We start from the raw sequence: 144,179 nt of genomic DNA on the forward strand, positions 1-144,179 counted from the left end.
GAGTTATTGAAATCCTCAAAATTGTGATTTGAAGACCTCAAGCTGCAGAGAATCCACCAGCAAGCGACCCATGCCCCACGCTACAGAGGAAGGCGAAAAACCTCCAGGGCCTCTGCCAATCCGCCCTGGAGGAAAATTCCTTCCCGACCCCAAATATGGCGATCAGCTAAACCCTGAGCATGTGGGCAAGACTCACCAGCCAGCACCCAAGAAAGAATTCTCTGCAGTAACTCAGTTCCCATCCCATCCAACATCCCCTCACAGACCATTGAGCAGACTTATCTGCCGATAATCCAAGATCAATTGCCCAAATTAAACTATCCCATCATAACATCCCCTCCATATACTTATCAAGCTTAATCTTAAAGCCAGATAATGGCTCCTTGGCAGATGGTGCAGGCTGCTTTTACTGACAATAGGTGACAAGCCTGGCACAAAATGGCCCCAGGATTGGGGGAATGAAACAGGCATGTTTGCATGCATTCTTCTCTGCTGTGAAGAAGGGTTCTCATCTGTAGCTGAGGCTCTAGCCTGATGCCATGAGCTTACCACCTACTAATGACACGTTCTTGGGGAAGCAAATAGTGGGAGCGAGAGGGAAGAAGAGGAGATGGACAGAGCATCACCGGTTACTTCCATTCTGGGTAGGCTGCCAGCTGATTTATTGATAATGTGTAGCACATGTTTTTCTCTTCTGGCTCACATCAGGTAAGCACTGCCACTAGATGCAAATTGAAGATCTTCAGTCCCCTTGTGGACAGTTCAGCTGAGTTCAGGTTTCACCTGGCTAACTTCTTTGATGTCCCGGGTGTCTTTCAAGGCTTGTTATCTTGGTTCCAACTCCTCAAACTTTTAAAATATGATTGTCTTGGGTAATGGTGACTGTAGTCTGATATAGGGGCAGCTCCATGCCCCAGCACGCCAAGCGCGTGCTTGGGGCTGCATGCCACGGGAGGCGCTCTGCTGGTTGCCGGTAGGGCGGCAGGTGGCTCCGGTGGACCTCCCGCAGGCGTGACTGCGGAGGGTCCCGCGAGACCAACGGACCCTCCGCAGGCACGCCTGTGGGAGGTTCACCTGAGACGCCTGCCGCCCTACCGGCGACCAGCAGAGTGCCCCTCACACATGCCGCCTGGCTTGGGGTGGTGAAATGTCTAGAGCTGCCCCTGGTCTGATAGGTTAAGAAGAAAATCTCTTACTGTGCATGAGTGAAAAGGAGAGCTATGTGCAAATCAGTCTGGTTTAGATAGAATCTGCAACAATGTAATTTCAAACCCACACATAAGAATATACAAACAGCCATACTGCATCAGACAGGAGTTCCACAGGTTGACTGTGTGTTGTGTGAACTCTTTACCAGAGGATGTTGTGAAGGCCAACACTATAACAGGGTTCAAAAAAGAACTAGATAAGTCCATGGAGGATAGGTCCATTAATGGCTATTAGCCAGGATGGGCAGAGATGGTGTCCCTAGTCTCTGTTTGCCAGAAGCTGGAATGGGCGATGGAATGGATTGCTTGATGATTACCTGTTCTGTTAATACACACTGGGGCACCTGGCATTTGCCGCTGTCAGAAGACAGGATACTGGGCTAGGTGGATCTTTGGTCTGACCCAGTATGGTCATTCTTAGAAATGATATTGTTGTGGATTCTACCTAAAACAGTCTGATTTGCACATTTATGAAATGTAGCATTCCAAGCCTGGAAGCTTGATAAGTACACAACACTGCTATTTTGTTTCACATCATGTATCAGGCCAATAATCCTCAAACATTTTGATCAAAATATGTATCTGCTCCACTTTCTCTTCTGAACACATTGTGCATCTGTAACAATGCTGGGTCTGGTGGGACCCAACTGACAGTGCCAATCCAGGACAAATTGCTTAAAGCAGGGCAGTTACAACCCAAGGCTGGGGATTTTCCACCTCTAAGGCAAACCAAACCAGCCAGACAGAGAGGACTTTGGTTTTACCTCACTGGCTAACTACAAGTCACACAAGCAATTCCCTTACACACTCCAGTTTCTCAGTATCACCACCAGTGCCACTTGTTATGGGGACAAATGCAGGGCCGGCGGTACCAATTAGGCAGCATAGGCAATCGCCTAGGGCTCCAGGATTATTCGGGGGGCATTTTGCCAGGGGGGGCGGCAGGCGGCTCCGGTTGACCTGCCGCAGGCATGCCTGCAGAGGGTCCATTGGTCCGCGGCTCCGGTGGAGCTGCTGCAGTCATGCCTGCGGGCTGTCCACCGGAGCCGCGCAAGCAGCCGACCGTCCGCAGGCATATCTGTGGCAGCTCCACTGGAGCCACAGACCAACGGACCCTCCGCAGGAATGACTGCGGCAGCTCCACCGGAGCCGCAGGATCAGCACGGGGGACGATGAAATGGCCGTGTGCCTAGGGCGTGAGAAACCCTAGTGCTGGTCCTGGACAAACGGTTATGAAAACCAATGCCCCCGTAAAAGAAAAGTGGTTCTCTTGATCCCAAAAGACCAAGCCCCAGACCCAGGTCAATATACAAATGAGATCTTACTCACAAATCATGCTGTGGCCTATCCTTTAGAATCTAAAATCTAAAGGTTTATTCATACAAGGAAAAAAGATATAGATGAGAGCTAGAATTGGTTACATGGAATCAATTACATACAGTAATGGCAAAGTTCTTCGTTCAGGCTTGTAGCAATGATGGAATAAGCTGCAGGTTCAAATCAAGTCTCTGCAGTACATCCACAGCTGGGATGGGCCATCAGTCCTTTGTGTAGAGCTTCCATTTGTAGCAAGTCCCTCCAGAGGTAAGAAGCAGGATTGAAGACCAGATGGAGATGAGGCATCTGCCTTTTATAATCTCTTTCCATGTGATCTCTGCTTTCTTTGTCCGAAGGACACTCTATCCAGCACATGGCATACAAAAACCTTAGAGTTCTGTCCACAGGCAGGTCCCTGCATGCTTTGCTGAGTCACAAGGTGTGTCTGCCTTCTCTCAATGGGTCAGTTGTATAGCTGATGATCCTTAATGGGCCATCAAGCAGGCTAAGCAGAGCTGACACCAACTTGTCTGGGGTGTCACCCAGCAGCATAGTATAAGTTTGGAATACAGACAGTATAGAGCCATCACTTATAACTTTTAAATACAAAAATGATACATGCACATAGGTAGCATAATTATAACCAGCAAACCATAACCTTGTCTTAGACATCTTATTTGACCCCCTTTATACAAGATTTGGTGCCACTACAGGACCTTGGTTGCAACAATGATCTATATGGTCCCAGTTCATGTCAGCGATGTCACAGCATCTTCTTGGCTTGTTCTGCACACTGCAATGTTTATAGTAATTCTGTGACACATCGATCCTCCAGAATCTGTCCCCAAATGGAACAGGGCCCCCTTCCCTTACACATTTTCCAGGGGAGGAGCAGTCCAGTCCTGAATAATAACATAACTGTTTCACTTTCCCTTTGAATAAGAACAAGATGACTGATGCATTTGTTCAGGACACTGTTGTTTCTCCCCTGGAAAATATCAACAGTGTTGCCAGCCCTCAAAGTCTTGTGATATTTAGTGCTTTTGTGAAAGTACAGGAATTGGGTTGTTATGTGAGAATTTCAGCTTGTTGCTTTCTTTTTAAAAAAATTTTAACTGTAAGTTTGTAGCCTTCATGCTTGTGAAGAAAAGCTTGAAAACAGGAACGCTCATCACCCCAACACCGGAAGGCGATTTTTAAAAACACCCTTACAAGTCAATGGGTAACCTAACCTGACTGTGGGGAGGCCTGACTCACTTCTGTACGCTAGGGCTTTGTACGCCTGCCCCTGCCCGAGGCCAGCCTGCCTCTGCTGGCTCTGGCGAAGCAGCTAGATTGCCAGGGGCAGGTTTTCACAGCGCTCCACTGGGGAGCAGCCGACGGGCTCCCCTGGCCCCAGGGGGAAGCATGTGGCCAGGGTGGGAAGCCCTGAGGGCTGCGCGCTGGTAGCCTGGGTGACGGCCTTGCGCCCACTCCTCGCAGGCTGCAGCCACCCCATCGGGCTAGCCCCGCACCCTGCGCCAGACAGCGGCTAGCTCCGTGCTAGCGCAGACTGAGGGGCGGTGCTGCCTCCTCGCAGCACGGGGCGGGGCTCGTTCCGCCGACTGCAGCCCCGGCCGCGCTAGGCTGGGAGGGCGGAGCCGAGCCGGAACCGCCTCCTCGTCTTTACTCCCGCGAACATGGCTGCAGCCGCGTCCGCCCCGGCCGTGAAGGTAAGAAGCGTTGTGGGCTCCCGCCAGGGCCCCAGCGGAGCGGGGGCCCCAGCGGAGCGGAGACCCCCCCCCCCCCTCGCTCAGCCTCTGCCCCCCGGGAGCTCCTGCCCCCCTGGCGGCCGCCGCGGGGTGAGGGCTCGTCAGGCTGGCACACGTGGGCTCCGAGGGAGGCGCCTCTGCTGCTGGGTGCATGTGGCAGGCTCCTGCCTGCGCCGCCTCGCCGGGGTGCGGGGCACGTGGGCTCGGGGGGAGCAGCGCCCTTCCCTGCCCACCGTTCTGCCCCCGCTTCAGCCCAGCGCCCTCTCTGCTGGGGGCACGGCGCCCCCGCCCGCCTGGCAGGGCGCTGCTGCTCGTGTTACAGGGCACCCCCCAATGGGCGCAGTGCGGACATGTTGAGGCTTCCACCGTGTGTTCTTGTCTAATCAAAGTCTCTTCGTAGGGTTTTCTTTTCGAGTGTGGAGAGGAGGCAGGGCGCTGCTTTCATTTACAGTTGCCATAAAGACTCACAGGGTGCTGCTGCTTCAGCCAGATAACCAGCAGCAGCTGAGCCTGACAGCGCAACAGCTCTGGCTGTCAAAGTCCAACCTTTAAAGGGAAAAGTTAGACACTGTCCTGGCACTAAGAATCCTGTGCTCTGCCTAAAGCTATTTCTGGGCTCTGGTCAAACAGTGGGTAAAAGCATAATTATTAACTGGATCAGTGTCTTGTTTACTGCAGGTTTGGCAGGTATTGATTTGTTAACTGCCTGCTGCTTTGGGGATTTGCTTCCTCCCCAACTCCATGTATAGTACGGAGTGCTATAGTTAAGGCTATGGGCCCTGCAGGATTCTGTTCTAATCCTGTCTTCACTTACCCCACTTTCTGAAAATTGTAAATGATCCTGCATATGGATCTTGTGGAATAAGAGCTAGGAGAGGCCACGTTCATCCACCTGAGGCTCTGTGCCCCCTCCCTGGGAGCTCCACTGCAAGGGTCCACTTTCCTCCAGCTCCTGTGATAAGTGACTCTGTTAATACTGATTTAGCGTTAATTTAGGCGTTAAGATTGTAAACTCTTTGGGGGCAGGGGCTCCCTTCTGTTTTATGTTTGTACTATAGCCTGTACGATGGTGTCACTCTAATACGTACCAATGACAGAGGCACCATAGTTAAAACTGTTACACCTAGCCCTTTGCACCTCTCTGTAGGACAAGCTTTTTGGACCTGGGAAACAAGGACTGGAAGAAGCTCCCTCCAGTTTTTGAGGTCAATGTGTAGACAAGAAATTTTCCCTGACTTGAGAGAAAAGGGAAGCTAATTTGTCTTTTCCGTGGTCGGGGTAGGCCTAGCCTCCCTCATGGGGATATCTGTCCATTGAGGTACTATCTGAGCAGCTGTGTCCATGACAACCCACAGAAAGGTCTAGGAAAGCAGGACTTGCTGCAGCAGTAAACTCTATGGTTCCATGTTTCCACTAGGCCCAACTGCTGTTTTCCTAACTCCAGCCTCATCTGACCAACCCCAGGGGCTAGGAAACAGGAAGAGGAAGAAGAGCAGCCGGACTGGCTTGTGGAAGGGAAGCATGAAGTCCAGTGCTGGAGCTGATGTGGTGTCTCTTCTTCAAGTGGTCACAGCTGTGTATTCCCCTTGGGTGCATGCACACCTGAGTGGAATATATATCTGTACCCACCTGTCAAAAAACAGTGGTTGCAGGTAAACAACTGGCTTTTAACTGTCAATTCCTCATCTCAGAGATGCAGCTGCTTTAATGAGCCTTTGCTGGCTCTTTTAGAGAGAACTGCCTGCCTGGGAGGCTGAAACCTGTCCCCAAGCGTGGTTAGCGCAGCTGTGGCACAAGGAAAGAGGGATGGTGATTCCCCCAGCTCCTAGTTAGTGTATCTTCTCTTTGCAGCAAACTTACTCTGACTCTGCATTGCCCCTTCCCACTGTGAAGCACTCTTCCTTTCCTCCCCAGCTCTCTGCAGTGGCTTCCAGTTGTTGCCAAAGGGTAGGTAAGGGTGCTGGCCCATGCCTTTAAGATTCATTCCCTCCCATATTGCACTAGATTATCCTTCTATTTGCCAATCTCATTGTTCCATCTGCAACCATCCCCGAAATCCCTATCCTCTCTCATATTGCCCCAACACCACGGATAGGTTGAGGGGCATACCTTTCCCCCAATAATGCCCACTACTGTAATGATGACAGCCTGCTCCTCATTCCTGCAGCCTGCCATAAGACCTTCCCTGGACTGGTGGCATTCCCAGAGATGACAGCTCTCTGTGGGCTGTGATGGTAGCTCCAGCTCCTCAAACAGCATCATAGCAAAGCCACCCCTCTGACACCTACCTATGAGTTTAAATTGTCAGCTTTATATTACAAAGAGAGTGTGTTCAAATCCCATTGCATCTGTGATTTTTTTTGTTACTAGAAATTTAGAAATAGAATCTATTTTCTATTAGTGGAACTAAGTTTTGCTGTGATTTTTAAAGCAGAAAATAAAAAATGGTGTCACATTGATTCTGTTTTGGGAGGAGGGAAGGCATAAGAGTAAGGTCAGTTAGGGAAAAGAACAGTTTGTCTGTATTGTGGATTCTCAACCAGGGAGTCTCAATCATCCTGCCCAGCCCGTATTGCTAAATGAGAGGGGTTACAGGGAGATATTCTGGCTAGACAAAAAAGTAGTAGTAGAGGAGGTAGCCCAAGTTCTACAGACATCATCCAGTTTCATCAGCCAGCTGATGATATGGTGAAGAACGCCATATCTCCAGTTTGCATTGTTCTCTTTAATTACAAAAGTTTATCATTTTACTGGATAGAACAATTCAGGCTGAAAAGCACATTCTGTGGAAATTATCCTCAATCTTATATTTTGGGCTGCAGTTATGTTGGCAGATATGTGGTTCCCAACTAAAAATAACTTGATTATTAACCCTCTTTATTCAGTTTTTTTAGAATTTCAGTGAATAATAAAAAACATTTCACAATTTCTATCCTGATTTGTATGAGTTACAAAATTCAGCAAACACTGAAGAGTATGTGAACAATTTCCAACTTGTGTTAGGATTGTAGTTTGTGGTTGGTCCCATAAGGATATGTCTATGCTGCAGTCAAAGGTCCAATAGCAGCATGTGTAGACATACTACCATGAGCATACTTCCTGGGCAAATTCTATGCTAAGAAATTTAAAAATTCTGCCCACAATATTTTGAAATTCTGCCAATTTCTGCATATTTTATTTGTCAATAGCACAGTATAATCACTCCAATTTCAATTATTTTGGTAACTTATTTCAAAATACCTGTCAGCAAGTATGTCAACAATATAGACAACAATGAAAAAAGATTCCCCCAGGAGCAGAGAGTTAAAGAAACACAATTGGGGGCATACTGGAGGGGGCTGTGGGCCCCCCCCCCCCGAGCCCAGACACCTGAACCTCCTCCCCCCCAGAATCCAGCCATGGAGCACCTTCCAGCTCCAGAACTCTCTCCACCCAGAGCTCAGCTGCAGGGTACCCCCAGAGCCCAGATGCCCACACCTCTTCCCCCCACCCCAGCCCAGCTGCAGGGCACCACAAAAGCTGAGGGACCTGCACCTCCCTCTCCCCAGAGCCCAGCCACCGACAACTGCATTCTACTCCCCCCAGAGCTCAGCTACGAGGCACCCCCAGCCCAGACACCTGCACCCCCCTTTCCCAGGACCTGTACTCCCATGAGCTTCTTTACTATCCCCTGGGGGGACACGGTGCCCTTCCTCACCCTTTGCCAGAGCCAGAACTCCTAGACCTTCTCCCGTCCCCTGGTGGATGAGGATCAAGCAAGGCTGAAGACCATGCAGAGCCTCCATCCCCACCGGGCTAGTGCTTTGCAAGCTGCAATGCCCCTAATGGCCACCAGCAGCTCTACAGCCACAGTTCTGCAGGGGAAACATCAAATTCTGCATTTTGCAGCGGTGCAGAATTCTCCCAGGCATAACAGCTAGTACAGCTAAAAATAACACTGAAGATGCAGCAGTGCTGGCTTCAGTGCAGGCTCTATAAACCCATGCAGGGACATGAGTATGTTTTCACGTTGCACGTCTGTGCAGAAGTCCATAGGTGCTGAAACTAGTGATGAAGGGGGATGTGGTGCAGCACATCCTGGTTTGAAGTCAGGGTGGATTTGATTTAAATAAAATTGATTTAAATTATTATTTAAATCACTAGTCAGAAAGACTCAATTTAATCATGGTTTTCTACATAAAAGTGCATTCTTGTTTGTTGTTTTAACCTTAATACATATTCTTCACAACTCGGAGAGAGATGTAGGTTTCATTTTTAGAAGATGTACACTATACATTTTTAAACTGATTTATTTTGAAAACTTTTTAGATTAGTTTTACAGCTATATCAGAAAATGAGTGATTGTTCGGTTATTTCATTTACCAAAGGTAATTGAAGCAGATATTTATGATGTCACTGGGAGGTGAACTATCTCCAATTCAAGAGGTTAATCATTAATATTTGGAGGATTTTCTTGCCAGGCTATATTAGGAGGAGAACATCACCAGACAGACATTTAAATTGTTTTATTTAACTAAAACAACAACGTATTCTGGATTTTTTTCTTCAACAGAAAACATACAATATTTTAACAAAAAAAGCATATATCCCTCACTTCTCACATTTATCTCCAGACTTCTTCTTGTCCAGATCCAGTACACCCCAACGATCTTCTAGTCATTTAACTTTTTGAAACTTTGCACTTTTAGAGAGAGGTAAGGGATTGACGCTGTGTTCACAAATTTGCAGAGGGACAGTAGAGTTGAGGTCTGTTATTTCTCACCTCTATATAGTATTTATTTATTTATTTAAAAACATTTTTGCTGTTAACAAGCATGTTACCTCTGGAGTCACAAATGCAGTTTGAGAACTGCAAAACACAGCATCTCTGATGGTATCTTCTAAACTGAGCACTGAGTCTCATAGTGGAGATAGAAAGATTAACCTAAATAATCTATACAGAAGCCTGTGGAACCCCATAAGATTGGATCCCCAATCCATTAACTATTGGAACTCATTTACAACACTTTTCTTAAATGTTACATGAATATATTGTCTCATACAATAGAATTAGAATTTATAATCCCTATTCCATGATGAGATACCTTTAAGCTATAATGTATCTTAGTTAAAACTATCTTTAGATAGGTTTTTTCCCTCAAAAAGCATTTTATCAAAAAAATCCAATTTAAATAAAAAATATCATTGATTTTTATCCACCCTGCTTGAAGTGGTTTCCATTATATACAGGATTTACAGTGGGGTTCAATATGTCTCAGCACCCCCACAATACAAATTGTTCCTGCACCCCTGCAGAAGTCCATGCCTGTGTCATCTCTGCTATTTTTAGTGTACTAGTTAGATTAATGCTAGTGTGGGTATGTCTATGTGACCTGCAAATCCTACCTTTGATTGCCTTGTTGATGTTGTTTCTACTCCATATGAGAATGACTGAAACTTTGGAACAGGAGAATCTTGAGTAATAAATATCCTCTAATACTTCAGGTATAGTTTTCAGGCAAATAATCATAGCATTCAGGACTCTTGAGTATTTTCATGAACAAACCAGCATTTGTCCAAATACTCATGATCTGTGAATAACACTAAAGCAAAAATCTCCATTCTTATTACAAAAATTATAAGCAAATATTATTGTGGTTTATTTTTCTTCCCTAGTCTGCCTGTTTGGGTTATATTAAGGATTTAGTTGTTTGCCTGCAATAACAGACATACAGCACAAGGTGGCGCCAAAGGAAAAAAAACTGTTTAAATACTACCGCAGAGAGGATGACATGAACCAGGCTTTCACATGGAAAAGTATTTGGCACATAACAAGGACGGCAGTCTTTGCTATTGAAAAGAGATGCCTGATGAGCTAATTGCAATATAATGACATGGCATCTGTAGGGTTTTAATAAACATAGGGCTGTAGAAATTGAGAGCAAGAGACAGATTTTTGATTTAGATTTAAGTCACTGGGATTTCCACTTAGTGCTTTTTTTTAATTATTATTTTGTTAAGAGATACAAATCCTTAGCTGTACAGCTAGAAAACATTCTGAGAGTTTAGATAACATGCTTTTATTACTGACAAGGTATTGGGGACAAAAATGGGGGGGGGTTGTGTATGTGGGTTTTTTTGTTTATTTTTAAAAGCTCAACATGATTTGAGTTCTTCCGCTTAAAACTGAGATAAACATTGCAACAGTAACTGCCAATTGGAAAAAAGCAATATTTTTGCTGTGTGTAACAGAGGGTGAAATTATTTCTTTAAGTGCCAACAGTGTGCTTGGGGACCACACAATTAAAAACAGCCACTGTTCTGAAGAGCATAATCAAATTCACATTGAAGTCAGTGGAAAACCTCCCATTGACTTAGGTGGGAGTTGGATCAGACTCTAAAAGATACAAAGACAACTGGTTCCACAAAAGAAGGTATAACTTGGAAGTGTATGTTTCTTTCTCATTGTATTATTAATTTTATTGTGAACACTGCACAACTTAGAATCATAGGGTTGGAAGGGACCTCAGGGGGTCATCTTGTCCAACCCCCTGCTCATAGCAGGACAAATCCCCCAGATTTTTACCCCAGTTCCCCAAATGGCCCCCTCAAGGATTGAACTCACAACCCTGGGTTTAGCAGGCCGGTGCTCAAACTACTAACTTGGTTGGATTGAAGTATGCAGTAGTCAATCAGTTTGTCCTCAGTATTCATTGTGAATGTGTGGCACTGACAGTTTAACCGTTTTGCTTTTGTGACTGACGCAAGAGGATATGCACAAAATCTTTATTCCTATGGATGTCGCTTTATTGAAGAAGTCAGCGTTTGCTAAAACTAAATGGAGAGTCCCTCTTTGTGGCTAGTACAGTGCTGGAACTCGTTAACTCTGTGCAGACTGCACTAGAAAACAAAGCTTTTTTTAAAAAAACAAAACAAAAAAAAACCTGTATCCCCAGCAGAATATGAATTCACGTTCTTTATACTTTCACTAACAGAAGATGCTGCTAAGCTGACTGTGAATACTGTTCCCCTATCAGACACTCTGTGTAGAGGCCTGGGGCTTCTCAGGCTGGTGGTAGAGCCAAGAACAGAAATGGTGTTTCTTTGTATGTGTGTTAAGTTGGCTTGGTAGCAGCAGGGGGAGCTGGTACTACTGTAAGGATAATTGCTGTTTGTTGTGGGCCTTGGTTGGAAAGCAAACTTCACATATAGGAATTAGCTTTTTATAACACAAATACAAAGTTTTGCTAACCCACGTTGTTACGTTTCAGGTATTATTAAGCACCACTCTTTGAAGGTTACAAGGTTTTAAAAGAATACTCTGAACCCAAAAGTAGGTCCAGTGGCACAACTATAAAGTCCCAGAAGGGGTTCTGTGTATAGTGGAAATGTTCTCAGGTCCCTTTCCAGCATTCTTCTGGGTAAGCAAGGTTGAGTAACTTGTAAAATAGGGTGTCTGTGTAGGTCCAATGGGTTAGTTGGACTATAGCTCCTTAAATCTAGAAGGATGCATAATTCATTCGGGCAACTGAGCTGATCAAAACTAGAATTTCTATTCTGTGGGAAATTCCAGCATTTCAGAAAAAAATTCATTCTGAATTGGAATGAAAATTTTGTTTTAGGTCATGTTTGTTTCAGTTACAGCTTTTATGTATTTTAATATTTTATATTTTAATTTTCTGATTAGGATTTAAAGAATTTAAAAAGTATATGAAATAGTGATTGGTCATTTGCAATTAGTATTTGATTTTCTCATTTCTGGTATTCTGATAGGTCATTTGTAATATAATTATTTTGTTAAGCCATTTTACAAGAATAAAAAATTATAAATAAATTGGTTTCAGATTTTTTTTTAAATTACATTTTTATCCAAATGAACACTCAGTAGAGCATTTTGATCAATTGACATTTTCCAATGGAATAACATTTTTTCAGACATTTTTTGTCCAGCTCTGGATTTAATGGTCTCGATCTGTCTCCTTTTTTATGTGTGAGTTGGTGAAATAGTCCTGCGTCTGAGGATCACCTTTAAAGTAGCACAAATTAGTGCAGAGGCATAGATGTCATTAAGCACCTCTGCCATTTCCACATTTTCTGTTGTTATTTTCCCTCTCTCATTGAGTAACAGGCCTGTCATTGGTCTTCCTCTTGCTTCTAATGTGTTTGTAGAATGTTTTCTTGTTACCCTTTGTCTCTAGCTAGTTTGATCTCGTTTTGTGCCTTGGCCTTTCTAATTTTGTCCCTACATACTTGTGTTATTTGTTTATATTCATCCTTTGTAATATGACCTAGTTTTCACTTTTTTGTCGGACTGTTTTTTGATTTTTTAAGTCATTGAAGTTCTACTGGTTAAGCCAGGGTGGTCTCTTGCCATCCTGCCTATCTTTTCTACGCATATTGAAGGCAAGCAAGGAAGGCTTCTTTGGTTGACAGCCTCCATCAGATAAAAGTCTGTGTGCTCAGCGTGAATGTCTTACTCAATTTAACCTCAGATAAAATGATGTGAGGCACTGTGCAGGTTTGGATAACTGAGTGCTTTGCCAAACCGGGGCTTTAGTCAGCTATGTAGTATGTTTTTTCAAGGACACTACATGGCCTGAAAATTAGTAGCTTCTCAGCTACTAGCTTCATGTCAGGCAAATCTAACTAGTTGCCAACACGCTTTCCTTTTTGTCTCTTCCCCATGCATCTAGAAGCAACTGCTATTGAGAGAGGAAGAAGCTTATGAGCCATATCTTAACGGCAGTCAGGGTTAATGATATCAATAAGACTGTTCAGGTGTTGCATTTCTGGGGATCATTATGTCCCCGGTGACCAGAGGTACTGAGTCTTTGTCCTTGTTCTTCCCATTGCAGAAAACGTGTACCACAATTTCATCTGAATAATATCTGTGGTACAGCCTTGATTACAGCATAGGTTGTGCTGATCTCTTGGGCATCAGTTATCAAGTTTGCCAGTTAACACCAATATTTACTTTCGCAGTGGGGATAAATGATTAATCAGCGACTCTTTCTTTGTGCTGTTTGATAACTTCTAAATTTGGTGTCTATCTGAACTGGGGAGTGGTAGTCAAGCCTTTGTACTTGGGAAGATTAAATGAAATATGGTCTAAAGTGACATGATACAGCTATGTTTGCAAGTCTTCATGAGAAACTTGAGCTGTAGCTATAATGATTGGTGCTTTTTGGATCCATGGTTCTGGGCCCATCTCAAGCAAAGATGAATCAGAAAATAAATTGTGTAGCTGGCTAGAAATCCAGGGTTAGTGTCACTGTCAGATTTAAAATGCAGTGTAATCTCTGGAGCTCTAATACTTATTTTTGTGTCTTTGTAAGATTGGAATTATTGGTGGAACTGGTCTGGACGATCCTGACATCTTGGAAGGAAGAACAGAAAAATATGTGGATACGCCTTACGGCAAGGTCTGTATAATATTTTTCTTATGACTTGCTAAGATGTGTTTTTTGTTTTTTTTTTAAAGAGACTGTTACTTGTGTGCTTTATGGTAAGTTTTTCAACCTTTGTGTAAATGGAGGTACAGAGGAGACACGGCACACAATACAGTGCCAAGTATTGGTCGGTATAATAGCGTCCTCTGAGGGTCAGATGGTAGTGCATCCAGTGTCACCCCACCCCGGACAGCTTTTCAGTCCAGTTCCTCACCCATGTGTGGGCTTAGCATCATCTTGCCCTCTCCTTACCATGAGGCTTATGCCCCATCTGCAGCAGAAGAAGTTGGTAGGGCAGCCTGGGCCTTCCCACTCCATCGGACTCTGACCCAGGGCCTATAAGAGTCAGTTAGGGTCTGGCATCTTGGAGTCTCTTAGAAGTTACCCTTCCTGGGTCCCTCCATCTCTCCTTACAGCTCCAAGTACAACCTAAGATATCAGTAGAAAAGACAGCTAAACCTTCAGCCCCAACTGGGCACAGCGTGCAGCCCTCTTCCCCATAGGGAGGCTTCGTCAGCACCCTTGTCCAGGAGCCCTCAAGGCAAGTTTGTCTCCCTCCCCACCTCCCCCTTCTGAGCTAAGTTGCTCCCTTTTAAGCCTCCTCTGCAGTTGGAGGATGCTCTGCAGATCGGGAGAGGTGAGGATACCTGGGCCCAGTATTGTCCTTTAACCCCACAGGGCTCAGTATGGGGTTTGTACACTGTATCAGAGTCAACTTATAATGACTGCGAGAGGCAAGATGTTATAATGACAACCAAGTGTGGAAGAGAATACAAGCCATCCTCCCCCACATCCACTGTTCTTTAAATATGATGAGATAAGCACAATGAAGAATCCACTGCGCCGGGGAGGCATATAGACTCATAGACTTTAAGGTCAGAAGGGACCATTATGATCATCTAGTCTGACCTCCTGCACTATGCAGGCCACAGCATCTCACCCATCCACTTCTATAACAAACCCCTAACCTACGTCTGAGTTACTGAAGTCCTCAAATTGTGATTTGAAGACCTCAAGCTGCAGAGAATCCTCCAGCAAGTGACCTGTGCCCCATCCTGCAGGGATATGTTGGTTTTAAGATACCTTTGCACCTTTCCAATTCTGGCTGCTCCACAGACTCTGGCATAATTTAGACAGCCCTGGCAGCCTTACTTGGCAGCCTATGGGCCCCAGCACTGCTTAGAATCTCTGCAGTATTACATGCTGCTATCATTACCTCACCCAGGTACTCCCCCTACGCCAAAATTTAGAAGGGGATCTTTGGGAGACAGCTCTATGGCTGTCTTTTGCTGGTCCTGTGCAGGGAGGAGTTCACTACCAGCCAGCTTCTGGGCTTTCAGAGGCTTTATGTTACTCCAGCCCTTTTACCAAGCAAAGGTAAAACCCTAATTCTGTTTGTTTAGCCAACTGTGTATACCTGTAGTGCCAGCACATAGTAAGAGACAGTCCCTGCCCCAAAGAGCTTGCAATTTAAATAGACCAGGATGGAAGAAAAGGAGTGTTGTTATTCCCATTTTACAGGTGGGAACTGAGGCAGAGAGAGTAAGTGATGTCATGTAAGTAATGTATAACAAAACTGGAAATTAAACTTAAATCTTCCATAATATTTGCAGAAGAGGAAACTGAGCACTATTGAGAACAACCATCCATGTGATATTTTCCTGTATGTTTACCATCTTATACCATTACAGTTCATAAGTCATATGATAAGTGGCAATAACAGTTATTTTATGGAGAGGAACTTCTGTGGAAACCTAAATCCTGTATATCTTTTTCGTGGGGTTCAGCACTCCCCTGTAGAGTCCAAGATATGGAAAGAGAACCCCACCTCCAACCAAAATGGTGTTGGGGAAGACTTTGTGAGTGTAGCGGACGCGGGGAGAATGGATTATATGTGGACAGTGGCGAGTGACCGTGGTGGGGAGGTAATAAGGTAAAGGAAAAGCTGAATTAGAGGTAGATATTTGAATTTCCAACCACCTTGTAAAATCTGCAAGAGTACTGGGGAGAGGATGAAGGGGACTTATTCACTTGCACCCCTCCATCTTCCCAACCCTGTCCAAAAAACTAAAACAAGAATCTCATATAGAACAGAGATCCTGTCACCTCTAAGACACTGTCTTGAATCCAAGCTAGAATAGCGAAAAAAAAAAAAAGTTGCCATCTGATATTTCCTCTGTATGATTAGCTGCTGGTTTTAGTAACGTTCTGAGTGAAAATTGTGCATATTGGAAAATTACCATTGCAATTGACACCTTTTTATTGGCAGTCTCAGCGTATAATTCTGGGGCTTTATTCACTTGGAAGATTTAACTGTCCTCTTGCCCTTGGAAAGGTCTTCAGATCACAGTCTGGAGTACATTGGCAGGACAATGTAGGGAAGCTTATACTGTTGCTGTGTTTATATGGCTCAGATCCTGCAGGATCCCTAAAACCTGTGCTCAATCTCACTGAAATCATTGGTCTTCTGTGCAGGTGTGTCACTTGGCAGGATCAGGCCTTTGTGAATAAATGGGGTGGACTTTAAAACTCTTAGTCTTCTATCTTCTACAAGCAATGAATCAGCTTTTTTATTTAAGCATTAGGAAACGATAAGGCAGAATTCAGCCATTTTCTTTTCTGAACTCTTTAGTCATAATAGCAATATGTACTGTATATGCATTGTAACACAGTAAAGTCATGTTTTAAAAGGAGAAAACAAAAGCTTTGACATTTCATTTTTATTACATAGGGCAACAAATATAGGAGGAAACACATTAGAACCAAAATTAAACTCGGGAGAAAAATCCTGAGCATTGAATCTGATATAACTAAGAAACTTGTGGATTTTAAATTTAAAATTGGACAATTTATAAAAGCCCATTTTGCCCTTTGTGTTTGATATATTTTTTTAAATTTAACATGGGGTAGCATAAATCTAAAAGTGAGTTAGAGATAACTGTAGTCGTGTTAGCGTGGCATGTTAATATAGGCCCTGATCCTGCAAGATGTTCCATGCAGGTGGACCTTTGCACCTGCAGAGATCCCCATTGACATCAGTTGGGATCCATGCCAGTGCCATAACCACCAAAATGGAACAGTTTGCAGGATTGGCGCCTTAGCGTAAGATTTGAGACTTAGTCCTGTGGCATGCAGCCAGTTGTAGGATTGGGACCATGAAATAGAAGAGTGAAAAATGAAATCATTGGGTGAAGTCCATTAACTCAAGCAAAGTAGAAGCAGGCCCTACATTACTTAGTTTTCATTAGTGGGTGATTAAATCTTTTTTTTTTCCCCTTGTTTTGACTTGTTATATTTGTTTGTTTGTTCATGAGGATGTTTAAAGGAGACCTGGAAGTTTTGAGTTTATTTGACAATTTTGTGTGAAAGGTGAGGGGGGGGGTGTTGTTTGTTTGGTTTTTATGTTTATTTTTTATATTGGCAAGTCAGGGCCTGTCTACTGTGGAATGCTGTGAAGAAATACAGTAACTCCTCACTTAACGTCCTAGTTATGTTCTTAGAAAATGCAACTTCAAGCAAAATGATGTTAAGCAAATCCAATTTCCCCATAAGAATTAATGTAAATGGGGGGAGGGAAAGGGGCAGTAGGTTCCAGGGAAATCCTTTTCGCCTGACAAAAGATGTTATATACATATTCAGTATAAGTTTTTAAATTAATTTTAAACAATTTAATACTGTACTCACTGATGATTGTGAAGCTTGGTTGAGGCAGGGGCGTAGCAGGGCATGGGTGCTTGCCCTGCTCGGCCTGCCAGGCGTTCTAGCCAGGGAGCAGTGTGGGAGCATGGGGGCTTGCCCCATTCTGCCTACCTGGCACTCTTGCTGGGGGGTGGGGTGGGGACACAGGGGCTTGCCCTGCTCCGCCCGCCCTGCATTCCAGCTGGAGAGCAGGATCAGGGTGCAGAGTGCAGGCTTGCCCGCTCCCCAGCAGGAGCCCTGGGCCAGTGGAGCAGATGGAGCAAAACAACGTTATAAGGGAACATTGCAGGACTTTAAAGGAGTGTGTTCTGTAATAGGTCAGCGACCTAATAACGAAACAGCATTAATGGTGGGGACGTTAAGTGTGGAGTTACTGTAGTGAAATAATAGAATATCAGTCTGAGCAATTGAGAGGTAAAGGGATTTCTAATTGAACTGTTCAGAACTTTGTGGGTTTGTTATGACTTTCGTTTAGTTCTATCTCCTAATAAGTACATGGATGAAAGGATACATTTGTTAAAGACTTAACACCATAATGATTCAGTTAATGTGTAAGAGTGCTCCCAGTATACCCCAGAGTCCTCCAACAGACCTAGCACAACCATGGAAGATCAGAGTCAGTAGTCCCGGTACTTTTAATGTAAAAAACAAGCAAAGAAACAACTTAAAAAAAAAAAAATTGTTCCAGCTTTTCACATCCTAAAGAAGCAAAAAGAGCATAGTCCCATGTTTTAAAGCTTCCTTGGCAACTCATCTTAACGTACTGCCAGAATAGAAGACCTCTCTGAAACTTTCAATGTTTCTTGCAAGCCCTGCCTTTTGGCTGCAACAGAACAAGTATCTTTTTACTGCTGTTCATTTAGTGTGGGGAGCATGACAAGCAGCAGCTTAGTAGAGTGTGTGTTAAAATGAGTTAGGTGAGCCACCTTCGTCCCTTTCCCTACCTCCCCACACTGCCCTGCTGGATAGATTGCTTCATTTAATAAACCCGTCTTCATACCTAAGGGTAATGTGAGCTTCAGAAGGAACCTGGAAAATGTGACTATGCAAAACATCATGAGCACTTTTCAGTTATCTGATTGTACTGGCATGATCCCACAAATGACTTGAAATATCTACAAATTGTGCTTGGTTTTAAAGACAGGAATTTGCCATCAATATCCCAGATCTGTTTCCCCTCTGGGGGTGGAAAATATTCTGTGAGCGATTGGCACTGCTTTATCCCCATTAGCACCTAGTCCTCAAAGGTGCTGGGCACACCCACTGAAGTCAGAAGGAGTTGGGAGCACTGTGGGTTCAGAGCATTGACCCTTGGTTAGCTGCAGCCAGTATTTCTCCTTATCACTGGACTCCAAAACTACTATTACATTAAAACCTCTGTTCAGAGGATGTTTCCTGAAGAACATGACTCAATTCTAAAACTGTTTTTGCAAAGGCAATCTAAAATCTTCAACAGCAAGCAAATTTTAATGCTCTCCAGTTATTCTTGTCGTCATGAGTGTGCTGGCATAGGTTCACAATCAAGGCATCTTTTGTTCTGTAGATAAGCTTTTTGTTTTTATTAAAGCAAAATTAGGTCATATGAGATAGAATTAACCTCCCCTTCCACCTCCACTGAAGTTGGTGCATCGTTTGATTAATGAACGTGGAGAATATTTAAATGAAGGTATCATGGGCCAGTTCTTTCAAAGAGCTCTATTTTAGAGGATTCTGCTCTTATTTTTACATTTTCTATACACAGTGCTACATCTTACTGATAGCGTGGAGTTAGGATTTGGGGGCATTTGTTGAAAATATACATACATTGTCCTTTAATGTGTTTACCTGCTTGTTTTTTCACTCTGTGCGTGTGAACATCATGTTCTTGATCTTTCTCTTCTCCGTGCTGCTTTCTCTGTGGATTTACACTGGAGATGTTCCATTGTGAAAGCCTGATCCTGCAAACCTGTATAGAAGTAGTCCTTAATCATATGAGAATTTTCATTGAAGTCAGAGGGAGTACTCGCATATTTATGCAAGAAAAAAATGAAATCTTATGAGTACTCCCTTTGACTTCAGTGAGAATACTCGTGGGATTAAGGAGCTTCTCAACCATTACCATATATAGCATACTCTCAATTATCTGATTGGTAGGGGGGGCATAGATTTTATTTGAATAACATTGAGTTTGGCTAATAAGAGGGCAGGAGTCATTCAGAAGCAGGGTGGCCTTCGCTGCATCTGGGGACTCATTCTCATCCTCCTTGCAGTCCTGGCTGTCTGTGCTCTGCCCCACCAGGGCTGCAGCCTTCTCTTCGCTTTGTGCCTGCCTAGATAGGTAGCCCTCTACAGCTCTGCTGTCACGGCCCTGCTCACTCACTCTCATGACAGTGGTGGTGTGGAGGGTTCCCTGTACTGTCACAGGAGCCGTTCCATAGTAGGATGGCTTCCTCTGCAGCCAGGAACATGTCCTCTTCCCCATAGTCCTGGCCGTGGTCTCTGCTCTATTATCTGATTCCCTTTCTTGTCCCCCACCATGAGATACACGAGATTGGATAATGCGGAGAGGTTCAGACAATAGAGTTTGGACGAACAGGAATATACTGTACTGTATTTAAATGTAATTTAAAAAATACACATAATGACAGAAAACCATTAGTAACAAATTCACATGACCTAATGTGCTGTTTTATTCCTTGTTTCCTTCTCTGCTTTAGAACATTAGGTAATGTGTGTAGTAGGAAGAGAGCCTGAGACGTAAGCTCTTGTGTCAGAGGCCTAGTATGAGGCAGGATCTGCTCACATAATCTGGCAAGAATGGGGCTAATATTGCAGAAAGACACATTCCTAAGAAGTGCTAAGCACAGAGTACTCACGCAAACACATCCCGATATCAAGGATGGTACAAAAACATTCCTCAAGGGTAACAGGAACACACTGACCCGCCTAAAAGATAAGGCCAGGATGACAGTATGTAATAGAGATGTTTTATTCAAACCAACGTATGCAAGGTGATAACTAGCCACGTCAGGGGGCAGTGATTAACTATGTCAAAGGGGCAGTACTAACTTGTTTATATCAGGGTATAAAGATGTATCTCAGAGGGAGTATCTTTGTCCAGTCGAGAGGGGAAGGAAGGTCAGGCCATTCACTGAGCTGTGTTGATTGTCACAGGCATACCTGTCTTAGCATCCTTGTAGAGTCTGCCAGGCGCGAGTACTGTACTTTGTCAACAATAAACCTGGCGCCTTCGTACCTTATGGGTCTTGTGGTCTTTGGGCGCTTTGCTTGAGGTCTGCTATGCTGGCTGTCTGCGCAGAGCTGGGACAGCACACGGGGAGAACACACACGCGCAGCCTAACATCTAACCATAATGTGAATCTGTAGGTAATGTTTTTCTGTCATTACATACACTAATGCTTGAGAAACTTACATTAGGTCTTTCATTGAAAGAGTGTTTTATTATATCTTTACTACAGATGGTTTTTTAGAAAGTTTGGTATTATCTCTTCACAACTAAAATTATATCCTATTGCCACTGGGGTAATTGCACACTGAAATAGCAGTGTTACCCGGGCCTTGTCTACACTTAGGCTGGGTCTACACGTCCAACTTACATTGGTGTAACTACAACACTAGAGTGTGGACAGGCTTCTCTCGTCGACATAGCTACTGCCTCTCAGGGATGTGGAGTACCTAGGCCAACGGAAGCCGCTCTCATCGGCATATCTTCTCTAAGTACTACAACTGCGCGGCTGCAGCACTGTACGTGTAGACAAGTCCTTAATGAGCAAAATACTAGCAATGCTCCAATCTTCTGAAAGAGGTTGAAATTTTGTCTCCAGGAAGCCGGCCCCTTGTGCTTTACGAACACTCCCATCACCCCTTTCTCACCGACAATAGTTCATCCTGCAACTTGTTAATATTAAGCTGTCGTATGCTGGTATAAGAATGCTTGTCATTAGCAACAAAGGGCTTGGCTACACTCAAAACTCCAAAGCGTTGCCGCGGGACCGCTCCCGCAGCAGCGCTTTGAAGTGCGAGTGTGGTCGCAGTGCCAGCACTGGGAGAGAGGTCTCCCAGCGCTGCAGGTACTCCACCTCCCCATGGGGATTAGCTTGCAGCGCTGGGAGCCACGCTTCCAGTGCTGGGGCACTGTTTACACTGGCGCTTTGCAGTGCTGTAACTTGCTGCGCTCAGGGGTGTGGTTTTTTTCACACCCCTGAGCGAGAAAGTTGCAGCGCTGTAAAGCGCCAGTGTAGCCAAGGCCAAAATGTTCATAGTTCTGGTTTTCTCTTCAGTTTTCCTTTTCCTCGTGTTCCCCAGGACTACTGTTCCTATTATAGAATTGTAGGACTGGAAGGGACCCTGAGAGGTCATCTAGTCCAGTTCCCTGCACTCATGGCAGGACTAATTATCTAGACCATTCCTGACAGGTGTTTGTCTAAGCTGCTCTTAAAAATGCCCAATGATGGAGATTCCACAACCACCCTAGGCGATTTATTCCTGTGCTTAACTACCCTGACAGGAAGTTTTTCCTAATGTCCAACCTAAACCTCCCTTGCTGCAATTTAAGCCCATAGCTTCTTGTCCTATCCTCAGAGGTTAGTGAGAACAATTTTTCTGCCTCCCCTCCCCCCATAACAACCTTTTATTTACTTGAAAACTTATCATGTCCCCTCTCAGTTTTGTTTTGAGAAACAGGCGTTCTCCTGATGAAACCTAAATGTGTTCTGTAGAATCTAGCACTGTGACAGCAGTCATTATTATTAAATGTGCATTTTGATGTTTTCTCATAAGCATATAGAAGGAAATTGTACCATAGTGAAGGAAATTGAGAATTGAATGGATTGGCCTTGCAACTTTGAAATCTGACCTGCTGCACTACTGCTATGCCATTATAGGGTTCCCTGCATTTTCCCTATCAAGTCTCAGACTACAAAGTATACCAAAATATGGTGGTGTGGAAAAATGTCTAATAGCATCTAGGTTGAGACCACCAAAATCATTTTATTTATAATTCCAAATATACTTGAATCTGTACTTTGCAATGTGAAAGAGCTAATGCATCAATCTACTGTTCTTCTCTAATTTTTCTTCAGGTCTGAGGTATTCAATTTCAGTAGCTCTTATTAACTGTGGCTTTAAACAAGCACATTATTTTATTATCCTGCAGTGTTAGCTCTGAGCTATGTTATGGATAATTTTAGGTTACACAGCAAATTTGCTGTGATACTTCATAAACTGAAAAACATTAGCTGTGTAGTGAGTTGTGCTATGGAATGTTGTAAGAACAAAATCCCTTGGTAACTAGACAATAAGGGGTTTCTTTGTCCTAATCCCTAAGGAAACTTTGGTCTCCTAAAGCCACATTTGGCTGAGAACAGCAAGTAAGCATTTGATAAGGGAAATAGCAAGACTAATGAGATGTTTCAGATGTCAGTAGGTTAAAATTAAATAGGGACTTCTTAAAAATCAGGATATGATACTGTTCTAAAAATAAATCCTCTGGACAGTTCCCTTGTTCTAAAAGCATTGTGATTCCATATCTGGCAGAATTTCAAGCATGATACATAGTCCAATAAAATAGCACTTGAAGAGACCACGTAATGAGAATAAAACAGCAGATATAAAATCAAATGACAACTGAGGTATTGTACTTAGCATTAAACTACAAATAGTGTTTCTGTGGCAAGTATTAGACATCATAGCATTCCTGAAATTGCATGGATGGACATTTTTTAAACACTTGGAAGACAGTTAATTAATTAGTAGTTATGATCAAGAAAGAAGTAAAGTTAAAAGGTTTTGTAAATGTGTATTTTGGTTCTAAGACCCAGGGTAAGAATGGAATGACTGACACTGAAGAAGGTGGCTTAAACTTTAGTGGAAATGAAGCTGTGCACCAATTCAGGGCCTGGTTTTCAGAATCTCTGAGGAGCTGCCATTCTGATTTTTCACTGTTTAACCTCATGACTGCCATTGTGAAAAGCAGTCCACCATAGCATAAGGAAGTATGAAAATTGTGTTTTGTGGTACAGTAGTGTAGGGTAACACTGGTCTACAATTTTTGAGAAGTCGTCTGCTTCAGAAATAAATTGTGGTATTTATTATGTATTTTGATGTGCTGAATTCAAATATGACAATTGAAACAACTGGTTGGCTACTGTTTCTAAGATATTTAAGTTTTTACATTTTATGTCTATGTATATTGTGTAGATAGTAGAGTTTTAATCATAAATTGTAAACCTAGGTCTTTTCATGTGTTTATGGTTGCTTTACATGATAATATTTCACCTGTCCTGTTTATGTAACACTTTAAAAATCAGCAAAAGGGTTATATAAATAAAATTTATTATGAAACAAAAGGCAAAAAACTATTATGTACATAGTTTAGTCCTATTCAGTGTCTACTCGGCGCTTCTTGGCTTGTCTCTTGTATTCATTAAATGGAGCATCTCTTGTCACTGTCCAGCAATAGTCTGCAAGCATTGATGGGCTCCATTTGCCCTGATAGCGTTTCTCCATTGTTGCAATGTCCTGGTGAAATCGCTCGCCGTGCTCGTCGCTCACTGCTCCGCAGTTCGGTGGAAAAAAATCTAGATGAGAGTGCAAAAAATGTATCTTTAGTGACATGTTGCAACCAAGGCTTTTGTATGCCTTGAGGAGGTTTTCCACCAACAACCTGTAGTTGTCTGCCTTGTTGTTTCCGAGAAAATTTATTGCCACTAACTGGAAGGCTTTCCATGCCGTCTTTTCCTTGCCAAGCAGTGCATGGTCAAATGCATCATCTCGAAGAAGTTCACGAATCTGAGGACCAACAAAGACACCTTCCTTTATCTTAGCTTCACTTAACCTTGGAAATTTTCCACGGAGGTACTTGAAAGCTGCTTGTGTTTTGTCAATGGCCTTGACAAAGTTCTTCATCAGACCCAGCTTGATGTGTAAGGGTGGTAACAAAATCTTCCTTGATTCAACAAGTGGTGGATGCTGAACACTTTTCCTCCCAGGCTCCAATGACTGTCGGAGTGGCCAATCTTTCTTGATGTAGTGGGAATCTCTTGCACGACTATCCCATTCGCAGAGAAAACAGCAGGACTTTGTATATCCAGTCTGCAGACCAAGCAAGAGAGCAACGACCTTCAAATCGCCACAAAGCTGCCACTGATGTTGGTCATAGTTTATGCACCTCAAAAGTTGTTTCATGTTGTCATAGGTTTCCTTCATATGGACTGCATGACCAACTGGAATTGATGGCAAAACATTGCCATTATGCAGCAAAACAGCTTTAAGACTCGTCTTCGATGAATCAATGAACAGTCTCCACTCATCTGGATCGTGAACGATGTTGAGGGCTGCCATCACACCATCGATGTTGTTGCAGGCTACAAGATCACCTTCCATGAAGAAGAATGGGACAAGATCCTTTTGACGGTCACGGAACATGGAAACCCTAACATCACCTGCCAGGAGATTCCACTGCTGTAGTCTGGAGCCCAACAGCTAGACTAGAGCCAATGAACAATTTTAAGCATCATTTTCATTCTGTGACCCAGAATTAGTAAAGTTTGACTACATTTATTTCAGAAGCATTTTGGCTGTAGAGCAGTGATCAATTTCGTGGTCAGAGTAGATGGAAGAGGAGAAGGAAACTGCAGGTGACTTATCAACAGCAGAGGTTCCACAACCATGATTGGTGAGTTTGTTGGCAGTGGTACACTGTAACAGGGTGGTCTGTCCTCTTTAAGGGGTACTGGAACCTGGGGCCCGCCAACCCCTGTCCCAGTGCATGCGCTCCTTTAAGCAAACAGGTATTCAAGCAAGCAGCAGACTTGCTGAGTAATGGAGGCCAGATGTTGATCAGGTAGCTACCTCCTTAACATAAAACCCGGCTCTTAGGTGACTTTTAAGAAGGAGAGTGGAGACAGCTGAATTACAGGGGAGCACTGACTTAGGAAAGATGCGCTCTGGTATGGGACCCAGAACCAGGAGAGAAACTGGTGGATTGAGGAAGGCTGCCTGAATCACACAACAGCGCCAAGAAGGGTAGTTGTGGGGCCCCAGAATCAAGATGATGGAATATGTGAGTCCAAGGATCGTGGCAGGTTCTGTGGAATGAGACTGGAACCCAGATACTGGTGGGGCTGCGGAAACCTGCTTGAGTCATGGCACAACCCCATGAAGGAGGGCTGTGGAATCCCTTAACCAAGAGAAAGGAGTTGTGAGTCCAAGGACCAGGGCAAGAGGAGATCTGTGGGAAAGACTCTCCAGAGTGGCATTTGCAGAGCTCCCTGGCTCAGAGGCAACTGGAGGGAAACCAGGAATATGAAGCCTTAGAACAATGATGAATTGGTATGGAAACTGCCTGATGTTCAGGTAAAGTCCTATATTTCCAGCCAAGAGTCCCCCACCTTTCTAGCCCACCCCTCTGAGCTTCCTCTGCACTCTTTTTTTCCCCCACCCTGTGCCCTGTTGTATTACTGCAGATGGAATAAACAAGCTAAAGGTGTTAACATAACACAGTCACTATCTAACATTAAACAAGTTTCAGGGATTGGTATACAGACACTTCAGTCTGCTTAACACCATGGAAAACAGACTTACATTTTATTTTAACTTTTTATTAAAGATATAGAAAAGAAGGAAAACAGTTACTTTAAATTTCCAATGCTTTATTAAATAATGCTTTTATTTTAACATTTTTTGTTCTCTTTTCCTTTAATGGGAGATAATTTTAGAAGGAAAATCAGCTTATTTGACAAATATTAGATGGTATCAAAGAGGGTAATATTTGTCCTTTTTGGGAAAGAAAATCATAGAACTGGAAGGGACCTCAAGAGGTCATCTAGTCCAGTCCCCTGCACTCATGGCAGGACTAAGTATCAGCTAGACCAGTGGTCCCCAACCTTTTTCGTTTGGTGCCCGCCAGACGAAGGACCATGGCGGCGGACGAGCATCCGCTGAAATGCTACCGAAATTCAGTGGCAACGCCTCTGGATGACACTGCTTGTCGGTGGCAAGCAGCGTTATCCAGAGGTGTAGCCGCTGAATTTCGGCTTCATTCAGAGGCGTCACTGCCGAAATGCCATAGAATTTTGGCGGCATTTCGGCAGATGCTCGTCTGCCGGACAGTACGTGGGCATACTAAGACACCCCTGCAGGCGCGTGGGCACTGCATTGGGGACCCCTGAGCTAGACCATCCCTGACAGCTGTTTGTCTAACCTGCTCTTAAAAATCTCCTATGGTGGAGATTCCACAACGTTCTTAGGCAATTTATTCCAGTGTTTAACCAACCTAACAGGACATTTTTTCTAATGTCCAACCTAATCCTCCCTTGCTGCAATTTAAGCCCATTGTTTTATCCTCAGAGGTTAAAAATAACAATTGTTCTCCCTCCTCCTTGTAACAACCTTTTATGTGCTTGAAAACTGTTATCATGTCACTGCTCAGTCTTCTCTTTTCCAGACTAAATTAAATTAATTAAGATGGGCTGGTGCTGTTACTGCTGCTGTTAAAGTCTGATTCCATTTCACCCCAAGTGGTGGTTGGAATTCACTGGAGCCGGAGAGGTGGCAATATTATTTGGGTCCCTCTCTCTTTAGCTTGGTCTTGTTAGGACACCTTTCAGGATCTGGTTAACGAAGGCCCGGGGTCACAGAGAATGGTGGTTGTGGCAGCCATAATGGTGAAGTTTGCTTCAGTAGCGTCCCCACAATCTTTCTTTAAGGACCCAAAAAGGAAGTGATAAGTGAAGTAGCCCCTCCCTTCATTATTTTGTTCTCCAATCAGGCCTAATATCATATGTACTAATTTTGGTTCATTAATTTTTGGTTTTACATCTTCTGTTTGTATCAAGCATGATTTTAACATAGCCCTCGAATTATATTAATATGGCATTTTGTTTGTTTTGACTAAATATAGTCCCTCTGGTTCTCTTGCACTTGTTTATAACATTTATTATTAAAAACAACTTTACCTGCTTTCATCAACATTTGTTGTTATAGGTCAGTGGTTTTCAACCTGTGGTCCACGGATACCTGGGGGGGCCACAGACTATGTCTAAGACTTCCAAAGGTCTTTGCACCTGCATTTGAAATTTTTGGGGTGTCTGGAAATGAAAAAGATTGAAAACCACTGTTATAGGCTATTGTAACATCTTACACACTTTCATATACTTTTTCCAGTTGATCTTACAATTAGGGTAAATTTTGTAGGCCTAATTGTTACAGCAACCCTACCTGCCCTTTATTTCATACTCCCACCCTCTCCAAAACACTCCTTCATAAGAGTGGTCATACTGGGTCAGACCAAAGGTCCATCTATCCCAGTACCCTGTCTTCTGACGCTGACCAATGCCAGGTGACCCAGAGGGAATGATCAGAACAGGTAATCATCAAGTGATCCATTCTCTGTCGTTCATTCCTAGCTTCTGGCAAACAGAGGCTAGGGATACCATCCCTGCCCATCCTGGGTAATAGCCATTGATGAACCTATCCTCCATGAATTTATCTAGTTCTTTTGTGAACCCTGTTATAGTCTTGGCCTTCACAACATCCTCTGACAAAGAGTTCTACAGGTTGACTGTGCGTTATGTGAAAAAATACTTCCTTTTGTTTGTTTTAAACCTATTGCCTATGAATTTCATTTGGTGACCCTTAGCTCTTGTGTTTTGAGAAGGAGTAAATCTCACTTCCTTATTTATCTTCTCCACAGCAGTCATGATTTTATAGACCTCTGTCAAATCATATCCCCCCTTAGTCGCCTCTTTTCCAAGCTGAAAAGTCCCAGTCTTATTAATCTCTCCTCATATGGAAGCTGTTCCATACCCTTAATTATTTTTGTTTCCCTTTTCTGAACCTTTTCCAGTTCCAGTATATCTTTTTTTAGATGGGACGACCACCTGACCAGGATGGTGATAGTGACTGTGATACGCTTAGGGAGATTAGAGAGGCTATTAAAATAAAAAACCTAGTAATAATAGGAGATTTCAACTATCCCCATATTGTCTGGGTACATGTCACCGTAGAACGGGATGTAGAGAGAGAGCTTCTTGGCACCTTAATTGACTGCTTCTTGGAGTAGCTAGTCCTGGAACCCACCAGAGGAGAGGCAATTCTTGATTTAGTCCGAAGTGGAGCACGGGATCTGATCCAAGAGGTGAATATAGCTGGACCACTTGGTAATAGTGACCATAATATAATTAAATTCAACATCCCTGTGGTGAGAGAAACAGCACAGCAGCCCAACACTGTAGCATTTAATTTCAGGGAGACTACACAAGAATGAGGTAGTTAGTTAAACAGAAATTAAAAGGTACAGTGCAAAAAAGTGAAATCCTTGTAAGCTGCCTGGAAACATTTTAAAAACATCATAAATACTGCCACTGCCAGCCTTGAGCTCATGCTGGGGAGCTGGATTGGGGGCCGCTCCAGACGGCTACTGGAAGCAGAGGCATGTCCCCTCTTTGGCTCCTGTGCATAAGGGCAGCCAGGGGCTCCACGTTGCCCTGCCCCAAGCGCTGCCCATGCAGCTCCCGTTAGCTGGGAACCCATTGGCTAATGGGAGCTGCAGGGGCGGTGCCTGCAGATGGGGCAATGCGCAGCAGCACCGCCTGGTCAGCCAGAGGGGAGACATGCCACTGCTTCTGGGAGCTGCTTGAGGTATGCGCCAGCCGGAGCCTGAAGCCCTGAGTCACCTTGCTGCACCCCTGCCCCAGCCCTAGTCCCCCTTCCGCTTTCTGAACTGCTTGGTCCCAGCCCAGAGCACCCTTCTGTTTCCCAAACCCCTCATCCCCAGCTCCACCCCAGAGCCTGCACCTCCACCTCACTGCCCCAAACCCCACCACCCCTCCCCACTGTGAACTCATTTCTGGCCCCACCCTGGACCCCACACCCCCAGCCAGAGTGCTTCACCCCCTCCCACACCCCAACCCCAGTTTCATGAACATTCCTGGCCCACCATACAATTTCTATATCCAAATGTGTCCCTAGTGCCAAAAAGTTTGCCCACCCCTGCTACTGTTATATTCTTATTATTAGATCATGGAATTACTATCCATAGAGATTCATTTAAGTTTGGTTCATTTAAGATTTTTACTTTATTTGATTCTGTGCTATTTTTCACATATGCCGCTCCCCCACCAGCACAACCTATTCTGTCCTTCCTCTGTATTTTGTACCTGGTATTACTGTGTCCCATTGATTATCCTCATTCCATCAAGTTTCTGTGATGCCTATTATATCAGTATCCTCATTTAATACAAGGCACTCTAGTTCACCCATCTTATTTTTTAGCATTTGTATATAAGCACTTTAAAAACTTGTCACTTTTTAACTGTCTGCGATTACATGATGTAATTGAATGGGACTTTTTGTCATTTGACTGTTTCTCATCATATCCTACCTGTATTTTATCATCTTCCATCTTCTCTTCCTTTCCAGGACATAGAGAATCTCCATTAGTAGATCCTCCCCTAAGGAATGTCGCTGCCTAAACCACGTGCTCCTCTGTACCTGTTGGCTTTCCCCCAACCCTTAAAATTAAAAAAGTCATAGAGCAGTTTTTAAACTAAGAGCCAGCAATCTGGTTCCATTTTGGTTTAGGTGGAGCCCATCCTTACTGTATAGGCTCCTCCTTTCCCAAAAGTTTCCCCAGTTCCTAATACACCTCTACCCTGATATAACGTGACCAAAAAGAACACGAATTTGGATATAACACTGTAAAGCAGTGCTCTGGGGGGGCGGGAGCTGCGCACTCCGGCAGATCAAAGCAAATTCGATATAACGCTGTTTCACCTATAACGTGGTAAGATTTTTTGGCTCCCGTGGACAGCGTTATATTGGGGTCGAGGTGGAAATGTAAACCCCCTCCTGCCTACACCATCGTCTCATCCACGCATTGGGCCCCTGCAGTTCTGCCTGTCTAACTGACCCTGTGTGTGGAACTGGAAGCATTTAGGAGAATGCTACCATAGAGGTCCTGGACTTCAATCTCTTACCTCACAGCCTAAATCTGGCCCCCGTGAACTCTCTCTTTCCCTTCCCTATGTCACTGGTACCTACATGTACCATGGCCGCCAGCTCCTCCCCAGCACTACACATGAGTCTAGCTAGATGTCTCGAGAGATCCCCGATCTTTGCACTGGGCAGGCAAGTCACCAAGCGGATCTCCCAGTCATCGCAAATCCAGCTATCTATGTTTCTAATGATCAAATAGCCCATTACTAATGCCTGTCTCTTCCTAATGACTGGAGTTCTCTCCCCTGGAGAGCTATCCTCAGTGTGAAATGATACCACAACGTCATCTGGAAGGAGGGTTCCAACTATGGGATTGTTTTCATCTGCTCCATTTGGATGTTCTCCTTCCCTGAGACTTTCATCCTCCTCAACAGCACAGAGTCTGTCAGACCGATGGTGAGACTATTGTACTGTGTCCTGGAAAGTATCATCTAGGTACCTCTGTGTCTACCTTAGTTCCTCCAGTTCAGCCACTCTGATCTCCAAAAGCCCATACACGGTCTGTAAGGGCCAGGAGCTTCTCGTACCGAATGTACACTACACCACCTGCCCATAGGGCAGATAATCATACATGCTGCATTGGGTTCAATAAACTGGATAGCCCCCACTCTGTTGCTGGACTTGTGCCTGCACTATCTTTTTACTCCTAAAGCTCATTCCTTTGTCGTTGTTTTGTTTTTGTCAGGGGAGTATTTTTGGCTTTAAGTTTAAAGAATGTTAAGTGTAGCTAGTCCCGTCTCACACTCACTCCATCTCTAAACTCCCTCGCAAAACTCCTCTGTTAGCCGCTCATGTTCGCTAGCGCCTTTGGTCGCTTAGGAGTGGGCTTTTTAAAGCCCTGGTCTTCCTGAGTAACCCTGCCCCCTGGTTAAGGGTTGATGGGTGCTAAAGGGCTTAGGGATCAAAGCCTCGTTAAGAAGCTTTCAGCCTCAGCTCACGGTTCCCCAGACAAACAGACCACACAGTCAAGCAGCAAGTACACCACAAACACACATACTACAAACAACAAACTTGCCCCAGGGGTCATGTAAGCTCTCTTTCTTCACCTGGAGAACTCCCTCGCAAGTCACTCACTCCTATTAGCATCCCTTTATTTACACACATGCCACGCCCTGTCACACCCCTCCCTGCCTATTATTTTCTCTCTCCACCCCACCAGAGCCCCCACATCCACTCCAACCAGAATCCATACCCTTAGTCTAACCTCCTTAGACATGGGTAAGAAACTGTTTTCCTGTCTCATGATATTTTTGTGATTTAAAAAAAAAAATTCCTGTTCTGCATCAGGACAAAACTGAGATCTCTTGCAGTTTTTAACAAAAAACAGAACCCCAAAAATAACACAACAGAGAGAGATCCCTGACCTCAGAGTACACCATAGCCTGGTGGTCAGGGTACTTGCCTAAATCAGGCAGGCCAGAGACTTGAACCTGGGTCACTCATATCCTAGATGAGTGCCTTGACCACCATGCTATCGTTAGGTGGGTCTAGCTCTGCTTTTGACTGGAAGTGCCATTATGGGCCTGAGAAAGCCAACAGATTCCCACAGAATTTTGGTTTCAATGAATCTGCATTTTCCAACAAAGTATTTTAATGAAAAATTCCTGGCCAGCTTTAAACCTCATGTCCTGTAGCCCTTCCACGCAGGTCCCTTCTCTTCTTATTTTTCCCAGGCAGATCACCACCAGCCAGGTTCAAAACCTGTTTTACAATAAAACTGTAAATACTTAAGACTATTAAGACCTAAATATGATACTTCAAACATCTTTTCTTCTAAGAAGGTTGCATATGAACCAGTAAAATTTTGGAGCCACTGATCTACAGTATTTCAACACTGCGTGAATAGTCAGTTTTTGCAAAACTCTCTCTAATAGTGCAGTAAGAAAAGAAAGTATTATGTATAATTTTACCTGTATATCTTCTGAAATTGAAGGCTGAAAGGGACCTTACTGATTCATCTAGTCCAACTGCCTGTGCTGTCACAGGGTTAAGTATACCTAGACCATCCCTGATAGATGTTTGTCTAACCTGTTCTTATGTAACATGTTTGAACAGCAGTGTGAAATATGTGGTTGAACTTCAAATGTTGGTGATGGTATTAATACACTGAAACCATGTGATTGCAAAACATGTCCTTCCAGTTCTAGATTTTAGTAATTTGTCACATTAAATTGCAGTTGTTTGAGTTGAAGAAAATGAGAAGCTCCAGCAGTAAACTTTTATTTCTTTTCATAGTGATATTGATCATGCATAAATATCAATAAATGCTTCTGATCTCGCTGGCATGTTGTGACTGTTTCTTGTTTGTTTGTTTTTGCAGCCATCAGATGCTTTGATATTGGGAAAGATAAAAAATGTTGACTGTGTGCTTCTAGCAAGGTAAAGAGCTCTTCAAAGGATGTTTGTGTTACTCATATCTTAAATAAAGTGGTTTGTCTTAGACTTTTCCTTTTTCTGTCTGTGTCAGGTGGACTAACTGCTTCTTATGACTAACAGATTTAGATCTAATCCTGCAAATAGCAAAACTGCCATTGACTTCAGCTGGGAGAAGAATGGGGATCATAAAGCTGGTCTCTATGTGATATAGTTTTGTCCTTTATAGAGCAGTTCAGGCATCTGGAACTCTTGTAAAACACTATCCATTCACAAACCCTAGCTCAATTTCAGCCTCCACTGGTTCAACAGAACTTTGTCATAGTCCTATTATATACTAGAACATTATGTAGGTGGTACGCTGTTCTGATTCAACTAGTCCTTCTAGGCATAAGAGATAGGAAGAGCTGGGATGTGTATGCGTGTGCTGAAACTTTAGTGATAGAGAGAGAGAATATACGTCTTTGAGACCTCCAAGAGATTCTCCAGCAAATCTAGAGAAAATTGGATTTTGCATTCTGGATACAGCCAAGGTTTAATTTTTTGTGGGGCTGTCAAGCGATTAAACAAAATTAATCATAATTAATTGCACACTTTAAAAAAAATGTGTTGTTAATAATAGACTACCATTTATTTAAATACTTTGGGTGTTTTTTACATTTTCAAATATATTGATTTCAAATCTAACACACAATACAATGTGTACAGTGCTCACTTTATATTTATTTTTATTACAAATATTTGTACTGTAAAAAACAAATGAAATAGTATTTTTCAGTTTACCTAATACAAGTACTGTAATGCAATCTCTTTATCATGGAAGTTGAACTTACAAATATAGAATTGTGTACAGAAAATAACTGCATTAAAAAATAACACAGTGTAAAACTTTAGAGCCTACAAGTCCAATCAGTCCTGCTTCTTGTTCAGTCAATCGCTCAGACAAACATGTCTGTTTACATTTGTAGAAGATAATGCTGCCTGCTGCTTGTTTACAATGTCACCAAAAAGTGAGAACAGGCATTCACATGGCTTTGTTGTAGCCAGCATCACAGGATATTTATATGCCATGCACTAAAGATTCATATGTCCCTTGATGTTTCAACCATCATTCCAGAGGACATGCATCCGTGCTGATGACAGGTTCTGCTTGATAATGATCCAGAGCAGTGCGGACTGACGTGTTCACTTTCATCAGCTGACTTAGATGCCACCAGCAGAAGGTTGATTTTCATTTTTGGTGGTTTGGATTCTGTAGTTTCCGCAACAGAGTGTTGCCTTTTAAGACTTCTGAAAGCATGCTCCACACCTCATCCCTGTCAGATTTTGGAAGGCACTTCAGATTCTTAAACCTTGGGTCAAGTGCTGTAGCTATCTTTTGAAATTTCATATTGATATCTTCTTTGCATTTTGTCATATTTGCAGTGAAAGTGTTCTTAAAACGCACAACATGTGCTGGGTCATATCCGAGACACCTGTAACATGAAATATATGCAGAATGCAGGTAAAATAGAGCTGGAGACACACAATTCTCCCCCGAGGAGTTCAGCACAAATTTAATTAATGCATTATATTTTTAACTGGCATCATCAGCATGGAAGCATGTCCTCTGGAATGATGGCCAAAGCATGAAGGGACATATGAATCTTTAGTGCATCTGACATGTAAAAATCTTGCAACGCCAGCTACAACAATGCCATCCAAATGCCTGTTCTCACTTTTTGGTGACATTGTAATTAAGAAGAGGACAGCGTTATCTCCTGTAAATGTGTTTGTATTAACAATTGGCTGAACAAAAAGTAGGACTGAGTAGGCTCATAGGCTCTAAAGTTTTACATTATTTTGTTTTTGAGTACAGTTATATAACAAAAAAACTACATTTATGAGTTTCACGGATAAAGAGATTGCACTACAGTACTTGTGTGTGTTGAATTGAAAAATACTATTTCTTTTGTGTATCATTTTTACAGTGCAGATATTTGTAATAAAAAATGTAAAATGAGCAGTGTACACTTCGTATTCTGTGTTGTAATTGAAATTGATATCTGAAAATGTAAAAAAACATCCAAAATTTTTAATAAATTTCAATTGGTATTCTATTGTTTAACAGTGCGACTAATCACGCTATTAATTTTTTTAATTGTGATTAATTTTTTTGAGTTAATTGCGAGTTGCCATTAATCGACCGCCCTAATTTTTTTTTTAATTTAAAAAAGGAGGGGAGGCAAAAATCTCCCATATTTTCTTGTGCTGCTATCTTCTTTTCTGTTGTGGTCTTTTTCCCTAGTTAATTCACTGTCATGTGGGCAGTAATATGTCCCTTTTATGCACTCTATTGATATATTTTACAGTTTCTCTTAGAGGTAGGTAGGGTTTGGGTCCTGCTTGCCTCACTATGGTCTTGACGCCTCTCCTGAGGCTTACATAATAAAATGTAGGATTTTGGAGTGGTTGCCATCTTCATAGTACAGTATCTAGCTCTCTGCTAAGTAAAATCTTTTTTGTTTTTTTCCCTTCCATTCTATATAGAGAATTGAGTTATAATTTTTGAGGGTGGATATAGCACACCTGCTGATATGTCACTATTTGAGTATGGTGGGTAAATTCTGTGTTTGCCTGACTTTGTGATTTTATTTTCCTCTTTATCTTCTTCTGTCCAAGCTCTGTTGTGGCTGGATGCAATTGCTGAGTGTGGCTATCACATCTGGTTGGATATCTCCAATATTTGTTTCTTTGGGTGCTTTTTGTCTTCTGCTATTTTTCCATTGGCCTTTTTCCCTTTGGATTCTTTTCATGGCCTTAAATATCTAGTTTATTAAAGATGAGGTCATGGAATATTTTCCAGTAAAAAGAAAAAAGGTCCTATTATATAAACACAGAAAATTGAGAGACACTTGAATTAACAAAAAAAACCCAAAACAGTTAATTGGGTGGGGCAGTCACTGTAGTTCTTTCAGAGCTGAAGACTTTGAGGTTAACCATATTACTTACCACGGCCCTTCATGTAATTACTGATATCCTTCGTTATTTTGGTTAAAATAAGTTATATGCCATCCTGTGGTAAGTCTTGCATTATGTCTCAGGATTTTGCCATGCAAGTCCCATTTATATTAGTGGGCATCATGTGGCTACCTTCCAGATGTTACTTTGAAATATAATACTGTCAGACTGTTTGTATGACTAGTTTGGGGAGACTTGGGTCCTTTCCTTGCACTCATGTTTATGTAACTATTCTTTTTTCCTCTGCAAGCTATGCTTTACTGGGTTGTACTCCTTTCCCTATCCCCCACTCAACAAGAAAATTGTTGTCTGAGATACAGACATGCATACTGGAACTTATAGTGTGTCTAATCATGCTTCTCTGTATGTCTTTAAAACTATACACTAGAATTCCCAAGGACCAAGCAATAACAACAAACTCTTAGTAGCTGTATGCTGGGTGTATGCCATATTGTTTTTCTTCTGCCTTGTTAGACAATGAGTATCAAACACGACTGCTCTGTATACCTCAGTCAGTGTAGAACTTGATTGTCTGGACTGATGTGGACAGCAGCATTCAATATCCTTTTTAACATAGTGTATTTGACTGTCATGTGATGGTCTACAAATGGAGTTTACCACCATTCTGGAGAGGCTGAGAGCCATTTTAGACACTAGTTTATCAAACCCAGATGTAAGATTTTAGTGTAGACCTAGTCCCAGGGGCGGTGTTGTATCCTCTTCCAAAGAAAAAAGGAAAGATTGAATGTCATACATCTTCCCCACCATGATTTGAAAAGATGAGGAGTGGAGGAAATACCATGTTTGTGCTGTTTTTCGAGAGGGGTGGGGTATTAAAACTTCCTCTCCCCCCTTAAACTTTTTTATCTTACTACTACAGACTCTGTGAGAGCTGTGGATGGAAGGGTGAGCTGGATACTCTTCTGCCCATTTTATCATCAGACATTGCTGGTTTTATTCTGAGTGCAGAATCTTATCTTTACTACTTACTTCTATTTATAATAGTGAAGATGTAAGAGGTGAAAGAACCCAGCTTGACTTTCAGATCCCAGATGGTGGTTATAATGCTGACAGAAAAATAACCTTTATATTTATAAGATTAAGCACATCTGGTGTTGGAGAAGAATGAGAGCGAGAATACCACAGTATCACAGAGCCACTCTTCTGATAACAGCACTGGCACATCATACTGAAAGTAACAATGGGGGCAAAGTGAATGGAACCTACAGACAGAATTTTTGTGTGGCACCTTGTGCAAGTAAATCCTATAAATGGATTACAGTACATGGGAAGTTCAGTATTGTCAACCTCAAGTATTCAGAAATCATAAGATTTTTAAAAAATAATAAATTTTGGGTACTTTTTATGTACCTTCTGGGGTTTCTTACCATTAGGGTGCACTCAGGTCATATTTTCAAGCTTTTCTCTACAACCATAAAAGCTAGAGCTTTTATGGTTATAGAGAAATGCTTGAAAATATAGAAGCATGAAAAAGTGAAAGCTGAACTTCTCACATTCACATGACTCCAAGACCTGGTACTTCAAGAAAAACACCAAATATCCCAAGAGTCATGATAAAGTCCTCAGAGTTGACAACAGTGTAAGTTATGATACAGTTCCATTTGTAACTTTGTTAGGCAAATTAAATTCCCTAAACTCCTGGTTGGCTGCTTGTGGTTTGTTTTGTTTGTTTGTTTAATTTTATTTTATTCATCTCACATCCCACTTCTGTCCTTGCAGGCATGGGAGACATCATACTATTATGCCAACAAATGTCAACTTCCGTGCCAACATCTGGGCATTAAAAGAAGAGGGTTGTACTCATATCTTAGTAACTACCGCCTGTGGTTCATTAAGAGAAGAAATACAGCCTGGAGATGTTGTTATGATCGACCAGTTCATTGACAGGTAACATGATGTGTTTTGTAAAGCAGAGGCATCCAATCACATTTGCTTTTAACTTAGATTGTAAATTCGTTAGGGCAGGAAATGTCTGTCTGTTCTGTGTTTGTACTGCACCTGGCACAGTGTCCTGGTCCATGACTGGAGCTCCTGGATGCTATAACAGTCAATAAACATTTAAGGCTCACTGGCGTGACGTTGCAGTCTTCAGTATCAGAGCCAAACAGGGAAATTCTTATGAGATGGGGAAAGGCTTCATTTCCTGGAGGAAGTCATCTTGATGACTTCATTATTTGTATTATAGTAGCATCGACAGGCTCAACAAAACCACAGTGGTTGGTGCTGTATAAGCACCTGGTCAGAGGCAGCTCATGCCTCAAATATCTTACAGTCTAACAGATGAGAGAAAAAAGGTTGGAGAAAGTGAGGATTATTATGCCCATTTTACAGCTGGGGAACTGAGGCACAAAAATACAAAGTGAATTGACTGAGTGGAGATTAGGCACTTCACCAGGATTATTGCATTCAAATAGAAGCCCTTGCATAAAGAAGAGTTTTATTAAAGGCATTAAACAACCTGTGTTTTTGTTTCAAATGCTGTTGAAGTTTTGTCTTAGGTGGTATACTGTGTGCACTAGAAGAAATCCTGAAGCAATGCTTTCTTGGCTGTGTAAGTCTAGGTATGGACAAGGCCCCTTTGAGAATAAGAAAAAATAGGTTTGCTTAATCTGCACTGATCAGCAGTGAAGATCTAAATAACTAGAATTCATTGCCAAGGCTCAGTTCCTGTATCAGATGTGTGGGTTGCAGCAAACATGCATTCAAAAACACGAGCTGCTGTGTTCATGCACACAAAAGCAGTAGCTGTATAGGAATGGGAAGCACACACATGACATGAGAATCTGGCCCTTGTTGCTACCAGATAAAACCACAGCTCTATTCTTCCTCTCCTGGACTTTTAGAAGCATGAACCCAAACATAATATAATAATGAGTAGATTGTGCTTGGCAGTAGACTATTTTTTTTCCTTTTCTGACTCTTCTTAGTTTTTAACTACTCAGCTTGTAGAAATGAACATATGAGCAGCCTGTGACTTAAACTTCATTAATTTATTTTACTAGTTTCTCATGAATTATCAGATGAGAGGTGTCAGTTTGTGTGAAAGGAGACTTAAAATGTTTACCCTTCCGCTCTTGGCCTCTCTGTGCCCAACTATGTGACACTGGCTTTCAAGGTATGTGCCCAAAAATCGGGGACAACACAAAACTTATTTAAGGGGAGGAAATATGACATTTACAGTAATAAACAGGCTGCACTAGGACTGTGGGCTGCAAGGGTGACTTGTGCTCTGTTACGAGTTACGGCTTACTTAAAAGGCACTGTTATGAAACCTTTGTTTTCATTTAAAGCCTCCAACTTTGTGCTCCATTGCAACGTGTAAAACTAAAGTCTAGTGCCTGACTGAAGATCTGTCAGAGGGTGTAATTGTAGCTTGTGTACGCATACCCAAGAAAGCTTTGATCTAGTTAGCTTGAGTGCCGCTGTTGATGAAGCTGCGACATCACAGACTCCGGAGCGGGCTGTACAGGCCTGCCCAGAACCCGGGGTAATTCCTTGTGCTGCAGCCGGTGCTGCTGTGTCCTCACTGCTATTTTTAGCCATAGTAGCTAGATGAAAGCTAGCTCAGGCATGTCTACATGAGTTACAATCACACCCTGTGTGAATAATAGAGGATCTTCAAGACAGTGGTGAGGGTGTGGTTTTGATCATTGTGGGTGAATGTAGTCAAGTTTTATGCCAAGTGTTTTTATAAATGTATGGGAGAATTACACAGTTGGCATTTCAAGTGCCAGCCTACCCAGTGCTGAATGTATCTGTCATAAACAGATAGTTAAGGGTTAATGTCTCTTTTACCTGTAAAGGGTTAAGAAGCTTAGTAAACCTGGCTGACCCCTGACCAGAGGACCAATAGGGGTACAAGATACGTTCAGATCTTGGTGGAGGGAAGTCTTTGTGTTTTTTGTTTTGGGGGTTGTTTGCTCTTGGGACTAAGAGGGACCAGATGTCCATCCAGGCTCTCCAAATCTTTCTGAATCAGTCTTTCATGTTTCAAAATTGTAAGTAATAGCCAGGCAAGGCGGATTAGTCTTATTTTTGTTTTCTCAACTTGTAAATGTTTCTTTTTGTTTTGCTGGAAGGATTTTTACCTCTGTTTGCTGTAACTTTGAATCTAAGGCTGGGGGGGGGGTCCCTCTGGTCTATATGAATCTGAGTACCCTGTAAAGCATTTTCCATCCTGATTTTACAGAGATATTTTTTTTTTTCTTTCTTTAATTAAAAGCTTTCTTTTTAAGAACCTGATTGATTTTCCTTGTTTTAAGATCCAAGGGGATTGGATCTGAACTCACCAGGGATTGGTGGGGGGAAAAGAAGGGGGGATGGTTAATTCCTCCTTGTTTTAAGATCCAAGGAGTTTGGATCTGTGTGAAGCCTCTCAAGGCAACCCAGGGAGGGGAAAGTCTGGGGTGGGGGACAGGGAGTGTGCCAGACACTGAATTTCTGGCTGGTGGCAGCGTTACCAGATCTTAGCTAGTAATTAAGCTTAGAAGTGTTCATGCAGGTCCCCCACATTTGTACCCTAGAGTTCAAAGTGGGGGAAAAAACCTTGACAGTATCTACTACAAAGAGTACAAAGCACAAGCTATAGAGCTAAGCCGCAAGGAAATCAAGTGTTTGGAATAGTGTCTTTTTTTTAATCTAAAATAAAGAGTGGGTTTTCTCCCCCACCCGTAAAACTACCCAACTTTGCTACAAGGTGTTGAATGTTGAAGCAAACATAATTTGAGCAAAGAGTCCTGTGACACCTTATATGCATGTCATCCGACGAAGTGGGTATTCACCCACGAAAGCTCATGCTCCAATATGTCTGTTAGTCTATAAGGTGCCACAGGACTCTTCGCTGCTTTTACAGATCCAGACTAACACAGCTAACCCTCTGATACCTGACGACATAATTTGAGAGCATTTCCATACAGCCGTTCTTTATCACTTCTTTTCTTTCCTAGACCTCATTTGTAGGGTTTTTTTCTCATGCTGGATGCTCCATCATGTGTAAAAGGAGCAGTGTCACAGGCTGTAACAGATGAAGTTAACCCATCTCTGATTACCAGTCCTTGTCTCTATAACACCAGCATTATCTGTATTAGAAATGTGCCCAAATCACAATGTTCTGAACCCAAAATGTGCAGGTAAATGGATCCAAGGTTTTACTTTGGATATCTACATCTCTCCTAAGTGCATATTTGTTAAACATGCATACACTGACAACCAAGTTAGCAGATCTTATTGAAGCAGAAAAGTAAGCAACCAGGGCCATCGTTTTCAAATTCAGGTGCCTACATTTAGGCACCCATATCATATTTAGGCACCTAAATAAAAGAGGCCTGATTTTCAGAGGCACTGAGCATCCACGGCTCTTACTGACTTCTGTGGGTGTCGTTCACAAGCCTACACAGAAGAATCCGTAGTAATTGTGCATATGAATGTGAACTTGCTGTGCTAGTAGCTCTAGCAGAGAGTTAGTACTAAATTCTTTAAGAAAATCTTTAGCATTATTTTTTGGGGTAGCAGACTTGGCTTATCTCTAAAATAATTAAAGCAAAAGCAATAATGATTTCATCTTTATAAACTGTTTTTAACTTGACAGATGTCTGAGCTTTGTTAAATGATGAATTGGGAGAGAAACTAGGCCTATTTGAATTGTCTATAAAATTCTAAACGCTTTAAAGGTGGAAAGAATTTTGGCAAGTGTTTTTTTAGCGCTAGGCATCACTGGAGATAGACTGCCAGTTTTGTCCAGCTGCTTTGGTTGTGCTCAAGAATAAGGTCTCAAAATTCTGCTTTACTTGTGATTGAACAAGGATCTGTTGAGACAAACCCAGGGATTTTTTAATGTTATCTTCTTCAAGGACAATCTGGATCTGTAAATTTTGGTTGGCTGACACAAAAGAAAATATGATTGTCTCAATTTAACACATTTCCCCCCAATTCTCCCCTTTCCCCCACCCCACCCCCCAAAAAAAAAAGTAGAAAGACCATACACACAAAACAGTTGTTTTTTATGTTGTACAACAAGCTCCTCCTTCAGGGGTATGCAGCTTTAGGATTCTGTGTGATGACTTCTGGGTTGTGTAATTCTTACAAATGATGAGGCCAGAAATGATTCATTTTGGTCATCTCAAACTGTCATATATTCTGTATATGACTTATGCTACAGGAAAGGTATTTTAAGACTGTTTTATAGAGTTAAAGAGTTTTGAACCTTCGAGGGATATTTTGTATTCCTCTATCTCTTAAGCCGGGTGCCTTATTTACTATGACCCGCCTGTGCAAGGTTCACTGAGGTTTCTTTATTGGCTTTTTCTTCAAGCAGAGATTTGAGAGTGGGAGACGGGGCGAGAGAGAGAGACACACACACTCTTTGACATTTCTATTTTTGACATTTGATTCTTATTAGGCATTATTATTTTTAGTTTATATATATGCATATTATTTTCTGACAAGCAGCGCATTTGCTTAAAGAAATGTTGGATACTCGAGCCATTGTTTATAGTGATTCAGGGGTCAAAGGCTGTGTATTTTCACCATGTATCTGTTTTTGTCTCTGACTGCTTGGTCTCATTGACTCTGTTCAGTTAATTAGACACCAATAGAGGTGTGCTGATGAATGGATGAATTTTTATTCTTGATGCTGACTGAAAACACTTCTATGGTGTGTTTAGGAGCCACTAAAGTTCAGTTTGCTGCAGGATGCTGATTTTACTCTGATATCAGTGGGTAATGGCTATGAAATTATTGTTTATTTTTTTCAACAGCAAATGAGTAGTTTATGACATTTTGGGGTGCAATCCACACCAGTGAGGGACTGTGTCACCCTGTCCCTGCAACATTGGGTGCCTTATCATGCTTTGCTACTGTAGTTCGCACCTGGGCCGCTCACAAATAGTCTAACAGCATGCAGATCACACCCTGAGAGTCTGTGTATAGCCACAATCCTGGTCCAGCACGTCTGACTCCAGCAGCGTATTGGCAAACACATTTCAGTTATGATTTCGGCTTCTGTTCATAATTTTGAATATAATGTAGTTGCTTACATTTTACCATGATATTATTGACCATTGAATTATGAGTTTTCAAATGATATCTTACAAGGCATATTTTGTACAAATACTATTTACAGTAGGGTGTGAATACAGGAGTGTATTCCGCCACACGCACGAAACTCGAGCATCTGCAAAAGAAAAAAATCAGCAGAGATTTGAATTAAGATGGGTAGATGCACGAAAACTGCGGTAGATAGGAGCTGTGTAGGAAAAAAACTCTCTTGCAGAAGCAGAACAGTGGTGAGACTGTGCAGCAGAGGGACCAAGTGGAGAGCAGTACAGTCAAGTGATAGGAGCACAGGCAGGGAAATGGAGACAAAGGTCAAAGAAAGAGAGTGGAACAAATCCAGGGAGTGTTTTAAAAAAAAGAAGTGTTGCTAATAACATTTCTGGTTTCCCAGGAATCCTAATGAAGGTGTAGTGTGTACAGTGCTTTGCTTCCCAAACAGTTCCCTTCATTGTAGACTGCTTCCTTGATTAGCCATTCCAGCTTCTAACAAAAACAAAAACCTGAGACTATTTTGGCACATAGGGGGGTTAAAAACTGTGTATTTAATGCCAACATTTTGTAAACATACTGCATGTGTAACTTTTTGTTTGTGCTTTTCATCCTCTAGCAACTTAAGGATCGTCTGTGGGAAAGGTTGTTCTTTTAGCCTAGCTTCTGACAGTTTTACATTGCCTGTTAAGGCTGAATGCTTGCATGTCTAGGCTTGTTTTCTGCAGTGCCATTCATTTTAAATTGGAACCTCTTACCAAGTGCCTTTGTTTGTACAATGTACTGTTTCTTGGAAAACTGAAACCAGTGTGATTTTAAATATAGCGCATGTCTAAGTGACTGAGTCCGATAGGAGCCCTTTTTGAACAACTGTTTCCTGTATTTGCAGGTCATGCTGTAGCTCATTTATGTACATTTTGCTTAGAATGCAGTGTTGCCAACTCTTAAAAAAATCACATGACTTGTGATAAATTTGTATCACCTGCTCCTGCCTTTAGGCGATGTGGGAGCAGGTTGCTGCAGTCACTCACTCTCTGGGCTGGTCTATACTACGGGGGAAAATCGATCTTAGATACGCAACTTCAGCTGCATGAATAACGTAGCTGAAGTCAAAGTATCTAAGATCGAATTACTCACCGTCCTCACGGCGCGGGATCGATGTACGCAGCTCCCCCTGTCGATTCTGGAACTCCATTCGGGTTGGTGGAGTTCTGGAATTGATATAAGCGCGTTTGGGGATCAATATATCGCATCTAGATGAGACGCGATATATCGATCCCCAAGCAATCGATTGCTACCGTAGCCTCACTTGCAACAGCTCCCATTCCCCTGGCCTCTGCAGGTACCTGCTTCCCTGGGTGCACACTTCTCTCTTCTGCTGTCTCACCCCTTGCTGTTCCCTGGCCCCAGCAGAAAACTCCTACCCACTCCACTCCCCACCCTGCCCCAAGCCCTCCCTGTTCCCAGCTCCCTTGGAGACCTACTTCTTCAATCTTCACCTCCACATTTTGTCTGTCCCCTTTATTATTTACCCTTTCTGCCACTCCCTTCCTGCTCTTGTGTAGTAACCTTTTCCTGTCCTCCCACCTTCTTTCTTTCTTGTCCGTTTTCTCCCACTCTTACACATCTTCATTTCACAGTCACCTCTCCATTTTCCTCCTGTTAGTATTAGTCCTAACCCATCGGGCAACCCCACATCCCTAACTATCCCTCATTCTCTAGTCTTTTTAATTTTAGTCCCACCGCTTCCTCCCTCTTGAATGCCTGCCTAAAAAAAAAAAAAAAAAAGTGAATACCATCAAAACGTTCACCTAATGAGTCCAAGTAACCGTGTGATCTTACAATTGTAACTTGAGTGCTATTTCTCCTTTCCTCCCCCCTATTATTCAATGTTCTTACTTATTCTGTCGTGCCTAAAAGTGAGACAGTATTAACTCCTCAGGGTAGGCACTGTGTCTGTCTTGCTTTGTAAAGTGCCTACCAAACTTTAGGCACTGTATAAATAATAAATTAGCTTTCAGTTATTGATACAAATAACAGCACAGGGATTTTCTCATTTCCTCCTAGGCTTTTTGCTTTGCTTCTCTTTACAGGGTCCCACTATGACTACATGGGTAAAGACCTTTTGCTCAGACACATGATTGCAGAGACTCATGTACAATCATAATCTGGGTCTCAAAAGAGCAGAAAGCGTGTCTGACTTGGCCCCAGCAGCAGCAGTCCCTACCACCTCCCTGCCCCATCTTGTGGGGGGCACCACATGAGGCAGGAGCCCCCACCCTCCTAGAGTAGGAAAGAGAGAACACCAGACTGACATCTACCTAAGCATCCTCTGGACCTAGCACATGTTGCCAGCAGCCCACCTCCCCCCACCCCTGGATAACAGCCTTCTGCTGCTGCCAGTTAATATAGTTCATCCTGTAGCTCAAGGGGGTGGCTGTTAAACTGGACATATTCAAATTTTGTTTTTATCTTTGTTCATTTCCAGAAAAAAAAATTACATACAAAAAGACTGTGTGTAAAGAAAGTCAAACAGCCGAAAGCTAGGAAATGCTAAATTTGCTGTTGTCTGCACAACGTTAATTCAGGCCCCTTATTTAACTACATGATCACACACTATATTTCCTACAGGACCCCTGTTTTATGCAGTGCCCAGGCTGCATGTGCAAAAGGGGGGCAGAGTTAAGGTTGCATGGGCAACTGTAAATTTAGTATTTTCTTAACTTTTGAGTGCTTGGCTTTGCAACCTAAGTAACATTCTTTTAAAGTGCCTTTTTGTATGTAATTTTATAAATAAAGTGCCGGTTCTTTTAAAAATGTTTTTATTGCTTTTGATTATTTCTATGTGTGTGCAGCTGTAGAAACTAAAGATTTTTGGTTTATAAACGTAATGAAATAACTCCCTGATATTCTCCCTGCTTCTGTCCAAAAATCCCACCTGAGCCATAAACCACCTTGTAGGCAGTGACCACCACCCTCACCCTTTTAATAGACCTTGGCTTTGGCAGAAGTAAGTCTGGCAGAGTTCTTTTGAGGATGCAAGCTGTCGTTTGCGACAGTGTCAGTCACTGCACTGTGCAGGTTTCTGTCCCACCTGTTGCGGAGAGCTGTTAGTAAAAATGCGATGAGACTGCAACTTGCAGTCTGTTTGCACTGGAAAGCTCAGTGGTGAAGGTATGCAAAGCAAGCTTTTGAGAGGGGGTGTTACCACATTAAAAGGCTGCGACTGCATTCGTCAGTTTTGTTCCTCGAGCTTTCTGTATTACATGTACCACTGAAATTCACTACTGAGACTGTTACAAGGCAGGAGCTTCTTGACTGGGGTGGGGGTGGGGTTTCCTTAATGCCTCCAAAGACAGAACCGAGATGCCACAAAAAGGAAAAAAACGAGCACCAGGATTAGCTTTCATAATGAATTTTAGTTTTGCCACTTTGTTACTAGTAATGCTCTGTAGAGGAAGAAAGGGGAAAGTGAGGTGAACTTTATGGAACTGGGTGCACAGTAAAGTGGTTTTAGATTACTCAGATTTTGACTACTGGCATGGGCCTAGGGATATAATATAACACTACAAGAAAAATGTAAGTTTCCATACAAAATGAAAACATTTAGCAAAGGCTACTTCTTTCAGCCAGTCTGCGGATTTACAGTTTCACTTTGAAGAGTGGCTGTAAAAATAATATTGTCAGGCTCCATGTTTCTTGTGCCTCAGTGACTCCATATCAGATTCGCTCAGAGTACATTAACCCTGTGGTCAGCCTGCTGCTCTGCTTTAATCAAATGATAGAGCTGCGTAAAGGGGGAGACAGGCAGAGTGGCCCAGTAGGGCAAGTTTGCACCACCTCTTAGTCCATAGATGAGTGGGGCCTCTGCACCAGACCCACATAACACCCTGGAGGGCAAGCCAGGAAAGGAGGCCATGGATCCGTGATTACCTGAATTCTTCAGCCTTCCTACTCTGTGCAAGTGGAATGGAGGGCTGAAGTAGTGGTGGTGAGGGGTTTACACTGCTGTTCCCTTCCCTGGAGACAGTTTGAGAGAATGGATTTCGCCCCCATAAACCTCAGTTACTTGGGCCTTATATACACGTGAAGTGAATTTCACTCGTTTAATTTCAACCTTTTAATGCAGACTTGACCTAGACCTGAAAGTCAAATCTTGTTCTTTCTTGGTTCTTACATCGTCATAAGTTCAAAGATTCCACAACAGGAAAGTAGTTATTGACTATTTGTCTTATGATGGGGTAGAAACCAGAATATAGTCCAGCTCACTCTTACCATAGCTGCATTGGCTCTGCAGGAAAACCAGAACAAAAAATTAGAAAGCTAATTGGTAGATACAATTCTGGAGAAAAGAGAAACAGGGCACAGTTCTCTTGGGTAATGTGGTGCCACTGTTGCATAGCAGCTTTTTTTGCCGTAACTGTTTGTTGTTTGGTTACAGGTAATTTCAGACTGTCTGGCAAGATCTGCAGCCGTTACAACTAGTCATAACTTGAAATCCTGTTGTGCCTATAAATCTGTCCGTGCACCTTGTAGTATCACTCAAGCTGGAGAAAAGAGCATGCCAAAAATCAAATTAGCATAGTTATGAAACAGTCACAAGTGCTTTGGTAGTAATGCTGACTAGCAATTATTCGGATAATTCGTTTAATTCAACAAACGGCTTCTGCTAACTAACTGCATCTACATAACAAGGAAAATTATTCCTTTAGGATTCAATCTTAAAAAATAGGTGAATAGTCAGGCAGAGAAAAAGAAACAATAATATATATTTCACAAAGAGAGAGACACCTAAAGAGAACACAATTAAATGCTGTAATACAGGTAAGGGACCACTGATCGAAGTGTATGAGAGCCATAATGCTAAAAAGGCCAAATTGTGGCTTGGGTATCGGGACTGCAGAAGGAAGTAAGTAAGAGGCCATATGGCATTCCTATTCACCAGCTACCCATATCATCATAGGTAGCAGAGTAGGTGGGGAAGGAGGCTCTGTAGAGATACTTCTTTTCTTTTCCCACCCCCACCCCTTCCTCCTCCTGCCCTCTGCACAAGTAGGTGAGAGGAGGTGGGTAGCACCTTGGCTCTTCTTCCCCACCTCACCCTCCCCACACACAACCTTGTGACTGGCACATCAGACATTAAACCCAGCACAATTTATTCCTTCCTTGAAACAATGGGGAAACTGGGAGGGAGATTGTGACACACAGTGCGAAAACATGCTCAGAGTAGATACAGCCACGCTCTATCCCTGGGGTAACAGCTCCTACATGTTTGAATCTATATTGAAACTCTGTGGTAAGGTTTCTGTATAACCTTTGGCATATGAGCCACAACTAGGGGCAGAAATAGAGTTCATATATGCTAAGCAAGAAACTGTAGTCTGGGATTTGCTCAGGAACATTTCAAGTGAAAGTGACTGGCTAATAATGTCTAAACTAGTATCAAGCAGGAAGAGGATTACCTAGTTTTCCATTTCCTCCCATTCTAAATAATTCATTAGCAGACACTTGACATAGGGAAATCACAGATGAGTATGTGATCTTAAATTAGCTGGTTGCCCCCCTCCTTTATCCCATAAAGAGAAAATTATGTTACTGTTTTGACACATTTCATGTAGTGCATACAGTTTTGCTTATCAATTTAAATTGCTAACCTGTCCTGCTGTTGAATAGCTTCATATTGAAGAGAATAGTACTTCTTTTTAAACTTTAAAATGTTTTCTTCAAGCCTACTTTAGTATAAACCATGCCACTGGAATTTAATATTTAAAATATTTTTAGAAAAGTGTTTACTGGTAACTTAGAGGAGAAACTTTTATAAACAATGTTAATAATACAAAGTTTTCTGCACACATCATTGTTCATGCAAGTGTTTAAAGACAAGTAGAAAAACTAGAAACTGACTGTTCAAATATTGATTTCCCCTCTTAACATAAACCAGAACTCAAGTGACATCACCACTTAGTAAAATCCTGGTGCTAAAATATAAATGAAAAACTGATAAGAATCAATTGTATTACAGCTGAGCAAGCAATATGAGCCAAGTCTTGAAGCCCTTATTTAATTTTTTTAAAACCTTACTTGTGCAAAAGAAGTTTTGCTCAAATTACAATTGAGGAAGGACTTCAGACTGTGGCCCTCTATCTGCTACACAGGGGGAGTATTTATGAGTGATTTCCCACAGTTACCAGCAATTCTTCCCTTTAAACCAAAAAGCCTAGCCATCAAACTATGCAAAACAGACAATATACACAATAAACACTTATAACACTGGATGTGCCACTGAAAAAGAGGTGGCAAGGCACCGAGGGATTTATGAGGGAGGAGAAATCTTGTGTGAATCTATCATTCTCAATTAAATCTTTAGGCTTTGTAAGTGTTTGCAGAAAATCTTCCATATTGTTCACAAATATGGCTTTTGTTGTGCTTTCGTTCAAAAATGTTAACCATGCTGTGTGTGTGTGTGTGTGTATTATTTATTTATTTATTTATTTATTATTTTTAAAATAGGATTGGTGAAGCAGTGGAGAGTCAATACAATACGGTCGAAAATTATTCCTCTAACTCAGGAAAGCACTACAACATGTGGCTAAATATGTTCTCTATTTAGGAACATACACACTCAACTCTCCAGATATGCTTAAATCCCATCACTTCAGTGGAATTTAAGCACATGTTTAAAGTTGCAAGCACCCTTCCTGAATAGGGATTATTTCCTACATCTGATTTAAAAACCCAGTTAGGGAAACCCCCTTCTTTACAAACTTTAATTAGTATAGCATTATCAAAAATATTGTCCTTTTTCTCTTGCTCTCTTCCCATTTTCTTTTTACTTCCAGAAAGTGGAGAAATGTCACAAAAACAAAGCAAAACAAAACATACCCCTTCTTTCCCCCAACCCACAAAGACCCCAATCATGTAAATGTGCACATGCATAACTTTCAGTGTGGAATACTCCCATTGCCTTCAAAATAAGACATTTTATTAAATTTGAACTAGGTCCAGCAAGGAGAGATACCAACTCTCCATTCATCAGAAATTCCAGGAATGTTTCTACTTGTGATCACGTTGGCCTTGATCCTGCAAAAATGTCAGCATGGGCTTAGGTGTTTGCAGGATCAGGGCCATGATTATTTAAAAAAGAGTAGGCTAGAGGATTTCATAACAGAAATCAAACTTGTTTGCCCAGCTCTGGTTGTTTATAATGCAATAATATAGATTAAGTGCTTCCAGAATACAGATACAATCTCCACCTCTCTACTCCTGTGTCACAAGCATTTGACCAAATTAAAAAAAAAAACTTAGAATTTATTAGGCATGAAAAGTAAAAAAACATTGTGGTTTAATTATAAAAAGAGTTCTGTCTTCTGGGGGAAAATGTATAATATAAAAATATACTAGGCAAGCATAGAGGCAACAAATAGTAAAATGTTAGGTATGAGGGTCAGATTTAAATATTAAAAACTATCTTTTTGTATTATATCCCTTCCCCACACACACACACACTTTCTCTGTAATTTGACTTCATTTGTAATTTGTCCTATCTGGGTTCTTTGGGCAGGGACCTGCCTATTTTGCATGTATGTTAAGCATCTATTGCACCTTTTGTGCACTATGAGTTAGGTTAAGATTTTCTCTCGGTTACTTTTAGTAAAAGTCAGGGACAGGTCATGAGCAACAGACAAAAATTCACGGGAGCCTGTGACCTGTCTCTGACTGTTACTAAAAATAACCGTGGAGGAAGCCTGATAGCTGGAGCCCCATGCAGAGGAACTGGCAGCCCTAGCCCCACTGCCAGGGGGCGGGGGGCAGAGTCCTGGCCAAAGCCATGGGGCGGGGACAGCAACAGCTGCAGCCACGGGGGCAGGGGGGGACATATATTCCGGGCTCCAGCTGCTGCCATGGGTTAGGAGCGCACAGTCCCATCTGAAGCCAAAGAAGTCACAGAAGTCCAGTAGAGTCACAGAATCTGTGACTTCCATGACTAAATCTTACCCTTAACTGTGAGTCGGATTTTCAAAACTTACTAGGAGATTTGGACACAAATCCTATTGCAAGTGTCCTTCCCTCTTGTCGCTTCCTTTTACCTCTCTCTCCCTCCCCCATGTGTTTTGAAAGAGTACAGCTAAACCACTCAAAAGGCAGAGAGAATTAAAGATGTTGAAGAAAAATGGTCTTGTGTTTATGACACATGAGAGAGAGTTGAGGCACCTGAGTTCCATTCTTTGCTCTCCATTGATTCACTGTGTGAACATGGGACAGTCACTTTAGCTACCTGTGCCTCCATTTCTTTATCTGTTCAGTGGGGACTCAGCACAATGAGGGTGTAATGATGTGCGAGTCACAATTCTGACAGATGGCAAAATGGAAAGAATATGTATTGTTAATGATGGACAATTCTGCATTGTGATGAGCTGCATGTTTGGTTACTTTCGTGCAGGGAAACAGTTTCCCATCTGGAGGGTGGGGGGGTAGGGATCACCTTTTCAAATGGGAAAAGTCTTCTTTCAGTTTCAAGCTGGATAAGGAATGGTGTCCCTTGCCTCTGTTTGTCAGAAGATGGAGACAGATGGCAGGAGAGAGATCACTTGATCACTGCCTGTTAGATCCACTCCCTCTGGGGCACTTGGCATTGGCCACTGTCGATAGACAGGATACAGGGCTAGATGGACCTTTGGTCTGACCCGGTATGGCCGTTCTTATGTTCTAAGCTGTGGACATGGATATAATTCTTTTGAGAAGAGAGGATGACTTTTAATTTCATTATTGCTGTGGTTGAATTTGTGCATGTTTTGTTCCCCAAAGTGCCCCATTCGTTCAGTGTAAGGTGACTGGCGGTTTTTTTTCTTTTTTTGATACGTTTATGAGTAATTAAAAATGGAATTTGTTAGGAACTGAAAATTGATTGTCATCTCTTTATAGAAGTAATTCAGACTGAGATTCCATTTGACTGAACTTAATGTTCTATAATGAACTGATAATATACTGCTAGAACTACTGCTTTATTCCCTTCCACCACAATTTCGAAAGATGTATATCAGGGAAAACCAGGTAAAGAATAGTGTTAGATCTTTATTAACATGATTTTTCATGCCCTTTCCGCATCAGTTGACAACTTAATCGTTCAGCATCCATGAATTTCCTGCTGCTTCTATCTCTAAATATGCTCTTCTCTTTTTCCAGGACTATCAAAAGACATAACACTTTTTATGATGGGTGCTATTCCAATCTTCCAGGAGTCTGTCATATTCCAATGGCTGAGCCATTTTGCACCAAAACCAGAGAGGTTAGTGGATTTCATAAGAAAAATCAAATATTTGCAAGTTGTTTGGACATCCCTTGTGGTTTATAATGCTATAGACTGACTAAGTGGTTCCGTAATCCAGATGCATTCTCTGCCTCCCTAGTCCTGTGTCTCAGGCATTTGATCAAATTAAAAATAAAATTAGAATTTGCGAAGCATGAAAATGAAAGATTTTGTGGTTTAATGATGGAAAAAGTCAGGCTAGGTTCTGTCTTCCAGGAAAAAGAATGCCGATTGCTTAGTCATTAGTTTAAGAAAGTGTTTGGCCACCTGGATTTCCCCAGGGACTTTCATGGGGGTGAAAGGCTTGTAAGTTATTGAGTACCAATCCATTGAAATGACATTGTGGACAGTTGAGAAAATTGAGGCAGGCACCGTCTTTGCACTATGTATGTTCTGCACTAGCCAGTGGCGTCCTGGTCCATGACTCGGGCTGCTAGGTGCTACTGCAATACAAATAATTAAAAATAACAACATAACATTCACAGAAGGTACCAATGTGGCACTTGTTTCCTTACACAATGTCCGAGCAGCTTTACCCATGTATAGCATGTGGCACAGCAGGATGAAGGCTTGTTGTATTAATCTGATGGAATATATGGGCCCAAAGAATTAAAGGTGTTAACATAACCCAGTCATTAAACAGTTTTAAACAAGGTTCAGCATTTGGTATACAGAAACCTTAGCCTGCTTAGTATCATGGCAAACACACCGTTAAACATCCTTTTTAACCTTTTATTCAAGATAAGAAGGAAAAACAGTTAAAGCATTTGAAATGTAAAGTAGTTGAAGAAGGCTTTCATTATAACATTTCTTGTTTCCTTTTCCTTTAACTGGAGAGTATGTATAAGGAAAAGCCACCGTGTTTGACAGTCTCTTAGATGGTATTAAAGATGGCAATAATTGTCCTTTTTGAAGAAAAGAGAAGCTAGCTGAGATGGGCTGGAGCTGTTGTTATTGGTCATGATGTTTAAGTCAAATCCGGGTTCCTAAGAAGACAAACCAAGACAAACACACAAAGGAAAGAGAGAGAAAACAGCCAAGATAGAAATGAAACTTTGGTCTCTGGTGTTGACTTTCACGTGCAACCTCCCTGCTGGAAAAACACAGTCCCAGCACATTGTTGTATTAGCCACTCTGAGGCCTGGCAAACTCATACCAGCATCATGCTCTTTAGAGCATTTCTTTTATCTGCCTCTTTTTGTCATAGGCTTATAGCAATGTTGTAAAATATGCCGTCTTGGCTAGCTGAGCCAGACTTTTATTAGACAGAAGGAAAAAGGAAGGAGATAGGACAGAGAAATAAGGCAGGGAAGGAAAAAGGATGCATTTTGGGGGAGTGGGGGTCTCAGATTCGAGATGATGTTCAGGATTCAGTCGGAACTGGTGGAGGTGGCGATGTCATCTGCCTCTCTCAGGCCCTGTTTGCTCAGGACATTTCTCAGGATTAGGATGAAGAAGATCTGGGGTCCAAGAGAAGTGGGCGTGGCAGCCATGATGGTAAAAATTGATCCAAGAGTCAATTTTTCTCTCCCAAAGTTTGTTCCTTTATGGATCCCAAAAGGGAGTGATAGGTGGAATTGCCCATCCCCTAGTATGTTGGATACTAGACCTAATGGGTGGACAACAAAACTTTTGGTCGTCAGCTCCTCCTCTTCACCAAGCATGATCTTAACACAGCCCTTGAGTTACATTAGTAGGCCTCTTTGTTTAGACTGATTCAGTCTTTCTCCCTTTTGTACCTTTTCCCATCAGCATTTGCCATTATAGGTTATTGTGACATCTTATGAACTTTTACTTACTTTTAAAGTTGAGCTCACAGACATGGTAAATTTGTAGACTCAATTATTACAACAGACTTATTTAATACTTTTACGGATGGAGACTAGGCTATTCTTATACTTTTTTAAAATATTGCAGCTCCTATTGTATGCACATTGGGATTTCTGTTTTGGTGGAGGGTGTGCTATTTTAACAAGTAACAGAAAATGCTGCTTTTCAGTATTGTTATTTTAGGGAAGAGCTTGTTTATGGTTAAAAATGCCTTTTTTCAGTGGGGCCGGAACGTTCTTCCATCTGAGCAGAGGGAAAACGAAGAAAGAGATACATGTTAAGAGTCACTGAGGAATGAAATACACAGAGAGCACAGAATCACTTACAAAAGTAATGGTCAGATTAGTCTTCTAAAAATCTTTCAACACCCTTAGTCATCATGCTCTCCGTTACCATTCCAAGGCAGATGAAACAATAAAGTACTGAGCTGGTGACTCAGTGTGTGTCCAGAGCATTTAATATATTCAAGTATCAGTGCTGAGCTGTTAGCTCTTCTTACCGTTTTGCATCATTGTAGATAGTTATTGTTTCTCTATAATTAACAAAAATAGTATTTCTAAGTGACTAAAGTTGCTTCTTAGAGCAGCAATAACAAAAGGGAGGTTCTACACACACACAGTCGTCACTGATGGAACCACATCATTGTTTCCAAAACAAAAAAAAAATAGATAAATCATGAATCTAGGCCTCTCTGCAGTTAAATCGCTAGGTTATAACGTTAAAGATTGATAATTTTATTGCAATCCAGATATTTTTCTTCAAGTTCTGATTTTATCATAATATGCTAGATCTATGTCCTGGAGCTTAGCATGTCATCAGAACCCCTCAAAAGGTTTATATTACTATAATTCTCATAACTCAATTGTAATAATTAAAACCAGACAAAAATCCAGAACTATAAATGTGTTGTGGCTGGATGGAACAACTGGGATATGTAATTCATAGATATTCTTTAACAGCTAAATTTACCAAAAATATCAGAGAAAAAGAAACTTTCCAAAATTTTTATGAACTCTAAATCCAGAAATTAAATGAAGAGACGTTGCCCTGAAATACAGAATGAGAAAGGAATGATCATTTTCTCTGACTGTTGATACTAGTTCAGAGATTGGAATTCACTGGAAACAATTTACAAATAGTAAAAGTGAACCGATAAAGCATTCCTGGTGAGGACTGCACAGACTAATGACCAACATCTAATGTACGTCAAAACATAAAGTTTAGCCACTGGCTTGGGAATTAAGACAGAGATATAACCTTCATATCTCCAAATCAATAGATTTTTCTCCAAATTTCTGCCAGACTTCCCTTCCCCACATGCTTAAGCTTCGTCTTCACTAGACTTTTCTTAAAATTTCCCACCCTTGCTATCTATCATCAGTTCAGCTCCACCTTTGGGAGCAATGGTGGTAATGGTAGTGTAAACTGGTCACCAGCATTTCCACTATCGCCTTGTTTAGACTTGTTCTGACCAGAAGTCTCACTATAAGCAAGTGCATATCAAACACACTTTCTTCCTGGCCTTCTCACCCAATGCTAGAAACAGAATCCCACTGGTGTAAACTGGATCATCTGAGTTCAACTCCCACTGCAGCAATGCAGAGTAGGCATCCAGATATTTAGCCCCCTTTCCAACAACGGATGTTGAAACACAGTTGATCCTGTCCTCATCAGCAGAACTATTTGTTTTCAGCCCTGGGAAAGGAAGCTGAAGTGGGGAGTGGGTTTCCTTGTTTGACACTTGTTGTCAAATTAGGCTCACATTCATAGTAAACCATGGCTCACGAGCCACATGCGTCTCTTTTACAGCTTAGGTGCGGTTAACGGAGTGTCCCCTCCTTTTCCCTCCCCCCACACCCTACCTATTCTCCCCCTACCAAACTGGGGGAGGGAGCTCAGGGCTTCTGCCCTGCGGCAGGGTGGTAGGGTTAGGGAAGGGGGTCTCAGGGCTTCAGCAGGTACTGTCCTGAAAGGATAAAGCCCCAAGCCCCGGCAGGTGCCACCTCGTAGGGCAGATTGTGAGTCTTGCGGCTCTTGAACTTCCGAAGATTATTGTATGCAGCTCCAAGGGTCCATAAGTTTGGCCACTACTGGTCTAAAGACAGCCTTATTGCGTGAAGGGTATTCAGATGAGAGACAAGAGTGTCACACTAGACAGAGATATTTGTTCTTTACTTACTTCTCTTGCATGAGGAAATAGCTGGCTTCACATGGGTGGTTAATAATGTGCTATTTCTGTGATAATATTTTTGAAGGTTCTTATGGAGATTGCCAAGAAGCATGGGATCAAGTGCCATTCAAAGGGGACAATGATCACCATTGAGGGGCCACGTTTCAGTTCTCGGGCAGAAAGCTTAATGTTTCGCAACTGGGGGGCTGATGTTGTCAACATGACCACAGTTCCTGAGGTGGTTCTTGCAAGAGAAACTGGAATCTGCTATGCAAGTATTGCTATGGCAACAGATTATGACTGCTGGAAGGAGCATGAAGAAGCCGTGAGTGAAGTTTCTGTTTTGTTTGGTCTTGTTGTTTTAGATTATGGAAAACTATATGTAGTGCAAGTGGATAAAGTTATACAGTTCTTGATAGAAATCACAGTAGGCCCTTTTATACCAGACAAATTCTGCTCTTAATTACACCAGTTTATATCCTAATTCACTCCAAGTCATTGGAGTTATTCTGAAATAACTGAAGTGTTAGTGAGACCAGGACTGAGCCCAATATCCCTGCGTTTTCCTTTCATAAAGTTCTGTTATCATGAATAAAACAGTTCACCTCTTATTGTGTGAATCAGAGTATGTGTATAAAGCCAGTTGTGACATCATTTTCCTGTAACTGACCTTGTCCTTAGTCTCTTGAGCTCTCCACAAAAAAAACACATCCTTTTTAGTTCTTATACCTCTTTTCTCATGTCATATATTCAAGAACAACCAGAAAAATGCTTATGGTGCTTGCCAGTTAAACCTTAGTCATCACCGAAAATGGCAGCAGCAACTGTAGGACTTGCAGAAATGGAGACAGTTGTATGTATTAGTTAATACATGGCCAAAGCAACTCTGTAAAATTGCTGGTTCTATATTTTTTATGTTTATATTAAATCTTTCCTAGCTTTTGGGGGGCATTTTGGTTTTAGCCAGAAAGCAAATGTATCTAAAAATAATTTATACAGAAAATTAGATCATTCCAAACTGGAAATGTGTCATTAAACATTGGTAGATTCTCCATCACTTGCCTTTAATTTGAGATTCAATATCTTTTAAAAGAGACCATCCTGTTCAACCAATAGTTATTGGACTTGATACAAAAATACTTCCGTGGCCTGTGTTGTACAGGAAATCAGACTAGAGGACCACAGTGGTCCCTTCTGGGCTTGAAACATCTGTCTTGGATGATTTAAAAACAACAAATCCTGCATCTTGGCAGGGGTTAGACTAGATGATCCTTGTAGTCCCTTCTACTCCGATGATTCTAAATCTATGAAAGAAAATCAACATTTAGGGCCAGATCTTTTATTGGATGTGTGTGTGCAGCTGCCACTTAAGTCACAGGGAGGGCATCAGTAGCAGAATTTTGTCCTTATTACATTTATGAAGGTGCTGGCCAAAGCTCAATAGTTAAGTTTTTGTTTCTGCGGGGGGCAGGGATGGTGTTTGTTTTATTGCATTTGAAGTTGGAATTCAATATCTCTGCTATATATGAAGAATACAGTGTAGCATTAACAAAATTACAACATGGCTAACATACCTTATTGTTGTCCTGTAGTGATGCCCTGAGATAACCATACAATTATGATAAATGCAAAATGACGTATGATAAATGCAAAATGGTGGTCCCAGATTAAATGCAACTGACTTTTAAAGATGGATTTGGGTTCTTTTTTCCATGAGGATGCCATTACTAGACAGAAGTTTTTTGGTTCCTTAACTGTATATTTCCATACCTTTTAATATATTTGTATTTTTTTCAAGTTTAACCTTAACTCTGAATATTCTGGGTTTGCAATGTTTGTGCTCGGGATATTTACAACAGCCCTGTAGTGTATTTTATGCTAAATTACTTTTATGCGTTCTCAACCTTATCTCTATCTTAACGTAGTTTTGATCTGGAAAGAACAAATCTGTTGCAAAATTGAAACAGTTTTCTGCAATATTGATCTGTCTGTGCACAGATGTGTCACAAAGATGCAGGCAAACAGCAGCGAGGATATGGATCCCTAAGACCTTCACTTGCTTTCTGCTTTGATAGTCACATAAAATGCATGTTGTGAGATAGACACGGTCAGGATATTGTAGATTCTTCAGTTGCATTTTTGAAGACGGAAAATATTTATGGGCCTACAGTGTCCATTATTATACAATAAGATTTCAGCCAGTGATGGCCCACTAAAATCTAAGTTATACCCTCACAAAGAACACTGAAGCTTTTACTGATGCTGTGAAAATCACCACACTGCAGCATTTCATTTAAAGCTGCTGATGCCATCCTGAGAATAGCATTGACATTTTTCCTGCAGTTAAAACTTAATAGCTGCTCTTTCAGGTTGTCTTTGTCTAAAGAGTCATTTTTTATATTTTCAAACATTCTATGGCAAGAGGTATCACTCTATTCAGATGTGTCAGCTCAGGTGTATTATAGTTATGAAGCATAAGATGGCTAGAGTCAACATATGTCACCATTTCCACACCAATGGCTCAGTCCTTCAATCCTTACTCTGGTGAACAGTTTCATTGAGGTATCTTGAGTATGGACTTTGTAGAATCACTCCCCCATTGTAAATAAAACAAAAAAATAAACTATTGATTCTTTTAAAAAATCTCCTCTGTGGCATGTTGTCATCTCAATTTAAAATGCATAGAGGATTTTTTGTTTTTATTCATGTGTTCTGTTCTGAGCTAAAACAGTTGTACCGGGGATGTAGGGTGTTGCTTAATTAGGAATTGAGTTTTGCGGAACATTATCTGTTTTACACACTAGTTTGAGAAAATCATTTTCATTGTATTTCTAGGTTTCAGTGGATAAGGTTTTAAAGACTCTGAAAGAAAATGCGAACAAGGCAACAAGCATACTTCTTACTGCTATCCCTCAAATAGGTTCCATGGACTGGACAGAAACGCTGCATAACATGAAAGTAAGCAAAATATTGAACAGGTTTTTGGGGAGATGTGGGGGGGAGGGGAAGGAAAGAAGTACGTGCTTTGTAATTGAATGGCCTGCGATACTGCTATTCAAAACACCCTTTAAAAAATTTTGTGATTCAACAAAGTTGCAATATGGAATGAAGTCACCAGGGGAGAAAGGTTCATTACAGAGTTTGACAAGCTTTATTGCAAACAGCTTGCCTCAGTTTTACAGCAGGTATTTCAAAAAGTAGAGGGACATCTGCAGTACATGTATTAAAGCTGTGGTACTCCTATAGCAAGGAAAAGTACAAATCTCCATGAGTCTCCACATTACAGACCTACATCTCTATTCAGTGGAAAGCTCAAAATAATTTTGAGCCAAATGGGAAGGATTAAACCTAATTGCACTTGTGAGTTTGCAAAAGGAAAGTTGTTCATTCGGTAACATGAGGATAACAGTGTAGCTGTTGAGAATTCTGTTCACCCTGGCACTGTGACAGTCAATGCACAAAGCAGGATTGCTAGGGTGAAAAGGAAATATCTTTTCAAAGTGTTATGGAGAGAGAATTTCAGACAAACACTTTAAAAACATACAGGGTTGGCTTATACAAATTCTGCATCTCAGTTTCATCCAGTCACTTTAATCCTTTGCCTAAGGGAGGGAATCTTTGTCTCAGATGTTAAAATGTTGATCTCTTTCCTACTCCTCCCCATGCTTTCCTTATGCACAAGCACTTCCTGACTCCTCTTGACTCCCTTACTTTCTGGTGTCAGAGGAGCTGAGGGGGACAGAGGGCTGCGTGGGGCTGTGAAGGGCAGGCAGCAGAGGGAAGCCAGGTATGTGTGGTGGTCTGAAGGAATGAAGAGCTGTGTATGGGGGAAGGAGGCTGTGTTAGGGAGAGTGGTGCTGTGTAAGGGAAGGAGGCCTGGGGACAGTAAATGAGACCAGTCCCTGAGCGCTGATGTGTCTGCACTTTAAGGGGTCCCCCTGTGCTCCTCCCTTAGCACTTGAAATGTGAAGTTCCAATAAAAATGTTATTTTAAAAATCTGTGTTTTCATATGGTCCAGTTAGTGAAGACTCACATCTCATCATGTTTTGGATCTATTCAAAGCCACACTGTCTCAGGCAAAACTCAAGCATGAATCCTTAAACAAGTTTAAGCTTTGAATTGACCGTAGGGTAGGTTCACATGGCTACAATCCAACACCATGGGATGGGTCCCTGGCTCACCTCTTCTCTGCTCCAGCCTTGATAAGCCCCAGTATCGCTTTATCTTTTTCTGTCATCTGGGAGGGGAGTTTAGTTCCCTGTAATGCTGTCCCCTCCTCCCAACACCGCTGTAGGAGGCCAGCTGGATCGCTTCACCCTCCTGCAGTCTTTGGGATGTTGTGATGCAGGTAGAGGAAGGGGTAGTCAGCAAAGTCAACCTTCTTCCTCCATCCCAATCCAGAGAAATCATCCTCAGGGAAACTGACTCCATCTCTTTTTTTTTTTAAATTGTAGGCTTTTTGGTTTGTTTTGTTTTAATTAAAAATGATCCAGTGACCTCTGTTTGACCCACAGACGTTTTCAAGTTCACAGTCACGTGTCTTGTCACATCACGTGGCCACTGTGGGTATGTCTGCATTGCAATAAAACATCCATGGCTGGCCTATGTCAGCTGGCTCGGGCTAAGGGACTGTTTAATTGTGGTGTAGATGTCTGGGGTCCCAGAGCCATGGAGTCTATTCCCCTAAAAATGATTCTTGTGGATTGGGATGGGGGGAAGAAGGTTGATTGGTGGCTACCCCCTTATCCCGCATCCTGTGAGCCCGAATCAGCGGACATGGGCCAGCCCCAGGTGTCTAATGGCAGTGTAGCTGTACCCTTTGTGTACTTCAGTGTCAGATGTGGGGTTGTCCTGTCAGTTCGTACATCAGGGTGGGGCACTGCTGCTGCCTGGAGAATGCTGAGCTTCCCTGTGTCCTGAACAATGAAGCTCCAGTCTTTCCCTTGTTGATTGTGGTCAGGTCTGAGTGTTTAAGGAGTAGAGAAAAGGATACTGGGAGTAGCTTTTGGAATTTGGGGTGAGGGGCTTGGAAGCTACTAATGGGGCTGGGATCAGGAATAGGGAATTGCCTGATGTGAATAATTGAGGAATTGCTGGGTTGGAGTTCTGGAAGGAAGTTAGGAGGATTAAAAGTGGTGCCAGGCCAGGAGCACTTTGGGAAAGTGGTCAGAAAGTATGCAGGTTGAGGAGGATGAGGATTTTTGAGGCACTGACTAGTGGTAAGTAGCATTTGGGATTGAGCCTTATTGTTTGTAGATAGGGAGAGAAGCAATTATGGGATGGAGTAGGGACAGAGATACGCTAGGTCTATGTTATAATTGAACCATACATTTAAAAAATCCCCTCCCCCACTTTGGAGCTAGATGTAAATTCTTGTTTGCCCCCTTTAAACGTCAGCAGTTTATTTTGTGATTACATTTGTTTTTCTGCCCCTGTCCTCTCTTCCTGCTTGAACTAAAAACAAAGTGGCAGCACGTGCAGATCCCAGCTGGTATTCTGGGGCCCTGCTACACAGGTGAAAGAACCACCATCCCTTCCATGCTTCAGCAGCTGGGTGCTTATGGACTGCTGTAAAAAGCTTGCTTCCATGAACAGCAATTCTGAGAAGCATGAGATTGGGTTCAGAGCCTTTGCCCTCAACCCCTACAGGTAACACCACCTCCCCTCACCTACTCTCCTTCCCTCTGCTCATTACTGTGGGTGGGGAAACTTACTCAGGGAGGCATTTGCCTCTTTCTCCTTCCGCTGCCCCTACATCTTGCAGCTGAAGTTTGCATGGGCCAGCCTCCTCTATTAGAAGTTTTTGCAGTGTTTAACAGAGATGTTGAGTGAAATATTCTTACTCCTGTGACAAGATTTCAGCATAGCATCTTTCACTCTGTCTGTCATCTCTTGCCTGTTCTCCTGTCTTTTGCTCTCAGATACATCTCTGAGCACCCTCCCTGTCCTCTCCTCAATGAGAAAGAAAGTGAACCTTAGGTTGGAGGTCAAAGATCTAAAAATAAGCTTTTAACAGTTTCATGTGGGTGTTTTGTTTTGTTTTTTAACTGTCAGCTCATCTACAGAGAGACAAGGTGGGTGCGGAAATATTGGACCAACTTGATGAGAGAGAGAAGCTTTTGAAGTGAACACAGAGCTCTTCTTCAGCCTGAAGGCTTCTCTCTCTCACCCACAGGAACTGGTCCAGTGAAAGAGATTACCTCACCCACCTTGTTTCTCTAATGTCGTGGGACCAACATTGCTACAATAACATTGCATACAGCTCATCTACAGGGCAATTTTATATATTATCAAAGTTGTATGGAGTCAAACTAGGAGTCACTCCTGCTTCAGACTCAGTGTATTTAATAGCCTTCATAAATTATCATTAATAATAATTTCCTCTCTGAAGGCATAGCAGTTGTACTAATGCTTCTCCTTTAAGGAACAGATGGGATAGAATGCCTGTAGGCTTCCAGAATAGGACATGATGATGTCAGTGTGTTTGTGCCACCTGCCAAGAAATACCAAAATGTTAACTAACTTTTAAGCCCAACAGACTCAATTGCATAAATGATGGGAGACTCTTGATTTGAAAACAGATCTTGTGTTTGTGATACTTCAATAACAAAGCTAAGTAAACTATGTAGAGCCCTACATAGCTATGTTTAGTGAGTGAAAGCTCAGCTGATTCTCATGAATAGCCCTTTGATTGATACATGTTTAGACTTGCTCCTTATTTAGCATATCCATGAGGTAGTCTGAGTTTGTTACTATGATCTTCTATCTTTTGTTAGTCATTTGTCTAGGGAAAACATTGGACAGAGAGTCTCTGCTGACCAGAGTTTCAGCTCATGGGCTAGGTGACAATCAATGGTGGTGTCATTTGGACTCAACACAAAAGCACAATACAGTTTAACACAATGTGACACAACCAGCAGTCTTGGCTTGAGAGAGGCTCAGTACTGGGACAGAAATGAAATTTCATGTTAAGACTGATCTGCCTTCTAGAGCACATGTAGGGAAGTCTGTTCACACAAGCGCCTTGATTCTGCAGTGAGTGCCACACAAATAGACTCCAGTCACCATGCAGAGCCCCACTGAGTTTTGGGTACATTTAAAAAAAACAAAAACAACCCCCCCCCCCCCCCCACACACACACACTTGCCTAGATGTTTTTACTAATTCATTTCAAAGGCCTATTATACACAGGGCAAATTGTATTTTAACATGTTGGCAGATCATGGCGGATAGTAGGTGAGAGTTTAGGGTTCTCCTTAACCAGTTAACACATGCTAAAATATAGCTTGCCCCTGGCTACAGTAGGGCTTTAAAATGTGTTTCCTAGCTAACTTTTTTATTTCTGTGTTTAGTTGTACCCTAAGTGACATGCGTATTCACTACACATATGAGGCCCCGATCCAACAAAAGTTTATGTACATGAGTAACTGTTTTCATGGGAGCAGTCTCAATGAAGTCTGTGCGATTAAAAGTACTTGTGTGAAATGGGATTCCCTGCAGAGTTTACTACAGGATCAGGGAGTTGGGTCCAAAAGGGCCGAGCTTCTCTCATTTAACTCAGTGGAAATTTTGAGTGTTCAACATCTCTCTGTCTCTGATGCTTAGCTTGGCCCAGGCCAGTCTCATCCCTGAGTTTCATGAGCATTGTATTCACTGCATTCTATCTTAAGGAAAACAATCGTTTCTCATTACTTTCAATTTTCTGATGCTTGGGGTTTTTTACATAAGTTAAAGGAACATGCAAAAACACATTTTCTTTTTTAGCATTTTTGTTATTTTCAGAATTTTAGGATTAAGTTTACTTATAGATTTCTGTAAATCCAATGGGTGTGACCAATATGCTACTTTTAAAACAGTTCCAAGTACCCAAATATGGGACTTTACTTAACTTTAATTTTTAAAGCTAAGCATTCATTTTAATCTAATACTTTGTGGGGTTGATTTGTGACAACAATCACCAGTTAGTACATATGGAAAATTGTAATTATCGGGTACTAGGTTCACAATTGCTGGAGGTTAAAGGGTCTGTTCTCCCTGTCTCACCCTCAGATTTTTTTCAGGGCTACTGCACACATCAAGAGAATTCATACCCATTTCTAATCTGCATGCAATCAACATGGTTTGCTGTTGAGAATGCTTTAAAATGTAAAGTTATTTGTGTGTGTATATTGGGATAGGGTGTATTCAACTGTTTTGATTTTGTATTTCAGTGTACTGTGCAGTGCTCAGTCATGTTACCAAAACATTAAAAGCATGGATGGGCTCTGAAGTCTGGATGCTCAGAAGAAAGGAGAGGGTCAGTCTTGAACATCTAAACAGTTACAATATTTTGGGATTTTGATGTTTAGCATGAAAGAATACAGTAAACGTTGCACTGGTCTATTTCTTGTCTGCTTATAAAGTATCATGCTAAAGACTGTTGAAGAACTTACCAATAGCCTTGGAATGTATTGATTGTATGAACTGATAGGGCAATGGGATAAGGATTCCATAACAAATCATCATAGTTAAGATCCTAGTACTTCTTTTCTTGTTTACAAACTTCAGATGAGAAAGAGTGCTTCGTTCATCCTTTGCTCAGTAATAGCTGATCATTCCTGGCCTGGGTGAAGGCAAGAGAAGAGGAGGGGTTAGACTGTGTACTCTTATTGATCTGTTTAAAAAAATAGAGACTTCAGAAAGTTAAAACGACAGAGCTATTAGTTGCTTTGCTATCTCCTTTTTCTGAGAGTAAACTATCTTTTATCACAAAAATATAATTGAAGGACTATAGGTTACTTAAGAAAATACACTGCAGTATTTTTATATTTTTTTTGAATATATATTTTACCTGTATTGATTTTCACTGTTCTCTTATGGAAAAAATTGCCTGGACATCTTAAGCCCAAATTTTAAAAGCTTGTCCACTTTTGCTGCCACACTGTTTCACCATAAGAAATTGTGCCAACTGTTCTGCAGCAGCAGTAATTTTGAGTATAGGTATCACCATTTTAAATGTTTACTTGATTGCATGAACAAGTCAGGAGATAAACATCTAGATCTGTGTCTGCAATTGATTGCAGGCACAGATATTTACAGGTACATAAATATTCCTGCAAAAATGAGTCTGGATTTGAACCTCTTTAAAAAATGAGACTCATGAAACCTGATGAAATGATGTTTCTCAACTTTAATTGAGCTGCTTGAGTTTGGGAAGGAATAATGTGCATCACGGATCTGATCCAGAGCCCACTGCAGTCACTGGAAAGTCTTCCATTGTCTTCATTGGAGTTGGTTTGGGCCCTGATTAACTAAAACTGAAGTGACAAATTTAGCACACCATTTTGGCCTGATGCCACTGTCTGTTCTGTGCACCAGGGGTAGCATTATCTGTTACATTTTTCTACAGAATTCTTTTTCTTTAGTTTTATTCTGATTTACAACTATGTTAGTGATGAATGTATCTACTGTTGATTGTATCCAATGTATATATTCATGCACCTCTGCATCTTCTACTGCATATGCAGAATGAATACAATTTGCCTTCAGAAAAGTAATTCGCTGCTGCTTGTCTAATAAATGAACCAAATGTAACCTTCTGCTTCTATAAATTGTGTGGGAATGGCTTTGTTTTATTTCTGGACATTATTCAGATAACTGAGTTTAGCTGTTTGGATGGCAAAAATACTGGATAAGCATGCAGTTAGTCTATACAGTAATTCACCAACACAGTGTTAACTGGAATTGAAAATCTGAGAGCATTGTACTACTTTTGTGTACACCTAAGCAAAACCTTGCATAGTTAAGCAGAAGAGTACATGAGTTTAGATCTTAAAGACATGTTTCAGAAAGCAGAAATCCTGCCGAAATAATACAGATGAAAACACAAACCATGCCAGGTGAGGAGAAGATTGGAAATGAAAAAGGCAAATTGTCACCAGTTGTTAAGCTAAAAATGAAGCCCTGTGTGAAGAAAAACTAAAGACAAAAGTATTTTAAAACACTTTAATTGTTATTATTGTATTGAAGTAGCATGTAGGAATCCCAAGCATAGACCAGGATTCCATTGTTTTAGGCACTTTATAAACACAGAGCGAAAAGACACTGCTACCTAAAGAGGCTTACAGTCTGGCCACATGTGTGTGTCACTGAAGGCCCTCGAGACCAAGATTAGGAGTGAAATTTAGATGTCAGAAGATAATTTAGTTCAACTTTTTTGCATCAGTCATCATTACTACAATCAGAGTTCTTTGAAAAAGTGAATAATTAGATCATCATTAAAAGGTCCTCCATAAAATATTAAGACAAACAATCCTGATTGTTGTGGGAAAGATCTGGCGTGAATTTAAAATGGGTGAAGCAATAGAAAATAATTGTAGTAAAAGGTGGATCTACCCTTAAAAATTAGCTCGATCTAGCCATATTGCTTTGGACTATGACAAATTTTGCACCCTGCACACCATAGTTGGGCTAACATAATCCTTGGTGTAGATGCTGCTATGTCAATGGAAGAATTCTTCCATTAACCTAGCTACCACTTCTCTGAGAGGTGGATTAACTGTGTCAGTGGAAAACCCCCTGCCACTGCTGCAAGAAACATCTACACTACAATGTTACAGCTGCAGCACTGCAACTGTGCTACTGTAGTGATGGGAGTGTAGACGTGGCCTGCCATACTGTGGTGGCGGAAGCCTTTTGGGGTGTGTGAGTGAGACTGAATGTGGAATTCCTTTGCTTCCTGCTCCTGTCCCAACTTGTTTCACTGTCAATGTGCTTTGAGGCCTGGTCTACACTTAAAAATTAGATAGACCTAGCTACATTGCTCATGCCCGGGAAAAATTTTGGGCCCCATGCAACAGAGTTTGGTAAACCTAACCCCCCAGTGTAGATGCAACTAGGTTGATGGAAGAATTCTTCCTTTGACCTAACTACCACCGCTCAGAGAATTGAATTAACTACAGCGATGGAAAAACCCCTTCCATCAATGTAGGAGGGGTCTACACTATGGCACTACAGTGGCAGAATTGCAGCTCTGTAGCTGTGTTGCTGTTGCGTACACATATCCTGAGGAGTGAATTAAGGGAAATTAGCAATGACCTTTGGAGCACAGTATTAAAGAAAACAAACCAGGAAGAAGAACATAAAAACAGCCATACTGGGTCAGACCAAAGGTCCAGCTAACCCACTATCTTGTCTTCCAACAGTGGCCAATGCCAGGTGCACCAAAAGGAATGAACAGAACAGGTAATCAAGTGATCCATCCCCTGCCATTCTTTCCCAGCCTCTGGCACACAGAGACTAGGGACACCATCCTGGCTAATAGCCATTGATTGACCTATCCTCCATGAATGTTCTTATGTTCAGAAGAGTCACTGGAGAGAGAAATCAAAATGTAAATCGATAATAAAGTGAAAATGGTAGAAATACTCCCACTCTCAGAAGTTCCTGCGGGATCATCCCCTACAGCACAGTTTCTATTGTTTTGTTCAGCCTACATTTAAATGTCTCAGGAGATGGGACTTCTGCCACTTCTCTTTGGATATATTTCCAAAGCCTAATAGATCTCACTCATCAGCATTCAGCCTAGATCATCCCTTGTCTCAGTTGCATCCCAGTGCTCCTATGTATACCCCTCTGCATCACTCAAAATGATTCCTCTCCTTCACACCCTTCAGATATTTATAAACTAGTAATGTATCCTCCCCTTCCCCCTCCGTCTCCCAGCCACTGCTTAGCCAAGCTACATTTAGCTCATTTCATATTTCCCTATACATCAGTTCCCTCCAGTGCCCTGATCATTTCTGTTGCTCTTCCCTGGGCACTCTCCCCTTTGTCAGGAGCTGACTGGTAATGAATGTGATGCCCAGAAACAAATACAGGGGCACCACGCTCACACTGCGATGGGATTATTACCCTGTCCCCTTGTGAAGTCCAAAATTGGCCTTGCTTGCAGCTATGTATTACTAACTCGCATCCAATTTTCTGTCTGCCATAACACCCAGGTCCCTCTTATCATCTGCAAGGGGGTCCAGACTTGACATAAATATCAGATGCATACTGAAAACATTACAGCTCATGCATTGATATAAATACTAAAGATAATTTAACAGCTTTGATAATACTGTGGTGTTCTGGTGGTCCTAGTTGGGGAAAGGTTTTTTTCCTACCCAAAGCAGATAGGTGCTTATTAGCATTAGGAGCAATCCACATCATTCAGGAGACACTCAGCACCTGGCAGGATCAGGCCCTTAAGACAGAAACTGTGGGCTAACCATTCGTTCTAACGGTTGCTTCCTCTCACCCACCATCATTATGGTAATGACTGAAGCAGGACAATATGAGTGAACTGAACCTAACATTTCGCAATACCCAGGGGTGTGTGACAGCCTGATTCTGATTCTTATAAAAGTAATAATTTACTCAGGACAGGGAATTGGCTTATGTTGTAAACCGTCTTTGTATTTAGGCAAGTTTGAAAATGTGGTTTTAATTTCTGCATACTTTTTGGACAGCACTTGCTCTGTAGCTGCAGCCTTGAAGAAGCCTGACTCATTCAAACATGAAATTCACCATCTGCTCTCAAAGTCAAACTGCAAACTAAGGACGGCTGTTCTTAGAGGAATTTTAAGAGTTTGTACTCACCAGCAATGCTGCATTAACAGTCATGACAGGGCAGAAAAGCTGACAATGGCTTTATCACATCAATAGCCCTCAACTCCCTTCTAGAAGGGCCAGGTTTGGAGTCTCCAGACCCTTTCCATCCTGAAGCTACCAGCAAGGAGGTTCAATTATAATACAGTAGAACCTCAGAGTTATGAACTGACCAGTCAACCACACACTGCATTTGGAACTGGAAGTAGGCAATCTGGCAGCAGCAGAGACACACACAAACACACCGCCCCCTCCCCCCAAAAAGCAAATACAGTAAGTTAAATGTAAACTACTAAAAAAATTTAAGGGAAAGCAGCATTTTTCTTCTTCACAGTAAAGTTTCAAACCTATATTAAGTCAATGTTCAGCTGTAAACTTTTGAAAGAACTAGAATGTTTTGTTCAGTTACAACCATTTCAGAGTTACAACCAACCTCCATTCCAGAGGTGTTCTTAACTCTGAGGTTCTTCTGTACACACTTGTTCATTAGAATCTGAATTAAGACTCTCTAATGTATTCCCATAACCCAGGATCCCTTAGTAATAACCCCAAAAGTAGTTCATCACAGAGGCTGGCCCTTTCAGGGGAATCAGGGGCTAATCTACCTGCTATGGATTCTGCTAAGAAGAATGAGCCAACTCAGATCAGCCTGTGAGTATTTAATTACCTAGATGGCTGGGTGACAGTTAATTACTTAGGGAACACCTGGGCCTCATAAAGGATTCTAAGGGCTTGGGCAGATAGCTCTTAACACCTGAAAAGAGGAAATTCTCATGGAAACTGGTTTGAGGGCTTATTAGAAAGGGGACTAAGCTCTGTGAGAGCTATGAGTGGTGACAGCCTGGTCCCCATGAATGGTACTTACTAGACAGCTGCAAGAAGTCACGGTTGTTGAGGTACTACATGCTGTTCCAAAAAAGAGCTGTAGCAGTTTGACCTCTGTAGGAACCCGGAGATGGACCCCTTATCTAGGTGATGGGAGAAGAGGGTCCTGGTCTGAGAAAGTCTTAATGGTGATAGGCCTGGATGGAGATGGATGGACTCAGGTAGGACAGACTAATATTGACTTGACCCCTCCTAACTAGGACATGTGGAGTGAAGAGTTGTTTGTTTTGTCTTTGGTTAAATAAATTAGACCCCTGAAGGGGCACTGTTCATTACATAACAGCATCACTGAACTAACTGAAAGCCCACTAGGGGAAACTGAGGCAGGGATGCTTTTGTTGCTCTCCTCTGGGCCAACACGGTGTGTATGAGGTGACACCAGAGAGTATGGGGGTGGGGCTATCACATATGGGAATCAAAACATACTTATGTTTGGTGGAGTCCTTTTCCTGGCTTGCAATGTATCTCAAACAAAATCAGTAAATGTCTTAGATCATTTAATCTCTGCTAAGCCTTGTTTGTTAATGTACAGTAAGGTCAGTGGATAATGGCTTAATTCTTAACTTACAATTAGTTAGCGTAAAATAGCTAAACACTTGATACCAGATCCCCAAAGGTATTTAGGCTCCTAACTTTTATTGATTTCAGTGGCAATTAGGAGTCTTGCTACCTTTTGAGGAGCTTGGCCTTTTTGGACTCTCTAAGGCTGGGTCAGTGTGGAAGAGAGAACCAGCTTGGGAAGAAAAAGAGGCTGAGACCCCACAAGGGTAAAAAAAAAACAAACAACTTAAAAGTCTGAATCCTTGGTCCTTCGTCTCCATTGCCTTGCAGTTCATGTAGACCGTTGGCCCTGTGCAAAATTAATGTAAATCACTAAAAAAAAAATTTAGTAGCATTGTCATTCACTTTGCACAGATGTAAATGACAGAAGCACAAGAGATGAGGCAGTGCAAAATAGACCCCTGAAAATCTAAAGCTGTCAAATGACATTATAAAACTATCTTAACCCACAAAACTTTCAAATGATTCTTTATGTAGACTTTTCTAGTGAAGGTCCCCAGATGTAGCCTTGCTTAGAACTTTTTTTCATTTTTTAGTTAGTAGAGCAAAACTGGGTGATGTGAAAGGAAAAAAAAATCAAAAATTTTTTCACCCTTCTCTGATTGCAAATTGTTTGGGACTAGATTGCAATCGTCTTGAAAGTATTCTTTATTTGCATCCAATTGGCAAATAATTCCTATATCTTCTGACAGTTTATTAGGAATATTTTAAATCAAGCTGTTCTGACTGGATGCACGGACCAGATGACATGACATCAGTTTCTGTTCACATTTGTTGCATCAGTATCTGTTCCTGCCAGCACATGTGACTGCTAGACTAATTACAGAAAATGAATACAAAAGGGAGGGGGTGGAAATACAGATTAAATACTTCATTTATAAATATGACTAGTCAGTTTTTATGAACATTCCAGCTCTAAAGAGAAACTAATTTTAAAACTCTAATAGGGAAAATCTTGTCATTTGTAATGTAAAGAGCACTGGACATGGGGCAACAATGAATTAACAAAGCCTTTAAAGGTACTGGCTTTAACTTGCTATAGAAAAGAGACTGCAAGCTTTGACCCACCTACACAGGCAGGTATAATTGAGGATGGCACCTGGGCTGGATGGTACAGCTGCTTTGGGACAAAGATCCCATGATTTTGATCTCCCCCTACTAGAGTTTCCCTAGCAAAATGAAGTCTGCTGGGATTTTGGGAAGTTTGAACCCTGAGGAACCTTCACAAGGTAAAAAGTTGCACTCTGTTAGCAGAGCCTTATAGAAAGCAGTCAGAAAAGGTGGGATGGAGAGAGTGTTAGGTTCTGTGAAATCAGCTGTCCATGCAGTGAGAGAGTTCTTTCAATAATGTATATACCTTTTGGTTTGTTTCTTTCTGAACTGTGACTAATACCCAAAATTTTTATGAAAGTACATATTTTGTTGCCTGCCTGAGAATAAAATTAGCTGGTCTCATTAGGAAAAACAAGAGGTTTGGGTTGGGGGGGTTTCTTTGTCAGTCAGCGAGAAGGGCTGAATTGGCTCTACTCCATCACCCCCAATAGAACTAGTTTTTTAAATGTAAATTTGTTATCTCATGGGATTATTGACTTTACTCACCATCCTGTATCTAGTCCTTTTTTCTCTTCTCCCCCATGCTGCCTGCAGTTCTGGTCCATGCTCTCTCTTCTGCTTTGTTCCTCCCCTCTTCTTTGTTTGCATGGGGTGTGTTTTTTCTCTTCACCCCTACCACACTGGCGCTTCCTGTCTTAGGGTCTGGCTAATCCCTTGTTTCTGCATCAGAATAGTTCAGTAACTTATATCAAGAATCTAACTTACTGCTGCCCATTCCCAAGAGCCTCTGTGCAAAGAAATCCAAAAAGTCCTGCCCTGAAGGATGCTACCAGGCATGAGCTACTTATTCCACAAAACAGGTGTATCTACAGCCACAAACAGGCTTCCACATCACTCAAGTTCCAGCTTCATCTTGCTCCATTTTCAGTGACCACACTGTCTACAACTCTGTACCTCAGTCAGACAGACCTACTAGCAGAATGATGTATGTGCAGTACATCACTATGCCTCTGACACAGCCAATTGCATGGTTGAGTGCTTTGATGAAGCAGTGTCCATGCCTCTAGGATCTAATCCAGCTCCCATTGCAATCAATAGAAAGAATCCCATGGACTTCAGTGAGAGCAGGAACAGATGCAAAGTGAGGGGGAGAGAGTTCCACATTTGTGTGTGCTTAGATGTATGCTCCAGATTGTCATGAGATAGGCTATTTCTAACCCTGTTGATCTTCATTGCTATTGGGGAGGGGGGGAAGGGGAAAGGGAAAGGGGGGATTTTTCTCAAGTAGACCTGTCCCTGATTTGCTGAACTTTTGAAGGCCTTACACTTAACTGGATGGCACTTCTGTATGCAATGCAATATCTTAGGAAGTACACCCAATCAATTCCAAATTTCAGGAAATGTTCCAGGCATCGATGGCCCAACTGATCTGAAGGAAAACAAATGCAGGGGGAGGGTTGGGGGAAGAGCGCCTATGATTTGTTTAGCATAACCAAAGCCTCAAGTACCTCTGCAAATGTCTATGATCAAGTAACTGGCTGATGACATCCATTAATGCTTTCCATCATAACAAGACCCCTGCTCATCCTCCAGTATAATTTAACATGTTGATGCTCTAATGATTTATCTCCCAGGCAAATAATAGGGGAACGGGGGTGTGCATACCTCTGCTGGTGGCTTGTATGGAGGAAGGTGGAAATGAGAGGCAGACAGAACCCCTGGTTGGGAGATTGGGGACCCTAGAATGGGAAAAGGGGGCACACTGAGCTGCTTAGGGTGGGGGGAATGGAGGGCATGGGGGAGGTAGGAGTGAGCAAAAAAAAATGCTGCAATTCAGGGAAAATGGTGGGACACACAGAATGCACGGTTGGGGGGAGATTACCAGGAGATGAAAAGTCTCTGAAATGGAGGGGGATGGGAGGGGTGGTAAACCAGGAGCTTGTTGGGAGAAAATGAGGAATGCATATGCAGTGAGCTCAGCCTATTAAAGCTAGGAAGAGTGACTGCCTAGTAACTTGATTTCTCTATACAATCCTCCTAATGGTGGCTGCCTTCTAGAAAATGGGCTTATAATTCATGCTTCTTTTAGGCTGGCATTTGTGACAGTCCTACTAATCTCCGTGGGGCAACAACAAAGGTCCATTACCTCTGAGGAATGTGCATATTAGAAAAGCAAAAATCAGCTGTTAAGGGTGTGCCAAAAGAGACAGACTGACACCCCTTAACGATTGCTCCCTACCAGGGTCCCTCTTCCCCCACCCCCCCACCCCATCAGTATATAGCTAAATAATCTGTTTGGAGAGGTCTGGAACTGCTGCCCTGCAGTGTCCTGATGCCTGAGGCATTCAAATGTGTAGGCATCACAGGAAGTAGCATTGGTAAACTTTGTTGAAAGCCCGGCCTTCTCTCAAGTCAAACCATGCAAAATAGAAATAACCCATGAACAATTTTATTCGACAAGACGGTTCAGTTCTAGTTAAATCCAATGCCAGGACACCTGGCCCCTCTTTAGACTGAAGTGCTGTCTCAGCCATGATCTGGCCAGAATCAAGTGCAGAGACTGACCAGCGAGAATGAGGGAAGAAGGGACATCTGAATGGTTCCCCCCAACCTTTCAGCATCTTACTTTGGGTGTGACCAATGGAGACCTGCAGTCAGGCTGCAGAACAGGGTTGGTTCAGGCACTTGATCTCCATCGGCTGCTTACACTCTGGCTTCCCACGGGGAGCACGGCTGCTGCAGGTTTGGACAGAGTGGTTGGTTGTTTAAGCAGCCTCACGCTGCTTACTGGGCTAGTTATTCTAGGTAATGCTAGCTGGGCACTTTGGCTGCTTGCCAGCACCTCTTTAGGGAGCAAAGTCAAAGCAGCATTTCACCCACTTGGCGTGGAGCAGCCAGATCCCACCAGTAAGCATTAATTGAGGCTGACACCTGATGCAGCTGAGTTTCCTGGCTCCTATTAATTTAAATGCTCAACCAAGTGGCTTAACTCACTGAATTCCCCCTAGGCACCTTCTTTTCAAGAGCACAGGTCAGTGGCATTGGAAAGAGAGGAAAAAAAACTAGTGGGCAACTTCCTTAGGGTGACCAGATGCCCTGATTTTTATGGGGCCAGTCCTGATCTTTGAGTCTTTTTCTTATATAGTCTCCTGTTACCCCCACCCCCACCCTCTGTCCTGATTTTTCACACTTGCTATCTGGTCACCCTAGCTAACTTCTGCACACTGAAATAATTGCAGGTGGGTGCTGTGGAATCCATTTCAGGTTAGCAACAACTACTGGCATCTGGGGCTTGATTTTTCACTGCACAGTGCAGAGTAACTCAACTTGAGCCTCCTACTGCTGGCCCCAGACCCACTCTGGTGGGTAAGGTTCATCCAGGCAGTTTGAGGGAGAGTGGAGACAGCTGGCTCGGGGGCAGAGCACAGAAAACACGGACCTGTGCAGCAGCTCTGCTAGGATACACTAGAAAGCAGCTGGGGAACTTATTTGGATGAAACACAAGTCAGAAAATGCCCAGTGTTGGACACCAGCCCATTTGCATAAGCGATCTGTTCTGACAGATGTTAGGAAAGATCAAGGATGGCATTTCTGGTCAAAACCAGGGCGTGAACAACTACAGCCCCTTCTAATAGCCAAGTGGGACTAGGGCAATTGAACCTGGGTCTCCCAGGGGAGGGGCCCAGTGCAGAAGGAAAACCAGCGCTGAAAGCTTTGGATTCTTGTTTGCCCGCCAGCTCATCTGTATTAATCCTAGACTGCTGCTCCAAATGCTGTAACCGGGCTTCAAAGACCCTGGCACACTTAAGCGGGTGTGTGGCCGGTGCTCTGCAAACTGGACTGATGCATCCCTGAGCTTCACTTTCCCTTATCTGGTTCTTTCCAACAACTAAGCCACCTCTAAAGAGACATTCCTGGTGAAAGCGCACACACTATAACCTAGTATATGGCAAACAGCAGCCGTGGCGTGCGGGAACTCCTTTCCTTCAGCTCCCCATGTATGAACTCTAGCTACTCACTACCTGGACTCTGCATGGACTTGTGCACTCAGTGTACAGACCTGGGAGCCAGGAACCTTCCTGAATTCCTCTCCAGCCTTTGACACAGACAGTCTGTCAACTTGGACCGAGTCATGTTACTCCGCTGGCCTCAGTTTTCCCATATATAATTTTGGGTGTGGCGGGGATGGATCAGACAGCAGACATCACTATACAAATGGTAAATTCAGTGCTTTGTTATATCTTCACGATGGCAGGCGGCTGCTCATGCAAACCTTTTTATAAACTCTACAGCTAGATTGACCCGTTAAAAAATGCATCTGTCAGTGCATCACAGCAAACTGAATTTATCCCAGGCATTTCTAAATATTGCAATTTCTTTCCCTGTAACAATTATCCCTAATCCTTGTAAATGACGTTTAGCAATGGAAAGAATGTGGCTCAATCAATATTGCGGCTTAGTGTTGAGACTTCTACCGACTCCTAAATTACCTTAGCATCTCTCCCCTTCCCTGCCCCCTCCCCCCCACCCCCAAAAAAATCTAATAGCAAAACAGAGAAACCCTGTTCAGCCTTCAGTTCATGGATGAACTTTCTGGGAATAGTTCAGGTCTCTGCCGTTCCAAAACCTACAGCAGTGGATCTCTTAAACCACAGCCTATCGGTTATTAAAAAGGGACCTGTTCGAGAGAGAGAGAGATTGAACGCACCTGCCCCCTTTCCACTGAAACCCTTCAGTGTAGGGTAGGTGAGACTGGGAATAATCTACAGGAATGAAAATATTAACAGAGCCAGTCATATTCATTCTACTTTTTAACACCCGTCCTGCCGTATGGCACACTGATTAGCATTTATTTCCATCATACCCTATAGTATGTTGGCAGAGAAACTGGACAGCAGGACCGGCATTAGAAAGTGCAGGGCCCAATTTGAACATTTTCAGCGGGGCCCTGGCAGGGATGACCTAAAAAAAAAAAAAAGCATGTTTAAAAAAAAAAGCCTTTCATTTCTTAGCAACCAGTTCCCCATAAAAAAGTTCTGATTTAAGGGATGTGCCACAATATGTATTTTTTGTACCAACAGAGTTACCATGCATCTGTATTTTCCCAGGAGGAATTTTTCAAATTTAGCCTGACATGTCTGGGAAAATACAAATGTATGTTAACCCTACGTAAAGTTCTTTTTTAAAAAAGAAGGGCCTGAACTAGAAATGAGCTCCGTTTCACATGCATGGGTCCCCGCCACTCCCCGGGGGTGTGCTGAGGTGACCAGATGTCCTGATTTTATAGGAACAGTCCTGATTTTTGGGTCTTTGTTTTTTATATAGAATCCTATTACCCTCCAACCTCATCCTGATTTTTCACACTTGCTGTCTAGTCACCCTCGGGTGTGCACATGTGTGGGTCCCAGCTGCTCCCTGCCCCCCTCATTGTAGCAGGTGTGCAGGGTTACTGCCCTGGGAACTGCAGGGCATCAGTGGACATGGGGCTGGCTGGAGGCGGGGCAGGGGTTGATTGGAGGTATGATCTGGCTGCAGGCAGGGCAAGGGGCTGGTTGGAGACAGGAGTGTGTGGGGTGGGCTGGCTGGCTTCAGGCAGGGCCACAGGGCAGGTGCGGCAGGGGTTGGCAGGGCTGGAGACAGAGGAGTGTGAGACTGGCTGGCTTCAGGCAGGGGGGTGCGGCAGGGGTTGGCTGGAGACAGGGCAGGGGGTGAGGGGCTGGTGCGGGAAGGGCAGGGGGTGTGGCAGGGGCTGGCTGAAGACAGACTGGCTGCAGGCAGAGGGTGCAGGGCTGGCTGCAGACGGGCTGGCTGCAAGCAGGGGGTGCAGCAGGGGCTGGCTGTGGGCAGGGGCTGCGGGTACAGTCCACCCTGTACGGTGAGTGCCCCCTCTGCCTCCCTCCCCCACCGGGGTAGCAGCAACAGCCTGGGGCTTGGGGGTATTAAAAGGGCCTGGGGCTCCCCTGCTTCCACTGCCCCGGCCCTGTAAATAGCCGAGGGAACCCTGGGGAAGCAGCATGGCTCCGGTGGCTATTTAAAGGACCGGGGCGGCAGAGGCAGCTGGAGCCCCGGCCCTTTAAATGGACCTCAGAGTCCCCCTGATAGCCCGGGGCTCTGGGGACTAAGGAAAGGGCTCAGGGCTCCCCTGCTTCTACGGCCCCGGCCCTTTAAATAGCCACAGGAGCCCTGGGGAAGTGGTGGGGGCTTCAGTGGCTATTTAAAGGGCCAGGGCAGTAGAAACAGGAGCCCTGGACTACTTAAACAGCCCCCAGAGTCCCGCAGCCCTACCCCAGAGCTCCAGCAGTGGGGCTCTGGGAGAAATTTGAAGGGACGGGGGATTGGACACACGGCCCTTTTAGAGGCGGGGCTGGATTCAGGGGAATTGGTTGAACTGGCATAAAGCGGACCCTGCCTATGGAGAGGGCTTCCCACCCTAGAGTTAGGGTTCCTATGGTTAGGGCACTTGGAGCTAGGGTTAGGGTTCCTATGGGTAGGGCACATGGAATTAGGGTTAGGGTTCCTATGGGTAGGGATTCCCGCCTTAGGGTTAGGGCACTTGGACCTAGGGTTAGGGTTCCCTTGGGTAGGGCACTTGGACCTAGGATTAAGGATCTTATAAATAGGGCACCCCGCCTTAGGGGAAGAGTTCCAATGGGTAGGGCACTTGGAGGTAGGGTTAAGGTTGCATTGGGTAGGGTCTCCCAGCATAGGGTTAGGGTTCCTATGGGTAGGGCTTTCCGCTCTAGGGTGAGGGTTCCTTTGGGTAGGGGACTTGGAGGTAGGGTGAGGGTTTCCTGCCCTAGAGTTAGGGTTCCTATGGGTAGGGCAGATGGAGCTAGGGTTAGGGTTCCGATGGGAAAGGCATTTGAAGCTAGAGTTAGAATTCCTATGGGTAGGGCTTCCACCTCTAGGGATAGGGGTCCAATGGATAGGGCACTTGGAGGTAGGGTGAGGGCTCTTATAGCTAGGGTGCCCTGCCCTACGGTTAGGGTTCCTATGGGTATGGCACTTATAGTCAAGGTTAGCATTCCTATTGGTAGGGCTTCCCGCCCTAGGCTTAAGGTTCCTAAGGGTAGGGCATTTGGAGATAGGATTAGGGTTCCAATGGGTACGACTTCCCACTCTAGGGTTGGGGTTCCTACGGTTAGGGAACTCAGAGCTAGGGTTTAGGGTTCCTCTGGGTAGGGCGCCCAGCTCCAGGCTTAGGGTTCTATGGGTAGAGCTCTTGGAGCCAGGGTTCGGGTTACTATAGGGAGGGCACTTGGAGCTAGGGTTAGGGTTCCTATGTGTAGGGTTTCCTGCCCTAGGGTTAGGGTTCCTAAGGGTACGGCTTCGCACCGTAGGGTTAGGGTTCCTAAGACTAGGGCACTTGGAGCTAGGGTTAGGGTTTCTATGGGTGGGGCTTCCCATCCTTGGTCTAGGGTTCCTAAGGCAAGGGCACTTGGAGCTAGGGTTATGGTTCCTAGGGGTAGGGCTTCCCACCCTAGGGTTAGGGTTCCTAAGGGTAGGACATTGAGAGCTAGGGTTAGGGTTCCTAAGGGTAGGGTCATCTGCCCTAGGGTTTGGGTTCCTATGGGAAGAGCACTTGGAGCTAGGGTTAGGGTTCCAATGGGTAGGGCATTGCATCCTAGGGTTAGGGTTCCTAAGGGTAGGACATTGAGAGCTAGGGTTAGGGTTCCTATGGGTAGGGTCCCCCACCCTAGGGTTAGGGTTCCTATGGGTATGGCACTTGAAGCTAGAGTTAGGATTCCTATAGGTAGGGCTTCTCGCCCTAGGGTTAGAGTTCCTAAGGGTACGTAACTTAGAACTAGGGTTAGGGTTGCTAAGGGTAGGGTACTTGGAGATAGGGTTAGTGTTCCTATAAGTAGGGTCCCCTGCCCTAGGGTTTGGATTCATAAGGTTAAGGCACTTTGATCTAGGGTTAGGGTTCCTATAGGCAGGGCTTTCTGCCCTAGCGTTAGGGTTCCTATGGGTAGGGCTTCCCGCCCTAAGGTTAAGGTCCCTATGGGTAGGGCACTTGGACCTAGGATTAGGGTTCCTATTGGTAGGGCTTTCTGCCTTAGGGTTAGGGTTCCTATGGGTTGGGTGTCCCACTATAGGGTTAAGATTCCTAAGGGTAGGGCACTTGGAGCTAGGGTTAGGGTTTCTAAGGGTAAGGCACTTGGAGCTAGGGTTAGGGTTCCTAATGGGTAGGATCCCCCACCTTAGGGTTAGGGTTCCTCAGGGTAGGGCACTTGGAGCTAGAGTAGGCTTCCCATGGGTAGGGCACTTGGAGCCAGGGTTAGGATTCCTATAGGTAGGGCAGTTGAAGCTAGGGTTTGGGTTCCTATAGGGAGGGTAGTTGGAGCTAGGGTTAGGGTTCCTATGGTTAGGGGAGTTGGAACTGGGGTTAGGGTTCCTATGGGTAGGGCATTTGGATCTAGGGATAGGGTTCCTATGGGTAGGGTTTCTCACACAATGATTAGGGTTTTAAGCGTAGGGCACTTGGAGCTAGGGTTAGGGTTCCTTTGGTAGGGCACTTGGAGCTAGGGTTAGGGTTCCTATGGGTAGCGCTTCCCGCCCTATAGTTAGGGTTTCTAAGGTTAGGGCACTTGGGGCAAGGGTTAGGGTTTCTAAGGGTAGGGCAGCTGGAGCCAGGGTTTGGGTTCCTATGGGTAGGGCACCTGGAGATAGGGTTAGGGATCCTATGGTAGGGCTTCTCACCCTAGGGTTAGGGTTCCTAAGGATAGAGATTCCCACACTAATGTTAAGGTTCCTAGGGGTACGGCACTTGGAGCTAGGGTTAGGGTTTCTAATGGGTATGATCCCCCACCTTAGGGTTAGGGTTCCTCAGGGTAGGGCACTTAGAGCTAGGGTAGGCTTCCCATGGGTAGGGCACTTGGAGCTAGGGTTAGGGTTCCTATAGGTAGCGCGTCCCATTCTAGGGGTTGGGTTCCAATGGGTAGGGCATTTGGAGCTACGGTTAGGGGTTCTATGGGTAGGGATTCCTGGCCTAGGGTTAGCTTTACTATGGGTTAGGTCCCCCACGCTAGGGTTCGGGTTCCTATGTGTAGGGCTTTTCACCCTAGGGTTAGATTTTCTAATGGTAGAGCACTTGGATCTAGGGTTAGGGTTGCTATGGGTAGGCTTCCCCGGCCTATGGTTTGGATTTCTATGGGTAGCGCACTTGGAGGAAGGGTTTTGGTTCTGATGGGTAGAGCATTTGGAGCTAGGGTCAGGGTTCCTATGGGTAGGATCCCCTGCTCAAGGATGTGGGTTCCTATGGGTAGACAACTTGAAGGTATGGTTTGACCTCCTATGGGCAGGGCACTTGGAGCTAGGGATAGGGTTCCCATAGGTAGGGTAGTTGGAGCTAGGGTTAGGGTTCCTACCGGTACGGCTTCCCACCGTGGGGTTAGGGATCCTATGGGTAGGGCAGTTGGAGCTAGTGTTAGAGTTCCTATGGGTAGGGCTTCCCACCCTATGTTTAGGGTTTCTAAGCGTAGGGCACTTGGGGCTAGCGTTAGGGTTCCTATGGGTAAGGCTTCCCATTCTAGGGTTAGGGTTCCTAAGGGAAGGGCACTTGGAGCTAGGGTTAGGGTTCCTGTTGGTAGGGCACTTGGAGTTAGGGTTCGTATGGATTGGCCTTCCCGCCCTAATGTTAGCATTCCTAAGGGTAGAGCACTTGGAGCTAGGGTTAGAGTTTCTATGGATAGGGTCCCCTGCCTTAGGGTTAGGGTTCCTATGCGTAGGGCACTCGGAGCTAGGGTTAGGATTCCTATGGGTGGGGCTTCCCACCCTAAGGTGAGGGATCCTATGGGTAAGGATTAGAGGATTGGAGCCAGGGTTAGGGTACCTTTGGTAGGGCACTTGGAGCTAGGGTTAGGGTAACTATATGGGTAGGGTTTGTCACTCTAAGGTTAGGGTTCCTATGGGTCCGGCACTTGGAGCTAGGGTTAGGGTCCTTATGGGTAGGGCTTCCCACCCTAGTGTTAGGGTTCCAAAGGGTAGGGCATTTGGAGCTAGGGTTAAGCTTCCTATGTGTAGAGGATTTGGAGCTAAGGTTAGGGTTCTAATGGGTAGAGAACTTCGAGCTAGGGTTAGAGTTCCTATGGGTAGGGCTTCTCGCACAAGGATTAGGGGGTGAAGCATAGGGCACTTGGAAGTAGGGTTAGGGTTCCTTTGGTAGGGCACTTGGAGCTAGGGTTAGGGTAACTATATGGGTAGGGTTTCTCACCCTAGGGTTAGGGTTCCTATGGGTAGGGCTTCTCACACAAGGATTAGGGTTTTAAGCATAAGGCACTTGGAGCTAGGGTTTGGGTTCCTTTGTAGGGCACATGGAGCTAGGGTTAGGATTCCTATGGGGAGGGATTCCCACCCTAGGGTTAGGGATCCTAACAGTAGGGCCCTTGGATCTAGGGTTAGGCTTCCTGTGGGTAGGACCTTTGGAGCTAGGGTTAGGCTTCCTGTGGGGAGGGCTTCCCACCCTAGTGTGATGGTGCCTATGGGTAGGGTACTTGGAGCCATTGGGGAAAAGACCACCACCTTGCTAATTTGATCAGACAGCCTGAGGCTCCTTTATTGATCTTACAGAAATACAAGTATGCATACAGGGAGAACCAGCAAGTCCCCTTGCAAGGGGTAGGCTGCTCTGCCCCTTACAAATTTCACCAAGCTTTGTGACAAATTTCCTCCTCTACCTTGGTGGGTCCTGCGCTTATTGGCGGATTTGTTCACCTCAGAGATCTTCCCCTCTTGTGGAACCCACAGTCTGGGTCAGCTCCTCCTGTGTCTGATGAGGAGTTGGGAGGAACCCTGGCCCACCCTCTACTCCGGGTTCCAGCCCAGGGCCCTGTGGATCGCAGCTGTCTATAGTGCCTCCTGCACAGCGCATGGCACTCAACTCCTGGCTACTTCCCCCCATGCCGCCTCCAAACACTTCTTTATCACTCACCACAGACCTTCTCCTGGCTGTCTGTATGCTTGTCCTCCCATCTCCAGCCAGATCTCTCATCTCTCTCTCTCTCTCTCCCTCTCACCTTCTTGCCTACACCACTCCCTCACACCTTCACCTTCTCCTCTGGCTCCTCCCTTGCACGACTAGGACGTGACGCCCTTTTACAACCCAGAGTGCCCTGATTATCCTGCCTTTACTTGGGCAGGTGTTCTAATTAAAGTAGCTATCTCTACTGCCTTCTAGAAGGATCTTAATTGGCTCCAGGTGCCTTGATTAACCTGGAGCAACTGCCATTTGGTTACCAGGGAACTAGGGATTTGTTTAGCCTGGGGCTAACATACCTGTTTCTCAGTACTTTACTGTAGCCATCTGGCCTTGCCCCATCACAGATTATAAAGGTTAAAACCGCAAAACATCATATTGATTACACAAGTTATTTGCCTTTTTTGGTAAGCTAATATTGCAAATCAGCAGGTTATTTCCAATAAGTCCAGTTTGGGCTATTTCCAGTTATTGTTAATTATACTGTCTGTTCTATGATCCCTTGACTGCAATTACACATTGCAAAAGCCATTACCATATAGAATATTGCAAATCAGCAAGCTATTTTAACAGATATCATGCACTTGGGCAGTGTTGAGCTGGTTATCTTGTGACCCGTTCTTGTGATTTACTTTAAGCAAGCAAAATCACCATACATATTTGGCTAGCCGGGCTGGCCTCTAAGGGACCTCTTGTCCCCCTCCCAGTTCCTCTTTTGTCAGTGCCTCATACCCTGTTTCCTCATACTCAGGGTGCTAACAAACAAGCTTAATTTTGAGCAGTTAGGACTCTGGCTTTGGTTAGCATTAGTTTAGCCAGAGGCCTAGGGCCTGCATACACGGGCCTATGAGATAAAGCTAAAAGCATATAGTTGTTACAATGTTATATACTGAAAATTTTACAGATGCTTATATCGATGTCAAAGGCAATGCAGCAGGGCCTGATCGATTATTATTAAATCAGCTCCCGATGCACTTGTCCGCGACAGCGACTGCAAAACTCCCAAAGGGTTGTGGTGGTAAGACGAGGTCCTATAAAGATAGTTGCAAGCTCTAGGCAACGAGACGGGGTTGGGGGGTTATGTTCCCTATCAGAGCTAGGGTTAGGCTTCCTATGGGTAGGGCACTTGTCGACAGACTTAGGATTCCTATGGGTAGGGCTTTCCACCCTAGGGTTAGGGTTCCTATGGGTAGGGCACTTGGAGCTAGGGTTAGGGTTCCTATGGGTAGGGCACTTGGAGCTAGGGTTAGGGTTTCTATGGGTAGGGCTCCCGGACCTAGGGTTAGGGTTCTTATGGATAGGTCATTTGGAGCTAGGGTTAGGATTCCTATGGATAGGTCTTCCGGCTCTAATATTAGGGTTCCTAAGGGTAGGACCTTTTGGAGCTACGGTTAGCGTTCCTATGTGTAGGGCTTCCCGCCCCAGGGTTAGGGGTCCTATTGGTAGGTCTTCCTGCCCTAGGGTTAGGGTTCCTATGTGTACAGCACTTGGAGGTAGGGTTTGGGTTTCTAAGGGTAGGGCAGTTGGAGCTACAGTAAGGGTTCTTATGGGTATGACGGCCCACCATAGTGTTAGGGTTCCATTGAGTAGAGCATTTGGATCTAGGGTTAGGGTTCCTATGGGTAGGGTACTTGTAGCGAGGGTTAGGGTTTCTATGGGTAGGACACTTGGCGCTAGGATTAGGGTTCCTATGATTAGAGCTTCTCGCACAAGGATTAGGCTTTTAAGCGTAAAGCACTTGAAGCTAGGATTAGGGTTCCTATGGGTAGGGCACTTGGAGGTAGGGTTAGGGTTCCTATGGGTACGGCTTGCCATGCAGGGGTTAGGGTTCCTATGGGCAGGGCCGTTGGAACTAGGGTTAGGGTTCCTATAGGCAGGCACTTGGAGGTAGGGTTAGAGTTCCTATGGGTGGGGCTGTTTGAGCTAGGGTTAGGGTTCCTATGGGTATGGCTTGCCATTCTGTAGTTAGGGTTCCGATGGGTAGGGCAATTGAAGCTAGGGTTAGGGTTCTTATGGGTAGAGTCCCCCGCCCTACGGTTAGGGTTCCTATGGGTAGGGCACGTGGAGCTAGGGTTAGGGTTCCCATCGGTGGGGCACTTGGAGCTAGGGTTAGGGTCCCTATGGGTAGGATCCCTGCTCAAGGACTTGGGTTCCTACAGGTAGACCACTTGGAGGTAGGGTTAGACTTCCTATGGGTAGGATACTTGTAGCCAGGGTTCGGGTTCCTATGGGTAGGGCACTTGGAGCTAGAGTTAGGGTTCCTACAGGCAGGGCACTTGGAGATAGGGTGAGGGTTTCTATGGGTAGGGCACTTGGAGCTAGGGTTAAGGTTCCTTTGGTAGGGCACTTGGAGTTTGGGTTAGGGTAGCTATGGGTAGGGCTTCCCACCCTAGGGTTAGGGTTCCAAAGAGTAGGGCACTTGAAGCTAGGATTAAGGTTCCTATGGGTAGGGTCCCACGCCCTGGATTAGGATTCTAATGTGTAGAGGATTTGGAGCTACGGTTAGGGTTCCTGTGTGTAGGGTACTTGAAGCTAGGGTTAGGGTTCCTATGGGTAGGGCACTTGGAGCTAGGCTTAGGGTTCCTATGGATAGGGGAGTTTGAGCTAGTGTTAGGATTCCTATGGACAGGGCTTCCTGCCCGAGGGTTAAGGTTCCTATAGGTACAGCTTCCCACCCTAGGGCTAGGGTTCCTGTGTGTAGGGCACTTGAAGCTAGGGTTAGGGTTCCTATGTGTAGAGCATTTGGAGCTAAGGTTAGGGTTCCAATGGGTAGAGCACTTCGAGCCAGGGTTAGGGTTCCTATGGGTAGGGCTTCTAGCACAAAGATTAAGGTTTTAAGCTTAGGGCACTTGGAGCCAGGGTTAGGGTACCGATGGTAGGGCTTCTAATCCTAGGGTTAGAGTTCCTATGGGCAGGGCACTTGGAGCTAGGGTTAGGGTTCCTATGGGTAGGGAAGTTGGAGCAAGGGTTAGGGTTCCTATGGGTATGGCTTCTTGCACAAACAAGGATTAGGGTTTTAAGCACAGGACACTTGGAGCCAGGGTTAGGGTTCCTTTGGTAGGGCACTTGGAGCTAGGTTTAGGGTTCCTGTGGGTAGGGGGCTTCCCGCCCTAGGGTTAGGGTTCCCATCGGTGGGGCACTTGGAGCTAGGGTTAGGGTTCCTAAAGGGAGGGCTTCCTACCCTAGGGTTTGGGTTCCTATGGGTAGAGCACTTGGAGCTAGGGTTAGGGTTCCTATTGGTATGGCTTACCATCCTGGGGTTAGGGTTCCCATAGGCAGGGCACTTGGAGCTAGGGTTAGGGTTCCTATGGTTAGGGCTTCTCGCACAAGGATTAGGATTTTAAGCATAGGGTACTTGGAGCTATGGTTAGGGTTCCTGTGGGTAGGGATTCCCGCCGTAGGGTTAGGGTTCCTAAGGGTAAGGCATTTGGAGCTAGGGTTAGGGTTCCTAGTGGACACCTTTTAATTCTGTGAGCCCTATGGCCTGGGCCTCAGCCAACCTGCAAACACACTGGACCTACCTTCTTGTGTCATCACTGCCTGCGGGATGCTGCACACTGGAGACTTTACTTCTGCAGGGACCCCCTACTCAGTTGCATTGAATGCCCCGGCGCCATGGATTCACCCTTCCAGGGGAGTATATCCTTAAAGGCTGCTCCAGGGTCAGGTTGCTACGGGAATCACTCCCCGCGGAACGTGGGGCTGGTGCCAGCGAGTGCGCACATTTTGATCACTTTCGCGGGCGGTGGGAAGTGAGTGCCCGGGGAGATGATTTGAAACCTCCTGAGCGCCGCCTCGAGGAACTCCACTGCCCAGGCAAACTCCCCGTGTTTACAGATGAGATCAGCAATGTCAGGTCCTGGTCAGCCCCTGCAATGTATGCGGGGAGCGGCTGTACTCGATGGGGCGTTAGATGTTTTAATCTCTGTCACTGGGTAGAAAAACCCACCTGTAACCTAGGGGACCCGGGCTAGCGACCAAGGGGAAGCAGGGCGCAAGGGGGGCAGTCTTGGCCGGCTCTTAGAGACGACCCCGCGCCCTCTCGCTACCCGGCACAGGAGCTATTGGGCTGGGGCTTCCGCATGCCCGCCCAAAGGGGCAGCCCCTGCAGAGTCCCAGCGCTAGGAGGCGGCGCTCCCCGAGTTCCCCCAGGCCAGGCAGCAGAGCCAAGCCGAGCCCCGCCGCCGGAGCACCCCGCCTCCCACGTCTCGTCTGCGCCGGGACAGGCGCCCTACTGGAGAGGGGGCCCGTCCCTCGGCCCCGACCCTAGGAAAATTCCGGTTGCGCCCCGAGGTGGGGGGCGGACAGTGTACCTAGGCAATGCCTAAAAGCACCAAGGGAAAACTGCGGCGGGGGAGGGGGGGACAAGTTACGTGGATCGCTGTTACGATATAGAAACGTCAGCCGCTATTTCAGCCACAGACGCGATGCTGGGGGTGCTGAATGGCAATAGAAAGACCTTTGCGGGAGGGGGGGAGTGTTCTTTTAATGGAATTAAAATAACGGCATCGTTACCACGTGTTCGGGGCTTTTCCTGTAGCCAGGAGGGCAGGGCCGCTGTTGAACTACGATTCGGTTGGAACGGGAGGGGGGCGGGGTCTTTAATATTACACCCCCGCCCCGCCCCCTACACCAGCCATCCGATCTTCCCCGAGCCGGGCGGATGTTTAACCCACGCAGCGCTGCGGCGCAGCTCGGGGGATGGCTCACCCCGTAGGGCAGGGGGCGGTAAAGCTCCGGGCGGCGCGGAGCAGCTGGCCAGGCTCCACCCGGCGGGCGCAGAGCTGAGGATCCGGGGCTGGATTCTGCGGTCCCAAGTCGGACCGACCGCTCCTGGACCCCAGCGAGAGCTCTGCTCTGCCCGACTCTGCTGAAGGCTCGGCCCATCCCGCTCTTCCTGGCTGGGATTCCCCCTCTTTTCCGGGACCCGACAGTGCCTCGACTCCGCTTTTATTCCCCTACAGCCCATTGCACGCTCGCTTTACTGCGTCTCCCCCCGCCCCCCTTCGGCTGCACAGCGACTCCTTCCTCCGCTGCCACCCGCCCCTCCGATGGTCCTGGATGTTCTGACAGTCCCGTGATAGGGGGGCAGCCAACCGGGCTACCTTCTCCGCCCCCTTTCGGGGCGGCCCTGGCTGTCTTTCTCCGCCTCCCCGTAAGGGAACGTAGCTGATTTCTACATCCGAAGCTAAAACTGAACATCAAGCTAACCACGTGGGAGGGCTTTGAAAGAATCAACTTAAATGCCATTGATTCACTCTGTCAACTAGATGGGAGCCTAAGACCATGAGAGCAGTAAAGACCCCAGGAAGAGCCTTTGGGGGGCTTGAATCGGTATTAGCGTCCACACTGCTGTGAATGTAAAGGGGTTAGCAGGGCCTAGCTGGGTCTGGAAAATGGAGACGAATTTGCTTTAGAATAGCTGTGATCAGTGGGTTTTTTTTTTTAAATGAGGAATATGTTTAAATACATGTTGACTCTCTTCTGGAACTTTTCAGACTGAAGTAACACGCACCTTTCTTGAAGGTGATGACAAATGGCCATGCAGATCCTGCTTTTCCAGTTTCTGTGTGGAGGCAACAAGAGCATGTGGGTGAAATCCTGGCCCTTTTGAAACCAGTGGCAAAACTCCCAGTCCCGGTAAAGCTCCGGGCAGGCTTCAATAAAGCCAGGATTTCACCCAGACATGCCAGATGTATACAAAGATATTTGCAAGATATCCTAAAACATCATGCAGACATGCTGCTTATCATTCATGCTTTCACTGGGAACATGAGCAGGGAGTTATACTGCAATGTTTGAGTCCATTCTCCAGGGAGAGAATTGCTATGACAAGCAAACCTGTCCTTATTGCTCATCACAGACTTATGAAAATAGGGACTGGAGTCAGATTTGCCAGGTGTAATTTTGCCTAGAGTGTGATTCTGCCCTAGACATAGGGCAGAATCACATATATGCATATCTCCCCTCCCAACTCCTCCAGGATAACGTGGAACCAGTGGACCTATATGGATATACGCACTAAATCTAGCTGATTCAGCAGTATCCTTGACCATCTTCACTGTCAGTGTCTACAAATACACAGTCTAGGCAAAGTCCTATCAAATGGAATCCTAGTTCCCCTTAGACACACTCCCGTGTACTCCCCCCCACCCCCACCCCCAGAGTAGATTTGGCTACTTTCGTGTTACTTTCAAAGGGATAATCCTTCCTGCCCCACTAAGTCAATTGGAAAAATTCCATTCATTTCAGCGGGGGCAAGATCCAGCCCCAAGATTACCCCAGTTGTTTAATTGGGAAATCATGCCCACCCATGTCCTGTGTAAGTATATCTACATAGAGTTAACTTCCATATAGATTGTTATGAAATCTGTGGTGACAGATGTGCTCCCAGAACAACCCATGTATAACTTCCATGGAGCTGGGGGAGGAAGTCTTGGCCCCATTGAAGTCAATAGGAGATATACCTAGCTCATAGAACTGGAAGGGAGGTCATCGAGTCCAGCCCCCTGCCTTCACAAGCAGGAACAAGTACTGATTTTGCCTCAGATCCCTAAGTGGCCTCCTCAAGGACTGAATTTACAACCCTAGGTTTAGGGAACCACTGCTCAAACCACTGAGCTATCCCTCCCCCTTGATTCCAATGAGGCCAGGATTACACCTGTAACCGCTTGTAGAGGCGCATTTGATCTACATTCTGCGCCATTCATAGAATCTAGTGCTTTCAATCTGCAAAAGTATTGAGGTCTACCCCTCTCTCTCTCCCCAGGTAATAAAGGCACTCATAATACGCAGGCATAATAAAGGCATGCGACCTCTCCTTTTGCCAAAACTGTGTAATCATCCCTAGGCACCGCAACCCACAGTTCTGTGAGATCCATATGAATACCTCCTCCCTACAGGGCTTTTACATCCTTTGGTGACTCTTGCACCGACGGGGAGTTCACTCTGCAGCACATTCATAGCAAGACAAACGCTTGTGCTGACTTTGGTATTCTCCGAGGGAGGGTTGGGACAACATTACTTCAGGGCAACAGTGTTTCAGGATTGCACCCGATGCTCCCTTACACCTGCACAATTAATAGCTCTGTTTGCAGCATGCGAGGAAACAAGAGTAGAGTCCGGTCCTACAAGGTGCTGAGAGCCTCCAACTCCGTAAACTTTAATAAGAGTTGCGGGCGCTCAGCACCTTGCAAGATTGGGCCCTGGGAGGATTGATTCTGAATAGTGCTCTCATCTCCCATACCGAGGAACTGGAATGGTAGGGGGCGAGTGCTGTGCGAGATCAGCCCTTCCAGCTGAGCCTCTTTTTCTTTTTCTTTTTCTTTTTTTCCCTAAGTAACAAACCCAGGACTGGAGGTTTTCTCCGTCAGGTTCCGCTGTTTAACCTGCCGCTGGGCAGCGGAAAAAGAAAGGACCTGAATGAGTTAAGTAGCGCTCGAGTATCCAAAATGCTTCCAGAATTTTCTTGGTGTGAAAACTTGGAGCAAAGGATGACCATGAAAGTCATGCCGGAGTTAGAATTGAGGAAGCTGTACGCGCGTTGCCCTGTCTGGTGGAGTTCCGTAGCATGTCGACTGCAGAATAAGATCTGTAGTTGCTATTGGGGATTTTTCTAATTTTGTTGTGTGTGGTTTCTTTCTTGCTTTCTTTCTTTCTTTTTTTTTTTTTTGAGTTGTCGGAAAACTGAAATAAAGTTTCCTAGAAGTTGGTCCAAAACAGTGTAATGCCACCTATTCCTAACCTAGAATTCAAACACAGTCTCAATTTACCGTTATGGGGAACTATTTTTCATTTTGGTTATTTGCATGGATAGTATAATGAACTGCATTTTTTTAAAAAAAACAGAAGCAAGAAAACTCTTAGTTTAGCATCACTTAACTACTCTGAGAATTTAATAGATATAGGTATAAAGTATTACATGTGTATATGTTATAGATCGTCCTTGTCTTTAATATTTAAGAATTATACATAATGGTATCAACTGCTACTCTGTGGATTTAAAACAAGTCTGATAGAATTTTCTTGCTGTTCTTCAGTGTTTATCCACGCAAATTGGCAGACGAACTCAATTATTCATATTAGTGATTTTTTTAAAATTCTACTGCTGAAATACACCTTTTGTTCAGTTTGACATTTTATTAGCTTTCCGACAACCTATCTGTAATAGAATCTCAACTAATATATATTGAATTGTGTATTAGAATGTTTAACAACACTGAGAGACAAGGTGGTGAGGGAATATCTTGTATTGGACCAACTTCTATGTACACTCTAAAGCTTGTCCCTTGGCCATCAGAAGATCCAGTACAGGATATTCCCTCGTCTCTCTAACATCCTGCGCCCAACCTAGGACACTAATGCAAACATAAAATAATCGTCACTTTAGATGATCTGATAACCCACTTTAATATTTTGCACGTAAACAATAACAGCTACTTAATCAGCTTAAGCAGTACTGGATAAGAAGCAGAAGCAATACACCATCGCATTTATAAACTGTTCTTTCATTAATTTCCTTCTGCGGGGAAGCCGGTGTGCAGATATCAGTAACAACAAACATTCACACGCTCTTCTGCTGTTGCATTGGATGGCCCTGTTGCTTGTGTCCATTGCTTATTTGTGAATTTTAAAAACACAGCTCCGTAATAATGGTCCCAATCTTGGTTCCATTGAAATTAATGGCAAAGCACTACTGATTTCATAACAGGAATATTTTCCAGAGATACACGTTCACATTGCTAGTATAAAATCCGTAGTTTTTAAAGGTTTCTGAATCTGTGTTTTCGCAGTTCCTCTACTGGTGAGAATTAGAATGGGATAATTAATTTAAGTGTATACCTCGAAAGTAAAATTAGACGGGAAAAGTTACTCAGATTCCTCATAGTGTGAGGGATCTAATTAAAATCTAAATGAAATATCAGAATGCAAAGCTGCCTGTTCTAGTACTGTTATGAATAAAAGCATTCCTCTGTGATTCAGCATTGCTCGACCACTTCAGTACAGAAACCAATCAACCAACTTGCGTATTTTGAATCATGTTATATGAGGGGTTTAGTACCATTCACAGAAACAACACTAGTTTATCTAAGAATTTTAATATGCTGAATACAACATTTCCCCCCCCCCCCCGGTGATGATGAGGATATACAACATACGTGCCTGCTGCTTCATCTGTCCAGGGAGATTCTCTTGGTGGATAATAAGGAATGTAAAGGTTCTTTAGGTCATAGTGTGGTATTTTTATAATTTGGGTTTTTTTAATCTAAACACCAGAATCCTCTTAGTTCAATCCCTTACTTAAAAACTACACAAACACCTCTCTAATGTTCACGTACATATGTCTCCCGTCGAGCTAATGGGAAATACTCGCTCTCCAGAGGTAAGCTGTTAGCTCCATAAGAAGCTAATATTCTTCAAATCATTTAGTTCGCCTAAAGGGCCTGATTCAATGTATATTGGTATCCAGGGAAAGATTCCCATTAATGTCAGTAGCTGTGGGATTACGGGCCCATAACTCCTTTACCAGTGCTGAGCAAATGGACCAGCCAGGGTTTTCTGACTGTAACAGAGTAGAGCTAAGGAAAGGTTGCCATCCAATAAACAATATCAGAGTAAAATGCAAGTTCCACTCCTTTAAGGTGCTGAATGGCCTTTTAAGTAAACATTGAAAGCATTCAGCAGCTTGCAGGACAGGCTCCTTAAACAGTACATACTGCATACAAACTTCCCAGAAAGCTATTTATTATGATTTGTGCTATGCATGCATTTATTTCTTATATAATGCAATATATAATCGGGGGAAAATATTGATGGTGGCTCATCGACATGTCCTGCTCTAGATTCTAGAGTCAAGGGCTTCTAGCTGTAACGCAGGTTATTTAACATCTTTCGAGGAATCGCATAGATGTCACAGTAAATGAAGGGCTTAATTAAAAACCAATTGACGTGGGGAGGGGAGACGCTCATTTATTTCCACCACTTTGAGTCACGCCCTAATGGCTACACTTGCAATTGATGCTTTTTTGTGTGACAATGTATTTCTTAAAAATGTATCTGTGCTGGGAAATTATGTTGCCTTCTTGAAGGGTTTAATAGAAATGGAATCAGGCTGCCTACACGACTATGGGATTCTTTCCATTGATGTTAACAGGGAATTAGATCAGGCTCATGGTCCTGCCTGCTTTCTGAAAAGGTACCCCATACCGTTCGGTTATAAGGTGGATAAATCCTAGACAACACACACACTGGAGTGCTACCAGCTGGGGGTTGCAGGCAGGCAGGACGCTTCCTACATACAGTGCTACCTTACCAACCCCTAGTTTGTTTTCTTTATGAACTTTGTTTTAATTTGTTCGAACAAGAGTTCTTCCTTCTTAATTTTTGAAGCGATGTTTGTCTGAAGTGCTTTTCAATAATTTTTTTTAAAGGGGTTGTAACACAATAAGCGAAAATCTGGCCCTTGCCGGCCACTGCAGCTATTTAGCAGCTCTCTATAAACGGAATCCGACCGTATCCAAGCTGAGTATAAATCTGTTCGTGCAGAAGTGGGTTATCATTCTCTGCACACTTTGTGCTTTGAGTGGAACTAAGCAGCGCAGCTGTTTTCTACCATAGCCCCTGAACCTTCCCTCCCAGCCAGCGCAGTCCCTGCTCGCCCCGCAAGAGACCAACAAGGCTGCAGCTGCCTGGCGGATGGGTCACCGGTTGCCGCAGAAAGACTTGGAATGGAATCCTGGCTCCATTGAAGTTAACAGCAAAATGTCCATTGACTGCAGTGGGGCCAGCATTTCATGCGGTGCCCGTGGCTGTTAGCCGCGCACGGAGCTGGCCACCCGCCCGGGCCCTATGCCTGGGGCGGAGCGGCATTCCCCGCAGGCTGGGCTCGGAGGTAGCTGACCACTTGCTGATGCCCGCTCTCTACAGCAAGGTCAATGGGGAGGCGGCCCGATTCGTCCCCTAGATCCAAGCGAGCCCCGCCTCGGTGCAGCGCCACAAGAGTGTCCAGGAAACCTTCTCGCGCTGCATCGTGCACTGGGAGGGAGCCGGTGCGCGGGTCTGGGCGGTTGGGATCCGCTCCTCTCTCCAGCAGCAGCTCCGCCACCCGGGTGTTTCCCATCATCATGACCTGTGGGGGAGAAGCCGTCAGTGAGCCTAGATCGATTCAGGGTTCAGTCTTTGCAAGAATCTCGTTTGGTCTAATGGGGATTTTATGTAAGTTAAGGGCAGAGTCTGAGGTGCATTACGCTGTCTATGCGTTGCTCTGGGTTTACACCTGCGTAATGGAGCCCAGAATCCGGTCGCTTGACTTTGGAATTACACCTGTGTTCCAAGGAGGTAAATCTTCAGGCTGATACCCGGGCCCTGTCGCTGTCCGTGACAGAACTGCCATTAGCTTCAGTAGGGCAGGCTTCCTAGGGTTTTGTATATTTCGCTACTTGTAAACGGTGCATACCTCTTGAACTGCACAAAGACATATTTCAAATCCGTATCTATGATAGTATTTTCTGTAAACACTTCATATTAAACATTTGAAAAGATAAACATTAAAAAGTGTTTACCTAGTGCAACTCAAGAGCAAAATACACGTCCCTAAGACCTCCGGCTTGGTAGCGATGTTTTTTTTTTTTTGATTGCACCCATTTTTATATTTGATAAAAAATAAAACTCGCCATCACATTTATCAAGGCAATTTATAGATTCATAGATTCATAGACTCTAGGACTGGAAGGGACCTCCAGAGGTCATGGAGTCCAGTCCCCTGCCCTCATGGCAGGACCAAATACTGTCTAGACCATCCCTGATAGACATTTATCTAACTTACTCTTAAATATCTCCAGAGATGGAGATTCCACAACCTCCCTAGGCAATTTATTCCAGTGTTTAACTACCCTGACAGTTAGGAACTTTGTCCTAATGTCCAACTTAAATCTCCCTTGCTGCAGTTTAAGCCCATTGCTTCTTGTTCTATCATTAGAGGCTAAGGTGAACAAGTTTTCTCCCTCCTCCTGATGACACCCTTTTAGATACCTGAAAATGTATGGGGACATGACCTTCATTTACACGTGATTGAGAGAAATGAACTGTTTTTTGAAAAACTCTCTCTGCGGAGTGGACTAGGAGACTGTACTAGAAACCTAATTCATGATAAAATTAACTGCATAGAAGAAAAGTCTTTCATTTGAGAGATTTCCATTGCAAATTAATGCGCAAGGAATGGGCGACAGAACTGGAGGGCTGTTTTTGTCTTGTTTTGGGTTTCCTTTTATGATTTTAAAACAAACTCTTGGCTGGGTTTAATATAGCTTGATTAATACTGCAGCAAACTTAAATATTAAGTGTTTAAAATATGTTCATGTGTATTCCGCTTCACATGCACAATCAAACACATATAGTTACTTTAATAGACTTTAAATGAGTAGAAAATGCATTTGAAGTTTCACTATATTAAATGTGTCCAAATTTCAATTTATTTTAACCAATAATCTCTATGGGCAAGATAAATAGGAAATGGGTTAAAGGATGTCCTTTTAAAAGAAGAAGAGGAAAAAAGGAATAAAAACTCATCATAGAAATCTCTGAGCAACATTACTATCAAATGTAATTGAGCACAGACAGAACCTCTGCAAATTGGTCTGAGAGTCAGCCATTTTAAGGGTAGCAAAAAAGGGAAGGTGTTTTGTGATTTTTTTTCTAGTTTATTCACATATATGGATGAGTTTCCTTTCCACATATGTGAATATAAATTATATACATACACACACACACACAGCAATAACAACTCATCCACCAATGTGGATAATTTTTTTTTTTAAATGAACTTCAGTCTTCCTTCCCCCCCTGCCATGTTTACTCATTGGAAGTATAATTTTTTTCCCCTATAAACAGTCAAACAAAATGGCAGTCATTCAGAGACCAGTCATGCTTGATTAAATGTAATGTGATCTGGCATTTTATATGATCAAAGTATTGTTTGAAATAGTAATTGAAACAAAGTACCATTTCCTAAATATAACTTTTTTAGGTGGTTTAATGTTCAGAAATGAATGAAGTCGATGATAAAACATCTAAAATAGTGCTATTTTTAATGTAAACCTTTTTATCAAAATACTCCTGCAGTTTTTTCTCCCGCTAGCATTTAAGGGGTGAAGAATCGAAATGGGGTGCGTATAATTGTGGCATATGAACCATAAAGCAAAGTGGACCGTGTTATAGAAATCGTCTTAGAAATAGTAATTGATCAGTATTCATACATAATGAACTATCCCTTTGCTTGATTGTTCATGTCCCCTGTAATTACATGGTCCTCATTTCGATTCGTTTTGTGCAATATATATATATATATATATTTTAACCCCTAAAAGCTCCATAAAACCTATGAATAGTAATTTAAACGAGTGGCAATGAATTTTTAAACATCAATCTCTATTTAGCAATCCAGCAGCAGAATTCGTTTTTTTTTTAAGTGACTCTCACGCGCTCCCCTTAATAGCCGACTCACGAGGTGCACAAAAACTAGACACTGTTACAATCCCTATTTTTTACTTATTTGAAGCAGGCTCTACCCCCATAATACGATCTCCCTTCGAGCCAGCAGCGCTGGAAAGCGGATTTTAAAATGCAAAGTCTCCATGGCTCGCGCTTCCCGGTGCCTGTGTTCCCTTCCCGCTGGGCTTCGTGGCCCTGTACCTGAATGGGGGTCCTGCCGAAGGAATTAACAGTATTGGGGTTCATCCCGGCTTCCAGCAGCAGCCGCAGCCTCTGCACGTCCCCCTGGGCCGCGACGTTAGCCAGCAAGTCCCTCTCGCCGCCTGCAGCTACAGCCCCCGCCTGCATGCTTCAGGGCGCCAGATAGCTCGCCCCGAGCTCCCCCCTCCACTGCCTTAAATAGCGGCAAGGCGGGCGCAACCCAACCTGATATGTTTGCACCGCCTCCCTTTTCTCTCCAGTCCCGCCCCTCCCCATCCTTCACGGGCACGTGCGTGCAGGGCACCTTCCCCCCACGCCAGCCATGGCTGACACTGCAGCCCCCAGCCCCGGGAACGATCCCAGGAATAACATGGCTGTCATCCGCCTGCTGCAGGCGCGCTGCCGGCGCAGAGAGATGGCAGGAAAGCCCTGCCCTTGCGCGGGGAGGCGAAGGCTGCAGCGGCCGGGATTGGAAAGCCATCCCTGCCCATCACAGGCGCCCTGCCGAGAGATGTCTCCTCCCCCGCTGGAGCTTTCCTCCCCCCTTATGCTTCGTTTCCTTGCACTCCCGCCCTCCTCTCCTCCCAGCCGCGGTGTGTCCCCCGGACTCGCTCACCCCTCCCCCCGCGACTGCCTCCAGTGCTCACCCTCTTCCTGCTCAGGGTGAGCTACAACGAGGGGCGCCCTGGGGCTCGGCGAACCGCCAGCTACGCGCAGTCTCCTCTACCTTGCACGTTACTTTTCCACTTGACAGCGAATCCGCACCCCAAGGCGGTCCCAACCGGTCAAAATCTCCTCCTGATCTCGTCAGAGCGACCCACGCGAGCTCCCCGGGGAAAACGTCTTGCGATCAGGGAGGTGGACCAAAAAGAAGTGGGTGGGGTGGTAGGTGAGGGACAGCGCCCGGCTATCTGGAGACTCCCTCCTCCCCCACCGCTCTGATGGGTAAGCCAGGTTTTATGGAGGGCCAGGAGGGAGCAAGATAAAATAACTTGGCTGCTGTCCTCCCTCCATCAGCCACCCCATCTCCCTCGCTCATGCGGTTACATTACCCCTCATCCGCCTCTCCCACCTCCCAGGCACATGTTCATCTCCTTCAGTCCCCCGCATCCCCTTTACCTGCAACCCCTGTTCTTGATCTCCTTCACCCGCTGTCTGCAGCTAAAACTGCCAGCTGGGGCACCCCCTGGGTCTTTAACCATTTCACCCCTCCGGAGGCTCCCATGTGCACACTCGGTCTCACCGGTTAAAGTACATCAACGACGAGAGGAGGTTCCCTAATTTGGCTGGCAGTGGTGGTTCCATGATACTGTCATGTGACTGTTGTGTTGCCCGCTAACCAGTGATGATGTATGCATGGCACTCTGGGAGCAGGTATTTCTAGTAAAGGTGCTCAGGTTCCCAGGAAAATCCTGGGTTCTTCACCAGCCGCGACCGGTACCATAGATAGCGCAAAATAGACGCAGCACCTGCTCCGGAAAGTGCGGGCAAAGCACTTGTCGTTATAGTGCCATATTTTCGGATCAGGTCCAATGTCCGGAGAAATACTCACAAAGTGGAGGCAGGAAATGTGAACAAAGCTGATTTTATTCACTTTACAGCAGACGTTTCCACGAACGGAGGCATCCGTAGAAGTCTACGCGTTTTTATTTTAGATAACCCAGCATGATTGCGCAATCCGAGCCCGGTAACGGTCAAATATAGAAGCAGATAATAAACTGCTAGACTTACCTGAATATATATTTCCATTTCACCCCAGTGAAATTAACACAGCAGCGTATCTGTGCATGTCACTTAGCGGACAAAGAACAATCACCGTGAATAACATCCCAGCAAGTAATGGTCAGGAAAGCAAAGATGAATAGTAGCTTCTGAAGCTAGTAAGATTTTTCCTGTTTTCACTAGAGGTGAAATCCACCTCCACTGTACGTGCCGAATTCTGCCCTGCAGAGCTCTGAAAACTCACTACATTCAAGCAGCAAAGAGTCCTGTGGCACCTTATAGACTAACAGACGTATTGGAGCCTGAGCTTTCCTGGGTGAATACCCACTTCGTCAGATGCATGTCGTCCCATGTATCCGACGAAGTGGGTATTCTTCACTCAGGAAAGCTCAGGCTCCAATACGTCTGTTAATCTATAAGGTGCCACAGGACTCTTCGCTGCTTTTACAGATCCAGACCACGGCTACTCCTCTGATACTCACTACATTCAGTTACAACTATATAACAGTCCAGACGAGCGCACAACGCAACAGTGAAGTTAATATCATCACTTCCTGACCTTTCGTTGTATATTCATATGGTTCTCTTTGGTAGAAAAGTCATGTTATAAAACCAGTACTTAGTCAATCTGAGATCACTTGAATTAGATGATCACACAAACGTGGTGTGGTGCCAGTGGAAATGCCCCAGGAAATAAAGGCAGATTTCACTGCAGAGCACAAGGCGTCTTGGAATGTTGATACTCTATCCTGGGACCCGTTTGAACAAACGTCATGGAGGTGGAAGGCATTACAGCTCATCGCTAATACCGAGAGTCATCCCGAGACGTCATATCAAAATGCTTTTATGTTGTGTGCGCAGACCAAAACCCCGGCTACAGAGCAGTATGGGCACCACCCTCAAATACTTACTCCGTTGCTTCTTACACCAGCGATCCCATTTTGCTCAATGGCAACACTGAGCACGAAAACGCGGGCGGAAGAACCACTGAATGGGCAAGAAGATCAGACTCTCCCTTTCCCAGCATTTTATAACGTAAGGTTGTCCTCAAGGGGAACCCAATTGGCTCCGTGGACAGGTTAGGGTCTTGTGCTCTCTTCCACTTCTGCACGAGCAAGTAGCCATCCTAGATCTGGGCCTAGCATAGAAGAACCATCCTCTCCCTCAACCCCGCAGAAGCCTCTCCCTGGTGGGCTGCAGGGAGAGGCAGCATGTTGGGTTCATCTGTGTGTTCTTCCTTCACATACCCATGGATGAAACCAGTAGAAGTTTAGACACCAGAGTGCGTGTTAACTTATGTTAGCCTCCCCGTGGGGTAGAGTGCTCCTTTAGGACGCTTGTAGGGGTAATGGCAGGGCACGAGGCAGGCTGCTTTACAACAGAAGTGGGGGCAGAGGGCCCCCGTGGGAACAGGCCTGGACTCAATGAAATCCCCTGAGATGGCGGGTTCTGCACCGTCCACGAGAGGCAACCCATGCCTCCCCTCGGAAAAGAAGGAATTCTTAAGAAAGGGCTGTTTTCAACTTGCTGAGGGCCGATCTTGCAATGTTAGCGTATCTGGACTGATCACTGCGCCCACATAGAGCTTCAGACTCCAGTTCGTGAAAGCCTGGACCCCCTACACCCCCAGACAATGGGAGTTTTGCTACGGACTTCAGCTGAAGCCAGGATTTCATTCACTGACTCCAGCGGGGCTCCCCATGAGCGCAGGGATCGGTCTGGGCTCTGCAGGTGAGTGGGAAATCGTTAGGGAAGAAGCACTTAATCACTATAGTGTTTTTGCTGATACTGACTAACCTGAAACCTCTGAAAGCTCATGATGTTTCCTGTGTCCCTTTTCACATTCTGAAAGGCCTCCCTGCTCATAAGTCACACGTTCCTTGTACCACCAGCACGTTGTACGGCTACATCTGAAGCCGCTTTGTAAAAGTTGTAAGATATGGAACTGAACCATTCCGTTTTGATCTGACAATCTTGTGGGCCACACTGTCGCCTTTTTTAAACATTACAGAACAAATTATATTGTTTACCCCTCCCCCGCAGCGCAACCCCAGCAAACCTCCTTTCTGACGGTTTTAATTCCACCCATGGCAAATTCCAGTGTCATGTTTAAGATCACTTGAGGGGAGAGATGGGAGTTGGTGGCTCAGTTAAATACAAGAAATGCATCATTAACTATTATTCTCATTCCGCCTCCCTTCACCTCCAGGCTGTAACCAAGTCTTGTGATTTCTTTCTCTATAGGAGATTTTGTGTGTGTGTGTATAAAAAGAAAACTTCTTGTTTGTCCCCACACTTGAAATACTTGTCCACATCTTAATAATTTAGGACCGGAGCTAAAGTTCACTGAAGTCAATAGAAGTTTTTCCACTGCCTTCAATGGACTTTGGATCAAGCTCACAGCACATCACTAGAACCAGTTCCTTTTTAGCCTCCCCGGTTACCTCATCATACCCTGTTCAGTCTATCCTATACACAACTTGCTGCCTTGTGACACTTGCTGTGAACTGTTCTGGGAGGGTGTATTTTGTGAGTTCACAAGAAATGTATCACTGCAAATGGAATGTAGTAAGATAATTTTGTTCTGCAAGAAGTTTGTTTTCCATCTAGTGCAGTGGTTCCCAAACTGGGGTTTCTGAAATGTTATGGGGGTTCTTGGGGGGGGGAGGGGGAGAATCCCTAATGGTGGACACAGCTGTCCCTATGGACCCCAGGGCCGCACAGCAGCAGTGAGCCCCTGGACTCGGACTTCAAGAGCTAAGCAGATCAGAGCAAGCATCTCTATCACACTGAGGAGATTTAAACTTCCAGACACCTTATAAAAAATGGGAAAGGAGGTGGATACTTTTTTGCTGTTTTTAAAATTTAAATAGGCAGCTAGTATTGTTTTTAAAATTATTATGAAGAACAAGTTGAAGCTGCCTCGTTTGCCTGGACTGCTCAAGACCTGAATGTTTGCGCAGGAGGAACTCTTTGAGTTGGCTTCTTAAATGTCTTCATGCTGTTTCACATCTGATACTCCTTGACAAAACACAGGAGCCTTGTCTTATAACAGGTTTATTCAAAGTGATAGGACCTATGGAAGTGAGCTCTGGGAAGAGTGTTACCCTTTTCATAATGTAATAACAATACTGTAATGATTAATAATAATAGTGTGTAATAAGCATGTCATAAAACCAAATCTTATATTTCCAAGATCACTGCTTTTATAATTTATACTCAAGTAAAGGAGAAAATCCCTGAAAATATTCATTTTTAGGAGGGATTCACGAGACTAGACATTTTAGTGAAAGGGGTTCACAGGTTGTTAAAGTTAAAGCTAAAGAGGTAGTTCAGGTTATTGACAAGGAAGGGGACCAGAGGATGGAGTAATGCTGCTATCTGTTTCTGAGAGGCCTGTGTGCTTTCACTGCACCTGGAAACTGTCAAGTATCTTTTTGTTTTCTTTTCCCCTTGGGTGAAATCCACTCCTATGAAGAAGGCCATCAGGAGGCCTAGGCAAAACAGAAGCCTGGCTTAGGCCTTGTTTCTTGTGGTTCATAAGCTATGTGCAGTTCCTCTACTTTTCACCTTCTGCTAGAACTACTGCACAGAATGACCTAATCGTAATGTTGTTGTTCTCTCACAGAAACAGTGCTTCAAAGTTACAAGATTGCACTTCCTCCCCCCTCCCATCTTACCAAGGTCTAAATTAATAATACTAAATACCCAAACCACACAGCTCTGAAGTACTTTAAAATTATTTTGCCATAACAAGAGTATTTAGGAGCAAATTACAAGAGGGTGAATGGTAGCAGAGATTTAGAGTTTAACATTTTAAACTACCCACCTACTATGTTGTTATGCTCATAAATGTGACTATAAAAACAAAACTATCTTAATCAAAGCATCTGCTGCCTGAGTCAGACACTTAGTCAAATAACTGCTTGGTTGGGGGGGGAGAAAAGAAGGCTTGGAGCCTGCAAAAATGCTAGTAGCCCCATTGAAGGAAAGGTACAATACACGAGCATAAAATTATTCAGGTGACAAAGTAATTTGCAGGGTTGTGGCCTTAGTTTGTACTCCTGCTAACTCTGCAGGGACAATGGGCAGAAAGCTGATCACATTCCTACCCTGAATTTTCGCTAGTAACTCCCACGGCGCTACTGTGAATTTTTTACCGGCATGAAAAACTCCGCTAAAGGCAACAAAGTTACCCTGCATTTTCTCTAGTGGGAATGAAATCAGTCAAGCCCTAATGCCAGTGGATGTCCACAGTCTGATGCTCATCTCTGATTTTACAGCTTCCTGGGTATAGTGGGCAACTATACAATTGATTTGTATAAAGGAAAAAAATGAGACTAATAAAAATGAAATTATAGCTGGTCGGAATCAGTGCCCAGATCCTACGTTGATAAACTCTGTTTAGATACAGAAATTAGATTAAGGAAGTACAATTCTGACGTTTAGTTCCTTAATCTTTTCTGTTTATAATAGAAAATGGTGCGATGGCTACAGAAATACTAAGAAAAAGCAGCCGAGCAGATAAAAACAAAACAAACTTTTGCTTGCTGTGGTAGCAAATCCAGGAGGCCCTAGAAACTTGAGAGCTACCTGGTTATCCGAATTAGCAGTACACAAATTTACATGGGGGTGTCTTTAAAAGATGCTGTTGTGTATATAGAGCACGGTGCTATTTCATATCAGGCAAAGGGAACTGGCGTAGGAGTTGTGATCGCAGCCCTGATACGTACGCACACGGCAAAGAGAGGATCCCAGTCACTGTCAGGCAAAAAGTGTATCTTGAAAATGGATGTCCACAAACGTGTCATGTTTCCTTATCTGAGCCCAGCTTCTCACTCAGAGAGGGAAGAGCTCCAAGTCTGGCATGTTTACAATACCAGGCAAGTTCCATTGGATCCTTCTGGCATCTTTGCGACAGGTCCACATTTTTCATCCCTAGTGGGGTGGGAATGGGCTGCACAAATGGCAGCTTATTTTAAAGTTCTGCAAAATGCATCGACCTATCATGCTAATATAAAGTAAATACTCGTAAAAGCCTTTATAAACCAAGAAATTGATACGGCACTCGGGTGCCCTGCATATATTTGGCCCAATCAGAAGAGAAAAGCCTTACTGTACGGGAACTGACACAAGCCACAAAACTGCAGATCAGCACCAAACAAGATATTAGAAACAAGGTTCCGAGAACCCTGCTAATATTTTTTTTCTACATCGTCAGTTTTCAACCTTTTCCACCCATGACCTCAAAACTACCCCCTTTTTCCTTCTGCGCCCCTTTAAATCCATTCACGTTTCCCTCAGAAATCCAGAACCTTGTGCTGTTTCAGTCAAGCAGCTCGCATATACCAGCAAGTACCAGAAAATAATATCTGAGATGACCACAATATTGTCGAACAAGTGCTGACCACAGAATTATATTTGATTAACCTAGTTACTGCAGCTGTTTACTGCTGGAAAAAATATTTTGTTGAAGGGGAAGGGATAAAAAGAGAGTTATACTTTTTGTATGAAGGCTTACTTTCTGTAGAAAATTTCCCATTAAACAATTTAGCCACCCCAATTAACTGGTCTAAGGGTTTTATTTTTCTGCCTCTCTCTAAAGTGCACTGAAAAAAATCATTTTGAATAACGATGAAAACAGACCTAATTGGAAGCTGCAATTATACATAGTTAAACTATTTTGGTTATACTCCAAACAGAAAACAACCTATTTTAATATTTAAAGTGTCTTCACTTACCAGCAAAGTGAGATATATATATATATATATTGGCTGTGATAGGTGAACATGCAAATAAGGAAAAAATGTGCCCCCCACTAACAATGGAGAATTGAAATATTTTCTCTCTGTTGTTTTTCTAATATAGCAATATATTAGATCAGTGTTTAACTGGATGGATGGGTCATGGTTTTCTGATAACGTAGTACGTTAGGGCTTCCTCAGTCTCTGAATGAGTAACTGAAAGGGTGGATTTAGCCTGTATGGAAATAGCTTGACTAATTTTAATAAATCTAAAAAGAACCACGGTAGAGGAGAACTTTGGTAGAGCTCAAATAAGCATACAATACAAGCAGGTGAATGGCAATTGTTGGACCAGGGGTGCTATGTAACTATCTCAGAGAACTTTACAAACATATACTGAATTAAGCCTCAGCACATTCGGCAAAGCTCGAATGTAAATATAGAAGCAGAGAAACTGAGGCAAAGGGAGATTGTGCCTTGTCCAGGGTCGCACAAAAGGTAGGTGACATAACCAGGAAAAAAAACTCCTGGTCTCCTGATCCTATGATTTAAACAATGCCAGAAAATGCTCTCTTGTATTTTACTAACAGTTTCATTTACTGTACTGTATTTTCTAGGTTTAATGTAACAATACAGTAGTTTTATTTGAAAGATGGGTTCTGGCTCATTACGATATTCAAGACTCTCACGCTGGCTGCGGATTAATCAGAATGCAGGATGTCTTAATAGCATTTTATAACATTATTTACTGCTTTTAAAGCTATAAACTACTTATGTGCCAAATTAAAACAAATGTCACAAGTTTTAGCACAAATCCTACATGAGTGCATACAAAAAAAGTAACTTTCTGCCTACTTTCCATTTACATTAATGTACGCAGGATTTGCTGTAAAATATAATCAGCCATTTTGTAAACTTCGGGGTCTAGCTGGTTCGGTAGCTGCTCTTCGGAGCAGTTCCATGGCACTGATCCAGGGAGTTAGAGCTGAAGGGTTGGGCCCTGTGTTATTTCTTTTCACTAGGTTCATCGCTTTTTATTTCCTCCTGGATCTTTCACTTTCTGATAAAACAACCAAATTAGATACCCATAAATATTGTCACTTTTTAGATTCATTCAAATCCAGACGGGGAAAGGGCAAAGATCAGTGCTGCTGCTGTATTTTCCAATGAATGTGTCCTGTTCTGCCCTCAGACACACACCCAGTACCCTCAGCAAGGGCTATGCATGCATCTGCCTACAATCTAGGCCCTTAATTGTTTCTCTTTTTTCCGAGATTCACTTTACTCTTTTCCCAGGCTTATTATTCTTTATTTTAATATCATTATATCGTATAGAACACCCATGATAGGGCCGGAGGGGGAATTCCAAGTTTTATAGCCTCAGTCACAACATAACTTGGCCTTCCAAGAGCAAAACAATCATGTTTTGAATACCTTAGTGAACTTTTTAGTACTAATTTGCTGTTTAATTTTTGTTTTTAATTAAATTATATAAAACTAGTTCTTTGGGGGCTCAGAAATATCGAGCAAAATATTGCTGGCCAGAGCAGGGTTTCTGACCCTGAATTTAGTGGCTTAAACACAGTAAATCTTTTTCAGAATCAGTACCATCTTTTGGTATTTATGCTTTTCAGGTTAATCACAGACTGTGATGTTGATGAGGATATTTTTTTTTACTACTTATTATCCCTGCGGTTGAAGTAAGGAGGCTCATCATCTAGTTTTAAATATGAATATTTAAAGATAATGATGTACACTGCCTAATTGCTCTTGATCAAAACCTGCCCTGTACATTGGCCTAACCAGCGCTCAGTATTCCAGCAGCAGTATAGAATTATTCACTGCTCCAAACACTGTGATTATATATATATTTTAAATCTCCTAACCGAGGCCCCTCTTGTTTCGATTTTTTTAAAAAAAGTGTGGGTTTTATGCCCAGTGACGCCGGTCTTGGCACTTCCTATGAGACTACAGCAATCGTGTTCTTTCTCAGTTTAACATGCTGCATATTTTATAATCCACAGACAATCCACAGAAATACTTTATGCTTATTGTGTTTTCAATAAATCATAAACAACAAGGCCCAAACTGCATTGTACATGGCCAAACAGACCCTGCAAGGGCCAGTTTTGAAGTCCCAATTCATGCAAAACTCTCACTGAAGTGCTTGAATTTTGCCTGAGCGAGCCCCTCAGGATCCTTTAGATATGACTTTTAACTCTATGAACTAGTAATCAAAGTTACCTTAGTTTTGGATGTTTATACAATAACAATAAAAATATATAAAACCAGGCTAATAGATTTCACTGTTAAAAATAACACATTGAAAAGGCAAACATGCTGACTTTCCTATCTGGCTATTCGCAGAATAGTGGGGTGTGTGTCATCGGCCATTTTCTCCCTCCAAAATATTTTTGGTGCCTACTCATGAGAACGTCGGTCTCCAGTTGTAATACTTGATGGTGATTATAGATGCACCTTCATTACTCTAGAAAAATCTCCTGCTGTATCTAATTGGAACAACCACAGTGCCATAATGATGAAGCAATAGTTTGTGGACGTTTATTGATTTGTAATTTATTATAATGTTTACAAAGTCTGCTGCTGTACGCTAAAGACAATTTATAGGGGGCCAAACTAGTGCACCCTTAAATATGGGACCATCTCGGGCCATCAGTCTGTAAGCAGTAGTTACTGAAATCAATCGGAAAAAGAAACGACCCAAGCAAGAGTACCCGCATGACCGGCTGCCTCTACACACAGTACCCAGCAGGTTACTAGGGTGAAGCCAGTGTCCGGTTTTGCCTGGCTCCGCTGAAGTGGATGACAGTTTTGCCATTGACCTCCCTGGGGCCAGAATTTCACCTCCAGTCTCAAGAGTGGCACCTTCCATCCCCACCCCTCTCTGAGGTTGGTTCCTACCTGTTCTCAGCGGGGTGACCAGGCTCAGCCCGCCTGCTGCAGCGCTTCCTGACAATCACCACGAGGGAAAGGCGAAGGGGCCTGGATCTTGGATAAGCCTTGAACAAGCCTTGGATGATCTTGAGCAAAACAGCCCTGACGCGTGGGAGGTTTCTCGGGCGCTTAAATCGGACGGTGCATTTTATTCTCATGCCCATGCTGGCTGGGGCGCTCCTGCCAGCGCGCAGCGGTTTGGGGAGAGCACCCTGCGGGGCTCAGGTTAGTAAAAGCCCACGCAGGGCACAAGGAGCGGGAAATCCATTTCCCCCCCCCCCCCCCCCCCCCCCAGTAATTTAGCTACAGATACCCCTATAGGCAGGTCCAGGCCATTGCACGAGCAGCCGCGCGCTCCATTCATTTGCAGACAGCTCTGCTCTTCTTCCTCTCCCCCTCCCCCGTGCTGGATCCCAGCAGGGGGGCAGTTCCGCCGGGGGCAGCGAGGGTGTCCGCCCCCTGCCTGGCAGGCGGCAGGGAGCCTTGTGCATCGCTCCACCGAGCATCGCCGGCTTCTCCACCAAGTGCACCAACGCCGCAGGAAAGCCAGCCAATCACAGCCACTTTTTTAAATAAAGCCTCTTACGACATTATTCGTTCTCCTCTCTAGTTTGCTTTTTTTTTTTCAATCGGACCCCTTGGGGGAGGCGCTCCCTCCCCCACCTCCAGCCTCTGGCCCAGCGGGGAGCGTCCCCCGGGGCCCGCGGGGAGATTCCGCACGTCCCGCAGAACTGCCTCCCTGGAGAAGGTAGGAAGCGGCGCAGAGCCCATCGCGGAGAAAAGCCCGAATAGCGGCCCGTGTCGCTCGCAAACGACAGATATTGTCCGCGGCTGTCACATGGCTCCTTCAATGAGACGCGGAGCCGCTGCTGCCTGGGCCGCTCCGCAGATCAGGCCCTACTTTACTCCCTCCTTGCAGCCAGCGGTAACTAACCGCGCGGCATATCCCCTCTCCCCCTCCTCCAGATAGGTGACTTGTTTAGAAGCGGTGGTTAAAAAAGCAAACGCCGTTTCGGTGGCTCGGGGAGTTGAAGGATGAGCTCTCAGCCCCGGATGCCCGGACTCGTTTTATTTTCGGTTTGATCCCAATGTGTCACGTTGGAGAAAAGCAAGATATTTGTGAAGTGTCAAATGAACAAACAAACAAAAGCCTAGCCAGTGAGGGGAAGCTAGCGGTGAGGGGCGGGGGCGGGGGTATTATTCAAAAGAAATTGCATGCTCCGTTTCTCAAGGAAGTTAGGTTTGAGTCAATGTATTAATCCCCGTGCTGGGTAAGCAAATTAAGAAGATGCCTTAGAAAACAACGTGCGATCTGGGCTTGTTTACATCTCCTTCCCAGGGGGTATTAGGAGCGTGTTGAAGGGAGTTCCTGGACTTTTTGTTTTGTTAGCTCACAAACGGCTCCTCATTTCCCTAGTTTACTGCGTTCTGATCTGGGGGCAGCACCCACGAAGTAAATCCTGGCGAGATCGGTGATGTTTGGGGAAGATACTTTCTTCCCGTCCTTCCCAGGCCGCTGAGCAGATAGAAACGAGAACTCTTTCTCCTCTCAGCGCCATTTCAGCAGAGACACAAAATGGGCTCAAGAGCCTGGCTCAGGTGCGCTAATTGGGCACTACGGAGCAGCTGCAGCCTTGGGGGTCTGGCTTAGGCCGGCCGCTGTAAAGCGATGGAGCTATGCCAGGATAGCTCCCTAGTGTAGACAGTTCAGTTTTCAGAAGGCCCCTGAGTGGTGGTCAGCCGCTGCACATTCCAGACACCAAGATAAATGTGGTGAGCGTTTGGGTTGGGCAAACAATGCAGGGAACACTTCAAGGGCAGGAAGTCTCGAAAGATGATTTTTGAACCTTTCTGAATTTTTTTTATTAGGGAGGAAGAGGACGCCAGGGCACTTTGGGTGAGTTTGTCTGTGTTTGTTTTGGGGATGGAGGAGCTGGGATGGCTCATGTGTACGGAGAGTGAATATTACATATTTTCAGAGACCGCCTCTTCTGGGCTGTCAAAAAAAAAATCAATAGCCTGGAAACAAGGATGTAAACATTCATCCAAAACCTCTGGGAAAAGAATGAGTGAAAACAGGAATTTAATAACAAAGGTGGCTTTTTTTGCTAACATTCTTACAGCAATAAAACGTAGATTAAGTAATTAAACAATATGGGCCAAATCCTGCTGCCTCGCCTTAGCAAAGCTGGTGGTCCCACTGATTTTAGGACTATTGATGTGAGTAAAGCAACGAGAAACTGACCCATTGTGGTACAGGTGGAAGGGGAGGGAGAATAGAAAAAGGCTTTTTCAATCGTTATCGATAGTTAATTCGAATACCAGTTCAAAAATGTTGGTAGAAGTGTCTCTTATCCCAGGAAAGTATATAATGCCATTGTGTTAGATAAGTTATTATAAACCAGTGACAGTGGTGTTATTTAATACAAACTACACACATTTTGTTAATACAGAAGCAGCTGTGTCCAAACCCTGTAATTCTATTCAAGGCAAAGAGGATGTCTGGAAAGCCCAGTGCTGCAGACAGCCAATGATGCTGCCCTCGGGAGAATATGGGCTTTACATTCAGAGAGTTGAAAAGTTTGTTATAGGGTCATGTATTGGCAACCTTCCTCAAGTGAGATAAAATTCACCCCTGCACTGAGAGCCAGCACAAGCCCTAGGCAATTACTTAAGTGCCATTCCAGCCCTCAGAATAGGGGAACTCAGTTGCTGCAATAGGCTTTGTGTTTCCCCTCTGCACAGTGATGAACGTCACCGCTGAACAGGCCGCTTAGAACCGCTTGCATAAGTAAGAATGACTCACACGAGTTAGAGTAGCAGGATCAGCTCCCAAGTTTCTGAGGTTCTTCCGGTATGTTTATGATTGTGGGAGAACCAGTTGCAGGCTTGGGCAGCAGCTCTAATTTAGCTGGAGAGGAAAATCAACTCTCTGGTCATTTTGATCACATGAATAAAGCGAGCAGAGTCTGAATCAAAGTTAGGGAAACTGCACGAATGCTGGGGTGGGGGGGGGGCAGGGGAAATTGAGAAAGGTCAGGTTACAATACGATAGTGACCCCATAACAGCCCCATAGTTTTCCCAAAAGATTAATAGCAAAGCTTCCCCTTGCATCAGAGAGCATAATTAGGCCCCCAAAAGTTAACTAGTGTGAAAATAATATTTATGGGCAACGCCTGCGTGTGTATCAAATAGAGTTTAATCCATTGTCAAATGTTGGGATTCTGTGGGTCAAACCCTCAACTGACTCCAGTGGAATTATGCTGCCATACCCCAGCGGAGAATGGGCCCTATATGATACCCCTCTGCTTACATTTTTGCCGGTCAATTTTTTTCTCCAGGGTTTCTGTGGGGCCAGAATCGCTCACCTTTGCTCTTCTCTTTCTCTCGGTCTGTGGGAGCGATTTTCCTACCGATGCTTATGCATAACCTCCGTTATCACTAATAAAAAAACACTCCTTGTTAATCGAATGTCTCTGCTATTTCTATAAACACGCTGCGGTGCTAAACATGAACACGGCGAATTCGCAATACAGTTACCATAGCCATGAAGATTTTTAGATACTGGGCATCTCAGACAATTTTGCTTTACAGAAATATGTAGCTAAAGTGTAGTTCCTATTACCCCCCCAATCTATAGAGTTGACACCGCAGGCTCTCAGTGAACCCTTCCACTCGCCAAGCCGCGGTTCAGACCTGGAGACGTGGTGTCTGCTTTTTGGCGTGAACACCCTGCTTTTCCCACAGTCCCTAGCACGCTTCTCAATGCTCCTGGGTGATCTGGGGAGTGCTCGGTGGGGGTGCAGTGCACTATCGGAGTAGCCCAGGTATGGGTCGCCAGAACTCAAGTACAAGTACATTCTCCCGTCACCTGCCTGCTCTGAAAAGTGAGGAGAGCTTGAATTTGGTCTATTGATGTTTAACTTTCATGTCAATGAAGGGAAGTTAGATTGGTGGACACGATTATTCTTGCTGCTGCTCCCGTGGAAGTCAATGGCACATTTTCCAGGATGGAGTCCAAAGAGCAAATACCGGTTTGACAGCGGTTGCTTAGGTAGGTCGGGAGAGGGATCCTCTCTTCCCTCAGAGTTCAAATGAAAGTAAATAATGCCTTTTAAAAGATCTCCATTCATCTTTCCTCAGAAGGAGGAGAATAATCTGTTTTTAGGCTTTTGGTTGGTGAAGAGCCGGTTAGTGTTTACAAGAGATTTCTTTTTTAAATGGCAGGGATGTGAACAGCAACAATCCAAATAAGGCACCAAATCCTTCCATCTGATTTGCCCAGCTAATTCCACATAGATCTGTCGGGTTACGCATGTCAGTAAACTGAACAAGATTTGCTCCAGATTTGTTACAAACATAAATAAAAGGAGGAGAGCAAATCTGTATGGAAAATAGTTTAACATTCACCCCTTGCAGAGGGGCTGCATAAGGCCGTCAATTACACTGATTCGTCATGGGTTACGGTTAGTCATAGGATTCTTGCTAGCCCTCTTCACGGAGTGAATTTCATTCTGTAATGAGCAGTTGACACAGGATGTCTGATATGATCAAGGTCATTCAAAGTCAGAGAACAGAAAGAAATTACTTTTATCGTGAGTTTTTGCCTCTTAGTGTATTACCAGCTCTGTGCTATTTTCACCAAAAATTCAACTCTATAAAGATAAGAGTATCTCTCTGTCTCGTAATAGTAAGAAAGTTTTGACCACGCAGATCCAAAATAAAAAAATATAAAAAAATGAAGTGTATATTGACTTACTGGCTTCTGTTTTCTATTTTTTGAATTCTAGATTACAGCTTTTTGTTTTCCTGCTGAGAAATTATGCCTTTGGATACATTATCAACGGCTTAAAATTGCTTAGATGAATAGTCCTTCTTTAATGTATTCGTTCTCTCTCTCTCTCTTTTTGTTTTGTTGGAAGCTCAACTTTTTCAGTGTAATTTCTCCCTAATATGTATTTGAGTCTTTTTTCCATTTTGGGGTGAGACTTTCCTAAATTGATTGTGAATATATATATACACAGTTGGTCCTGACTATTTTGTTTTGGGATATTGTGTGATAGGTGTTTTTAGGGAATTAAAAGACAAATGAAGACACAGGATATTGAAATGTATAGAACTATTTTGTATTTTCAGTGACAGGCAGCATAGGATTTGTAAAAACTTGTATCATTCACAGTTTCTTTCTTGTGGCACTGCACTTTGTAAAGCAATCTGGAAAAAGGATGAGGCGAGATGGCAAAGTTTGCAAAGCATACAAAAAGCACAGAAGTCCAAAGCTGATCGTGAAGAGTTACAGAGATCTCACAAAACTGTGCCACTGGGCAACAAAATGGCAGATGAAATTCAGTATTGATAAGTGCAAAGTAATGTTCATTGGAAAATGTAATCCCAGTTATACATACAAAATGATGGAGTCTAAATTAGATGTTGCCACTCAGAGAGATCTTGGAGTCACTGTGCATAGTTCTCTGAAAACAGCTGCTCAACCTGCAGCAGCTGTCAAAAAAGACAACAGAATATTAGGAACCATTAGGAAAGTGATAGATGATAAGACAGTAAATATCATATAATCCATGGTACCCCTACACCTTAATTACTGCATGTAGTTGTGGCTGTCTCCTGTTTAAAAAAAGATCTATTAGAATTGGAAAAAGTACAGAGCAAGGCAACAAAAATTATTAAGGATATGGAATAGCTTTCATATGAGCAGTGATTTAAAAGACTGGGACTGTTCACTTTAGAGAGAGAAGTAAGGGAGGATATTATAGAAGTCTATAAAATCATTAATTATTGGAGAAAATGAATAGAAAAATATTATTTGTCCTTTCATATAATGGGTAACTATTAATTCTTGCAATGAAATTAATTGGCAGCAATGTTAAAACAAATATAAGAAAGTACTTCTGCATGCAAGACACAGTCAAGTGTGGAACTCATTGCCTGGGGATGTTAAGGTCAAAATTTTAACTGGGTTAAAAAAAGACTTAGATAAGTTCATGGAGAGAGGTGCATCGATGGCTATTAGCCAACATGTTCAAGGATGCACTCCCAGTTTTTGGGTGTCCCTAAACCTCTGATTGCTTGAAGCTTGGACTGGAAGGGATGGATCACTTGATAATTGCCCTGTTCTATTCATTTCCTCTGAAGCATCTGGCACCTGCCACTGTCAGAAGACAGGATACTGGGCTAGATGGACCATTGGTCTGACCCACTGTGGCCATTCTTATGTTCTTAATCTTTGTGGGACACATTGCAAATATTTTATTACTATAGAGACTTTTATCATCTTTCATGATTTCACCTGATAGTATAGTCTACACCTTCAGTTAAGTGAAAATATGAGTCTAAAACGCAAATAGAAGTACCCCTAAATATCTAAAACCCTGTTAAATAAAATAAAACAATCATTTTAGCACCATGAGCCTCAGATACCCTTTATTAAAATCAAAGTCAACCATTAATATCAATGGGATCTGGCCCTAGGAATCTAAAATTCTTAGACCCTCTCAGGTTTTTATGTTTGAAAAGATGTCTAGCTTCTTTCCTATCCGCATCTTTTGGAAAATCCAGGCAGTAGGAAGCATCTGTTCATATTCCAGTTCTGGGAAGGAAAACTGCAACCCAAGAAAGACACACAGATTTGGTTTCTGTCAGACTTGTAATAGTTTATAATTTAAGTGGTATATTTACCTTCATGGTTTCCTTTACAGTGGTAGTGTTTGAACGTTTAGTTTTTTTTTCAAGTAAAAGTTAATATACATATTTTGTGCAAAGTAAAAATCTAAAACAAAGACTGTGTTTGCTGTTAGAGCATTTAAGAGAACATTTCCAAGTGGCATATTTATAATATATTATTCCTCTTTATTATACTTCACACATTTAAGAAAAAAACGGATAATAAGTTATGTTCTAGGAAGAAATATTATAACATCAATATAATGTGGACTCCTCTGTAAATGTGGGGAGGCTACAGCACTGAATTAAAGATGAACAAAATTGGGTGAAACCTGATGAGTGGTGGCCACTGCATCCCCTGCTGCCAACCTCTGATTTCCAGCCTGCTGTATCCAGGTTACAAGGCGGCTCCTAGCTGTCCTGGGGGATGGTACCCGGCTGCTATAGACAAACCTGGTGTCTGCAGTTCAGTGCTTTGTGTGACTGAGCAGGGCAGAGCCCCGCAAGGAGCTGGCCACCCGCCCGGGCCCTATGCCTGGGGCGGAGCGGCATTCCCTGCAGGCTGGGCTCGGAGGTAGCTGACCACTTGCTGATGCCCGCTCTCTACAGCGAGGTCAATAGGGAGGCGGCCCGATTTGTCCCCTAGATCCAAGCGAGCCCCGCCTCGGTGCAGCGCCACAAGGGTGTCCAGGAAACCTTCTCGCGCTGCATCGTGCACTGGGAGGGAGCCGGTGCGCGGGTCTGGGCGGTTGGGATCCGCTCCTCTCTGCAGCAGCAGCTCCGCCACCCGGGTGTTTCCCATCATCATGACCTAGAGGAGAGGGGCAGAAGCCGTCAGTCACCGACTCCGTGTTTGGCCAACTCTTTAGAGGGGCAAGACTCTCACTGGTGGCCAAGCCTGAGTAGGGACTGAACTGCAGGGTTGGATTCTCTGTAACTAATGCCAGGGGGTTAACTATTGTGAGTTCAGTCTGAGCCTGATCCAACTACCATTACAGTCAATGGAAATCGGATCAGGCCAGCTCCTAGAACAGGTCATCTGGATGATAGGTTAAGAAAATGTTGATCTGAGTCAATCGCCTCCTAGGCTCCAAAGGCGTCGAATACCACAAAGGCGGCAAGACCAAGAGAAACGGTAAACTGTTTGAAATGGTCAGAATATCAGGTCTCAGCCCCCCCCCTTTTGTAAATGCGTATATTATTTCATGCATGTATTAAACATCAGTGTGCATCCAGGCGCGCACATACGTGATATACTGTAGATAATCCCCTCTTAATCTGCTGCACGCACAATGTATTGTGGAAAACGCTTTCAGCTTGTGAACACAGGTGCAGAGAAATGCTACCGACCATTTATCTGCACAAACGTGAACCCCGGTTTTAGGAAGGTCTGACATTCTACTAAAACGGAGGGTTCTCAGGTGGACCCAAAGGGCGGGATCCCGCAGTCCTTACTCTGGTAGAATTTCCGGTAAGGCAAACAGAAATGTTACCTGGGTAAGAAGCTGCTCATTATGAAAATACAAGATTCAAACTGGAAATTTATTTATAATCAGGCACAAGAACCACAATAATAAAAACAATAACTACCTCCAAGCTGCTTTTTTTGATGGTAGGCAGAATATAGATTTAAATCTTTCCCTCTGTATAAAAATATTGAATTTCAGTTTAAATATAATTAACTTTTTGCTTTAGTTTATGGCACTTCCAACTCCCCCCCCCCCAACCCCCTCGCTAAAATAGCAGATCATTCACTAGCATTACAGCTGTTATGCTTTCTGCCGGTACGATTTTACGAGAACAGTGATTCGCCTGTGTTGTGTGTTTCTTTTTAAGCGGTTTCAAATACAATTTTAACTTAGTCCAATGGCCACGAAGCCGCTAAAATTTCTATCTACCATATAACCATACTAGAAAGCGCGCTGCTTTTAAAGTTAGTTTTTTTATGTTGAAATCTAAATATAGAAAGATACTTCACAAAAGTGCAGCAAAAATTAAATGATGCAGCACAATTTCTACTGAAGGAATATTATCAAAAGCATAAATTATTCCTTTTCAGTAAAATGTTGATGTTGTAATAAAAATTGCCATTGCATCTCTTACAAAATAACTTTTCAGGTAATTCCAATTTTGTTTTATGCGAGAATATACATAAACGTTTGCTAAATACATAAATAACTGAACCTAAGTAGAAATTAAGATTTAGAATGTATTTTAGTTTCTAGTACTCCTGCAGGAGCGTAAAATTTTAATGTCTGTACTTCACTATATGTAACATAAATAACTCATTCTAATGCATACCTTCCCCCCCCATGAGCTAGTGTTTCTATTCGTATATAGTTTAGTTAATGTATTCAGTCTCGCACGAAAATATTATATCACTACTTCCTGTGGTAGATTTAAAATGAAAGGGCACACTTTCCGAAAATGATATTTAGGCACAGATATAGCAATTATTGAAATTCGGTCATTAAACGCATTTGGTGGATTTGAGTCATCATGTCACAACTACAGTCACAGATAAAACAATAGGGTATAAAAACTAAAACTGCTTTCAAAGGAGATCGTCGTGTTTTTAATAGACTTTTTCGGTTTTCTCGTTCAGTGAGATGAACTAGTTTTCTGCGATCATTTCATAACTGTGGATTTGGTGCCTACGCCTTCGGACTGTCCTCCCTCATGTAGATCACCCCTGTACAACTCAGTGGGGGCTTTGTCTAAGTAGGCGTGCAGGATCGGGCCCTGAAAACGACTAAGAAATACTAGAGGAATAAAATCGGGCATATATTTATATCTTTATTTATAACTAGCCAACTGAAGCATGTCCTTTTAGAATGTTAATAATGTCTGATGTTTATCTGAGGAGTCAAATTTAGTGTTTTATGACTTTTTAAATACTTTGTTCCTTATACGTATTTCTGCTGGCACCGAGATGGTGTACCGCCATTTCAGCATTTTGTTAATCTTGTGAAAAAATGTCCAGCGTTTGTATGCACTGATAGAATTTCCCATTCCGCTTTGCCTTTGGATTTTATCGGCTGTCATTGATGTTTCTAGTGTCAGCTTTACGCTCTCGGCTGAAGGGGTGATTTTGCCCCATGTATGAGAAACAACACTCCCTGCGTAAAAGCAGTCACAAAATGCGACGCCTGCTAACAAAAACAGGTTTATTTTTTTTTAATCGCGTGCAAGAATGATTGAGTGCATGGCGAATAAATAGCGAACAGAAAAGTCATGGAAGGGGATCGGCTGACTTTCTGAAGGACTACACGGATATGTCGCTTTGCCACCCCCACGCTCTGAGCAGTCAGCCTGGGGTGAAAGTAGCAACTGACGCTCGCAGCACTTTGGAGCTGCTGTGTGTGATGATAGCTGGAGGAGTCTCCGAGGCGCTGCGTTCACCAAAATCAGAGCGTGCTTAGTGCTCAGCACCTGCAGTCCCCGAGTCATTTTGCCCCCACCCATTGTACCACCACCTCCCACGGGGGCTTGAGGCTCCTGCCTCTGGCTCCCCGTGAACCCCTCTCGCTGGTCCCTGTACCTGGATCGGCGTCCTGTCGTAGGAATTGACTGCATTGGGGTCCGCCCTCTGGTCCAGCAGCTCCTTCACCTTCTCCAAATTCCCTAAGGCAGCGGCGCTGGCCATGTCGTTGGCCCCGCGCTGGCCCATGCCTCTTCCTCGCTGCTGGCTCTCACATCAATTAGTACCAGTGTCCGGGGCGCCCGTCTTGCGCTTCCCCCTTGCTGCAAGGTCCCGGGGCAGCTGTCTGGGGCAGCTCCAGCTCGCACAGGTCTCCTAAGCCATCAGAGCGCGGCGCGGCCGCCGGCGGCTCCGCTCGTCGCCTCTCCTCGGAGAAACCCCGAGGGGCAGCGGCGCTTCCTGGGGAGCCCACCGCAGGGCAGGCGGGTCTGAACAGCTCCCCGTGCTCTCCCCCGCGTCGCTCTCCGCTTTCTTCCCCGGCCCAGGCTCAGCACCGCCGCGGCGCCGAGCGAGAGGTGAGCGCCGGCGGCAGGGACACCGTCTCTGTGGCTCGGCTGGAGAAGCCCAGGGCTTGTTTCTCCGCACAGCTGGTGCACCTCCCCGCCCCGCGCCTGTGCCCTCCCCTCCCCTGCCCAGCCGCCCGATACTTGTTCTGACTTGTCCAGCCGCTGATGTCACGTCACGCACCCAGGCAAACAGCGACCAGGCAGGGAACAGCTGGGGGGGCGCGGTGTGTGAGAGCCGGTCCCGGAGGCGCATGCGCTCCTGGCTTCCGACTGGCGTTCTATAGAACGTTGGCCGCCAAAGGTTCTGGGGAAGGAATCTTCCTGTCTCCCCACCCTCGGCTCACACGCTTCCCGCTTGTGCAGAGTCAGCAGAGGACTTGCGGCTTGGGCCGTCGCTGGACTGTGCTTCCAATGCCATGGAGCGAGGGATGGGGGGTAGGGCGGCCCTGCTCGGCAGTAATCTTGTCTGCGTTCAGCACAGGCAGCTCCTTTCCTGGGCTGCGGCCTAATCTCGCCCGACAGCCCCACGCGCAGGAGGGAGGGGTGGAAAAACAATCCAACAAAACCCAGCTCCTCCGGAGTCTTCATTCAGCCTTGGGAATGGCCAGTGGAGAGCGAGGCTGTTGCTGACGGGCAGAGTGACCTTGAGCAAGTCACCTCCTCTGTTTGTGCCTCAGTTGCCTCATCTATAAAGTAGGGCCAGTAATTCCACAGACTCACAGGGGACGTGAAACTCAGTTCACTGATGGCTGTAAAGTGCTTTGAAAGCCTCAGCTGAAAGGCACTACAGATATGCAAAAAAAAAAAATGTAATCCTGCTTGGTGCTAATCTGGGTGAACCCGTGGCTACGGCGTTAGATTGGGACTGTGGAGATCTAGATTCTCTTCCCAATCTACCACCGACCTATTGTGTTAAGTTGGGAAAGCCATTTCATCGAACTGTGCCTCAGTTTCCCTTCCCAACCTAAGCTTATTCTACTCAAGTTTTTATACTAGCTCTTGTCACCTGAGCACCTTTCAGAAATTGTCACTTCACTGCTCGTGCCTCAGTTTCCTCATCTGTAAAATATGGTTAATGAGGCTGATCTCTGAGATTTACTGATTAAAAATTACTATATAAGAGCAAGGTATTATGATTGTTTAATAGTCATATGTGTTTCTTCCTTTTCTTTACTCACCTCTCACTGGTCTAGTTTGCAAGCTTTTTGAGGCAGTTTGTCTCTTAGTATATGTTTTATATAATGTGCCTAAGGCAAAGGAGCTCCAGTATTGGTTGGGACCTCTAGGTACAACTAATAGAAATAATATGGCTCCACCTCCCCTTCCAAATCATCCATTTTTAAAAACAGACTTAAAGACTTTGTACCTTTCAGGTGGGTGTTGGAGAATACGCAGGTTTCACTTTCATGTGTCAAGATGTTTGTACAAATCTTGTTTTCCTTGCCTCTGCCAATAAAACACATAGTACCTTGGCAAAACCAGCATGCTTATCAATTAAGGGTGATAAAGATAAAGTGAATTCAGATAAATAGAATGAAATATGATGAGGTAGATGGGTGTTGTCATGAAAAAGTTGAACAAGGCTTGTGATCCCTTTTCTGGAATCCCACAGTACTTGTCGCAGGAAGAAATTTTCTTTTCTTCAAGAGTTTTATTTTTAAAAGTTCAGTGAGATGCAAACAAATGATGGGTTGGCATGTGGCAGCTGGGAACGTTGGTGTATATATTTAAAATATAAATGTTAGTAGATTAAAGAAAAATATATAGTGTGGTATTTGGAAAGCTCGACCATGAAAGCAAATATTTTTGCATGTTGATTTCTGCAGAAAAGTACTGAAAGAGGAGAGAGAGGAGGCGGTGGAAGCGATAGTGATAGTGTTAAGGGAGAAAGAGATTAGAATTTAGCTCTGGCTACCAGAACATTCATCACATGGATTAGCAACCAGGCACACAGTCCTCGGTGGGAACTGCGGCAGGGATCTTTGGGGGAGCCACTAGCACCAAGGACAGCTCTCTTGCTGGCAGCTGTTCAATGTGGTTTGCAACCCAATCCCTCTACCGGGTGGGACACCGAAAGGTAACTGGGGGCCATAGCCCCCAAACCATGTGGCTGGATCCGTCACACTTTAAAGCTGGTCTTGTCTGTCCTCTCCCTTTCATGGTCATTGGAGAAAATTCACTGAGTGCATTACTCTCTGTGAACCTCACTTTCCACTCTAAGGAGTAAATAAGACTTTTATGTGACAATGGAAAAGCTACATTTAATCATGTCATCATACTAACCATGTTGTGGGGTTGCAGGGATGCTGACAGATGGGAAGGTTAAGAGATCAGATGGGTGGTAAAATGTTAAAAAAGAAAAACATGTCAATTTGGGCCTAGGGTCTATAATTTCCATGGCCCTGGGCATTCACCCAAGTTCCTTTTCACTTTTAGAATTAAAGGCTTTGAGGAGAAAAAAAATACAAAAGTCCTTGTTGAACCTACAAAAACAACATATTGCTCTACCCCAGAGTTTCATCATCCTTCCAGTTTTCACTAACACTTTAAGCCTTTACCTTAAGCGAATAAAAAAAAAATATTTATTTGTATCACAGATTTACTGCTATATCCTTAGGGCCCCATTGTGCTAGGTGCTGTACAAACATATAGTGGAAATAAAGTTTAAAAGCCAGATTGTGCCCTCAGCTGTGTACCCATATAGGAACACATTGCGTGTAAAAACTCCCCAATGCCTGTGCACGGGCCACTTGGACATGCACACTTTTCTAAGATCATTCTTTCATGGAATTTGAATGCTACCATTATCTTGTTCAATGCTTTGACTGTTATGTTGTCCGATTATGGTTGTCTAAAACAGCATGAAATCACCTATTGACATACCTCTTAACTTGAAATAACTAAAAGAGTGGAATAATAAATTAATTATTTTTTCTCCCTCTCCCTTTATAAAGAAACATCCATATTATCAGGAAACATTTTAAGTTCTACATTATTGCTAATAGATGGTCCCAGCAATTTCTGCCAGTTACCATGTGGTAGGGCTAATTCTGCTAATTCTCAGTAAAATACAGAGTAGTATTTTACTTTGCAAATAGTCTCATTGACTTGAATGGGAGAACTTGCAGGATAAAATACTACTTAGTGTGAATAAAGGGACAAACTGGGTCCTTTAGGGAATTATTTTTCAATTGGTTCTTTATATAACAGAACCTCTCTAAATTCCATTGCTTCATTGCGTGTTGTTCTTTTTCATGCTCTTGGTATCCCATTCAATGTTTGTTTTTTATGGTGTCAGCTATTTAAGTGATGGGCACCTTAAAAATAACTGATACGTATATGTCAGAACTGTCTATTGAAGAAAGAGCACCTTCTTCTTTTTAGGGAATTAAGTCACACAGTAACTTGTCACATAGACCTTTATTCAGTGGAAAAAAATATTAAGGAAAGACATTGTCTTTTAATACTTATAGATGGTACAAAGTAATTTTAACAGTAGCAGGAGTGAATATTAAAATAATTGAATAAATGTGCTAAATATAGAGAACAATTAACTAAACTATTATTGTAAATCATGGGCCTGATTCTCATTTACATTCAGGCCCCTTTTCACCGCTCTGGCAGTGTAAACGGGCCTTCACATGGTTGTGACTGTTGGAGCACTGTAAAGGAAGGTCTTAATGCAGATGAGTATCAGGCTCCATATCTGTTGGGCCCATCTTCTCCTTTTAAACTAGATGCTTCAACAGGAAGTTATAATCAATAAGAAGACATATTGCAGACTGTGTGGTAAAAAGATGAGCTCCTTTACTTGTTTAGTTCAAGGACTGTTGCTCCTAAGCTCTGTGGTTCATACAGACACTCAAAAATAGCATTCTGCTTTCTGCCGCTTCCAAAGAAGGTTATTATGTGACATACACCTTAAGAAGCAACAATTTACAGATATACAGCAAAATGCAAAAGTAAAAGGTGTTCTCTAATTTTTCAAAAAGTTAAAAAAGCAAACAAACTAGGAAAAGAATAACAGCATAAAATACTTAAAGATGCAGCCTAAATAAAATCACACATGTTTATTCTTAGAAAGGAACAAAAACCACAAAAAACCATGGCCTAAAATTTGAAGTTTCAACTGAAACCTACTCTGCCACAGAGTTTTTGTCTCAGTGTTTTTCTTCTGGTTGAATATGCTGTTGGTTTGAATGACAGAGGGTATATCCAATCATTGGTGTTTAGTGTTCTCACCCAGTTCACAGCAATTACTTCCGGTTTCAAAGTTAATCGTGTGAGAGTGAATTAGCAGCATCACCACCACCACCTCCTAAAAACAGTATTTTCTGATTATGCTAGTCCTTTCACACATATTGCCACAAGTGTATAGTGCAGACACATCAATCAGTATACACATCATAGAGAGAAACAGTAATACAAACCAATCCCACAGCAACCAGACAAATACTGTAAGGTCTGAAATAATTTAACTTCTACAGTCAAATGTAAAAAAGACAAGTTTCAAGAAGATAATTTAGCACTGGCAATGTGTATTCAACAGAATATTACTCAAAAGTAGGTTTTTATTCGTAGCAGCATCATACTAATAGCAAGATATCATTTATCATGAGTGTGACAGAGAAATCCATGCTCATTATCATGATTTCTATTTCACAGTAAGTAGAAAACAACACAGTGCTGTAGTAACATTCAATTAATATGTATTAAAGAGATGAGATAGCTTAGTGGTTTGAGCATTGGCCTGCTAAACGCAGTGTTGTGAGTTTAATCCTTGAGGGGGCCACCTAGGGATCTGGGGCAAAATCAGTACTTGGTCCTGCCTAGTGAAGGCAGGCAGCTGGACTTGATGACCCTTCAGGGTCCCTTCCAGTTCTAGGAGATAGGTATATCTCCATTATTTATAAACTCTTTCAATAAATGATGATGTTGATACAGGCTTAAAACATCAGCTCCTACTATGTTTGAGGAGGAGCATGAAAATTAAAATTATCAAATGTATCTTTATTTCTTTTTTATTTTGAGAGAGTAGACATCAGCTCCTACTGGAGGGGAGAAGATACCTCCCTTAAAAAGGTTGGATCTGCATAGGCATAAAACAGATGCTAATTAATGTGAGCTAAGAAAATGGAAGCTGAGATCCTTGTATGATAAGCAGGAACTGGGATTTTAAGAAAAATGCCAAATATCACAAGAACACAATGCTGCTACTGGCTGTTTCCAAAATGTGTTAAATGTCATTCTTCCTACGTTATGTCAGTCTGAGGGGCTTGCACTCTCTGCCTCTGTTTGTTTGTAAGGGAGTCACCTGGTGCACCTCTCATGTTCATCTGCCAGTGTCAGCTGGATTTGACATCTATAGGAGGTTCTGAATTTGGAAGAGCAGTTTCTCTAAGCTCCGTTACAAGTCAGTCGTGCTCCTGGAGTTTCTGCTGTTTGCACTGATAGTCAAGGATGTTGCCAGGTAGAAAAGAACTGTACATTGGGGGATGATTAATCACAGTAATCCTGTTTGTCACAGCTTGCTCTCCTTCCAACCTAAATCCCATAGTGGGTTTTGCTTGGAGTATGTTGTCTGTTCTTTCTTTTTACTTATTCTACTCTCTTTCTCTGGAAAAAGGAAAGAGGGCAGATGGGGGTCTAAATGCTGTTGTTGATTGCCAAATTTTGATTTCTGTTTCCTGATTGGTACCATGACACTGATATTCAAGGTTGTTGGAGTGTAGGGGAGAAGAGAAGAACATGACACACTGGATTACTGGTGAGTAAACTTTCTTTTCCATGGTCCAAAATAGATATATGAACAGACAGTGCAAGAACTTAATGATAAGGCCATAAAGTGTCTGTTTTTGCCTGAAAGTACAAGCAGAAACTGAAACTACATTAGCCATGGCCATTGTGAAATGGTGTTTATGTGACTATGGAAATTAAAGGCTAAATTTTCAGCTGACATTGTTAACTGTGTGCACATGCAAAACCTTGCATTTGCACAGGCAGCTCTACTAACTTTATGGGCATTTGCCTTAGCTGCATGTTTAAATGGGCTATCTGTGGGCACAATTACCTATTTTGCAGAGGCCCGTGTAATTAAGAAGACTTGCTGAAAATTTGGCCCCAATTAGGGTTCCTGTGTCAGAGGCTGAATTAATATTCTTTAAATTGTTAAGCTAAACTTTCTCCCAGTAGAGTTTAATGGGTTACCGCAGGAAATATAGGGAACATTCAGAAAGGGGCGTTCATACAAGTAACCAGTGCCTTTCATGTGTCAGATAGCTGCAAAACAGGCTATCATATTAGGATAGTGATTCTCAAACTGTGGACAACAGATTGCCTCCCTCTAACCCACACTAACCTGCTACTCATAGGGTCTCAAAATATTTAATTATGGTGAGCACCAGGAAGGTCTTCATGGACCATAGGAGGTCCAGTGAGATGATCTTTCTCTTTCATGTGGTTTTTGGGATGGACAGTTTGGTGAACCACTGTATTAGGAATGACCTTTATAATTTGTTGTATAATCACTTTCCAGTGACAGGAAAGCCTTCAAATCCCAAGGTTTAGTTAACTCCAGAAGAGGAGATGGATTCAGAACTTGGAACAAGAACAAGTTCTCCAGTTTGAAAAGTCTCATTGCTGTCTTTTCTGAATTAATGCTCTGTTTGTTTTCATGATGTCTGTGGGCAGAGTGGGCTGGAAGAATAAGTGCAAGATTGGGAGTCAGGAGCTTTTTGAATCCTGGCCCTGCTAATGATTTGCTGCGTGGCCTTGGGAAAGTCACTTTGTCCTTCTACCTCACTTTCTCCATGTGAAAAGCGCTAATAATACTTACCCATCTACTTCCCAGAGCTATTGGGGATGACTTATTAGCTAATCTGTGAAGAGTTTTGTGCATGTATGGTCCTACCTAAACGTGGATTTTTGTGCTTGTGATTTCCAAGTTTGCATTTCTAGACCATTGGAATGTTCTAAAGCAGTTGGATGAACCAGATCGCACTCAATCTGGGTAGCCAAATAATATTCCTTATTTGTCAACTGCGGAGTCATTTCTGTAGCCACAAGACATGCCACCGTCTTCAGATTTTCTCATCTGAAAAGACTTACTCCTAAGAACAGGTCTCTTAGTTAGTGTAGAATCCATTGTACCCACATATATACTGGTAATGGTATTGTAATACTCTTCCATTTAGATTATAATGAATGGGTCAAAGTGTATTGGGTGTTCAACCATATGGTGACTGATTACTTCTGATAAACAAGTTGTTATAGTGTAATTGCACAGCTGTGTTTTATTCAACCGAACTCCAAAAGGCTATTGACTTTCTAACTATAGGTTACATGTGTGTACAGAACTACTGTGAACCTTTAGACCCATTTTATGTTCCAATTTTACTGTCATAATTCATAAAATTATGTAGGAGGAAAAAGACATTTTCTAATGGTACTGGATCCATTCATGTTTACATGAGTAAGGATTACTCCTATGGCTAAAATGAACAAAGTTTTAAACTTTATCCCTACACTTCAAAAACATTGAGAGTGGAATCTTGGCACCATTGAACTTAATGGGAGTTTAGCCTGCCAATCCACCAGTATAATGGGCTATTCACATTGTACCTAGTTCTTCAGTCCTTGTTCAGACAAATTTTTAATTGACTACAAAAAGAGCATTACACAAAGAAGTGAGTGATCCTAAATTTTGCCCTAGCACATTGGGCTACTCAGAGCTGTCCTCAGGATTTATAGGGCCTTACGCAGTATTATTAAACTGGTGCCCCTATGCTTCACTGAAGGCGGTCCCCAGATGGCACTGCTGACCCCAGTGTGTTGAGGGGGCACAGCCACCACACCTGCCCCTGGACCCCCAGAACTGCCCCCCCCCATTGCTGATGCACACCAAGCTTCATATGCAGCAGCAGCAGACACTGTGGCAGTATCTCAAAGCAGGTTTCCTGCTGTCATATGAGGGCTGCATCTTGCCAGAGCCAATGGCCCTCCTGCAGCCCCTAGCTATTCCTGGCTCTCCATGAGCATTTTCACAGGAAGTACCGAGGAGTAAGAACAACAACAATAATACGTATGTATGTGTGTGCGTGACAGATACGTGTGTGTGTATGTATGTGACAGTGTGCATGTGTGTGTGTGTGTGAGAGAGCCAGAGAGAGAGCAAGTGTATGTGTGTGTGATTGTGTGTTGGGGGACTGTGTGATAGTGTGTGTTGGGAAGTGTGAGAGTGTGTGTGAGAATCTGTATTGGGGGACTGTGATTCGTGAGAGGCAGAGTGTGTATATGGGTGTAAGAACCGGTCTCTGTGTGAGAGGGACTCTGTGTGTGTGTGTGTGTGTGTGTGTGTGTGTGTGTGTGTTAGGGAAGTGTGAGAGACTGTCACTTTAAGCCACCCCCCCCCTCAGTTTAACTCCCTCCCTGCGCTGACTCACGTGGAAGTTTCACACTTCCTGTTCTGGCCCTGGCCTGGCCCCGAGCAGTGCAGGCAGGCAGAGTCCAGGGAGGGACTCCACTCCAGGCGGTGGTGGCCCAGGCTGCCATGCCACGAGTGACTGGATGCACCACTCTGGACTCCCCAGGGCTGGGGCAGCAGAGCCAGAGGCTGGAGCCCTCAGCTGGCCAGTGGGAGGGTGGGAGCGAGGAGAAGCCTGCTGGCCCAGCAAGGGGGAGGGGCTGGAGAAGAGAGGATTCCAGCTGTGGCCAGCAACGGGAATGGTGCCCCAAATTTTCAGGTGCCCTACGCAGCCATGTGTGAGGCATAAACCTAAAGATGGCCCTGGGGCTACTGGCTGAGGAGACACATCAGGAGCCCGCTACACTTTTGAGTACCCCTGGTGTCAGTCAGGAATTTAAGACTTTTTGAAAAGTTGTCCTGAAAAGGGTATGATTAGATTAGATTAGATTAGGTTTGTGCCCTTTATTGCTTCTTGATGATGATTTGTGGGAAGGAGGAAAGCACCAAAATTCCCCCCACCCCACCCCCCTGCTTATTAATGGCTTTGGAAATCAATAATCAGGAATGTCAAATCTTGTGTTCCATGGCTTGCTGGAGGAGTCCTTGATTGTTTTAGATGTAGTAACTTGTGAGTGCAGGTATTGTCAAACCCACGTGTTGAAACATCACTAATTAGGCCTCAAAATCATGGGACTGGCTTAACTCATCACATTTAAAAGCTCCAATAACTTTGGGGTGCCTTCATTTGTCTTCTGATATTTGTAGCCATTAGGGGTCATGTTTTCAAGCTTTTCTCTATAACCAGGTGGGCTAGAAACGTATTTTAAACAAGAAAGATGAGATTCTTATGTAATCAGATGGATCCAGGAGCTGGAGATTTAAGGAAAGCACACTGTTAATTGAGATGGTGGCGTGTGTGGGGGGCAATGTTTAAACTTTATCAAAGACATCCTTTCTCCGATGTATTCACTGGCCATTGGAGTCCAATAAATGTTAGTAAGAGACCAAAGTTTTGAACTGTCTGACTAGAACTCCCTACCCCTTCCAGTTGCTGAACTTAGTTCTTTGTCCCTTGACAAGACATAATTTTACTAGTTTTCCAAACGCCATGGAGCCATCCTAGGTTGACGAGACATGAATTTGTAACTTTTGTTAAGCACTTTTTGGTGGGGTAAGAGAGAGATGCAACACCCTTCAGGCTGCTTTTTAGATAGTGTAAAGAAGCAAAAATGGCATGAACTCAATCTTTTTCTATTTGTTCTTCACTTGTAAAGCTTCTTTGGTGTAGCTGAAAGGCAGAAATAGTATGGCTGAAGGAACTTGACAGAGGCCTGAGTTGTCAGCCAAAAGCCAGAGAATAGGAAGGCCTGGGTGTAGGGTTCTCTGCTATAGAAGAGAAGGTGTTGCTGCATGGGGAGTTTTAGTTTCAGTTCTGCATGCAGCCCAGTCAGTGAGTATCTGAGTTTGACCTTTGAACCATTCACTACTTTTGATCCTGCTTATTCAAGGACTGCTTGTTTAAAATGTATGTGCTGCTGTGCACCTTTAACTGGAGGCAGAATGATTGTCTCCGGTTTGTTTCTTCTTTGCAGTGCTCCAAGAATGCACAATACCCACAAGCCTTCCAAGAGCAGTAAATTCCATTACATGTGCAACTCTGGCAACATAGGTGAAAAAATATTGCCCATTTTTATTGTTTGTGAATTGTCCGTGAACAGATCACATTTTCCACAATACTTTGTTCAAAATCCTTCACGTGTTTTATGCAAACATAAAGCCTATGGATTGCTCCTACTGTTCACAGGGAGAGTTGCTTAGTATAGCCAATAATCTATGCTATGAGTATTCAATATTTGCAATTCAAAATGGCATTTTGAACTGCAAATGTGTTTCTGTTCCCTAACTGGATGAGTGCAACTCTAAGGCCTTGTCTGCAAACAAACTTGCACTAGTTAAATAAGCATCTGCTTTTAAATCTAGTCAGTTAGATTGGTTCAGAATTGTGTGTGGACAACCCTTTGAATCAGGTTTCTGCTGAGATCAGTCAAGAGTTTGAGCCTGAAATTAGTTTTCTACGAATATTCTGCAGTATTCACTTAAAATGCACTGTTTTAACAAAACCTACTTGCTAGTAAACATGTTCCCTAGAATAGTTACATTGCCAGCACAGGTGAAGTAAATTAATTTTAAAATATTGAATTAATCTTATATGTGCAGGATTGACTCAGTTCTGTACTCAGCCAAGTATTGCATTATTGTGGTATCTTCATTATAGGAACAGCTGTGTTGGGTGACCCAGCCCCACTACAGCAGAACTCACATGTTCAAAACATAATTTAATCCTACAGTGGATGGGGATGAACTTTAACTGTGTGCCTGACTCCCGCTTGGTGACCAAGACCAATGCCTTAGCGCAGTTCTGGGACACAGTTAACACACAGTGCACAGTCTCCAATGCAAGACAGTTGAGTGTTTTAATGGTGTCAAGGGACCATTGCGTTATAGGCAGGTCACCCGAACATGGTTGTTTCTAGAGGCCAGAGCAGCCTGAAATAAATCAAGCCTAACCATGCAATAAAATATAGTTTAATATACAGACATTTTAACTCTCTGAGTTTGTACCAAAGTGAAACTTAAATATCAGAATAAATACAAAATAAATGAGGTGCACAATATAAATAATATAACGAAATTACAATAACTATATAATTAGTCAACCACACAATAGAACAAGATGAGTCGCCAGATTTACTCTGGTAATTGTTTCATGTTGCCAGTTATGATTGTGAGAGGTTGAATCACAAAAACCCCCTTGGGAACTGCCAATTGATGTGCCAAAGACTACTTCTGCCCCTGCTTTCCCTGCTAGATTCGGACTCCAGCACCCTGTTTTGTTGAGCCAGACACACCAGTCTGCTCCAACACAGACCCAGGTCTGAACACGTGCCTCAAATCTGCAGACTTAGCTGAAAGCAACTTGAGAGAAGTGTTCCTGTCTTTAACACTCAGATACCCAACTCCCAGTGGGGTCTAAACCCCAAATTAATTCATTTTACCCTGCTTATACAGGGAAAACTCATAAATTGTTCATCTTCTATAACACTGATAGAGAGATATGCACAGCTGTTTGCCCCACCCCCAGCATTAATACATACTCTGGGTTAATTAATAAGTAAAAAGTGATTTTATTAAATACAGAAAGTAGGATTTAAGTGGTTCCAAGTAGTAACAGACAGAACAAAGTGAATTACCAAGTAAAATAAAATAGAACATGCAAGTCTATGTCTAAGAAAACTGAATACCGATAAAACCTCACCAGTAAGCTTCCTTTTACAGACAAGTCTTCTAGTCTGGGTCCAGCAATCACTCACACCCCCTATAGTTACTGTCCTTTGTTCCAGTCTGGTTCAGGTATCCTTGGGGGTGGAGAAGCTATCTCTTTAGCCAGCTGAAGACAGAATGGTGGGGTCTCCCACAGGTTTAAGTAGACTTTCTCTTGTGGGTGGAGACCCCCTCCTCTCTCCTATGCATAGTCTATCTCCAAGGTGGAGTTTTGGAGTCACATGGGCAAGTCACATGTCCATGCATGACTGCATTTCTTACCAGCCAAGCCACATTCCTGGGAAAGCTCCGATGTGGATTGGCGTTTTTGAGTTCATTGTTGGCTTAAGTGGTTCTTGACTGGGCACTTAATTAGCATATCCCTTTCTCAAGAATCTGACCAAATGCTTTATTAAGGCTACTTAGAAATCACGTAAGTATACAGCCAATATTCCTAACTTCAAGTACAAAAAGGATATATGCATACAAATAGGAGTAATGTATTCAGTAGGTCATAACCTTTACATCGATATATTACATGGCATCTGTAGCATAAAACATACTCCAGTTATATCATATATACATTCATAAGCATATTCCCATGAAGTCTTATGGGGTACAGCCTTATGGGGTAATGGTCTTTGCTATAGCAGCATGTGTTGTAATGCCATCATAGATAACTAAGATTAAGGTGGGTCAGTACTTGAATGAGAGGCCTCCAAGGATCACTGAAGTACTGCAGGAAAAGGTGTTGGTGAGTCAAGAGATGACACTCTTCCTCTCTGTGTCAGAATTGAACCAGTTTCCCAAGACACTGTTAGAAGTACAGTGATGCAGGAGGAGCTACCTACGGGATGATATGTGAAACAAGCTGGTTGAGGTGATTGGAAATGTCATGTCACTTTTTATGTGAGCAGTGGTGTTGTGCTGGCCACATTCTAACTCAGCTAACTATATTAGGTTTCATTAAATTTCCCTGCCGTTTCAACTGAATACAATATTTTTAATCATTTCCTGTCATAAATTGTTTTGGAGTGTTGCTATGTACTGTTAAACTCACTGTGTTCCACACAGCTGGCGGCATTCTACGTTAAATTAGAGAGTGACGAGATCCCTTTTTATCCCTTACCACAAGACTTACTATATTAATGATTATAAAGTGCTTTGAAATCTCTGGAGCTGTAGAATGTGAAGTATTATCATGATTATTCCAAATGCATTAAAAAGTTAAGTCCCTTAAATCAAGCTTTGATTTTAATAAAAATTGCTAATTGCTGCATTGCTCAGTACAGCTACTAAACTGTATGTAGTCATACACTGATTTAGTGCATCTGTCCGATCACGACTCCCTCTAGTGAGTGGTCCAACAACTATAAAACTATTTCACAGCCAAGGAGCTCTCCTATGGATTGGTGTTGTAAGTAGTGAAGGTCCTAGGTTTGTTCCCATTAATAACAGTGTGTGTTTCTGTAGCCACAGTCTGGTACACCTGCTCAGGAAAGGTTTTTATCTACAGTGATGTGCCAGCAATACTGAAGACTAAGATCTTATTTTTTCCTGCATCAGCCTGTTCAGTGTGTTTTCATTTTGTAACAACCATTGACTCCCAGACAGGCAGGAAGAAGGCAGAATCATAACATCTTTCCTACATAGACCTCGCTATGTACTCCACAGGCAGGGAATCATGGGGGTTGCTGCCTCCAGGATGCTGCTGCTGGCTGGTGTTGTGACCTTCAAGCCACTGGATATAGTTGGCCAAGGGAGGCTTCAGATTTCTAAGGCACAATAGAGAGGTGTATGGTTTCTTCTATTTGTTATGTCAATCATAACATTTTCTGCGCCCTTGGAAAATGGACAATGTTTCTAACTAGCACCATCCTACTTAGTTTTCAAAAACAAACTTAGAAAGGCCAGGAAATGGCAAGTTACAGTCAGAAATTTTAAAACAAGAAATTTTGGAATACATGAATAACCACAGAGAGTTATCTCATATGACCTTAACTTTGCCCCTGTATCCCTACTGCTCACTGCAGCTCCCACGTAAGGCATACATCTTGGACAGCTTGTTACTGTATCACAGCTACTGGACATCATGAAGTTGGGTATTATTATTTAATATTAACAGGTTGGGTCCCCTTGTGCTAGGCACTATACAAACCCATAACATAGGGAGATAGGGACCTCTTACACGAAATGTACTTTGGCAGTTTGCCTGTACTCCCCTCCATCCTATCCGATATCTTTAACATCTTCCATGCTAATGACAAGTTATGAACTAAGTCCAGAAATACACAGCGATGAACAGTGTGACTAAGAAAAGGTTAAAATGTTAAACATGGCTGCTGTGAGGCAGGTATATTGGAAAGGTGGGATGTGTAATGGATGGAACTGGGAAATTAACTGACTTTTTGGTCTGGTGGCAGTTTTGAAAAATTGAAAAACATTAGGTTCTGGTCAACCTGAATCTTTTAACATTTGTGGGGAATTAGAAAAAATAATCCATTTTGGATCCATTACAGAGGCAGAATTCAAAGCTGGATCTCCCACATCCTAGGTGAGTGCTCTAACCACTGGGTTAAGGTTGTGAGAGAAGAAGGGAGTGGGACAGCAGAACCGCCATCATTCCCTCCTCCTCCACGCCTCTGGCCATTTTGTGAATGGCCAAAACTATGTGTGTCAAATAGTTTTGAGTTGACCAACACTGTATTTATTTTTCCTCATACAAACTATAATCTGAAAAGTTTTTGCCCAGCTCTCGTGATGAATCAGTCTTTTCTGTGGATCATAAATGCAAGTGATGAGATGCCGGCGTCTTGTGCACAGAGGCTGAATTGAAGGGGTTGAATTAACCTGTAACTGTGCAGGTTGCAGAGAAGTAGTAGGTACATTTTGCATGAATTACCATGTTTAGTATGCTCTGCATAGCAGAATATGTGAATCCTAGTATCAATGCTGATGTTTGGTGTGGATAAATAAGATCTCTAATCCTGCTAGAGAGTGGGCAGAGTTAAGGGTTTCTGGGGTACCACAACTGTTGTTCTTATGTTTTAAGGTTTCTTTTTAAAAAGTCAAATAATACCTTAATCTTTACTGACTTTGTAAAGTAACTTTCTGAAGATTTCATGTGTTTTTAAAAGTCTGCTCTGGGGATTGATGACCTTTACTCTTTTAACAGGGCCTTATCTGGGACTAAAACTGCAATGTCCTGCAGTGTTGCTCACATTATTCTGGGAAAACAGAACCAACAAATACAACTACACATTGGCTGAATTAAGTTCTTGGCATGTTTTATTTCTATTGCAAATTCTTTGTACAGGATCTGAAAATTGTAAGCTTAACAACAGAAGTCTTGCAGTGGCTGTCAGATGGCATCTTCATTTTAAGAGGGGTAAGTGCACCACCTAGAGGAGATAATGATACTTTTTTTGCTAACTGTTACAAAACTTTCCATTTGGTGCTGTAGGTTTAGTGAAAGTTAGCACATGGCACAATGGACCATTGAGAAGTTGTTGATTTACTTTGTGTCTGCTGACCTTTCTGGTGAATACAAAATATGTAAGAATCCTTTCCAGGGCACACAAAACTTTGAATAAATTTGAAGACTGGTGATTACAGCAAAAAAGAGTCCAGACATCCTGACCTTCAGTCTGTTCACCAGCTGTGGGACCTTGGAAGACTTGGTAAAACTGTCAATGCTGAGAGGCTGAGTTCACGAAGGTTTTTACAATGCTTTGATATCCTTGGAAAGGGGCTCTAAGCGCAAAGTGTTTTGTTTTATTATTCATCCGACAACATAGATAGCTTCTCTGTTTGCATACAGCATAGTTCCTTCTCTGTGTTAATGGTTCTGACATTTAACAGGATTGTCTAGTTTATGTTGCTTAAAAAGTAAGATCATGTTTGCAAACATGGATTTCCTCCTTCCCTTTAACTATTACTGCCTAGGGTTTTATTTTATTTTTTTACAATTACTCTTTCAATTTTTGTATGAGATAAGCAATGTGACAGGGCTTGCTGACACCTGAATGTAGACCTATTTATAGCAGGTCCACAAGATCACACATTCAAGATGAAACTGGGGCCACCATGTTCTTCCAGGACTTGTCATGATGAATGAGGCAACATAGAACAGAGAGCAAAGGTTAAAGGATTTTTTTTTAATGATAAAGCTGGTTTCTTTGAATGATGTTTCTCCTTGGATCTATCATGAGAGAAGTTCTCTGTGTTGCCATTACAGTGGTCCTTGAATACACAATGAAGCACCTGTGAGAATGGACATGCAAGCAGAACTACTGTCACAATAGATCCATAAAACACATCTTTCTGAAACTGTAAATAGCGGGTGGGAAGAATTATGTTCTCATGCAGTCATGGGGTTGTGGAATTAAAGCACTTTCAGGTAGCTTTGAGCGATGCTGCTCAGCCAACTGATCCCTCTCTCTCTTTTGTTTGGTAAGACTTTGTTATAAATTCTTGACTTAAACAATCATTATGAAAGCCCCTAAGAGACTCATATGTTTCTTCCATTTCGTTGGTGGTTATAGCTTACAGATGAGGTCCCACAAATGAAACAGGATAGGTGGCTAAAGTCAGTGGGGGGAGTCTTGGGCTGAATTTGACTAAATGCAACATAAAGAGTTTTTGGAGTTTATACCATGTAGTGTAGAAGACAGAGAAAGGTTTCTTCACTTCCACTGTAGTATTTGCAGAGTCTTGCACAGTAGTAATATGCATATGGTGCATGGCCTGGTTAATCAGGGCTGTTAGAATCAAGCTTTGCTTGCTGTGGAGAATTTTCATGGTACTTTTGGTTGCTTGGAGTCACAATGAGCTGCCTGTCCCATTGGAGAGAGAACAGAGTCTCATGGAGACCAATGCCAGTTTTTTCTGGTTGCCAGCCAAAATTGCTCACTGCGGTTCTGAAGATGCTGGGGGAATTTAAGATAATCTGATAATGGAAGAGGGACAGAGACAGGTGGTAAAGTATATGGATAAGAGTATAGGCAAAGAAATGCCAATTAAAAGAGCTAAAGGGAAGACATTGAAAAAGGGAGTGAAAGAAAATAAATTAACTTGAGAAAATACCATTGCTCCTTCTGACACCATTGTCCCATTCTGAAACCAGTGTCAACCCTCTGCTGAGTGGCAGATGTCTGAGGCCTTGCAGGTCAGCTTCCTAACAGAGGAGAAATCAGTGACATGGTATCTAGGAATATTCTTAGTATATCTTTATTTTGTTTACACACATGACCAGGAATGGTCACAAACATCCAGGCATTCCTCGCCTTCAGAAATCTCAGCCCACATGTTAATGCCAGGTTCTCACAGAGCAACTCGACCTCAGGAATTGACTCTAATCAGAGACCAACAAAGCAAGCCAATTCTCCTACCGCTTGCACAGCTCCATCTCTGAGACTGAACATTTGCTCTCTCAGGTTAAGAAAAAGAAAATGGAAGACTGTGTAACAGCGCCACCTGATGATGTCTGTTGTAATATAATAAAGATGGGAAGGATGGAGGTAGAAAAGGAAACAAAGTAAAATGGTTTTAAGAAAAAAATATTGAGGCAAATATATAGAAGGAAAGATAAAATAGAAGAATAGATTAGAAACTGGAGGCTGGTCGTGTACATCTGTTTATTTGAACACAAAGTAGTTATCATTTGCATCAATAATGCGTCATTTCATCAGCTGTACGTTCTGCAATTTGAAAAAGTGTCCACAATTTTGGACACTGTCCACCTTTTGTCACATGCGCCCTGGCTATGACGCTGAGAGAGATGGGAGCTGATGAGAATAACCTAGGAGACAGGTTCACTTTAAAGTGAATGGGCAGAGAAGTAAAGTAGACCTGGGTGGCTTAAATCTGGTGAGTCCAAATATATAGTCACTAGGCACAGTGTTACTCACAAATAGATCAAATACTATATGTGCGTTGAGGGCCTGATTCTGTGATGAGCCAACTGCCCTCCATTCCCACTGAAATTGGGTGCACTCATCACCTCCCAGGAAAGAAGCACTGAAAAATTTTCGGAATTGGATGTTCAGTCCTTTGCCTCACCACCAAATAGGTTTCACCATAGGGCTGTTTGTGTGATATAGACACCTGTTTGTTACCCATGAATTCACTTCAGAGGTTCCCAGTAGCCCTAAGTAGGGAGCAACATTTTGGTCACTGCCAGCCTGGTATGGATTCAAACTAGTAGTTTAGAGGTGAAGGTGGCTCTTGAGCCATCTGGCCTCTGGAGAAATGTTACATCCAAACAGCTAAAGCACAGTTGAAATATACTCCATGACTGTTGCTTCAAAATAAATGTTACAAACCTTGCAATGCAGCCAAGAATGTCACATTTGCTAACTTTCCCCTGATTTCATTGCACTAAAAGAATGTTTCATGAGTCTGATCTAAAGTTTACTAAATACAAGCCATGATTGTTAACTATATGAAACATCACACATTTTCCCCAAAGCTCACCCTCCTGTTGCCTATGGAGCAGTTTGGAATAACAAATGATGAGAAGTGCTCTCCTTAAAGATGAGCTACTAATCTCAGAACCTTTGATGATTCTTCTGCTTATTAACTAAATTTGGAGGATGATTAAACCATGATCAAAGTATAGATGGCCTGGCTTTATTCACTGACTTCACTTTTTAAAATGGTCAGTGACATCAGCCACACTTTAGAATAGATTTTATTAAGCTCTGACTGTTAACTGTTTTATCCCAAAGGATCTCAAAGTGCTTTACAAACCTAATGAGCTGATGGACAAGCAAGGATTAAAGCAAATTAATGGCATGTAGGAAACACTGTGGCCCATATGTGAGTGCTAACTGAGTGCAGTTTGTGAGACTGATCAGTTCCGCTGCTGCTTTTGCCAGTCACCTTCTAAGCAGCTGTGAAAATGATCAAAATCAGATCTATTCCTCTGAGCAAGCTACTGCTGCTCCTAATCGTCTAGCAGCAGCCCAGACATTCTTGCCCTTTCTCTAGTGCTAGAGATGTGAGTCTGCTAGTGTTCTGGAGCAGAGAAACTCCTATGCCTCAGGTAGCGCAAGTGAGGAGTAAAAGAGAATAAGGCTCTCCATTGTCAAAGACAAGAGAAATGGAGCATCCCAAGTTAAAGGGGAAGGAAAGAGACAGCTTTGTCCTGTAGCAGGAGAGTGATGAAACCATGAATAGATGAGTTAGGGAAAGGGAGGAAGGAGATTGCAAAGCTCCCCCTCCTTCACAGCAACTGGGGATGGAGGGGTGGGGGGCAAATTTTAGCAGGCACTCATGAGTCAGCTCTGATACAAAAGATGAGGGGAAAGGGCTAAGTAGTGTTCAGGGACATTGTCCTAGTAAGACAGCAGCTAGGAGGGGAAAGAATGGGTTTCTATCCAGATTTCCCCCCCTGGATCCCTCTGAATGGGAGGGGTAAAAAGGTACCTTGCTTAATGCTATCTTCTCTTGGATCAGCCTTTGGCTAATAGGTTCAGTCCTTTAGTGAGTAGGTGTATGTTTAATTTTTTCAAGCTCTGTAGGGATCCCTTCACTCAGCCCTAAAATGGAATAATAGCTGGGCTGAAAGCTGGCAGCTACTGAGCAGTGCAAAGCAGCACCACAGAGTCATTTAGGCAGGAAGTGAAGATGAATAATGAATAATCCTTTCATGGAGCTTTTCCTTCCATAGACTCAAAGTGCTTTCCAAAGGTGGTAGATAGCTTCTCCAGCTGTAACATGGGGAGGATGAGGCTTTGGGAAGTTCAGAGTCTTCCTCAGCATTCTACAGCAATTATTTAAGTTAAAAATCAAATACAGGAATCCTTGCTGCCATGCCTATGCCTGTGCCTTCTGCACTGGACTGTACTGAAGGCAGAGAGGGGTGGCGGAATACTGTGTCTAATTCAACCTGCAGGGGAAATTTAGCAAGGCTGAATACCCAATGTAAAATATAAACCCTGGCAAATTCCAATAACCTTTCTATGGATTTCCATAACTGTTCAGGTTTTTCACATAGCACATTCAGTATATCCACCAGCTAACGCATTGCAAAACTGTGCCTGGGGATGCAGGACCCTTCTGTTATCTTGATGTCAGGTGCTTGAGCTCTGTTTAGAGAGATAAAGGCATTTTGGATGAGTTGTACTAGCAGGTGGATCTTGTCAACTCTGATCAAGCTATGAGGAAGTTGGAATAACCCCTTGGAGCAGAGCAAACTCTGGGGTGAATAGAGGAAGTTATGCAGGGAAACTCGTAGGGACAGGCAAACATGGGGAGGAAGTTCAGGATGAAGTTTTTGTTATGTAAGGTAATGCTAGAGGTAAAGCCCAGCAAAGGGGTAAATTGGGACTACATTAATTCTCTTTGGGGCAGGGGTTGAGTGCTGCATGCTTCTGCAGAGAGTTTGCAAACTCCAAGTCTTCGAACAGATGTACTTGACTGAACTCTCTTATGCCTGTGCAGGGTCAGTGGGAGTGGGGAGATGTAAGACTCTGTGTTGGCCTATCTGTTTTCAGGATCAGGGCCTTAAGTAGGTTTTACTATAGGTCTGCAGTGTCTTCTGCCATTGCATGTGTGTCTGATAAATGAACTCCCCAGGGCAGATCCTCAGCTGGTGTACGTTGTCCTAGCTCCACTGACATCACAGTTTACACAACTGAAGGTCTGTCCCCTTATTTTTAATATCTTAGAGTTTGTGTAGAGAAGCACTCATATAATGAAGCTATGCCTATGGTGTAATGTTTTTTCACATGAATTTCCTTTCTGAGAGGGAATCTTTTACATACTAAAACATCCCTAAATATGAAAATATCTGCTATGACTAATGATGTTTACATGGCCTTCATTGCCTGAAGGGGCTAAGGAGAACAGGTTTAAAATGGTTAAATATCAAAAATGAATGTTTTGTGCATCAGCTACCAAACGTAATACTGTACATAGTGACTCTGCAAACTGTGACTAATGGGGAAACATTTTTAAAATGCTTCTGATAATGAAAAGATTTATTGTAAAATATGTCTTAAATGGTTTAACAAAATACCCTTTGTACGCTCACAAAATAGCTTCATTCAATAGTGGTTCTAGGATTTAGCACTTGGTGGGGTTTAGATGCAGGAGGAGCAAAGGATTTGACTGTGGGGAGGCTGGAATCCTTAACAAACACCTTTTTAATTTAGGGCACTCATAGTGATGTGATTTGGTGAGTTCAAGCTGAACTTGATTATTTTCTTGCTGCCTGAGTCTGTCACTGCATGTGTTGAAATATGCATAAAAATGTACTCAAGATGTTGAGACTGGCTAAACACAATTCAGAAATGGGTCGTGTGTTCCACCCCTGGACTAAAGAACTACCATCTGTTAAATAATCTCTCAGCATGGGGTAAGAGCCAGTTTTCCCTTTTCTATCAGTAGATATACCATCTCTTCATTTCCTGCTTACAGTCTGCATTGGGATTGCTTAGCATTTCTGAAGACCAGGCTTTAGGAGTCTCAAGTTGGGCACCCAAAAAATGGAAGTACCCAAGATCAGTGGATAATTCTTAAAACTTGGGTCTAAAAAGACTTACAGTCACGCAGGGTGAGAATCTGACACTTTTCCTCACTCTGAGTGGTACCTTACTCTGTAGGAAGCCCCATAGGATCTGGCCCATAGGGAGCAAGGGAAGAAATCTGAAAAGAATGCTGGCATCCCAACCTCTCATTGCATGTTCTAAGAATGTCCCCTCCCTAGTGCTGTAGCAAGTTCACTTTCCTTTCTAGCTCCCTGTCTTGCCCAGTCCATCTCTCTGAAAACCTATATTTCTCTCTTGCCTTATACCCCTTAATTTCTCTCTCTTTTTGCTATTGTCACTTAGTTCTGCAAAGCATTTTGGGATATAATTTATATGGAAGACACTTTACAAAACACAAATTGGATTATAGGTCAAATTAGTCCTATGCCCTGTGGGAACATAATCAAATCATAGACTGTGGGCAAGAGGTCTTGGCGGAATGCCCTGAAAGAAGTCTTGCCTCATTGTCATGAGAATTTTCTGGCCCAGGCACAAAATGTGTTCGCTCACCTTTTCCGTGATCGTTCATGATAGTGAAGGGCTAGATTATAACTTTACAAGATGCTTTAAATAAGGGGCAGCATATGGCTGCCCCATCCTAGGAGCATGCTAGAGAATGAATCGTGACACATCACAGTTTCTCCCCTGCTTCCTCTATTCCTCTGCCCTTTAGGAGAAGGGGATTAAATTAATTCATCCCCTTATTTTGCAGCTACTTACTCTCCCAGGGTGCCAGGCAGCTACTTTGGCTGACAAGAAAGAGGGGTGGAGTTAGGGTTCCTCCCATTCTTCTCTGCCCTATTCGCTCGCTCTCAGAAGAGAGCATAAGGCAAGTAGGCCTAGACCCACAGAGGTATTCAGATACCTAAACAACAGACCCAGGGGTCTAAGTCCCAGTATTGGCTTCCCTGCAATCCACAAAACTCCCACTGAATCCGGTAGGTGCCTAAACTCATTCAGCACCTAGAGTTTTCAGGGACCTTGGGCACCTATGTTGCTGCTACTGGGCACTCACCCTGCTTCTCTCCCTAGGGATCGAGACACACACCTCCTGTCTAAGCCACACAGCGATCTACGAACTGGGGGACGATAGGTATTTGGCCCCCTAACTGATGCATGGAGCCTGATCTGGGAGACATACTCAGAGGCTGCCTACCAGATGGGGGTCACATTCAAAATCCAGCTGGAGGAGATGGTAGTGGTTGTGGTCATTCTATCTCCTTCTGGCCCAGTGACTGTTCCATGGGGGATAAATACTTAAACTGACAAAATCCTTCTGGCCTAGTGACTTTCTGTAGCCCAGTGGTTAAGGCACGTACCTGGGAGGTGGGAGACCCTGGCTCTGTCCCTTCCATCTTGTTTTCATTATTTATTCAGAGTGGAATGGCCTCAACAGGAGATACTGAGGGAAACACACATCATAATGTCCCAAAGCTCAGTTGTTAGAGTGCAACCTGGGAGGTGGGAGACCCAGTGAACCTTCTTCTTGGGCAGAAGGGATTTGAACAGGGTTCTCCTTTCTCCCCCTCTGGCAGAGAAGAGGGAACTGAACCTGGGTCTCTCGTATCCCTGGTGAAAGCTTTTAGTCCAGTGGTTAGAGCAATCAGAGGGGCACCACCGCCTCTGGCTGTTTTGTGTGGAGTGCAGTAGGTGCCTAACTAATTCCTGCAGGAAATACCTTTGGTATGTAAGCCCTCTGACTCTAAATGATGGGTTCCCATTCATGGATTGCTAAGAAGTTATAGGCACCTATGTCCAGGCTACAGGGAGGTGCCTATCTCGGAGAGAGGGAAGAAGCATAGCACAGCGCATACGCTGCTCATTAGCATCTCCCATTGATTAGCTTAGGCAGCTCCCTGCCTACCGTGCTAGCTTTATGCATTCGAAGGGGCCTATCTTGCCCCATTCAGTGCATTGTGAGCTTAGGCCTCTAACTCGGCTTTGGATCACGGTGTTTTTCCTACAACTTTCTAGGCACCTAAAAGTTAGGCTCCGTGACACTCAACCTAAGTCCCCTTATGGATCCCATCTACAGCTCCTGCTATCTACTCAAGCCAGAATGCAATCTCAGCAGAGAGCGATTTACTTCCTCCTGTGGCTGAGTAAATGATAATGACAGTTTAGTCCCAAATGACTGACTATTCTGTTGAGAGAAATTACTTACCCTGAGTGGGTGAATAAAATTTTGCAAGGCTCCACTAAATCCTCTGTAATTTGCATCTCAAAATAAATTTGAAGCAGCTGTGGCATTGGAAGTGATTGAAAGGTATTGTTTTTTGGCAACTCATTATTTTAGCTTTTTATAATGAGCCTTTTGAGAAAAGGGGTTTTCCTTTTAAATAGTTTTAAAAACAATCATTTTTGACTCAGTAACTGTATTTTGGCTAAAACCAGTACATTTGGCCTTACACACTGGTTAAAGCTGAGAGTTTAAGAAGTCTGGCAGCTTACTAGTACTCGTATTTCGGGCAGAGAATATCTCTTTTTCTGCCTGTCTTGACATTATTACCCTTATTTTAAAAATAAATTGTAATTGGAGATGGAAGAGACCTACTAGATTTTAGTCCATATCCATACAAGTGCAGGAGACAGTGGGGTAGATCCGCAGCTGGCATAAATCAGCATAACTCCAATGAAGTCAATGAAGCTGTGCTGATTTGCACCACCTGAGGACTTGGTCTTTACTCCCCCAAATAGAGGCAGTATCAGATATTGAAAGATGAATTGGAAAAACCCCAGTGGCACCACTTCTTAATCAAAATGCTCATTTTCAGAGGATAGTCTGCTCATTTCTATAGCTACAGCAGAGAAAAAGTGACTTGTGACTACAAACACTGAGCTTGGTTCACCATTACTCACGGATCGCGTTGTTTATTTTGCAGCATCAACAACAGTAAAAAGGCCAACGGCCAGGTATTCATGAGAACCTCCATCGGTCTCAAACGCTTCACACTGCTAGCTGAAAATGGATATTTATTATGTATTTTGTTATGTTTATCATTATTCTCTTGTTGGTCAGGGTCAAGGGTGCTTACTGTGGTACATAGGTTTATAGCCTGTACTGGTTTGGTAAAGATAAATAAGGGAAGGGAGACACTATTGCTAAGAGGCAAGTCTCAAGACGGTTGTTTCAGCCAAAGAGAGATGTTTGTAAAATGGAAATCCAGCCCTAACAAAACCAATAGAAAGAAACAGAAACTAAGGGTGTGTGTGTGTAAAATTTTAAAATAGAAATTAGCTGGGCTATGGGGAATTTTGAAGAGAAGGTAGGTAATGTCATAAGAACAGATAACAGGAAATACACATTTCCTGCTTCTGATATACTTAAAGTATGAAAGAGAGAGAGTTAGTTGGTGGGTCTGCTGGATTAGCAAGGAGTATGGGGAGCAATTAAGAAGGATAAAGAGCCTGCAGAGAAATTAGATTATTTGCATCAGCCTGCACCCTGGAGGAGGTTGAGGAGGTAGATACTCCAGGTTTACTCTTTTCTGGTAAGAAAGATGATAACACTGTCACTGGCTGTTCCTATGAAATAAACATCCCACCCACTTTCTCTGAACTTGAAATGTAAATATCTGTTCAGAAGACATAGGAAACTGGTATTGTGTGCGTATAAGTTCAAAAGCTAGGAACTCTTGTGTTCTAATTCTAGTTCAGGAAGTTACTTATTCTGTGGATTTGGGCAAGTCGTGAATTGGGAATAAGGATCATTGTCTACTTTACAGGAGATATTCTGAGGATTAATTAATGACTGTAAAGAATGTTGATCCATGCTATGAAATGTCACATAGAAATAACTCTATTCTGCTAGGGGTAAGATGAACCCTGTCTGACAAAGAATTGGTCAACAAGAAAACCACAACCTGCCACAGTTATGCTGGCTCCTGGAAAGTCCCCAAATTGAGCTGAAAAATATTGTATAAACAACTTCCCAGTGTCTGAGCAGTTTCCTGCATAGTATTGATTTAATAGGTAGCGCCCTCTGTTTTGTACCATAATTAGATTACAAGGTTATCTAGGGGATGTCCTATCAACGCCATATTACAAAGTGGAGGAAGGAAGTGGGAGACTAAGCTAAGGGAGTGACTGCTCAGGACAACCAGGTGTTTTGCACATGTAGGTTAGAATCACAGAATATCAGGGTTGGAAGGGACCTCAGGAGGTCATCTAGTCTAACCCCCTGCTCAAAGCAGGACCAATCCCCAGACAGATTTTTGCCCCAGTTCCCTAAATGGCCCCCTTAAGGATTGAACGCACAACCGTGGGTTTAGCAGGCCAATGCTTAAACCACTGAGTTACCCCTCCCCCTTCTCTGAGTGCCCCCTTCTCTTCTCTGGGGGCCAAATGCTAGTATCCTAAGGATCCCTGTGTGTGTGCGCACCTCCTCCATGAATAACAGCACTCTACCCCTCTGTTAGGTCAGCTGGAGAGACAGGATTAACTGCATTCGTGTTGGTGTAGAGCATCGGTATTGTTTGAAGTGAGAGGTTTTTGCTCAGCAAACTTGATCCATTGAGGAATACAGGTCAGTTTAAAGAACAAATTGAGCTTCTCTCACTGTCTTAATACCTGGCATCACTATCTGTATTGATTTTAATCAATACAAATATACTTTCCCCTCTGGTCCCCTCACTCGGTATCCCTCCTTCTCTCTGATCTATTGTTCAGTTTGTTTTAGAAAACAGAGAAACTTTTTCAGTTTGTGTCCCCACCCCCCCACTGTTGTTCGTGAAGAAGTGCATATGAGCGGTTCAGGGCTCAGTGACTCAGAGCACTCCCTAATATAGCTGGGCAAATAATTGATTTTTTTTTTTTGGTTCACTGTCAGTTCTGGAAATGCTACTAATAAAATCTGTTCAGCTCAAACCAAAACCAAATTTTCTGATGAATCCAAAAAGTCAACACTTTTAGTTTTGAGTGGAACAAAACTTTGTTTCTGTGCATTTTTTTCTCTTTTAAAAAATGTTTCCCCCACCCCCCAAAAAACAAGAAGCAAAGAAAATGAAGGAATAGATCTGCAAAACTGGAAGCAGAGGTGCTGGCAGCCCCTTCATACCCAATAGCCCAGGACACTCAATGAGGGTACTGGACACCTGGGTTCAAGTCCTGCTCTAGAAGGGGGATTTGAAGCTGGGTCTCCCACATCCTAGGTGAGTGCCACTGCTACCAACAACTCCTCCTCCTCTTGGTTGTTTCCTGAATGGAGTTTGTCACCTTGTAAATATAGCTCAATTTTTGTCCCTACCCCATACTATTTGGTGAATTTGTGTCAAATTGATGACTAGTTTTGATTGACTCAAAACTGCATTTTTTTGGGTGACTAAATTATTTGTCCAAAATTTCATCCATTTCTACTTCCTAACCTTGGACTCCTCTCCTAGCAGTACTTGTAACAGGTATGAGACCTGGGTACATGCAGTTCAGAATTCTCTATTATATCCCTGAGGGTCTGCACGCTTTGGGCAAGATCTTCAGCTGGAATAAATGAGTGCAGCTCCATTGACACTAGCTGAGGACTGGGGATTGAAGTTTGCCCTTTATGTGTACATTTCTGTACCTGAAACAACCAGCGCCTCAATAGTTCCTTCCACTAATGTTAGCTCTAGAGATGGGTGTGACCCAAAACCTAGCAACCAAACTTCTGGGAATATAAATCTGAAAGGGGACCAGAATTTAGTGGCTGGACCTCTTTATCTGTAATGGTCTGAACCAAAAAGGCAGATCTGAACACTCTTCCCCAAGATATGGAAGGTGGGGGTTGAAGTCTAGTCATTAACTGAAATGTTTGCAGCTCGAGACCATCTTTTTGGAATTCATACACTGATTCTTTCACCAGTCA

The 144,179-nt window shown here is 43.4% G+C and overlaps 2 protein-coding genes and 1 long non-coding RNA gene across 6 annotated transcripts; 2 read left to right on the forward strand and 1 right to left on the reverse strand.

Annotated features, from left to right (window-relative positions):
- Nucleotides 1-4,128: 4,128 nt before the first annotated feature.
- On the forward strand, nucleotides 4,129-65,732 carry MTAP (methylthioadenosine phosphorylase). 3 transcript variants are annotated; one of them, XM_032783237.2, is made up of 8 exons: nucleotides 4,129-4,237; nucleotides 13,591-13,677; nucleotides 32,720-32,778; nucleotides 37,513-37,680; nucleotides 52,018-52,120; nucleotides 56,227-56,466; nucleotides 58,977-59,099; nucleotides 64,353-65,732. In XM_032783237.2, exons 1-8 carry the CDS (start codon nucleotides 4,205-4,207, stop codon nucleotides 64,389-64,391), a joined length of 852 nt encoding a protein of 283 aa, XP_032639128.1. In that variant the 5' UTR covers nucleotides 4,129-4,204; the 3' UTR covers nucleotides 64,392-65,732. The 3 variants fall into 3 exon arrangements, with proteins under 3 accessions (XP_032639128.1, XP_032639130.1, XP_032639129.1); XM_032783238.2 differs by lacking the exon at nucleotides 4,129-4,237 and adding an exon at nucleotides 11,608-11,676; XM_032783239.2 differs by lacking the exon at nucleotides 32,720-32,778.
- A 24,904-nt stretch (nucleotides 65,733-90,636) lies between these two features.
- Nucleotides 90,637-118,640, reverse strand: CDKN2B (cyclin dependent kinase inhibitor 2B). 2 transcript variants are annotated; one of them, XM_075067372.1, is made up of 2 exons: nucleotides 116,577-118,640; nucleotides 90,637-93,374 (listed from the first exon to the last, which is right to left on the reverse strand). In XM_075067372.1, the coding sequence occupies exons 1-2, from the start codon at nucleotides 116,703-116,705 to the stop codon at nucleotides 93,093-93,095; spliced, it is 411 nt and encodes a 136-aa protein (XP_074923473.1). In that variant the 5' UTR covers nucleotides 116,706-118,640; the 3' UTR covers nucleotides 90,637-93,092. The 2 variants fall into 2 exon arrangements, with proteins under 2 accessions (XP_074923473.1, XP_032639132.1); XM_032783241.1 differs by lacking the exon at nucleotides 116,577-118,640 and adding an exon at nucleotides 95,936-96,091.
- On the forward strand, nucleotides 106,622-134,651 carry LOC142047004 (uncharacterized). Its single transcript, XR_012656161.1, has 3 exons — nucleotides 106,622-107,104; nucleotides 129,599-129,687; nucleotides 131,983-134,651. It is a non-coding gene; the product is annotated as an uncharacterized LOC142047004 (long non-coding RNA).
- The last annotated feature ends 9,528 nt before the right edge of the window (nucleotides 134,652-144,179 follow it).

This window comes from Chelonoidis abingdonii, chromosome 6 (genome assembly GCF_003597395.2).
Source record: "Chelonoidis abingdonii isolate Lonesome George chromosome 6, CheloAbing_2.0, whole genome shotgun sequence".
Lineage (NCBI taxonomy): Eukaryota > Metazoa > Chordata > Testudines > Testudinidae > Chelonoidis > Chelonoidis abingdonii.

Excerpts from the sequence above, each read along its gene's own strand:
- CDKN2B (XM_032783241.1), bottom strand. The coding sequence starts at position 96,082 with ATGCAGGCGGGGGCTGTAGCTGCAGGCGGCGAGAGGGACTTGCTGGCT. Across the intron at positions 93,375-95,935 it reads TCGGCAGGACCCCCATTCAG|GTCATGATGATGGGAAACAC; the intron begins GTACAGGGCCAC and ends TCTCCCCCACAG.
- MTAP (XM_032783237.2), top strand. The coding sequence starts at position 4,205 with ATGGCTGCAGCCGCGTCCGCCCCGGCCGTGAAG. Across the intron at positions 4,238-13,590 it reads CGTCCGCCCCGGCCGTGAAG|ATTGGAATTATTGGTGGAAC; the intron begins GTAAGAAGCGTT and ends TGTCTTTGTAAG. Across the intron at positions 37,681-52,017 it reads ATCGACCAGTTCATTGACAG|GACTATCAAAAGACATAACA; the intron begins GTAACATGATGT and ends CTCTTTTTCCAG.